The sequence below is a fragment of the Anopheles cruzii genome, chromosome 2, assembly GCF_943734635.1.
Source record: "Anopheles cruzii chromosome 2, idAnoCruzAS_RS32_06, whole genome shotgun sequence".
Taxonomy (NCBI): Eukaryota; Metazoa; Arthropoda; class Insecta; order Diptera; family Culicidae; genus Anopheles; species Anopheles cruzii.
The window spans coordinates 48,371,533-48,491,085 of NC_069144.1; the positions used below are offsets into that span (position 1 = coordinate 48,371,533).

General features: G+C 52.5%; 10 protein-coding genes across 12 annotated transcripts; 4 read left to right on the plus strand and 6 right to left on the minus strand.

Moving 5' to 3' along the window:
* Nucleotides 1–20,370: 20,370 nt before the first annotated feature.
* Nucleotides 20,371–68,465, plus strand: LOC128266866 (uncharacterized). The gene is made up of 10 exons (XM_053003656.1): nucleotides 20,371–21,491; nucleotides 45,144–45,256; nucleotides 57,158–57,309; nucleotides 58,754–58,903; nucleotides 62,743–62,913; nucleotides 62,994–63,173; nucleotides 63,239–65,308; nucleotides 65,375–65,497; nucleotides 65,585–65,720; nucleotides 65,799–68,465. Exons 1-10 carry the CDS (start codon nucleotides 20,371–20,373, stop codon nucleotides 66,791–66,793), a joined length of 5,211 nt encoding a protein of 1,736 aa, XP_052859616.1. The 3' UTR covers nucleotides 66,794–68,465.
* Nucleotides 68,466–68,550: 85 nt separating this feature from the next.
* LOC128266867 (RING finger protein narya-like) lies at nucleotides 68,551–69,712 on the minus strand. Its single transcript, XM_053003657.1, has 4 exons — nucleotides 69,592–69,712; nucleotides 69,457–69,521; nucleotides 69,260–69,382; nucleotides 68,551–69,207 (listed from the first exon to the last, which is right to left on the minus strand). The coding sequence occupies exons 1-4, from the start codon at nucleotides 69,710–69,712 to the stop codon at nucleotides 68,551–68,553; spliced, it is 966 nt and encodes a 321-aa protein (XP_052859617.1).
* A 547-nt stretch (nucleotides 69,713–70,259) lies between these two features.
* Nucleotides 70,260–71,310, plus strand: LOC128268418 (uncharacterized). The gene is made up of 2 exons (XM_053005504.1): nucleotides 70,260–70,387; nucleotides 70,461–71,310. Exons 1-2 carry the CDS (start codon nucleotides 70,379–70,381, stop codon nucleotides 71,229–71,231), a joined length of 780 nt encoding a protein of 259 aa, XP_052861464.1. The 5' UTR covers nucleotides 70,260–70,378; the 3' UTR covers nucleotides 71,232–71,310.
* Nucleotides 71,311–73,936: 2,626 nt separating this feature from the next.
* Nucleotides 73,937–83,045, plus strand: LOC128268028 (nuclear factor NF-kappa-B p110 subunit). The gene is made up of 9 exons (XM_053005024.1): nucleotides 73,937–74,054; nucleotides 78,045–78,542; nucleotides 78,618–79,226; nucleotides 79,298–79,402; nucleotides 79,480–80,154; nucleotides 80,236–80,515; nucleotides 81,377–81,863; nucleotides 81,927–82,544; nucleotides 82,609–83,045. Exons 1-9 carry the CDS (start codon nucleotides 74,009–74,011, stop codon nucleotides 82,711–82,713), a joined length of 3,423 nt encoding a protein of 1,140 aa, XP_052860984.1. The 5' UTR covers nucleotides 73,937–74,008; the 3' UTR covers nucleotides 82,714–83,045.
* A 194-nt stretch (nucleotides 83,046–83,239) lies between these two features.
* On the minus strand, nucleotides 83,240–96,643 carry LOC128267558 (myosin light chain kinase 2, skeletal/cardiac muscle-like). Its single transcript, XM_053004424.1, has 5 exons — nucleotides 96,294–96,643; nucleotides 86,551–86,845; nucleotides 86,332–86,473; nucleotides 86,060–86,259; nucleotides 83,240–83,946 (listed from the first exon to the last, which is right to left on the minus strand). The coding sequence occupies exons 1-5, from the start codon at nucleotides 96,325–96,327 to the stop codon at nucleotides 83,601–83,603; spliced, it is 1,017 nt and encodes a 338-aa protein (XP_052860384.1). The 5' UTR covers nucleotides 96,328–96,643; the 3' UTR covers nucleotides 83,240–83,600.
* Nucleotides 96,644–97,327: 684 nt separating this feature from the next.
* LOC128278321 (ninjurin-A-like) lies at nucleotides 97,328–99,978 on the minus strand. Of its 2 annotated transcripts, none has more exons than XM_053017027.1 (3): nucleotides 99,473–99,978; nucleotides 97,847–98,203; nucleotides 97,328–97,784 (listed from the first exon to the last, which is right to left on the minus strand). In XM_053017027.1, exons 1-3 carry the CDS (start codon nucleotides 99,665–99,667, stop codon nucleotides 97,410–97,412), a joined length of 927 nt encoding a protein of 308 aa, XP_052872987.1. In that variant the 5' UTR covers nucleotides 99,668–99,978; the 3' UTR covers nucleotides 97,328–97,409. The 2 variants fall into 2 exon arrangements, with proteins under 2 accessions (XP_052872987.1, XP_052872988.1); XM_053017028.1 differs by lacking the exon at nucleotides 99,473–99,978 and adding an exon at nucleotides 98,725–98,778.
* Nucleotides 99,979–100,964: 986 nt separating this feature from the next.
* LOC128268063 (ninjurin-A) lies at nucleotides 100,965–101,558 on the minus strand. Of its 2 annotated transcripts, XM_053005071.1 has the most exons (3): nucleotides 101,433–101,558; nucleotides 101,228–101,343; nucleotides 100,965–101,161 (listed from the first exon to the last, which is right to left on the minus strand). In XM_053005071.1, the coding sequence occupies exons 1-3, from the start codon at nucleotides 101,475–101,477 to the stop codon at nucleotides 100,981–100,983; spliced, it is 342 nt and encodes a 113-aa protein (XP_052861031.1). In that variant the 5' UTR covers nucleotides 101,478–101,558; the 3' UTR covers nucleotides 100,965–100,980. The 2 variants fall into 2 exon arrangements, with proteins under 2 accessions (XP_052861031.1, XP_052861030.1); XM_053005070.1 differs by having other exon boundaries at nucleotides 100,965–101,343.
* Nucleotides 101,559–102,565: 1,007 nt separating this feature from the next.
* Nucleotides 102,566–104,188, plus strand: LOC128278025 (nicotinamide riboside kinase 2). Its single transcript, XM_053016658.1, has 2 exons — nucleotides 102,566–102,708; nucleotides 103,098–104,188. The coding sequence occupies exon 2, from the start codon at nucleotides 103,126–103,128 to the stop codon at nucleotides 103,942–103,944; it is 819 nt and encodes a 272-aa protein (XP_052872618.1). The 5' UTR covers nucleotides 102,566–102,708; nucleotides 103,098–103,125; the 3' UTR covers nucleotides 103,945–104,188.
* Nucleotides 104,189–111,062: 6,874 nt separating this feature from the next.
* Nucleotides 111,063–113,096, minus strand: LOC128266868 (20-hydroxyecdysone protein-like). The gene has a single exon (XM_053003658.1). It carries the CDS (start codon nucleotides 113,094–113,096, stop codon nucleotides 111,063–111,065), a length of 2,034 nt encoding a protein of 677 aa, XP_052859618.1.
* A 3,013-nt stretch (nucleotides 113,097–116,109) lies between these two features.
* On the minus strand, nucleotides 116,110–118,233 carry LOC128266869 (calphotin-like). The gene has a single exon (XM_053003659.1). It carries the CDS (start codon nucleotides 118,231–118,233, stop codon nucleotides 116,110–116,112), a length of 2,124 nt encoding a protein of 707 aa, XP_052859619.1.
* Nucleotides 118,234–119,553: the final 1,320 nt, after the last annotated feature.

The following is a 119,553-nucleotide window of genomic DNA, read 5'->3' on the forward strand; positions in this document are numbered from 1 at the left end:
TCTCTATTGTGGAACACAATCATTCCGTCCGTTTGTCCCGTTTGTATGATGAACACATTTCTGTACAATTCCACCCGATTCAACCCAGAAACCTTAACCATCGAAGTCGAAGTGACGAGTCGACGAGTTCGGGCTCCGAGCGTCTCTCGGACGTCGTTGCGAATTTCGAAATTATTATGTTCGCTTTCTCTTGGTTCGCCGTTTCGGCTTCGGTTTGTTTACCGACTGACGCCGCCGTTTATTGTGGTGTTCCTTGCGCGCATCGAATATTACTCTTTCGCCACCACCGCACCGCACAAAAAGTGCACCAAGCCCCCAACCCAGAGCAACAAGATGACCGATGCGATGCACCGCGCGCCCCGACTGTCGATGGCGCACGATTTGCATTTTTTCGGAACGATAAAAGTCCCACCAAAAATTGTCTGTGTGTGTCCGTGGAGCGATCCAATCTTTTTGGGTGCCCGGATTTTTGGTTCGCGGCCCGGCCTGTGTCCGCCCCCCTCGGCGCTCCAGGGCGGCCAGTGATCTTCATCTTTTGGCCGAGCCGACAAGTCTTCCTGGAATAAGGGCAAGGCGTGTGCGAGCGCGCGCGCGAAACGCGATCTGTAAGGTGATTCCACTTGCTCTGACTCTCTGCTCTGCTCGGGGGCCGCACAAGAATGCAGCCGTCTGCAGGCGCTCTGGCCGCCGCCGCCGCCGCAGACACGGTCCGGACGCGGCCCGAAAACACTGTGCACATTCCTGTCCGTCTGGGTTTTTGTTGCTCGCGCGGGTTCGGGTCTTCGGTCGTCGATTCTTTAAATCGCTCCGCGTTGAGATGGGTCCATTTCGTCGGGGGATTCGTGATCCGATTTTTCGCGATTTTTATGCGACAAATTGCGCCACGAAATCATTTAAACGCGCACGAAATCGCGCGAGGACATCTTCGTTATGCGTTGCTCTAGCGCCTCCACTTTCACCGTTAAATCCGCCACTGCGGATTGCGGTCATTCGCCGACCGCCGACAGATTTTTGTGGTTCAAACCCAAAACTCCCGACAGACGCTCTCTCGCAAAGTCCAATTCCGGGAATCTCTGCTGCTGCACCACCCTTCACATCTTCATCGCCTGCACTTTGTTGCCGGCAAATGCAACACTCTCCGGAGAAGGAGACACCACAGCAGAAGAAACCCGTAAAGGCACAACTCGCACACACGTACGGGCGCCCGGACGGACACAAAAAATCATTAGTTATGTTGCAGTTTTGCCGTTTGCTGCGCTGCGGAACCCGATTCTTTCGAATTCTCCCTTTCTGGCTGGCCGGCGTTCGGGTGCTGCTACCGCCGTTTGATTCTCCCATGTCCTGGCCTGCCTGCGAGTCCAGTTCCAGAGCCCCCGCGGGATGCCCCGTCACTAACCTTTTCAGTTCGGTCGGTCGGTCGGTCGGATTGATCAACTTTTATTTATTTTCTCCGTACCAGAGGCCAACGGCGCGCAGTGCTGCAACCTGCAATCTTTTCCTGCTCGATCTCGCTCTATCTCTCTCTCTCTTTCTCTCTCTCTGTCTCTCTCTCTGTCTGTCTGACTGACTGACGGGCTCCGGTGCATTCCATTCGCACATCCCCATTCAGAGTGGCCGCCGGCAGCGAGGCATTCCAACATTTTATGGTTCTGGCTCGTTATGATTTAGCCAGACAGAGGCTCTGCCGAGCTCCAGAAGCGGATCGTTAGCAAATTCGGGACGAGAATTCGATTCCTCAAAAAGCCGCGTCCATCCTGGCGCGCGCGGAATCAGAGTCGGATCGATGCTGCTGTCGCTTGTTGGTGGAAAATGAATCCTCCCCAAGGGGGCCCCAATTAAGGCGGGTGGCGGGAGAACAAAAATGAGGCCACCGTTAGTTTCGTTGGTTACACACAGCACCTATTTGGCCAACCAGCCATTCGGGCATCAATCAAAGTGGGAAAATTGATGAAAATTCCACGCGAAGGAGGGGAGAGCGCGCGAATTCATGAAGACAAATGTGGCCACATTTGCGCTTATCCTCCGCCAGCCCTTCCGCGTTTGCATATAAACGGGCCCGGAACTTGACGAGAAACGCTTCCAACTTCTTCCAACGATCTGCAAGGGTGGCGCTAGAATTTTCCTTTGGCTCTCTTGATGAATATTTATGGTGTTCTGGCATCTCACATCTCGTGGTGCGAAATGCGCTAGGCAGCAAGTTTTTCGCAGCCTTTTAAGGCGCGCATAAAACGAGAGGACCCTCTTTAGTAGCTGGTGTGGTGTGCTGAGCTGGCGCCAAAAATTTCCATTTATTCCACTTGCTCAATATTCAACCCAGCCCCGGCCAGCCGGCCGGGTGTCGTCACCCCATTTGGCTTGACTGTGACACGTTATGTGTTGTGTGTCCCCGTGGCTTCCTAGTCGAACGAGTCCTCTCGGCACCGTGTACAAACCGGAAAGTTTCACTCGCTGCTGGTGGTTTTTTTTTCAAATAAAATTAAAAATCGATCGAAAAAGATTGTGTTTTTGAAAGTAATTTCAAGTTGTCGCGGGGGGCGCCCATCAAACTGAAACTATAGTTCCATTAGGTGGCCCCTCAAAGTGTCAGCTCGAGGAAGAAACAGGAACACAATTTTTTCGGCTTGATACGTTCTGAATTTTCCTCTAAGAAATCCGATTTTACGATGCAATCCGTTGATGTCTATAATCCTGGCAGTTCATGTCTCTCTAAGATTCGTGACAGTGGTCCCCATTTCATCCCCAGATTCCGGTTGTCCTGCTGTATTGTGGTGGCCCCGTGCGGTGTTTAGTTGAACACTGGACAGCGGTGCATCGATCTTACGTCGTGACATTTCGCAGGAATGTGACAAGAAAGGACGAACGACGGCAGTGTGATAGGGTTAAATCGGCCACCACACAATGGATAATGTTCCGGCCGGGGGGCATCGTTGATGAATTTCCGAATCGCGATGCCTGCCTCCGTTCTCTTCCGGAATGTCCTGAATTTTGGGCCCGGTCGATTGGGTTGGCCACGTGCTCTCTGCGCACCTCTCTCTCTCACTTTAGACATTACATTCCAGTTCGTGTTCAAGTCCTTTGCACCGAGTGTTTTTCTCGCGACCCTCGATGGGACGGAAAGCAATGCCCCCAACGCCACGCAATTGTTGCCCGCTGCTGCATTTCTGCTTAATTTCTTCATATCTTCGCCATTGGTGAGGAATGTTGTCCCCCTGGAATGCTCCTCTCTTCGGTTGCGCCTGAAAAGTGGAAGTGAGTCATAGAAATTGGTCGCCATCAGCGAGAGTGGCTCATGGTGTTTTCCGACAAAAATCCGCGTCTTCGATAATCTTTCGTTTCCGTGTAAAATTCGCACACACGATTCTGAGTCACCCTGTGCCGGGGCGGTGGGTCGTTCATCGCAATTCGCTTACTCACTGACTCACCGCAGGGTTCATTACCAAACCACAAATCTGCTACCGATGGCCAACAATTGGATTTTCCTGGAAATTTCAATCGATAAACCGAGTATCGTCGCGGCCATCCGGCGGCTGCTCCGATGTGTGGTTGGTGCTCAGTTCCGCGTGTATTGCTGTGGCCTTCCTGTGAGTCATTTGTCAACAGCGGCGGCCCATGTTTTCAAGATCAAGTTCATCCGTCCCCTTGATAGTCGCACACACTCGCGCCGACAGCGTCGCGCGTCCTGCCGCGGATTATGACGACTGGACGCGGCGACCATTGTGTGACAACGCGGTATGTTTACTTTCGATGCTGGCGGTGGTCAACACATGGACAAATCTCAGGCCCACCCACTCTCCGATTGATTGGCTGTCCTTGGGTGCAGCGAACCCTGCAGGCCTGCATCGGGGAGGAATCCTCATTCTCCACGAGTGAAAGTGAAATTTTCTCCCCCCCGCCGGCCTAAAAGCTTGCCGTGGGCTTTCCCAATCTCTCTCGCTCTCTCTCACTCTCACTTTCTCGCTCTTGCTGCGAACCCAAAACATCGGGTCCTCGGATCGAAGTCAAAGCTCCCGGATGCCGCCGGGAGAGAGCCGCTGACCGGCGGATCAACATGGCGGTCACGCACTCAACGACGACGGCACTGCGTACGTGAACCCGTCCCCCGAGTGCGTGTTCCCCCCCCCCCCCCCCCCCTGGCGTGTTTCCCCACAGGACTTTCGACGTGGAGAGAGTCTCCCGTCGAAGAGTCTCGTCCGAATCGAGGACGAATTCGAGAGGCGCCTTTTTCTCGGGCGGTTCCCGGGAAAGGAGGGCTGCTGCTGATGAGTGGGGCGCATGCGCCAAGGTGGTGTCCAGTAGTCAGACCCCGGAATGGCCGGTCGGTCGGTGAAACGGAAGTGGACTCACTTTCGATTTCATTTCGACCATATTTCCAGGCGCCTATTTTGCGATGGTGCCTGGAAGAAGGTCTGGGTCTGGGTTGATGTGTGTTGTTGACGCGATGGTTCTTGTCACACACGCAATATACACCCCACACACACACACGATCGGAATCGGAGCACGCCGAAGATGACACCGACGCCACATATTATGGAGCAAGCTGCGCTGCAAGGTCACAACCCCCAGCAGCATGGGGTGGGTGTTGTGGGGGGTTGTTGTTGTGGTGTCCGCCTCGGCTGCCCCACATTTGCCACCCCGAAATGTGTGTGTGTGGTGAAGGGAGGGAAAAGGCCCTCGGGGCCGGAAAATTAGAAGCGCTGCGTAGTAAACGGTAACCTTGTATCAACTCATTTAACTCTCGCCGCCGCCGCCGTGTTTTGGACTATTTTCTTCGTACCTGATTGTGTGATTGTGTGTCCGATTGGCTGTGCGGCGTGGTGTGTGGCCGCACCATCGATCACTCACGACCACACGCACGAGACGTGCGCACTCACCACCACCGTGTACCTCTTATTTGCACGGCGATTTTGGGCAGAAGTGCGAATTGCGATCCAGTTCCAATTCTTGCGATGGCTTCTCCTGTAAGCCCCACACTCGTTGTTGCGTAATCCCCACAATGTGGGGCGGATGCCACGCGAGGTTCATCATCACTTTCATCCATTGGTTCCGCTGCAAAATGGAGGGAGTCCACGAGAACCGCCGCACGTAGGTAAATGAACCCTTCCATCTTGGGCATGTAAAAGACGCATCCCCCCCCACACACACAGATTGTCCCACGAGCCGGATCGCGGTTGTGTGTGTGTGGGCCGGCGAACTAAATTGGCGCACAGAAATGGCGCTTCATTTTCGGGAGTCCGCGGCACTCAGCAGCAGCAACCAGGCTCTTATCGCGTGAGAAACAACCTCACGCCAAGCGCCAAGCGGGAGAGAAAGAGAGATCCTCGTTCGTCGGCACTCGCGTTCGCGCATTTTTTCGCAAACCACCCCCCACCACCCTCTTATCACGCCCGCCCGCCCGCGGCGCATGTGTTTGTGTGGCGCGACGCGATGTGACGTGACGCGACGCAAGGCTTTCGATCGCTCGCGTTACATCGCGGCCACGCGCAAAACTAAATGCGCAATTTACTTTTTCGGCGGCATCATCACGCGGCCGCCGTCCGTCGGGCCATCGTCCGCGCCCCGCGATCGCGACCACCCGCCCGCCGAAGCCGCGTGGTCCAAGGTTGATCTTGAATTAAATTGAATTCGGCCATCTTGTCGGTGGTGCTCTGCTGCTGCACGACGACGACGACGGCGTCGAAGACGGGCGACGAATTTGATTTGCTTTTCTGGCCTCCTTTTTTTTCTTCTCTATTTTGCGCGGATCTACAACACGCGGATCGTGTGGTGTGTGTGGTTGTGTGAAATTAAATGGCCTCGGCCACATACTGCTACTGCTGCTGCGGGAGGAATTCAAATATCTCGAGAGACGGTGGGTTTGAGTTTCTAGTGGTGGTCTCCGGCTTGGGGGATTATTAGAAAAATTGATTGTTTACTCATTGAATGTTGAAATGCTTTTGGAACCAAACGAAGCCTTCGACACGCATTCAGGCTCACAAAATATGTCCCATTTCACAATTCCGATCCGGAAATGGATTTGGCTTTGAAGCTACGAAACCATTAGTTGCCATTTCAACTTACGTTATGACAATCGAAAAGGAGTCTATTATTTTTGATACATTTTGGAGGCTTTCTCTAGCACTTAGTTCCTCACTTTGTTTAGTTCAAATGAGCACCACTTTATGCGTGGTCTAGTCAGTGTCACAATCGGTGCTAATAGAAACCCGAAACACAGAGACAAACATTTTTCTTTAGCCTCTTTTGAGGCCAAAAGCAGGAGGTTAACAGTTTATAGCGTATCCATCACACCTACTGAGACTGTGGTTCAATTATTGGCCGCGAAGATTCTAATCAAGGCTTCGGCCATGTGAAAACAGCTCATAGCAGATGATTCCATGCAAGTCCACATCAAATGCTTAGCAATATCGCACTAAGCGTTAATTCTAGATTCGATCGGGCCAGTCACGGCCATTATTGCTTGATCTTGTTGTTAGCTATTTTGGTATGAATCCTTAGCTGCCTATTTTGATATTAATTCTTATCCAAAGTGGTTCCCAAAGCAGTTTATGTTAAATGGGTAGCTATGTCAATGATTTGTATCGTTTCATCAATTTTTATTTCTCGATGTTAGTATCTCTAACAGTCGTGGCACTTTAATAAAATTACCAAACCCAAATCGATTGGACAAACCAATGGAATACTTTCAAGTCGGCCTAATATTCAATGGCCCAGCGGAAGCTTTAGGCGCCGATCATCGCACGCTAGTGTGTGTCTTGCTGCGCTTCCCGCTACGCGCAGCAGCGGTACGTGATAATAGATTACTGTTCGAAGTGTCCCCGTGGCGCGCTCCGAAGTCCGATTTCGGGTACTCTCGGTCCGGGGCGTAGAAAACATGTTAAATAAAACGTTACAGCTGCAGCTGTCTCCGTGCCGCATTTAAACGGCGCAACGCTAGCGTAGCAGCCTCCTCCCCCGCCCTATCGGAGGAGGACCTATTTTGAGACCGTTTAGAAAAATGTGTAACCACGCGCCCTCCGATGACAATGTTCCGCTCCGTGCGTCATTGTTTGCTGGAGGGAACAACCAGGAACACATTCCGAGACAGTGGCACGGCGCAGGAAAAGTGTTTTCCGGTTCAGTTTCACTTTCTGTGCCCCACCCATCGCATTGGGCCAGCATTTTCCGCGGGGTTGCCGATCGCGATCTGAAGATCACAGACACCACAAAAGGGACTTGGTCTCTCTCCCCCTTGTTGCCATTTGTCGGCAGGGTCCGGGAGTCTTCAACTCGTCATCAGACTTGAGACGTCGGCGGTCGCCTGGAGAGATCATCATCCAGCGTTTGCCGCCAGCGTTTCTTCCGCCATCCGAGATCCGTCACTTCCGACGCCCAGAAAGTAGACCTGCTGGATGGATGAGGCAGAGATCGAAAGACGAGGGACCCTTCCGAGACACACAGCTCAACCGACTTCCACACCATAACGCACATTCCGATGCACTTCTTAGGCGTTCGTGAGCGGAACCGAAAAACGGAAGGGCACGTCTCAGAAGTCTTAAAGAAGACGGACGAAAACAAACCGTCCCAAAGAAGAGGGAAGCTAGAAGACGCTAAATGCATGTGGTTCCGTTTCGTCGAGGGGGACTCGGATTTGGTTGGAATTTTCAGCATCACCAGCAGCAGCAGTCACCCAAGGGGGTTGGTAAAAATAGATCCCCGATCTGTGGCGACACCTAACGCGGAGAACGGAACCAGGATCCCCCTCGAATTTTGTGGGTTCTCGTCTCGGCGGGCCGACGTCCTTCGTTTGCCGTTTTTCTTTCGCCCCCAGCCAACATTGCCGCCTTTCCGACCCCGACTGGACCGAACAATTTCCGAATATTTCCCTGCGGGGACTGTCCCGGATCCGGCTCGCGGCTTTTTAGGGTCATTTGCCCCTCGCGAGGTGATGCCGAGGTGTGCCCATTGGGGGGGAACTGCTGCAGGAAATGATGCCGATCGTGCCGAGATTTGTGATTTTCCCCTTTGTCCAGACGAAACGAACAGGAGGGTGATCCTCAATCTCCAGCGCACGCGCACGTGCGAGCACAGAAAGAAAAATGACACGAAATAGGAGCCAACTGTGGCGTAGAAAATTCCGCAAAGACTGCTCTCCCCCACGGCCACCGGGCGATACGGAGATTGTCACGGCGTCAGGCGGTGCTGACAGACAGTTCAAAATGGCTGTCATCAGTGGGGCGGCTTGGTCCTGAGGCCTGGTCCTCATCGCGCGAGACACATCGATCAGATCGAACGGTCGTAAATCGCGCCTGCATTTTCCGGCCACGACCGGCCGGTTCCGTGCAGCAGGGGAGACGATCACTCTGGGGTCCTCTGTAATGTTTGTGTGGAACGCGACAAGAATGATGATAATGGTGATTCCGCCCGTCAGCCAGCGTTAATCTTTCCGAAACCGTAATTAAATCGCCGTTTTGTCGTCTCCGGTGGGGTCGGAAGATCCTCGCGTGAGAAGCCGATGTTCGATTATGGGAGATTCCCCCGAAAATTTATCCCTTGCAACGGATAAGTTTCCATTTTGCTGCATGAAACGGCTTTGCAATGTTCACTTTGAATGACACAACACAAAAAACACTCCCTTTAACATTTTATGAGAGAATCGGGAAAGATTTGCATCCTTTTTTGCGATCGTGAAGCACCATTCCGTGAACTGTAATGCTTGAAACCTTACCAATACCATCGGTTTCGTTTATTGTTTTATTCTTTGAGTTTCTTTGGACATGGAAAACTCATTGGGCTCTTTTACAAAATAAAATAAAATTGTAATATTGGTAACCTCTTTCACATTTCAATTGACAGTTTTGCACTAGATTGACGTCGGTATAGTAGATTCATGAATCTCGATGTGAATCAGATATCAATATGAATATCAGAAACCAAATGCAAATCCAAGTTACAGGTTTTGTAGTAAAGCTGAAATTTAGGGCTTTAAAACGAATTATTGAAAGGTGGTTTCATTCAAAGTCGTCTTCAACCAAATCCAATTCTTATCTTGGTTCTGGTTCTTTCACGGACTGCAGCTATGCCTTGGCTATGTTTCTGTCTGTTGCTCTTAACTGATTATTCATTGCATTAAATGCTGCGTGGAAAGTACCATTCACCGTAACCGTTTGCCATTATTTGCCTAATATTCACGAAGAAGGAAAAACAATCAGTTTTGGGCACCGATTTCGTCGGTTTGTTCAAGAATCGTGAATAATCTAACTCCAAACTCGGTTGCCAGCCAAACCATTAGTTGCCATTTAAACTTACATTATAACAATTGAAAAGAAGTCTATTATTGTTGCTACACTTTGGAGGATTTCTCTGAACTTAGTTCCTCACTTTGTTTAGTTCAAATGTGCACCGCTTAATTCGTTAACTGGTTCAGTGTCACGTTTGGAGCTAAAAGAAACCCGTTCTTCCTGGTGGACAAAACACAGAGACAATCAAGTTTATTTAGCCTCTTTTGAGGCCAAAAGCAAGAGTTTAACAGTTTATAGCGTATTTATCACATCTACTAAGACTGTGATCCAACTGTTGGTCGCCTAGATCCGAATCAAGCCTTCGGCCCTGTCATGTAAGAGCAGCTCATAGCAGATGATTCCATGCCAGTCCACACCAAATGCTTAACAATATCACACTAACCGTTACTCCTAGCTTGGGCAGGGTTGGTGTTTGCTTGTTTTCTACCTTTATGTGGGGTTCGCAATTCTGTTTTATCCTTTCATCGATATTTCCGTTCAGTTCTTCAGGCTTTCGATCACTAAAGTGTGAAATCTAGGAAGAAATTGCTTTGCAATGTTTCGCGATTCGGTCCAAACAATAGTCAACAACAGACAGCACAGTTACCGTTTAGCTTCGGCAACGTTTTGTAAAGACTCCAAAGGTCCTAAAGCACATAAACAGCAGTTTGTTGCCTGATGCTGATGAGCAAATTTAACTTACTGTTTGCATTTCTTCATGTTCGTATCTAATAACGGACAGAAAACATTGTAAAGAATTTCAACAATTCGGTTTCCATTGAGATTAAACTTCAAATAATGAGTTTAAATCATAGAACTGGTACGAAAATCGATGAATTTCTTAAACATTTATGATTTTCTGTAGCTCTTTCGGGAAATCTCCCATGTATCCGCGCCATCCTTTCAATCCACACGCCTCGCCCGTCTGATGGCGGCGGTGTAACGATGGCGGCGGTGGCTTTGGGTTGATTAAAAGTTTTCCTTCTTCTCACATGTCAACCGGCAGCGATTTTTCCGCTCTCTCTTTTGCTGCTGCCACCAGCAGCAGCAGCAGCAGCAGGAAAGTGTCCCTCTGGTGAAAAGGATCTGCTTTCCGCGCTACTAGTGGACGCTCTGAACATCTCCGTCGCCCGTCGTCCCCAAGTTGACTCCTTGGAGTGCATTTGTTGTTTTCCGGTGTGCCGCCTGAAGTTGAAATTCTTTTCCGCTGAAGTTTATTGGAATTCAATCCCCCGAGACTTGTCTTGTAGTTGGGCAAGAAGCTGCTGGCACGGAGCGTTGTTGGAAGCGCTGAGGAATGAGTGTTATTGAGAAAGCTTCGTGGCTTTTTCTACGCTTTCTTCGCTGCTGACATCCCGAATGGCCATTATCGAAAATGTACGGATTTAACGTTAAACTTTAACCCAACGACACGACAGGAAAACGACGCGCACCACACGCAAAATGTGTGTTAGTTTGAAAGTTTTCCCCTATCGAGAGGGTGGCTATCTGCATTCTTCTTAACACCAAACATTTCGTTTATTCGGTGTTTATGTGTTACTGAACTTAAAGTTTGTGATTTTAAACGCTTTTGCAACCTTCAGCCTTACTGTTAAAATAAAAAAGGTGCAAAACAATGCCACTCAAAGCCTAAGAAAAGCAAAAACGGCTATCAACATGATTGCTTCGAATTGATTTGGCTAATTGTGGATTAAAGTCTCCTTTTACTATCATGGAAGTGGTTTAAAATGCATATTTCTCTCTCCTGTAGCTCCGTGGTGTGCTTTAGACAAGTCTCAACCACCGAAAACGTACCAATAGGCGGGCTCCATAAATTCTATTCCAATGACCAACTTTGACACTTTTGGCCGTCGAGTGGCCATTTCCCACCGATTCGGGCTCCTTTTTCGCGCGCTTCGAAAGTGTAAAATATAACTTCGGCCGGCGGCGTGGCAGGATATGAGCAACAGTTGCCCGTTTGCGGTCCCGGCTCCATTTTGGCGTCTCGAATATTCGCGATCGAGTCGCACGAAAGCTCCCCGGACACGCGCCTCTCTCTCTCTGACGCGCGCGCGCGCCCCCGTGGCGTCCATATTGGCAATGGCGAACGAGAGCGACTCCCATTTTGTTTCCCAGCGCAACGCGTGCGCCATTTGCCTGCTGCCCGGCGCGTTGGCGGCGACCGGCGAGTTTCTCTAACCGGGACCCACCGGAGATAGGAATTGCAAAAAACAACCCGAAGAAGAGTGCCCCATCTCGCTCGGGTGGACTCACTGCCGGCTCCCTGAGTGACAGAGAAACACAGCACCGCACACACACACACGCTTGGGCCAATCTTTCGCGCGAACACCGCCCCATTGCGGGCAAAAAACGCGCGCGTCGTGACGTCGTGGGTTCCTCTCAAAGGAGTGCTTGGACCGCGCGCGCGGAGATTATCAACCCCACCAGCACCACCCAAACGGCCCCCCCGCGTTTGAGTGACCCCCCATGGTCGGCGCGACTTCGCGGACACGCGCGTGATTCGCACGTTGGCTTTCATTTTGTTTTTGCGTAGCGGGCGCGCGCCGTTGGCACTCACCACTCGCCGGATGGCCCCCCCATATTTGGGGAACGTCGCTGGCGTCGCGTCACTGCGAGATAATCCCCCCTATTATAGAACTCGATTCGAGTCCTCGAACGTTCATTCCGTTCATTTTGAGTTCATTTTGCTATAGCTTTCTCTTTCTGCCCTCTCTCTTGCTGTATTCGGCTTTCTCTCTTGTTGTGTTCACTCGAACGGTAGAATTTCCGTTCGAGAACCATAATAGGGGGGAATGTTGCAAGACGCGGCCGCACACCCCACCGCGGTGTTAGTCCGTGGTCCGCACGCGAATTTCGGACATCACGAAGAAGCGGTACGTTGGTATGCGTAAGGGGCCGCGTCCGCGCGCGCGCGCGCGCACACCCAACACAGTCAGCCCCGAATGGAGCCGATCATCCATCATGTGATGGAATTTTTGGCCGAGCCCAAGAACCCGCGAGTCTTGGAACCGGCGGCTGCTGCTAGAAGGGTGTCTTAGGCTTTCTTGGACCCCCTTTTTTCCACGTGTGTATGGCACAGAATTGGGGGGCGACCTCACTGACAGAGTTGGTGCCATTTTGGTTGGTGAATAAATTATTTACATTTTTACCGGTGACCGGGGAATGAAACCGAAAGCGAACCGAGAGACGAAGACGATTTTGGGGCATCCGAAAAAATCCGACGACGACGGCAGCAGAGAGTGGCGCTCTTATCGCGGGTCCTTGTATGGGTGGCCGTTACTACTACTACTACTAACGGTGTGGCCATCGCCGCTCTATACTACCGATATCGATCTATTTTAGCCAAAAGACGGCGCTCTCTTCTGCTGCTGTATTAGTGTCGCGTAGTGCGTGGCGTAGTAGCCCCCCTCCAAACCCCCCCGGGAGGGTTGGGAGCTCACGCGCCGCGTGTAACAGTGACATTGATAAAAATTGTACGCCGCGATTGCCAAAAATTGAGCCAAGAGAGAGAAAGAGCGCGTCTTGTCGGAGTGTGAGTGAAAAAGGTTTGTCTCTCTTGGCCGCGCGCACACACACACACACGGAAACGGACGGACACATTCCACCATCCCGCGTGTGTATCGCCGCTTCGCGCTCGCGGACCACGATGTCTTCGCGCTGTAATCTTGCGACCGACGACTGAGAGGAGCGAAGCTTTCTTCGCTCTAACGACGCCATTTCGTGTGTCGGGTGGCGCGGCGCTATAAAGTGGACACACTTTTCATCGCCTCCTAAATGGTCCAATAATCTTGCCACAGACTCCGACTGCTCAGGCAGTTCTCAAGGGTTGCCGGAGATGCTTTCGGTTTTTGCAAATGGCCACCACCATCAGAAGCGATCTGCTTCTCGGGCGACCAGGTAGGCCGCCAGGCGACAATCCGTCATTCCGCGCATGTCCCGGGCCCCGTCCGGCGAAAGGAATGAGGGTCCTTTTCGGGACCGCGTTGCGGGCATCTTCCCAGAAGGATCCCAGAAGTGGCACCCTTCTCTCGGGAAGGTGTGGTGAGTCGGGTTTAAGATGTTTCACATCCAGGAATGCCGCTACGTCAATTCTTCACCTCCGGATCCGGACTTTTCACAACTGAACACCCTCTCCCGTTTGGCAACTGTGTCGTCGGATTAACACTTTTCAGCGAGACATCCACCAGCAGCAGTAAAGAGGGCGCTAAGGTTGCCCAACGGGGAAGCCTCGACGTCACCAGGCCAAACTTCGTCAACTTTTGCGGAATTTCTCTCAAACACACACACCAACCCAAAGAGGGCGGAAACGACCTTTTGGGCCACCGTTTCTATACACACTCACTGTTGCTGCACTTTTTGGCTGTCACTACTGACTGACTGCGGTGCCAAATCCTGTCGGCGTTCGGAAGCAGCAAGTTGCCTTATTTGGCCTCTGACTGGCCCTTCTCTAAGTCAGCTCCCTGGAACCAGCGCACGCCCGACTGTCCGCTCGCCGTTGCCTGACTGGCATCGAAAAGCCGCCTTTCCATTTCCGAACCACGGCCACCAGCACCGAATCAGCCGTCTCTGTGCGTGGTTGATTCTCCAAATTCCTTCGTTCTTAGATAAACATTCAGAAGAGTGAAAGAAAAGGGGAAGCCCAACGGCCCAACACCTTTCGGGCCCGGTGCATTTTCGTGTGGCCCTTTTTTATTTCTTCTTTCCATTCGCGCCGCCTCCGCCACGGCTTGGAAAAGTTGGAGGAGTTGTGGTCGCCGGGGCCAGGAACTACAAATCATCCGTCCCGGACTACAAGGCACCTACTTTTCCTTTGCCTTTCGCCGACCACCGCACTCGCACTCGCTCGGTCGGGCTCTTGTGGATGTGTTCTAGTTCTGGCTTTTTATGACTCCAGCGCACACACCTTACACACCTTGTGCCGGGCGGCCCACGATAAGGCGAACGTGAAGGTGGTCTGCTCCTAGACGAAGCACACACAGTTCAGAGGGCTCTCTCCAGTAGTCCAGGAGGGTACTGCAGAGACCTTCTTGTCTAGGGAGGCGCAAGAATGCAGCCACGGGTAAGAGTGGTGTGCAACGAGCGAGAAGAGCAAAAATGCAGCATCAGCAGAGCCGTCGGGTGAAAGAGTGGCCAAAGGAAACCGACGACGACGACGACGACGCCCGGTCGTCGGCAATCCGGTCCACGCTCCGCCACCACACACTGTGGCCGCCGGGGCACTGTGGAATGCGCTGCTCCCGGGAATGGAATTTCTGGAGAAAACAAGAAATATAAATAAAAGAATGTTTTCAGGTTTGTGTGCGGCCGCGGTCGGGCCCGGATCTCTCTCTCCGCGGGCACCGACACCCGCCCGCGGGGGGGTCGCCTCCGTTTCCGCGATGTTTAGAAAGCAAAAGGAGGTCACAATGGATGGGTGAACGAGAAACAGTACGGGCGCTAAAGGGAAAGGGGCAGAGAAAGGTGTTAGAATGCAACAACGTGCAGTACGGAAAGGCAGAAAGAGAGAGAGAGAGAGAACCACTTGGATGCCTCAGAGTTACATGTCTGGCTGTGCCCCCCCCCCCCGTGCCCATAACTCAGCACTTTCTGGTACAGCCCAACGAAAATGGGCTTCAAGTAGCTGGCCGCAATTTGTTGCTTGTTAAGCTGTGATCTGCTGGAATTGATTGATTAATTTTAACTCTCTTTCCCATCTTTGCAGGTATGTTGTAATCGGAAACAGACATCCAACAGGCAAGCTAACAAGCACCATTTTTTTTTAAATAATAGTGTTCTTTATTGAAGAACTAGGTGTGTCCAGTCCCCCGATACACGTTCCTTTTCAGGCAACCCAGGAGGCCTGGACCCTTACGCAAATTCTAAAATTCTAAATACTAAAACAGATACTTATTGCTATGGACATTTAAATTAAAGTTACTGAGCTGCGTTCTGTGCCAGGCGCCGCGCCTCCGTCGCTTCTGCTCTTCGCGCTGCTTCAACAGCAGCTCGTCGCCGTCGCTCCTGCTCCTGGTAGACGTTCCACTCGCGCTGTAGCCTTTGGGTGATGCCGCGCAGAGCCAGCCTTACTTCATTCCAGCGCTCCACGCTCTCCATCATCTGGGGCACCATGTCCTTGGGTGTGCAGCCCCTCAGATGATGGTGTCGCTCGCTCGTGAAGCGGGGGCACTCGAATACGACATGTTCAGCGGTCTCCGGCACACCTGGGCAGGCGCTGCAGTCAGGCGAGTCTATCCGCTGCACCCTGTGCAGGTAGGAGCGGAAGAAACCGTGCCCAGTCAGGACCTGCGTCAGGTGGCTAACAAGCACCATTCGAAGGTACCATTATGGTGTAACGAGCATTGTAGCAATCAGAGATCGAAGATCGTTTGTCGTCTAAGTTCCCACTCTGGAGGCTTGTTGGGAACACCGCGCAAAGGTTTGATAAAAATGGATTGAAGTTGGCTAATTAGTTAAATAGTTAAATGTTGCCGCTCAAATTGAGCTAATGAACGAAAGAACATAAATTTGGAAACGATCAACCGAATAATTAACACTTACTACACTACACATACATTTCAACATTAATCCCATCCCTCAGATGAGACCAATTCCAAGCGAATATTGCGCCGTACCTTGTTAAAGGCAACATTTCCCAACCATATGTACCATACGTATGTTCGAATTTTGATTTTTTTTTCCATTTGTAGCTACTCATGTCACTAACTTATGGGGACAAGTTCGGCCATTTTGAGCAATCAGTCAATGTTTGCGCCCATGTCCTGCAGTTTTGCTTGGATGTATTTTGGCTCATCGTCGATGCCATCTTTAACTCCTAAATTGTAGCGTAGCGTTGTCCTTTCATGGGTATTCCGGAACAAGGAAAAGTCGCAGGGTCCCAGATCTGGGAAATACGGTGGCTTTGGCATCACTAGAGTGTTGGTTTGGCCAAAAAATCCCCCAGAAACAACAATGTGTGGCATAAAAGCCAAATTTGGTTTTCCCACAAATCCGGGCGTTTGTGGCGGATTGCTTCGCACAAAATGCGCATAACTTGCAGGTAATATTCCTTGTTGACTGTTCTACGCTTTTGCAACAACTCATGATGCACCACGCCTCTGCAATCGAAGAAAACTGTAAGCAAAACTGTTCACATTCGACCGAACTTGGCTCTTCGTCTTTCACATCTTCTCGGCCCTCTGAGAGCATTTTGAATCACCGATAAGCGCTGCTTTGGGTCATAATAGCCTCACCGTAAACCACAGTCAACATTTCGAATGCGGCCGCGCTTTTAATTTCATTTCTCACACAAAATTTGGTAAAGAATCTTCGCCATCCATATTTTAGAGCAGAGAAAAATCGATGTTACGATAAATGTTACGAAAATGTTTGACCGTACCCGATGCGCATAATTCTTCCGATGGCTTAGTCGATTCGATCGATCGGCAGCAGCAGGCCGGAGATCTCGTTGCTGCGAAACGTTGCTCTAATTAGGGTCTTCTTATGTGTTGCTAAATGTAAGCATTCAAGTCTCCGACCGACCGACACGGAAAGCTACGATTGCATTGCCATCTGGGAACACACCGGTCGGAAAATCGGTTTCCCGGAGCATTGGATCACCATTACAAACATTACTCACAGCACGAGAACCCTAAATGCATTGTTTTGAACCATTTTTTTTGCACCTGTCGTTGGTCGCTCGGTCGGTGGTTGAGCTGAAGAAAATCCCATGATTCGGCTCTCGACGCGGTGGTGTGTCCTGTTCCTGTGCCGCGTTTGGATTCTCAGTCCCCAACTGTTACTCTCTCTCATGAGAGAAACCCCACCGAGAGCGGGCTCTCGCGCTGCAAAAAAGGACACCCTCCGGTTTCGAGGTGCGAGAGCCGGGAAAACCGATTCCAAAACGGGAGCCACTTTCCCCATTTCGTCGGGAAGGATTGCTGCTACTGCTGCTGCAACCGGCATCGGCCTCCCATACAAAGCCGGCAAGGCACAACCATTGGGCGGTGGTGCACACACAGCAACACGAACGCCGAGGACACGCCGCGCTGCCGTGGCCGAAAAGCTGTGTGTCGTCACTGTGTTTTTCCGGCTCTTCCCGGTCGGGCGCGCGCGCCCGTGTCCAGCTTTTCGCGGCGAAAAAAGGGCGTTTGTTGTGATCTTCAGTATAGGGTCTACTTTCGGAGTTTGTTTAAGAAAAATTACCAACAGAGAGAGAGGGCTCTGTTAAGTGAGAGAAAACTCGCGTGACTCTCGGTGGCTCTCCTTGCTGTAGGGACCTTCTAAATCATTTTTGGCGAGAGCGCACAGAGCGCACTGTTGTGTGTTATCCTCGCACGCGGCACGCGAAAAATGGCTTTTCTCGCCAGCAACCAACCAACAGCAATCCTTCCGGCGGTGGTGGTGGTGGTGGTGGCAACCGTGTGGAGTTATGTTCGGCAGTGAAAATGCACTTCTTTCCACTTGCAATTGCATCGGGCAGTGCGCGTCACGGCGAACCGCGACCGCCGGGTTTTTGGGTGTTACTTCAGCACTTTCCACAGTGTGTTTGTGTGTGTGTGTGTGTGTGTGTGTGTGTGTGTGTGTGTGTGTGTGGCGATGATGGCGATGCGGTAACATCCTGTGCACTGTTCACAACACGCCCAAGCTGAACCCGAGCCACCGGCGAGGAATCTGTCTATCTTCATGTCCTGGCGGTTCCCTGGACGTTCCTTCTCGGTGCGTGCGTGTCTTTCGTTTGCCGGTTCTTCCTTCCTTGCTGTGTACTAAAATGTGTACTAAAGCTGTGAAAATGTTGCAGTGCGTGTGTGTGAAGCAGCTAGGTTCCGTAGTGGCGTGAAGTTCTATCAATCCCCAGCGTCCCACGCGAAACAATCCAGGAATCCGGCAACAATCGGTGCCAATAATGCAATTCGATGGTTTGTTTTCCTTTCTTTCTTTCTTTCATTCTTTCTGTCTTTAGTTAAGTTACTCTTAGTTGTATTATTATTAGTTACTTATTCGCTGAACTTTGCTTTCGGTTTTCACCAAGAACTCCGTTCACTCAACGCCGCCACCCAATGTCGCGGTCGATGATAAGATTTACGGCTTTTTTCTGTTTTTCCCACTCTCATTCTCCCGCAGCCTTCCGCTCTCTCTCTCTTTTTACACTTTTCCTCGTGCTCCTCCAAAGAACAGAGCACACTCGAAGGAAAAAACCCCGAAGAGAGAAATGTCCTCCGCGGTCGGTGAGCGAGAGCGTGAGCGGGAGTCGGTTGGGAAAAATGGGAAAAAGTGGAAATGAGGGCTGCCTTGGTTCTCGCGGGGCAGGGAGTGGGACGGCCGGAGAACGTCGCAATCGATAATTTTCCGTTTATTCACCCCAAACCCGGTTGGGCGGACGGGCGGCCGGTCGACCTACCACCCCTCGAACCGCAAAACCCGAACCCCGCCTCGGAATCGATCCGAGGATCGGGAAAAGCGTGAAAGGGTAGCCCCCGGGGGCGCTCCCGGGGCAGGAAATGGTTTGTTGTTTTTGACGGCTTCTCTCTCTCTCTCGTGGCTTGGTGGAGTCACCGAAAAGAAACGAAGCCTCGCGGCTCTTCCAAGTCACCCCCCGGGGGAGGGTGGGAGATCCTGTTCGCTCGTTTGACGCACTTCTGGCCGTGTGCCTAGGTGCCTGTGTGTGTCGAGCATCGCAAGGAGTGGCCCGCGTGGGCCGCTCGATTCCGGGGCTTCCTGATATCCTGTTTCACTTGAAGGCACTTTTAGGCGTGGGGCGGGAGGCCGCAATGGCCACAACAACACAAGCCCGCTCTCTCTCTCTCTCTCTGGCGCGCTTGACTCCTTGTGTGGAGGAACGTGCCATTGAGCGGCATCATTGAGTGTGAGAGAAAGCTAAAGAGCGACTTTTGGTCGGAAAAGCCTATGAAAGCGATGCACGTAGGAAGTCTCCGGGCCTATGTGTGAGTTTGCCTTCTGGTGGGTGTCATAGAGTGTGTGTGTCCACATAAATTACACATTTCGTGTAATGTGGATTGTGGAATTACACGCGAAGGAGTCACCGAGTCCTCCCTCCGCGCGGTCGGCCTGAAAGCGAATCGTGTAAATTTATTCATCTTTTTCGCTCGCGCCCTTGATCCTTGCTCGCGTCCGTTTCGTTGACGCCTGCTACCTGTGTGTGTGTGTGTGTATTCTAGAGTACGCAGCATGGTGTGTGTTCCATTATAAGGTACAACCAACAGAAGAAGGACCAACGTGTGTGGGGTGTGTGTTATTTTGAGTCTTCCGTTTTCCGCCCGAGAATCATCCCGGTTCGCCATCCTGTCCTTTTCCAATCTCTCTGGCTCTCTCGCTCTCTCGCTCTCTCGTTCGATGTCCTCGATTTTGGGGTATTTTTGTCAGGTGTGTGTTTTTGGCTTAGGCAAGCACGACGATTAAGGAGAGCGAACAACCCAGGATACGTCGCCCTTTGGCCTTGGCTCTGCATTTCCTCCCGGCTTGGTGGCGGCACCCCCTTGGAGTACCTTTTCGTCGCTGGGTTCCGGATACTACCCGCTGGAAGGTGGTTCCAAAAGGAGGAGTTCCATTCTAAAATTAGATCTGGGTGTATAAATAGGACTTTGGGTCTATTTATTTCAATTGACAATCATTGTTTAATTTTCAACGGAAATGGAGTTCTTCATCAGCGTCATCGCCCGCCACAGGGTGGTCCTTGGTTCTCCCTGGACGGACGATGATCCTCCGTGTCAAGTGTTTCTTTTATTGTTGTTTTAGCTTATTTTGCTTTGGTTGTTATCATTTCGTTACGTTGACCTTTGCTTTCGAGTTTAACCACATCTCTTTTGGTTCTGATCAACCCGACGATGTCTAATTCCCGCAGTAAGACCCGATAGCAACTTAATTGACACCATGCCTGACACCAACCTGGGTACTGACTGACTGATTACCCTATCCGCAATAATGTTCAATCCGCACTCTCCGCGAATCTGGCCTTAAGTTCGCCCTCCCGAAACCGACCAAAGAAGTGAAGTCAAGTGCACCAAAGAACACCAACGCGTGCCAAAGCAATAAACCCCTCCGTGTAAGCAATAACAGCGTGTGTGCAGAATCAAAGTGCCAGCCTAGTCTTAAGGAGCTTCGTATCGTAGTGTGTAAGAGAATGAATTTCGCTTCCGCCAAGCGCCGGACGGCGAACCGTTTCGCCGCCGAAGATCACACGGTGAACGAGGACGATGAACGTCAACAGGCGGAAGAGGCGCTAGCCGCCGGTGGCGCCCGAAGTGAACAGGACGACACGTACGCGGAAATCATGTCCGCCATCCTGGCCACGGCTCGGCGGGCCGAAATAGAGCGCCACAACGAGCGCAACAGTGCCAACAACCATCATCACCACCACCTGCTGGTGGATCCTAGTCCTGGTCCCCACCCGGACGTGGACGTGGAGGATCGTTCGCCTCCTCCGGAGGCGGCCCCCACCAACCGGACGCTAGTGGACGCCAAGTTCAACCGCCTGCTGACGGAGGTGACCGAAATACGGGACCAGATCGGGGGCCGCCTCGAGACCATCAACCGCCGGCTGACGCAAACGAGCCAGCTGTTCCTGGCCCACCAGGACTACGGGCAGCGGTCGACGAAGGCGGGTGACCTGCTGCTGGTGGGCGTCCCGTACCGCTCCGGCGAGGACCTGCGCGAGTGCTTCGTGCGCCTCGCCCGCCGACTCGGGTTCGCCGAGAGCGAGATTCCGATGGTTCACCTCAAACGTCTCGCCGGGCCCGCTCCTCTGTCGGGCGGAACCGGTACTGGGCCGTCGTCGTCGTCCGCCAAGCGCACGATGGGACACCACCCGACCAACCGACCCCAGCCGACCCAGTACAGTCCCGCGGTGCTCGATAACCTGCCCCAGCGAATGGCCGCGGCGGTGATGCCGACGCCTTCTCCTCCGACGACGGCCTCCGGTCCCGTCCACGTCCAGTTCGTGTTCCGCAACGCCCGGAACGAGTTCTACCGGCGCTACCTGGACGGGGGCGCATCGAAGACACTGTGCCTGCGGGACATCGGCTACGAGGGTGCGGGCCGGCTGTTCGTTAACGAGGACCTGACACGCTGCAACGTCAGCCTGAAGGCGGAAGCGATGCGGCTGAAGCGCGACGGCAAGATCAAGAGCGTGTTCACCGTGAACGGGCAGATCTACGTGAAGCGCACCGTCGACCATCGGCCGGAGCTGGTCACCAGCAGCGTCGATCTGCTGCTGCTCGACGACACCAAGATGAAAGCAAACAAGTAAGCGGACGAACGAGAGCGGGAGGAACCTGCGGGGCAAGCTCTTTTTAATCTCGTGACAATCTGTGAACCCTTCGGAACGGCCTTTGTGACAAATTGTTCCAGAAAAAAGGTGGTGCTTTGGAATGCCTTGGAACTCTGCGAGTCTCGGCTCGACCTGACAGAGACTCCACAGACTCTGTGGACTTGGTGGAGTTAAACAACCACCGAGGTGGAAATGAGCCTCTCAAATTTCGTAACGTTTGAGTTGAAGACTCATGACTTTGGAAATAAGTTTTAAGTTTTTCTCAATTTCCTGCAAGCGTATAGTGTACTATTTCGTAAATGTCATAGTTTTTAGTAAATGTTTACTATTTCCATAATGAAGTTTGAGGTTGTAAAAGTCTAGTAATCGGTAGTTCCAAAATCCAGCCTCTTGATGGACTACCCTTGACCCGTCACCCTCGGACGTTTGGGAGACAGTTTTCCCGCCAGGTTTGTTGACCGCAGCTCAACTCTCAGGACGGGAAGAATTCAACCTTCAGCTCGCTGTTGACCCTTAGCCACTGATCTGGCAGTTCGTCTGAACCTGAGACCATTGTTGGACCGGTTTCCCTGTTTATCACTCACTCTCTCTTTCTCTATCCATCCGACGGTGGGGTTTTCCAATTTTCGAGTCACAAGTCGCTCCTTTCGACGCAAATATCGGGCATTCTACTTCCCCATGACCTGGCCATCGCTGACGATGGGCGCAGGTGATGCTCTCGGACCGGAATCGGACTTTGTTCTGTTCGGCTCGGAGTTTCCCAGGGCATGACTCTCACCGCAACTCGATCGACCGATCCGTCGCACAATGTGCCCGCAGAAAATATCGATTATGTTGATTATCCAATAGGCGGCGAGAAGGCCAAGTGATCGCCACCGTCAGTGGACCACGCCGTTTGCCCTTTTCTCACGGATATAGGATTGATAATGTGTGCGTTTGCCTCCGATTGCGTGCCCACTGCAAACCGCAGCCAGGCGGAGCAGGGCGTCGTCGTCGTCCTCGTCGTCGTCGTCAACACCGGGAGCCCCGAGAAGCCGCGCGAACCTTTTGGTGCGGTTTCTCGCTTGATTGGCCGGAGCAAAACAAATCACCTCTCCGATCTGCTCTGCTGATTAATCGAATCTGCACTGCATGGATGTCGTGGGAATCTTCCAAGGATGGGGACCAGAACACGGGACTCGGTTTGAGAACTCGAGACGACCGGCTGCCGCTAACGCTCATCATGCGTGGCGCTTCTCGGTCCAGTGTTTCGGCCACTTCCGCTTTCTTGGACCTTCAGGAGCCAGCTTATCACGTTACTTCTTCTCACGCCAACGTGATTCCTTCGTGGCTTGTGCTGACGGATAAGCCCCTGACTGGTGACTGGAGCGGACTAGGCCCAGATCTTCCGCAATCTATTGTGGAAATTGTTTTTGTCACAACGGCGGAGAAAGAAGGGTCAAAATGAAGGTTTCCCGCAAACCACGTTCCAAACTGACAGCTGTCAAGAGGGGGCCAACAGAGATTGGCCTCCGGGGCCCTTCCTAGGCAGAGTTCGCTGTGGAGTGTTCCGTTGTCCATTTTTTAAACAGTTTTCCTCCCCTGTCCTCTGTCCTTCCAATCTTTCTCCGCCGTTCGTCCTGACGGTCCTTTTTGTTTTTCAGTTATACTCCCTGTCAAATCACGAAGAGTTGGTTCGAACATCTTGTGTGGCAGTCGTGGTCTTGGGTCGGTCGGCTCGGCTAATTGCGCAGACGGCATAGGGGTACACCTGTGCATCACCGACTCCCCCGCCATACATCACCTTCACCTGGCCACGCGTCACCTCGCGTGTGTCATCAGGGCATCGTGTTATCGGACGCGGGCGGCGATGGGCGTGGCAAAAATCACGACGACGACAGCCAAGGCGAAAACTCTGTGACCAGGAGTGCCGCGAGGATGTGGGCTCCCAGCTTGTGCCTGGGTGGGTTGTGGGTGGCACCCCCTTCCGCAGAGGATGTCTCGGTCCAAGATATTTTTTGAAAGATGGCCGATCTTGAACCAACAAGCCGAGCGGAGTGGAGATCCTCACTCTGGTACGACTCCCAAGATTTCATCATCATTTAATGATGAACCGGGTTTTCAAGCTCGAGGTACACCTATTACGGGTCTGGATGGCTGGCGTGTTGTGGGTTGTAAACTGGACCGCAAAACAACATCAAAAACACAGAGAGCCCACCACACAACGACACGCGGTGGCACGGATTTTAGTGTCCACGCCACCGGCGGTTAGTGGTATCCACACCGCGCCGGAACACTGGGGGGTTTTTTGGGGCTCTCAGTTCTCGGAGGCCTCCCCCCCCCCAAAAAACAACCCCATCGCAGGGTAACTCACGCGCTCACGCAAGCTTAAAAAAACCCCACCGCCGCCGACGGTGGAGCTCTCGCTTGTCGTCGTCGGTGTGTGGACGTTTATTTAGTTTTTTGTTTTGTTTCATTTTTCGCCCATTTTTCTTCGGGGCCGCCGCATCGCTCCACGGCCACGCCACGCCGCGCTTCTTGCTTGTGCTGCTTGATACGCAGCAGCAGCGGTGAGCGCGCGCGCTGCGACGTGAGATGACCTTGTGGCGGCTCTAGCAGTTCGTTGAACTTTTCGCCGGCCGCGCGCGCAAAAACCGCGCCGTGCCGACCAACCGACCAACCGACCGACCGCCCGAAATCAAATTGAGAATCTGTCGCGCTCGGTCCGCGCCCCACCGGTCGGTCACCACCATACCACGCGCCATACGCACGACCACAAAACAGCCCCTTGCGGTGTGCGTGTGTGTGTGTGTGTTGGGGAGAGGGTGGTTGGCAGCTGCTACTTTGCGGTGCTGATGCGCGCACGACACCCGTTTGGATTACGATTGGATTGATAAGTGCGCAGGAGGACCCTCGGCGCGGGGCCACGGTGTCCTGTGGGCTCTCGAAAAGGAGATCCTTTCTCGATCATATTCGCGTTAGCCGGATCTCCATCGGTCTCCGGTTGTCCTCAACGGTTGCCGAACCTGCGGAAGCGCCGTGAACCTCCTGAACGGTCTTGGTCTGCACCCGAGAGACAATGTTTATCTCTGTTGATTTCTGTGACAGTGCCAAATACATTTGATTATTTATTTGGGCTTTCCTGAACAACAATACACTTGTTCCAAGGAGACTCCAATTTATAAACTCCATCCCTGAAGTGAGAAACTGGAAGGGCTTCAAAATACGCTTCCACAACTGTTATGACGTCATCATTTGATGAAAAACACTTCCCACGCATACATTTTTTTGGGTCTGGAAACAGATGGAAGTCGCTAGAGGCCAAATCTGGTGAATAAGGTGGATTACTCCAACAATTCGAACTTTAATTCGTGGATTTTTATCATTTTCAAATTGCCCTCGTGACACGGTGCATTAGCCTGATGAAAGAGGATGTTTTTCTTCTGTAAACCGGGTCTTTTTTCACCAATTTTTTCTTTCAGTTGATCTAAAAGGTTACAACAATAAACGAAATTTATTGTTTTACCAGTTTGCAAGCAATCTACTAACAAAATCCATTTGGCATCTTAAGAAACTAATGTTAAGCAAGAAAGTCTTGCCGTTTTTTGGACACAAACTCGTTTCGGAGCTGAAGAATCGGGTTCACACACTTCTTGCGCCTCTTGTTTTGATTCAGGATCATAGTGATAGACCCAAGTCTCATCCACAGTGATGATTCAATGCACAAAATTCACTTTATTCTGTCGAAAACCCTCCAAATTTTGCCGAAAACTTGCATTCGAATGTATTGGACACAGCGTTCTGAAACCCAATACTTCAGTGAAAATATTAGTTATACTGCTCAATGAGATGGCTAGACCATATACTAAATCTCTTTCAGTGATTCGACGATTTTCCAAAACGATATCCTGTATTTTTTCTACGATTTCAGGTGTTGTGTCTGTTTTTGGACGTTTTTGACGTGGATCGTTTTGAAGGCTTGTACGACCACGTTTAAACTAAGAAACGCCCCTTTTAATGTACTAATTGAAGGCGACGAGTCCTTATACACTTTCAACATTTAAACAACATTTTAATTTCAACAACAAATAAAAAGTTAAAAAGTACTGTGACACGTCGATACTAAATGGCTTGTAAAAAAAGAATAAAGTGACAGATCAAAAAAAACTTCACACACTTTCATATGAAGAGTGTACCAATATAACAAAAAGGCTCGCAGCAGCTCGTAGCAGCGCCCTCTGTTATCGAGGCTACGAACTCATTGAACAGCTTAGCGCAACAATTAATAACCAACAATAACGTTCGGAATCCTTCTTCTTCTCGCACTCTTGTACACCCCGCAAACTTCACAATCCGTGCGTATGCAGATGGTGCCGGTCGTAAGGGCGAGGAGGGCCATCGGGATCGGTAGTGGCGCCGCCGTAACAAACAGTACGTGACACGAGATGACAAACACACACACACACGCTCTCACGAGGCTGCCCGCACACAACCGCGCACGATCCTCCGATTAGGAGGTGACCTCCGCGCGCGTCGTTGTGTGTGCATTGGTATTTGCGGGAGAGGCCACACACTTTTCGGCCTCGGCCCTCGGGTTCGACCCTCTCTTTCGCTCTCTCTCGCTCGGCCGCGTGCGCTAGTGTTCCATTGGTTACAACGAGCATTTAGAAGTTGTTGATTTTTGGACCCAACAAACACACTTGGCAGCGGCAACCGCAGCCGTCCATCCGTCCCCACGCACGCGTCTGTGTGCGTGCGAGTTCGTGGGGCTATAGTTTGCTTGAGAAAAATTAGAATTTTTATTGACTCTCCGTGTGCGGCGGCGGCATCGCGGCCATATCGCGGGAAGCGAAGCCGAAGGGCCCCCGCGCGGGAGGCGGGGATAAAGTTATGACAAAGAATTGGAATAACCATATTTTTAATCGATCCGCGCGACGAGCGTCTTATGTGTGCCTCTTGTTGTGGGCCTCCCCATTGGGGCGCCTAGCGTTCTTTGGTACGAAACCGTGCCGCCATTGCGGTCGAACTCTGATCAGTGCGCGAAAACATCCGAATGATTTCGGGAAGGTTCTGCTGTCCCATCGGCAAACACACACCATGGAGACGCTTGGTAGTTTTCGCCGGTATCTCTCTGAGTGAGGCACCGGAAAGGCCGTTCCTTGGTCCGTTGGTCAATATCATCTAACTCACGACGCCTGCATACCGTTCCGGTGAATCCTGGGTCTCTGGGGACGTTCGCAACTTCGCCAGGAGGCATCTCCTAATTCCGATCGAATCAGAAGCGTATCCTGTCGCACAATCTTTAAGATCGAGACATGGACCTCCTGCCCAAAACTCACGAAGCTCCTGCTTCACCGTGCGTTCGAGTGGAAGGGCTCAGAAGAGGATTTATCGGGGTATCGCCAGGCTCCGGTGGGCTGGTCATGTCATGAACATCGAGCGGACGGCGAACCGCCTTCGAAGTGTGCTTGATGCCAGTGCCAGAATGAGCCCGGTTGAGATCTGCTTCCAAGAATCCGTTATCCTGTTCGCTAACATTGTTTAGCTTTTAGCGACATCTTCCAGAGAGCCTCGGGAGCGGGTTTGCAACTCGTTTTTGAATCCGGAGAAATCGGCGGAGAGAGCACATGCCACTGTTTCTTGTCGTTCGTAGCTTGGGAATGTCTATTTGATTCGAAGCAGACAGTTGCCTCGCCATCTTTAAAGATGAACGGGCCCGAGAATGGTGGATCCTGAGCCAAAACCCTTGAAACGATCGATATTGCTGGTGAGCAAAGGTGCAAAAACGGTGCCGATTGGTGGCCAATGGCCAAAGTTTGTCCTGATTATGAGAAAGTAACATCCAAACTGTAGAGCGCCATTTGCAAACTACAAGATTCCGATCGTCCCTTTTCTATCGACGGAATAGCGCCCAGTTTACCCAGTTCGCTCCATTTTCGTTGCTTCGATGACGTTCAGCTCTCGCGCCCGTGTGGCCAAATCCTGTTCCAAAACAGCCGCGCAGCGCAAGGATGCATGGCTTTTGAACGCCACGATGGAGGATCGATGGTGTCTCCGGTCGCCGAAAAGAGTAATATCCTTTCCCGCCGTCACTCTCCCCGCTCGGGAATGTAATTATCCGTCCGCATTTTTCATCAATCCCGCCCAATCCCGCGGCAACCGGGGGGACGCCGTGAAAACACCGACATGGCAGCAGCGCCACCGGATGCAATCATAGGCACCGAAAATGAGTATTTAATAGAAAACAACGCCCCCAGGGGCCAATTGCAGTCTGTGGTCCTTCCAGCCAGCATCGTCCCGGGCCCGGGGCTGGCGATGCTCGTACCTCGACTTGCACTGTGCTTCGGTCAATATCCTTTTCCTACTAGAGATTGCGAACCTTGCGTCTCCATTTTTTGGCGCGCCCAAAAAGTCCACTGCGTTGCCAGAGTTACATGACGAGCTAGTCAATTTGTCGCTTTTCCAAACGCATTTACTTTACATTTACTGTAACTAATTATTTTCTACTTTTATTCTTCTTTCTTTTGCAGGTAAGTGGTCGATGGCGCACACGATGTACAGAACCACTCTGGAGGTGTTTGGTGAGATTCAGTTTGATTACACGAAACGCGTTCGTCTTTTACACATGACTAAATTCCCGAAATCTTGGCGGTCCTCACATTAAGTTGTGCTTCGAGGAGTATGTTGTGACCCGAGAATCGCCTCGCCAGCAGCTCAAATTGTTTGGCAAGAGGATCAAGGAATGGATTTTATTGACCAGAAATCGGACTCCAAACTTTGGGTGTTTCATTCGTACATTTCAGCCCAAAAATTCCAAACAACCATCAAAGATTTGATTTGTTTTGCATTAAACCGTCTCACAGAGACTCACAGAATCGGTGTTCACCGAATTCCTACACAAAAGGCATCCACATTCCGTAGACAGGCTCTGACCGTCGATCGTCTTCTGGTTCCGACAAAAACGGGGTCCTCCGGACTCGATCGCTGCCACAAGGTACAGTTCTGCGCGCCAGGACTCGCTCTGCGGACGCATCTTGTGCTCAAGGCTCAAGGCTCTTCGGGGGCCATCGTTTTATGGCCTCACCCACACCAGCGGCCTATCGTTGCGTTGTGTTTACGCCAGTTTCCGCTTTTGTGCGACGTGCCGTGTTTTTTCGATGTTGAACCATTTTTTGGCCACGAAGAAGGGCGACAGCAAGAGAGAGACCCGAAAGCAGAGCGACGCTTTCGTCCCCTGGAGCAGGTAATTTTCGACCCCGGCGATGGCGATGCTGCCTGATGATCCTTCCCGGAATTTCGGTCCATAGACGCGCGCGCAGCATAAATAATGTGGCCGGCCGGCCGGCGGACCCAGAGACAGAGATAGGTCCATTGAGATTGTTCGGGGTCGGGGACGCGATGCAGCGCGCACTGGGCTCCTTGTGTGAGTGTGTTGTTGTTGGCCTCGTGTGTTGGTGCTTGGTTCCTCCCGGATGCATCCTCTCTCAGCCACGGATTTTGAATTCAAACCAGAGTTTTCTTTTCGTTTGTGTTGGACTCTTTTCGGAACAGAGCGTTCCCGTTATTTACGTCGTCGCCACCACCAAAACCTCTGCAATCTGGGTGGCTGCCGGGCTTTTCGTGTGTGTTTGTTGGCTTGAAATGCAAACACAGCCCGTTGAGGGAAAGCCACCTAAGCGGGCGGCTCATCGTCCTAAACCGGAATCTTCGGTTGTTCGGTGGATGCGCTGCGCAAGTTGCGCGCGCACCTTCGATGGGTGTCCTTGTTGTCTGTTGCGGTGGCAATTGTCAAGGACCGTGGGGATCCGGAAATTGGGTGGCTCGCATGAAATGATACCTAGTCCCAAAGGGTTCTCTTCGCGTGTGTGCTTTATGGATCGGTCGGTCCCCAATTCGCGTTGCCTCAGGGTTTTTGGCGAGATGGTTCCCTTTGGGTGGAATGAACTTTGTGGATTCATCGCGTCCGGCTCTCGGGCGCTAACTGCTGCTAATTGGAGAGACAGAGAATGTAACTTGGGCGCAAAGCTCTGAAGTGCGTGTTGTTGATGCAAATCTTCTTACCCATCTTGGCCACCTCACGCTCTCTGAGACCATTGATGCGGGATCTGTCATTGGTGACCACCTCCGAACCGCGAGAACTGAAGCCATTTTGTTCATTCAAAGAACGACGACGACGAAGACGACGCCACCGACACGGCCGACAGGAGTTTTATGGCCCAGCAGAGTTCTTCGTCTTCTCCACCGCCGGACCCCGGGGCGTAGTGTAGTAGGTGGTAATGGGCGCGCGCCCGTCCGCGATACATTTGTAATTCGAATTAAACTTCTGTTCTGTCGGCCGGCCGGCCGGCTCCTCGGGAGGAAGAAGAAGGTATAGTCTCAACGACGAGTCAACGGCACGTGACTAAGATGGTTATGACATTAGTGTTGGGTCTGTGCCCTGACCTGACCACACCACCACCTGATGAACGGCCGCCGCGGGAAGGCGTTCCGGTTGAACTCTCAGATTTATGTGGGGCTCGCTTTCGGCCACCGCACTCTGGGATCTGAAATCAATTAGCGCCGTGCGGAATATTTAACGCGCCGGGTTTCATTAAGTTTGAGGGGGAAGAGTGCCGGAAGCCCCGCTTAATCCATGTCCTGGAGCGGGCGCAACCGAAAGAGAGGATCACGGGGCGATGCATGGAAAAATGGCCCCAACGGGTGTCTCGGGTCGGGTAATTTAATCCTTCCTTCGGCTTTGGTGGTCTGTTTGGACAATAAAACCAACGGATATGCGAGAATGGGCGTTCGCGCAATCCGAAGACGGTGCTAAAGGTGCTGGCGCATGGTTCCTACCGGGAGATTCCATGAATGAAATCAAACCGAGAATAGGTAGACCCCAGTAAACCCCCCCGGGTGCACGCGGGTCCACACTGATTAGAGTGCCCCTCCTAATCCATCGATCCCGTTCGCGATGGCCCCGGAGCCACACACGCGGGGAGTGGAGCTGTGCTAGGTAGAAAAAGTTCCTAATTCCCTCACGACACACGAGATGTGGAGTCCAAAAAGGAAGGCAAAATCTAAACGTTGCTAATTTCTGCAGCAGCTCCCCATTCAAGAGATGCTGTGGCCAGCCTTTGCGCCTTCCAAAGAACGGTGGTTATCGGTTGGTTTTAACATCTTAACCCGCTTCACGATTCACTCATTAGCAGAGAGCGGCCGGCCGGGATCAAAGGGGCCCTTCCGTGTGCCCCGTGTTCGGAAGCGGCCCAGACCAATTGGTGCCACTTCAGCTAACCTCTCGCTAAACCCGCGCCGCCTGCTGACTCTCTCTCTCGGGGGTCGGGAAATGAATTATTTATTTTAGCACGTTTCTCCCGGTGGTGGTGGTGGTGGCCCCGTTGACACCCGCGACAGGGAAAGGTTCGTTCACTCCACGCGATCACCCGCTCGCCGGGGACATTTTTCCGGGGAAATTAACCAGCCAGCCGCGCAACTGCCATGTAACAGGTTCAGGATGGCTTGGCACACGGCGGAAGTTGGCTCCAGGGATGAACGGCCGCCTCCAGCCCGGGTGTTACATTTTTCTTATTAATTATTTTAATGGCGTCACACCACAGATTATCAGCAACTACTTGTTGACATTGCACAGAACACGCCGCTGATCGCGCGGTGGCAGACGGCTTGACGGCCCCGATGCCGACTTTTCCGGTCGTTGTTGTTGTTGTTAGTTGGCTCTCTCTCTCTCTCTCTGTCGCTCCCATTGTTTATTGGCTTTGGCGTTTCTGGGATCTGCCGGACAGAGTTACGTCACTAAAATGGCCTCTATTGCTGTGATTGTCAAATCGAATTTCGAATTATTTGACACATCCAATCGCCGGCTTGCCCCATTATGGGGTCCTCTCTCAGCCATCTTTATTGTTTTATGGGGCGCATCATATTTCACACCTGAACCCCCCCCTCGCCCTGTGGTTGTCCCGCGAAAATTTTGCCAATTTTTGCGCTCAATCCCATCGCCATCGTCGTCGTCGCGTCGTCATCAGTGTGACGCGCCGCGTGCTGCGCTACATGTTGCACTGGTATTGAGCGAAGCCGCAAGCTACGCTGCGTGTGTGTTGGTTGCTGTCAGAGCAGCGCGTGTTTTCGGGCCGCGTTCTTCGGCTCACGCACACACGCGCCAGTGTGTGTGCGTGTGTGTGAAAAAGCGCGCGTTCCACCACTCGCACCGCACCGAAGCCACCGCGCGATGGTCGCTTCCGCAGCTTCGCGCCGCCACCGTTGTCTTCTTCTTTCCCACGCTCTCGACCGAAACCCGAAGCAGGACGGCGGCGCTCACTGCTTCGGGCGCGATACTCACGAGCGGCCGACGAAGGCGCGCGCGCGCGGCTTTTGCGGTTTGGCGTGCGTCTGTAGGGGTCTTGCACAGACACAAAGTTAGTCCGGATCAGTCGTCGCGCGGAGTTTTCACAGTTCACAGTTTTCGGGAAGTCCGCCGGCCGTTTTCGAGTTTGGCGTTTGTTGCGGTAGCCCCCGCCTCTCGCGGCGCCCATAGTTTCTCTCGCCCGCTCACCGTTTCGTGTTCGGGATTGACTCGGTTATCTTCGGGTTTTTCGTAACTTGTGTTCGGGTGTCAGGTTCGAACACTCAAAGTCTGGTTCGAAGTTTCAAAGGTTAGGTTCATCCATCGCTTGGGAATCAACCAGAAAAAAAATTCAAACCTAAATTAACAATAGTTAAGAAAGAATATACTGTTATTAGAGATAAATAATAGTATATAAAAAAGACGAATGTTTCTATAATACAAAAGAAAAAAAAATTACTCTGGGCGCGTTTCCGTTTTTCCGCCTTTTTTGACCGACCGCCGTTTATTGTTGTGCAGAATTTTCACTGTTTTTCCGCCTAGTGGTGTGTGGTAGCGTCGTCGTGCGTTGTGTTGTGTAGTCCCCCGGCCGCAGCACTTCCGGTGGTTAAGGCGCCCGTGAAAAGCGGCGTTGGATTTCCCGGAGACCGGAATTGATACACTCTGAAAACGCGCGCGCAACGGGCGGCTGAATTTTGGGAATTTGTTTTTATCCTCGACGCGCGTGCGTGCGCCCTTGTGTGCGTGTGTGTGTGTGTGTGTGTGTGGTTGGGTATTACGGTGTACGTGTGCAACCGCGCACGCCGAGGTGGTGAAAGTGAATTCCGCGTGAAAGTCGTTCGAGAGGAGCAAAAAAATCAAAAGGAAAAACAAAACGCGGGCTTCCGGAAGAGTTCCCTTCCGTTGTTCCGTGTCGTGCCGTGTGTGTGCCGCTCCGAAGAATTGTCCACCCCGACACACACGTTGGTGTGTGAAAAGAAAATGGTGGCCGCTATGGCATCGTCGGTGCCGCCGGAGAAGCAATATTTTCGGGTTCAGCTTCGTCGCAGCTTCTTCGCCGGCGGCGGCGGCGGCGAAGTGCTAATGAATTGTCATCATCACCAGCACCATCGTACCCCGGATTAATATTACATGACGCATAAAGAAGAGGTACTGCCAGCAAGCCAGCAACAACCACGACGACGACGACGAATGCAAATAGCGACGGCGGCAATGGTGTATTTGGCCGCCATTGTGCCGCGCGCTCTGCGGCGCAGAAAAAAGAAAGTCGGCGCCGCCGCCGGCTGGATCCGGCCCGGGATATCAGAGGTGGACTATCGGAACCTCCCGTGTCCCGTGTTACTTCCGGTATTCCCGGCGGCCCTCTCATCAACCTCCTTGTGCGTGTGTGTGTGCCGTTTAATTGCGCCGTGCGCTTGAGTTTTTCCAATTCCTCGAGACACACCGAAACCGAACCCGAAACTTCAAGCAATAAAACTCGTGCGTGAGCACGGGGGGAGGCAGGCGACGGGCCGGACCGGGCCAAAAGAAAAGCGCATCCGTCGGTGGCGACGACGACGACGACGAAGAGTCGAAGGCCGATAAGAAAAAGAGGTGCGTACGACGTCGCGGGGCCATGCGTGCGGCGCAGCGCAGGAGAGAGCGAGAGACACCGCGCGTCGTCGTGTGCGTGCGTGCGCGTGTGTGTGCTTCTTGTGGACACAGACAGTGGTTGCGGCGCTTGGATAATACCCGAAAAAAATTCTGTGTCTTCGCGAGAGAAGTCGCCTCAAATCGCTCTCTTTTTCTCACTCACTCTCGGTCTATGTCGCGTGTAAAGGAGGTGAGTTTTCCTAGTTCCCGGTGAGGGGTGTTGGGGGTTTTATCACACATTTTATTACATACTCTCCACGGCGCGCCCGTTGCGCTTATCGCGCGCAAGAAGATGAGATGTCGAAAGAGATTTTTTAACCGGCGACGGCGTACCTATTTTGTTCTTTTTGCTCCATTTGTAACCCGTGAGTGAGCGAGTGAGAAAGAGTGTCAAATAGTCTTGTCTCGAGAGCGAGTGAGAAAGAGTGTCAAATAGTCTCGTCTCGAGAGTGAGTGAGAGTGAGTGCAATCGACGACGGCGAGAGCGAGCGATGTTTACGAATCGGACCGCATTGCTTACTTTCATCTCGCATTACTTACTTTCATAGTAAAAATAGCTCTCCCATTGCTTACCTTTCCTTACTTTCATACGAAATATGGCTCCGGAAACTTACCGGTTGACATCCATCCGGCGAAAGAGAGCACACACTCTATCTCTCTCTCGCTCTCGCTGATAATGAGCCTTTTTCGGCTCACCATTGGGTGTGTTGGTAAAAGAAGTAGAAAACACCGCAAGGCGACCAAGCATCCGCGAAAGAATGTTATTTTTCGGACCTCTCTCTCTTGCGCTCCCTCTCACCATATGTGTGCGTGAGATGAGTGTCGTCGCTGCTGCTGCGCAGTCGCACGCGCGAGAGAGAGAGTTCCATGCTTTTTCACTCCGCCGCGAAGGAAGATTAAATTACGTTTCGCTTCGAGCGCTCGCACACACACACACACACGCAGCGGACTCTCGATGGCCGTGTGTCGCAGCACAGCGTTGTGTGGACTTCGAGCTCCTCGTGCGCGCCAACCGGAGGAAGAAGAGCAGCAAAAGCGAGACGAGACGGAGTAAAAAGAAGTTCTACGACGGGGCGATCTACTACGCCAACCGAAGCGTGTGTGTGGCCGGCCACTGGAGGAGAGACGAGGAAGGATGGAATCTTGGGCTCTTCACCCGTTCTGTCTCTCTCACTCACTCTTTCTCTGCTAGTTCTCCCGTTGCGCTTCTTCCCACAAAAGTGCCTTTCCTTGGCTCGCACGCGGTGGTCGGTACATCCGGCGGAGTGGTGCGTGTGGCCCTTCTCACCGCGCGCCCCTCGTCCCTTCGTTTTGTGCGTGTCTCTCTCTCTCTCGTACCTGGCAGCGAAGGAAGCCACCGGTTCGTTGGAAAGGAAGACGACGTGAAGAAGTTGGCGCGGCGCGGTGGCAATCCAACGGAAGAAGCGGCGTGCTGAACCATGGGGAGAGAATGAAAGTTGTGGCCCCGCGCAACCGCCCCCCGGGAAAAGACGACGACGACGACGGTTCTGGAAGTCTCTCGCTCGCTCGCTCTACGGCGCGCGGAGTTCTACGAGACGCGCATCATATTAGAACACACGAAAATGGTTCGCTTGTCGTCGCCGTCTAGTTAGGGGATCCTCCGAAGGCCCCGGACTCTGCGCTTTTAAAGTTCACAAATTCCGTTTCCTTGAGAGGGTTAATTTGTGAGGTTCTTCAGAAGAAGTTCCTGTTTTGCTTGTTAAATGAGAGAATTGCTTTTGAACAATTTTGAAACTAAGGCGAAAAGGGTTCCAGAATTGAAAATATGGCCCCGAACACAAGGCTCCAGCCTTCCACGAAAGTAATTTATTTTTCACCGGAAAATAATACCGGAAGCGACCGGAAGCCCCATCACGACGACGACGGTGATGACGGATTTTTTTTGGTCATCATCCCCTCGTTGGAATTTTGTTTCTTCCTGGCTGATGGCTTCCTTCCTGGTTGCGTCGTGTCCTTGCTTCTCTTGTGGTGATCCAGGCAGGCCTTTTTTTCGTTTGTGTTTCTCTTTCTTGGAAGGCGACGACGCAAGAAAAATGCTCATTCCCTAACGCGTCCGCTTCTTTCCTGTGTGTGTGTTGCGGTGTGTGTGTCGAGTTTATTCCAAGAATGCTTCGCGGTCCGTCCCGCCGCCGTCACTAGTGCTTCTTCTTCTAACGGCAACTTCGTGTGCGCACACACACACGCACGCAACGACGCGTCGCGCACTGTGGAAGAGAGAATGGTTGGAAGTGTGTTGGTCCACTCGGCAGCCATTTTGTGTTATCTTCTTCGGCTCCGTCGCGGATGCGTGAGTTGCGGTGCGAGAGCGAGAGAGACAAAGCGGCGCGACGCGTCGCGGCTCTCAGCCCGAGCGAAAGGGGAAACGTCACTCGAGAGAGCCCGTGGGCACTCGCGGCTTTTTTCGGTCGCGCTCTCTCTCGCTCACTCGTTCGTAACGGTTCTCCCCCCGTTTTTTTTTGCTTCTTGTCGATTAAAAAGCGCGTTGAGGAGCCCCCCCGGGAAAGGATATCGAAAGGAGCGTTTATTTGGCGATAGTTTTCGATTTGAAAAAATGAAGAACCCAAATGCGCTCAGAGCGAACACTTAAATCGTTAATTTTTTAATCTGTTTTCGAGCTTAAAGAGCAATCGGCGGCAAGCATCCTGTGAAAGGATATCTGGCTATCAACACACACTCACACACGAAAGAGAGAGAGAGAAAGAGAGTAAAAAAGGATACGCGCGTTCCGCTGGACTCTTCGAACGGACATGTTAAATTAAATTTAGTGCAGCACACCGATAAGTTTGATAACTTTCAAGGAACTAACATAAAAATTTGTCTCTGAAACCTCTTCATCGTAAGGATCATCCTTTTGTGCGCTTCGCAGGACCGGACCACCCCATTACAAAATGCACACAACAATTCGATCGAGCCTTTTCGTTTCTTTCGCGCTCTCTCTCACTCGCGGCCTCGGACGGCCACCGATGTGCCGACGGAGAAAGTAGCGTGGGAAAGAAACGCCCCAGTCTAAGGTATTTTCCTTCCCACCGCCGTGCGCACTTTCTTCCAGCGTCTCTTCTTGATCGCTCTGTTGCCCTGTCTTTCGTTGCGTCCCCTGTGTTGTCTGCTCCCTCTTTCTTTCTCTCGGGTGTTGATTCTCGTTGGGAATGTTCGATCTGCTTTGGTGCTTTGGATCAACACGTTTTTGAGATCACATTTTTTGAAAAATGTCCACAAATTCTCTAATACGCCGTTCACGATTGTTGCATTTCCTCTTTGACGCGATAACGCGATCGGTGGTTGTCCAACATTGTTTTTACCATTTTCGTGACGTTTGGTGAATATTCGAGAAACTGTTGCGCCTCCCCGGACGACAATAAACTACGGACGTCCATTAATGTAAATGGCGCTCTGTCCCGCGGTTGTGTGGTGCTCCTCAAAAATCGGACAACAAGATCGCTTGTTGTTGATCGCTCACACACACACCCGAGTCAGACGAAACAAATTATCTCTTACGTCGGGACGTTCCGTCCCGAGGCGGCGATATGTCAAACACATATGGATGGCGTCATTTCCGTGGTTCGCGCGCCTGTGTGTTTGTGTTCCCATCATCACACACTACTAACAAAGAATCAGCTTCTATTTGTCTCCCATCGTTCGAAGAAGGAGAAGATGAAAAAAAGGCGCACTCCCCAGACTTGAAAATGAATGAAACAACGCGTCTGGCGCGCGGGGTTCGGTCGGGGAGGTCAAAGGAATCTAACGGAGCATCAACCCACCCCAAGAACGAAAAAAAGCAACCGTCGACTGCTTGCGATAGAGGGCCCACAAAGGATGGCGGCTCGCCATTCATGATGCTGTGAGGCCGTAAAAAATGACCACCAAATTCCGCATCATCCACACATCCCGCGACCGACCACCCATTGATGATCGCGCGCGCAACACACACTCTCTGCGTTCCCTATCGCTGCGCCGCGAAAGAGCTATCAGCCGGGTTTTTTGGTCAAGCAGTGGCCTGAAGCCGTCGCCGTCTCGCGCCCGGTCACTGCTTTATCCCCCCTTGGCCTGTCTGAGGCCACAGGAACAATATTTTGTCGTCGGTCGCATGCGATACTCTGCCCTCGACCCTTGGACCGCCCTCTTGGGTGTGTGTGTGTGGCCCAGTTTCCCGCTCTCTAGTAATCATCGGTCGTCCCTGCGTTTGTGATCATCATCCCCATCCGGTGTGTGGCCGTGGTGTGTGTCACACTTGTGTGCCCACTAAACGATCCTCTTCAGCGCGCGCGTTTCTTTTGGCAGCATTTTATTCTAAACGGTGTTTTTGTTTCTTATCAATGTTCACCGAGGGACACACGCCGCATTTGTTGCTTTCCTTGCGTGTCGTGGCCGTGAGCTTATCGTTTCGAGCACTCGCCGTGGGTCATGATGTTTTTTATGGTGCGCGTCGAGCAGGATTTTTTCCCCATTTTTTTGTTTTATTTAGCGACCCCATTTTGAGGTCCTTTGTGTTATCGTCGTGCAAATGTTGTCGGTGGTCTATGTTGTGAGAATACAACATCCCAATTTTTATCTAATCAAAACATAAATTCATTCAAACGGTCGACCACCCCCGAGAGGAGGAAGAGGCGGATCCAGGGAAAACCTTCGAAAATGGCACGCAAAACATGATGTGATGTGAAAAACATAAACACGCCGCACAGGCGACCGCGCAGAATAGAAAAGAGAAGGACCTCTGGCAGAAAAAAGGAGAACCTAATGATGATGATGACGATGATGAGGGGTGTCCACGCTAAGATCTGTTTGGGGATCAAGCTAATGATTAGAGAAACCTAATACTCTGCTGCGTGTGAGAACCGCGAACAAATCGCGAATCCTGCGCCGCCACGCTTGCGCCTTGGAAGGAGCTCCTTAATGGCGCAAGGAATCAGGGCAGATATTGGAACAGATTTGTGTTTTATGGTGTATGTTGCTCTCTTTCACCGATCTGTGGCACACAAAGTTTGCACCAAACGGAGTGCAGTTTCGAATGAGGATCGATGAAGATCGCGAAGCACCAATGTGCCGATCACACTGGGGGATGTGAAATGATGGTCAAAATCAAAAACAACTTCATGATCACCCAACGGGCCGGCCCTTTTGATGAGTGGAGGCCGAGAGATCGCCAAGAACTAGTCGCAAAGAATGTAGAAACACCGACACACGCATACGTGGGACCCACGAAAGATCCCGGCCACAACATCATGATTCGAAAGCGCGCGACGAGCGAACGAAGAACGCGGAACGCCGCCGCGGCAAAGAAATTAAAAGGCGTCAAGTTGTGGCCATTTTCGAACGATATGCTGCTCGGTCGGTCGTTGGGGCCCCCAGCATACCAGCGGGGGGGCCACGGAGAGCGAAAGAGATCGCGAGAGGCACACGAGAGAGAGAGAGACCGAGAGCTGGAGCTCTGGGCGTCATCGTCGTCGGTTCGCCGCCGCTTTTTTTTATCAATGGATTTAAAGTTTCATTCATTAACGATTCCACGCTGCGATCACGACTCTCCGAATGTTGTTATTCGTTGCCTTTTCTTGTTCCTTTTTTTTTTTTTTTTGGGGATCGGTTTATTGTTGCTCTTTTCTCGTGTTTCGCTCCTCTTTTTTTTGTTGCTGGTCGCTTTCGGTGCTCAATTCTCTGCCGCGCGCGCCAGCCATCCTTTCTTTTTTTATGTGGCCGCACCGACGACCCCCTGTCTCTCTATCCTTTTATTATGTTCTGTTGTTCTGTTTTATATTGCAGTTTGTTGTTCGTTTCTGTGTTCGGCTTTTCGAACCTCTTTTTATCAGCCGCGTGTCGCCGCGTTGTAGTAATTATTTTCTGTTTCTCGTTTCCTTTCCAGGTATGCGTCGTTCGTGTCCATTGTCCGAAACACATTTATGTTTGGCCGTAAGTTTTTGGCGCAGGGATGTGATGATGATGGGTGGCGCCTTTTGGGGGTGTCCTTCTGCCCCATTGGGTTCATAGGAAAGGGGAGGATAGTTCACGAGCGTTTCCGTGCTGTGTGATGTGCATCATCATCATCACCGCCGCTCATCGTCAGCGCACTTCTCGACGTGTCATGATTATCCATGGCGTGGCCGTGCCCGTGTGTGTGTGGTGCTAAAAGAGGTCAAACGAATTCCAGCGGGCGCCCTCTCGCGCTCACTCGCACATCACACGCTCTCTCTCGCTCGCTCTCTTCCGCGTGGCTCGGCTGGCGTCCAGGTATATCCGTGGGAAAAGTCAACAAAATCACATTAAAAACGTGGATGAGACGAACGGGGAAAAAATGTGCCCCTCGTCTCGCCGTCACCGCCGCCACCCAGCGGTTGCCGCCCAGCCACGGCCACGGCCGACAGTGGGCTCGTCTCGATACAGTTTCATGTTGGATGGAATGCTGCTATGCTTTTTTACCTTTTGGGACCCTGAAAACCTCCAAAAAAAAAAACTCATCGTAACCTGTTTCGATCCCGCGGGGGAAGAAGGACAATCAACAAGTGGCCGCCACGCCACCCCATTTTATTCAAAACTTCCGATCGATAACAGACACAACATCGCGAGATAAAGTATGTTGTAAAAAATCAAACTGGAGTTACGGAATATATGGCCCGAGCCCGATCGAGAGGTGGTGGATTCGATAGAACCTAGACCGTCTCTCTCTCTCTCACCAGCAACCCACCACCACCCAGGGGGCCGCGCGTACGTGCTTTCCGCCGGCTTCCAGAGGGCATCGTACCCGAAAACCCAAACTCCATTCCTCGCGCTCGGCGGGCTGGCTTCGCAGTCAGCCAGCCAGCCACTAACCATTGGTGGTGGTGTGTGTCTGTGTGTGTGTGTGGTGTGTAATGTGAGTAAACTGTGTGGTGTGTGCATTTGCTCCACTCCATGCTCTGTGTGCAGCAGCATATATGAGAGGGGAGAGAGGTGCTGGTAGGACAGACAGAAAGACAGACAGACGGACACAAAAAGGGTGGCGTACGAAACAGGCAGAGAGGGAGAGAGGTGGTGGGCACGGAGAGGGGACGCGTCCCCATAAACGCGCCAGCCGCCAGCCAAACGGGGTCCTCCGTCGTCCATCGTTGTGGAATGTGTTGGCTCCCAAAAGGGCCCCCAGAATATCAGGTATCAGGCCGCACGAAAGAGTGCGAGAAAGAGAGAGCGAGAGAGAGCGAGCTGTTGGTGGTGCGTTTTTTATGTTTTGTTGCTCTCTTTCCTGTGCCGCATAACCAATCATCAACTTCCCGCGTTCCCGCGGCGACGAGTGCAACAACACGGCCGGCGCATCATCGTTCTTTTTAATACGCGTTCGGTTGCCCCGCCAGAGAGAGAGAGAGAGCACGAAACAGAACGAGTGAAATGGAACTATTTAAATTGGAAACCAGAAAATGACGATTAATGAATTGATCCACAGAGCAGCCCACCAACCGTCTTGTGAGCTGCTGTTCTCACCACACGTGACAAGCAATCTCACCACTACCGCCGTGTGGTGAGTAAAGTAGCTCACTGTTTGTGTGGTGAGTGCGCCGCGCGATGCTTTTATCAGTGATCGGGAGCGATCTCCCCGGTGGGGGTCTGTTGCCGGAAAACCGTATGCCGATGGGTCGGAGGGCTGGGGGCGGCCCCAAACAACATTCCAAGATGGTGGAATCCCGATAAGCCTCGGTCAAGCATAATCCCGTCGAGTGAGCGAGAAATGTCGCTCCATTGCGCCGCGCGCGCGCCAAATTAATGCTGCTAAAAGCATAATATATAAAGGCTCCTTTTCTTCGCCACGCGGCCGGGGGCCCCCCCCCCCCGATCTTCCCGATAGATCCCGGGGTGTGGTGGCCGCGAATTCCTTCGGGAGCCGCGCGCGATCAATCGCGCGCCCTCTCGAGAGAGTTGTGGAATGCCACCGCGACGCCGCGATGTCAATGACCGCCACCGACAACCCCCCATGACGTAGTAGAGGGGGAGCACTGGCTGGCCCCCGTGCCGCCTTGTTATGGGCAGCGGTGGAGCCTTCGATCGAGAGCCTCCTCCGCGCGCGCGCTCTCGAGGCTGTGTGGTGGAGTCTCCCCAGCAGGAGAGAAAGGACGTTTGCGCGCTGAGAGTGGTGAAGAAAGAATGTCCCAAATTCCTTTCCCACACACACACACACACACCGACCGACCGATTCCTCGATCCACGCTGATCAAAGAAATGAGATAGTGAGTGGCGGCGGCGTCGTTTTGGTGGTTCTTAGTTTTGCTCGCTCTGTTTCGACGGCGGCGCTTTCCACGGTCGTCGTGGCGGCAAACAACAACAACAAACCAAACCAGTTCTCAGGATGGTGGACGCCGAGGAGGAGCAAAAGAGGAGAGCCTGATAATCGGCCGGGAATGGAATATGGTGGAGAACACCAGAAGAGAGAACCCAGAAAAGACGCGATCGCGCGCGTGATCAGAAGAAAAAGGATCTGAGCGTCGGTGGCGGCGGCCAAAGGACCATGATGAAGGAGGCAAATAAATAAAACATACGAAAGTATGGCCGGGCGGGGAGAGACCGAGAGGGACGAGAAAATGGGCGAAAGACGCAACGACGAACCAAAAAACGGGGTGAAGAGAAGAAAAAACTCGTTACACCGCGTTCCATTCTGTCTGTCAATTTTTCTTCGCGCGCACGATCGCGATCACGAGACGGGTGGGGTGAGGGGGGAGGGAGAATGAAAGGAGAACGCGGGGCAGTAGTCTCTATGTTGTTCAGTGCCGTTTGATTTTCCTTCGCACGCGCGGTCCTGCGGGGAGAGACTTCCTTAACTCACCCGACCCCTCCACAGACACACACACAGAGCCACGCAGCCATTGGAACCCATTCACCCTTCATCGCCGTCGCCGACTGGCCGCCCACCATAGCCCACCTCACTTCGGAATGTCGCTGCGCTGCGGTGCGCGTCTTAAAAGGTCTCTCTCTTGAATGGCCCTTGTTTTGTGGCCGCTTCTTCGGAAGCTTTTCTCGCGAGTGCGAGAGGGAGACAGACAGAGCGAGACACACACACACGCTTGTTTGTGATGTGGCCCTCTTGGGCGGTTCGTGGTCCTTCTTTTGGACGCCACCACCGGCGAGCAATGAGCTGCGGTTGTGAAGCGCCATCTAACGGTCGGTGGAAGCAACTATTCTTCGGCTGTTTATACGCTTAGATGCAGCGCTTGGGAAGCGCCTCGCGCCGCGCCGCGGGATGACACAAACGATGCTGATCATACCTATCAAATAATTAAAGGACAAAAAAAGGACGATTTTTTTGGGTTTCAAATAAGGCTCCAAATTCAAGCTCGCTGCGGCCAATGACGAGGCATCCGATCGAGAGACTTTCAAATACATTTCCAGTTTTCGCGCGTCCGGATGGATGGTATTTGTGCCACCTAACGGCGGCCTCTGGAATGCCAACACGCCGCCCCTGGCCCCCTGGTCTTCTGGTGTTCTGACCTCCTCTTGGTGGCTACCGGGAATCGAAAAAGAGTGCCCCACACCAACGAAGAGCGAGAGAAAGCAAAACAACATTTCTTGTGAAAGCAGAGTGCAGCGAAATGAAGCCAAAAGGAGAAAGAGTGAGAGAGAGAACTAAGAAAATGGAAGAGAAGCGAATACCAAACCTGACCGCGCCGGTTGATGATGACTTGACCGGTGGCCGCCGCCGCCGCCGCCGCGTCCGTGGCGACGACGACGGAGACGACAGCCGCCGCTTCCAGGGATCGCGGCCGAGGTGTTGGGTGGCTGACGGTGGTGGTGGTATGCCAATAAAACACTTGCCACATTCCACAGGGGGCGTGAGTGCGCGCGGCGAGCGAGCGAGTTTTTACAGTTAGCTTTTTATGCATATTTAACAACAATATTGAGCCTCTCCAGTTCCCTCCCAGGATGGGGTGGGTTTGGGAGTGCGGGCGCGCGCGCCCTGGTCCTTGCCAGCGCCGCTCTCCGCTCCAGTCGAAAGAGAGAAGATCCATTGGTCAGATGAATTTATTTCCCCCGGTGGTCCATTTCGAGTTTTCGAACAGCAGAGCGGAGTGTGTGAGGCCACGAGGGCCGCGAGGGCCGTCCACCGCCACCGCCAGCCAGCCAGACTCGCTCGGAACGCCGCCGCCGCCGTCGTCGTCGGTGGCTCGGTTGTTGGTTTGCGCGAGCGCGCACCAGTGTCTCCTTAATGTTTATGTTTCTTTTCGGTTCTTTTGCTGTCCAGCGCCGCCGCGACTCTGGCTAGCTGGCTGGCGGGCTGATGTTTGTTTTCATGGGCTCAGGCTGAACCCGGCAAGCCTTTTGGGCCCCCGGGGCCGGAGGTGAGAGTAGCGCGCGCGCGCATTGTTGATGAAAGTTTCGCAAATTTCTTCCGCATTTTATTGCTCGATTTTGCTCGCTTTTTCGCATCAACAACAACAATGTTGCTGCTACAGAGTCATGAGCCCGCGGAGCAAGATTGTGTAGCGTGTGGCCTGGTGGTGAGGGGTCTTAAGGGGGGCAGCCCAGAGGGCGCGCACTGCACGATAAATGATTACTTTCATTGGCCCCGCTACTATATTAATTGCTCAATTTTTGGACGCGCCGCGCCCCACAATGTTGCCGCCCGAGAGTCAAATTCTAATTACCGAACGCAACTGGGGAGGGTTTCTTCGTATAGTGCCAGTAAAATGTTGACGTGAACCGAACCGTAAAACTTGGAATATTAGGAATCCTTGACTTAACTGATCATGGTTGACTTCTTTGGGTGATCGATCGATCGATCGATCAGATCTGTGGCATCGAAATTGTCAGAAGCTATTTGAAAAATATAAAAAGAGGCATTTTACCAATTTTATTGTGTACTCTATTTATTCCCCATATTCATAACCCGGAATCATCTCACCATTCTCAACAAAACGCGCGCTGATTTGATCGATAACTAGATGGTTAGTAAGCGGCGTATTATTGTTGGCAAAACCTATATTATTTTATTCTTGTATTCCTCTGGTCTGATATACCTCAGGTTTCCTCAGGGTTTTGACCAATTGTTATTATTTTTCCTACTGATATCAGTACATCCCTGCGTTCTGACTGTCGTCGACTGTATGCTGATGTCTGAAGCCTGACCTGAAGCTATTTTTACCAATTGATAACTCTTCTGACTGTATTAGGAACATTTCTTTTCAGGAACATTTACGATCCTTTTCGATTCGCGAAATTCTTTTCGTTTAAAAACTGTCCAACGCTTTCCTTTTCGATTGAGGCTATTCAGAGTCACCTTGAGACGGCCAGCTCGGTTGACTGGTGGGATCCAGCCTAACACCTTGCCATGTCCGTTATCTGTTACTTAATGGGCCTTTTTCTAACTGCTCTTATTGAGACTTCTTGTTCTAACCTACGTTATCTTGCCCGCACCTGAGCTGGTTATAAGAAGGCGTCCCCTAGTATTGGTCCACTACAAAACATTGCCAGCGCATGCAGAAGCGTCTCTTTTATATCAATCTTTAACATGCCCATCCAGAGAACGCTACCCATTACTTCACTATCTGAGTTTCGTATCTAGCTTTAAACTTTTCTTTTGTGCAACTATTGTCAGCTAGGCCGCTTGACGCCGTTTACTGGATCAAAAAACTTTTTTACTGTACTGCAGAATGTCCACAACCCCACAGGAGCTCCTTCTAACAATCGCGTATTATTTTCCATTTTACAGAGATTGCTACCCGCGGGTTCTGGAGCACATCATCAGCACACAGTCGCCGCAGGTGCTGTGCCGGGACTACAAGGAGATCCTCGGCACCCTCGACGTCTTCTCCACCGATCCAGGTAAGGCACACTGCTTTCTTCGCATCCTTCGCTGCCTGCCGCTCGGAAGAGCATCTTTCTCTATCTCTCGAGAAACGTATTGTAATTGTGGCCAGTGGCCGGGATGATCGCCTTTTTTCGGCTGCTTTCATCACGACGATGGCGGCGGCGGCGGCGGATGTTGTTGTTTTGCTGCTGCTGTTGCTGTTACTGGTGGCCACACACTCACACATACCCCGGGGTAGTTCACTGACCCCTTTACACAGTCACCAGTGCCGCGCCCGTGTGTGTGTGTGGAACACACTCCGAATGCAACGTGTTCCGTGCCGTCGGCCAGCCAAGTCAGTGTGTGGTTGGGTTTTTTGCGTCAGTTTGCGCATTTTTTCGCATTCTTTCGATGCAATTCTTCGTTCGCTCTCTCTCTCTCTCTCTCTCCCTCTTTCCCTCTCTTTCGCGTTGTGTTTTCCTCATTTTGTTTTGATGCCGTTTGCGCGTTTCCTTCAAGAAACAGAGGGGAGCTTGATTGTAAAATTGTTTTTCTCCTCTTTTTTGTTTCTTGAAGCATAATTCTGCCTCACGGAGTGACCAAAGAGGGACAGAGCGAGAGAAAGAAAGAGAGCAGTGTTGGGTTGGGAGTGTGCTCGTAATAAGAAAAAAGCGAAACAAAAAATGTTGTCCACAAATTACACGTGCAAACCGCGAAAGGGGAGAGCAGCCGCCCGCCAAAACGAAGCATAAACAACAAACGGGGACGACCCGCATCGCGGCGCCCCCCTTTGTCCTGGTCCTGGTTGTTACTGCGTGTTGTTATTGTGGCGCGCTATGTTTTGTTATGGCCCTTTTTTGTTTCTTGTGGAGCCCGCTCCAAAATTGCCAATTCCGCGCCCTTTCGACGCGGCGAGTTCTTCGCCGCCGCCGCAAATAAGTGTCTTCTGTCTTCTCTGATAATGTTGTGGTGGCCACCGCGGCCGCCGTTCCGGCGGTTTATTTATTCCTTTTCCAGTTCAGCGAGAGCCCCATTATCAGGCCCCCGGTGGTCCGGGCTGGGGTCCGCACCGTAGTGGTGGAGTAGAGCGCAACGAAAACCGCGCAAAATGCGTCGTAAACAAGTACAAAACTCCACACTCTTGCGGAACACTCTTGCGTGGCAGGAACGAAGAAGGAACGAAGAGCAATCTTTTGGCCACGGTCACGGTGTGTGTGTGGTTATGCTTTTTGCGTTTCAATGTTTATGTTTTTTTCCATCTCTCCAGAGCCAGAGAGCGAACGAACGAACGGTGATCTTGTACGCGGTGATCGTTGGCGTTGGGGATCTTTCTTGGTTTTCGGGTGTTTGGTGGCGCTTTTCTGCTACTTTCTTCCCACCGTTGTTTTGGGTCAATGACTGCGTCGCACCGCGATCCGGGGGAAGATGTGGTCTCCCTCTCGAATGGCGCACCAAAATGGCTGTGGCGCCCTACGCGAGAGGAGATCATGCACTCCGAGGTCGAGGTTCTTTCTCACAAGTCTACCATACAGACGATCGCGATTTTGCATCGAGGACGGAGTAGATCGCATTAAAAGTAATGAAAAAAAGGCGACTACTCCGTCTTTTTATGTGTCCCTTTCGTGGTCGCCCCTCATGTGTTGGCTGACTTTCTTTTTTTCTTTCTGGTTGTGGCGTCCTCTCGCCGAATCTCGACTTTAATTTTCTCCGAACCCCAAAATAGATCCCTCCTCTCGAGAGAGCGAGGGAGAGCGGGATGGTGGAAAACCATTCTCCACGCGGGACGATATGGCATCGGGCGGAAGTCGATCCAATCAGGCGCGCGCGCGCGTGCCTCTCAGGTCGGGTCGGATGCATCTGCGTCCCGACCCGACCCGACCGTCTCGTCTTCTTCTCGTGTCTGATCCTCGATCGGGAGCGGGAAAAAAGACAAACAAACCCGGCCAGTCTGGCTGGCTGGCGGCCTTCGTTTGCTGCCGAAAGAGAAGAGACCCCCAGCGAGCATCATCTCGTCGTCGTAATAGCCCCCCCGGGCCCAAGGAGTCGGCACGCACCACCCCAGCACAAGACACCGGAATGAGTTTTCCGAAGATAGAGAAAGAGAGAGATGGAGTGGAGTGCATTGCGTCTCCCTAGCCCTTCGGCGCGCGCAGGGCACCACCACCGTTTGTGAGGTTCTATTTTGGGAAAAGTCGGGAAAGCAGAAAAGGGAACTGCTTGGCGCGCGCTGCGCGCCCCGCTGCGCTTTTCCGGATGCGCCGCACGCTTCGGAAAAGTCGGCGCGCGCGGCCTGATCTTGACTGATCACAGCGCGCCGTGCGATCCGCAGTTGGCGGTCCGGCGGCGTCGTTCCTCAGACAGAAAACGGGAGATTCTAGGGGAGGCTACTCCCCGACCCCGCCACCAACCATCGGCGGCGGCCAACTTCCTGTGACTGATCACCGCGTGACGTCGCCGCACGCTGCTGCTGCCGACTCCGACATCCGGTCCAGCCGAGCCGAGGCGGTGGGGTGCTCTAAAGATAGCCTTCCTCCGGAGGCCATACTTTTTCGATAGGTTGTGCGTGCGTGTCTCTTCACACCACCACGTCCACAGGAGGCGCGCACACCCCACTGGGACTGTTTGGAATGCGGCTTCAAAAAGAAACCGACGGCGGCAGCAGAGCCGAGTCTGGGCTGAGGAACATCTTTAAATATCTGATTTCGGTGTAATGGCCAATCCCCGGCGCGTGCGGTCCGGTCTCTCTGATAATTGATAAAGGACATCCCGGTCCCAACGCTCTTCCCGTCGTTATCGGATTCGATTCCGGCGTGTGGTGTCCGTCGAAGAAGTACTAATCCGTCGAGTGAAGCTGACAGACTGCAGCAGAAGCGCAAGCCGGATGTGCTGCGTTGGGCACGAGGAAGGACCCATCGTGTCGATTGTCTGTGTGTGTGTGTGGGTCCTAAAAATAGACCGGCCCTTCTACCGGCGGGGGCCCCTGAACGCGGAAACGGCGCGGTAATCGCGGTACGGTACGCGGGGTGGTGGTCCCCTTAACTGAATTACGGGCCAACGAACGGACGGACGTGTACCATAAATATAAGTGGCCATCAGCACACAAAACAGCACACAGGATGCACAAGCGGTGGAGGGGAACGGTTTGGGGAACGACGAGAAGTGTTCGAAGTTGTCAAGAGATCGGGGTTTGTAAACGGATCGCTCTAAACTGGCTCGCGGTTTGTTATCAACTCAGGAACCACCGGTCCGTCAATCGGATTGGCAGAGGATTTGTTTGGAGCTCCGGAAAAAGAAGCGACCGAGTTCCGGTTGCCCCTCCCCGCCGGATGATGACGCAAAACTATGCTGTTCCTCCTACTCGCTTCCGTTCTCAGAGCGTAACTCGAGTGGACTACCCGCGTTTGTCGCACATTCTGCCCTCTCTCTCTCTCCCTGCCTGTTTCGCACTTCCTTCCGGTCTCTGTAAAATACACATACACCGTCAAGCCGCTTTGTGCCATTTGGTCTGGTCCGGCGCGCACGATGATAACTAAATTGAAACTTCCTTTCGGGTGGCCGCAACCGCCGCTGACGCACCAGACTGGCCACCAGGAGGCATTGGCGGGCGGTGGTGATGGAGTGTAAATCAGCTACTGCACCACCTAACATATGGACTGAAAAGTCCAGGGTTTATGAAAATATACGCGTGTTTTTTCGTTTGTTCAAAATTAGCTTTATTCGTCGACGTAATCTCCATAAACGGCGAAGAGCCTCACAATCATTTCAGAACTTTTGTAGAACGATTTATGCTTTTGCCTCAATACCTAAATTTTTCAGCGATAACCTCTTCATTCGGACAAAATTTCTTACCGGTGAGCCGTTTTTCTGAGCTCTGCGAACTGCCAGAGTAGTCGCTGGGAGTCGCAAATCTGACGAATACCGCGGTCGGTCTGTTCTCTTTGCGATTTCGGCCTAAAAACGCTCTAATTTGACGCTACATAATATTCACTTTGGATGTTATTTGCCTTCTCAAGATATTCGATGAATATTGTGCACTACGCACATCCCAAAATGCCAAGGACCTAACCTTTCCAACCGATTGTTTCGGGCTTTCGGGCGCTTTGGACGAGGATCATCAGTTGCTCTCCACTCAGATATGGTGATCGTTTTGATTCCGGAGTGTAGTAATGGATCCATATCACATATCGACGCAAAAAGTTCCCGGTTTATTACGTTTAAAAATCACCAAACCTGCTCAGAATCATCAACAGGTTCTTGTTTTTGGTCAACAATTACAGCAAACGAGGCACCGGCACTTTGAACAGAGCTTTCTCAGAGAGTCATAGAGTCTTATGCAATATAAAACCAATATATTCTTTTGATATCTTTAGAATGTCAGCTAACTCATCCATTTTCTTTTTTCGATTTCATGGAATTTTTTAAATGTTTTCTGGTGTTATTGACTCATTTGGTCAGCAAACCAAGGTTTTAATGTTGTTTCTGATGGAGCGGAGTCCGTACACCGTCCGTAGCCATTGCTTCACTAAATTGTGTTTGATTTTGAAAATAACAAAAGTAGTGTCAAAAAATAAATAACTAGCAAATAACTCACAAACTTTATTGAATAGTGATTAAATTTTAATAGCTTTCTTTCGAAGGTTAATACCAACTGAAAAAGCGATAAATGCAATAAGACTGGCCAACACCATTCATGTGTTAGGCCCCGGGACTTTTCAGCCCTTGTGTTATCACCCCTTGGCCGCCGCTGACGTGTGACGTCAGGCCCATATAGGCGCGTCCGCGTGGTTTCTGAGAGACTCGATTTGACTTTACATATTGGGCGGGCGAGACACACACATTAAAGAAAGGTGGTGACCCCTCGAGAATTTCACTCCAAGGCGCAGTTCTTGGGCGGAAGAGTTCGAATCCGAGTCCGATCATACTTAAGGCAGATGATCTGTGACCCTCCAGATGCGCTCCAGATGGCAAAAAAATATGACATAAATGTTCCCCTACGCTTCGTTAGTTTTGTGCAGATTCGATTCTTTAGCTCGCTAATGTGAGATTTCTATTCTCCGAATCGTTGCAGGTTAGTCACACAAGGAGAATGCAGATGCCCTCCGCAAAAGACTCCAGGGGTGGTAACGTACGCAAAAAGAGAATTGCAGATCGCGGGGACCTTCTTAATTCCCGAACGCGCAAACGACAAGAAGACAAGGGTCGCTCTCTCTCTAAGCAAAACCATATGGCACGGCGAAGCAAGGGCGAAGCTAAAAACGAAACTCGCGGCGAAGAGAGTGTCAATCTCGCCACTTCCGGCCAGCAGAGAGAGACGACCGCGCTGCGTTTTTAATGTTCGAATGTTCCCGGCCGGCGGCCGTCAGATGATTAGTTTATGTTGCCGCCGCCGCCGCCGCCGTCGCACGGACGGACGGACACATTGTGCAAATGTGGCTTCGATCGTGAGTCTTCTCTCTCTCTCGCACGCGCGGACCGGATGTTCCATGTCCGGTCGTGAATCTGTTGCCTCTGCCGCCGTCGCCACCCCGGCGGCTGGCAACTACTCCTTTTTGGGCCCCGAAAGTTCGCTGACTCTTTCGTGCGCCACACGAGAAGCGGATTCACTCTTCTTCTCTCTTTCTTTTAGGGCTATTAGGTGGATGTGGCGTGGCGGTGGCCAGCCGCGGAGATTAGAGAGTTAGACACACACTTCTCCGGCTCGGCTGTACTTCCGACGACAGCGCGCAATAGATAACGCGAGGCGAAAGGTCGCCGAACGGCCGCCTCGCGCTGCGGCACTTCCGGTGTGTTGTCTGTCCGCGGCTTTCGCAAATGGAGACTTCTAAAACGGGAGACGGGTCTCATGCAAATTGATTGTGTCACACCTCTCGGCACGCGATTTTCGGTTTTCGGCCTGTGGTCCGTCCGCTTCGCTTCCAGCGAGCAGCGATACGAATCACTTTTGCGGTGTCCTCTTCCGCCCGCGGTGGGGAAGAAACTAAAAAGAAGTAAGAGACCCCGACGGAAATAGTGCAGACACTGCAGCCAGAGATATCGTGGTGCGGTGGAGAGAACCCTTCACGTCGTCGTCGTTGTCACGTCTTGACTAGGCTAGGAACCATGCCACATGAATGGCGACAACGACGACGACGACGACGACGACCGGCTATCCTCCCGGAATCCATGGTGTGCTGGTGCCTGGGGCACTGCTTGCATGGTGGTCCCTATTGGGTCGGACAGAAATTGATCATTAGCCGACGGACGGACGGGAAGGACGACACCACCCGCGAGAGGAGGCGACCGAGAGCGCGGTCGCCGTCGGATCCGTCGTCCGGAAATGGAAAGGGATTCCGGGGCCACCGCGTGCAGCAACTACGTGTCCGGGTTTCGGATGTGCTCGCGCGGTTCCACCGTACCGTACGTACGGTGTAGTACGTTATAATCAATTTAAAATTAATCATGCTCCGTTTCGGAGTGTGTTTGGTTGGGGGGCGACTCCGTTCGGTCGATCGATCCGTTGCGCTGTGCAGTGCACCGTGTGTGGCAGGGATCTCCTGAGCAGTTTTCGGGGATATGCTTGAACCGAGTATTACTTCGGAAATATAGCAAAATTTTGTGCAATTCTTCAGATACCTATTGTAACTACAGAGTGGCCCATTAATTTTGGTTGCAGAAAATTATGGTAATATGAAAAACTTATTTCCTCTTCGGTGGTTACGTTAATCAGAAGCAGAATTGTCGTTTCTGGTGTTCGGAAAACCCATACGTCGTGCAAGAGAAGCCAATGCACCCAAAACGAGTGATTGTTAATTAAGTTGTTTTTTCATAACCAAATGAAAAAAAGAATCCTTAATAGGCCACCCATGTAGTTAAGAATTTAAAATGGCTACTGTTTGAGGTCTCGAAAAGGACACGATCTTTATTAGCTTCATTCTGTCTCTCTCTATTTTAATGTGCCTGTGTCTCTTTAAACCCTAAAAATACACCACACCGAATGATGTAACGCATGAACCCAAACAAGTCCGGCCCCGCAAATCGTGGCCACTGGGGATGGCGCAAAAGATGGAGCTTTCATAATGTGACTACACTTTTCACTTGTCATCCTTAATTCGCCTGGAATGCTGGCCGTGTGCGCCCAGTTGCGCTCAATTACACACACGGTCAACACGGTTTGCTGTGTTGGTGGTCCACTCAACCTTCGGTTAAATCGGGCGCGCAAATTGTTTGGAAACAGCCGGAAAGCGCGCAACAGAGTGACTAGGGCGCGTCTACAGAACGTGGAACGTGGCCTCCCGGAACACAGTGTTTCCACAGCTGTCACCGTCGTCGTTCTCGTTGTTTGATTGCTGCTGCCACACGGATACTGTCAGCGAAGGATAACGGCATTTGTTCCGAGTGAGTTCCGGCGGTCCCTCACTTTCGGTCGTCGGTCCTCCGGTAGAATCACAACTCGTCACGGATCGTTACTGACGGACGACGACGACGGCGCGGACGAGTTTCCGATTTTTAAAGCCCACGGATGGAGGCGCCTGGTCGCGGTGTGCATAATATGTATTACGGCACGGTTACGCGGCGGAGAGCAGCAGCGAAAAGCGGAGTGGATGCTTCGGCTCACCCCACGGAGTTCTGCAAGAGCTTTAGGAATTACTGGGACTTTCAACGCCCGAAGCTGCCGCTTCCGCAAGAGAGCAACATATTTTAGAGGCTCACAGTTAGTGAGAGAGAGTCAAGGAGCACAAGCAGCTCGCAGCGTGCTGTAATTTTGCTGACCCTGGGTGGACCCACGGAAGCAGACGCGCCCTTTTCCGGGAAGATCACCAGCAGTGCGCGCGGGTGGAGTCCGCGAGTTCCAAAAGCGAGATCCATCTTCTCCCAAAGGAAGTCATACAACCATCCATCATGTAGTCAATTGTCGGGAGTCGAAGTCCTTTGATATGTTCAATAATTAAATCATAACTCTCAAAAGGGGCGGCCACCTATTTCGGGCTGCTGCTGCCGGTGGTGATAGTTTTTTCCCTGCAATCGGCGGGGCCCCATTACGTAATAATCTATCAATTTTCGCTCGGAAGATGCGCCGCTGGGCACGGTTGAGTGCACTACTAACGGACCGCAGCGGGCGCGTATCCATCCTGCCGCCCGCCCAAGAGTGCTCACAGACGCCCTGGCGTCCTCTTGGTCCTTGGTTCGGTCTTAGTCCCACCGCTTACGCACACACACACAGGGCCAGCTCGCGAAAGTACGAGTTTCCCGTTAATTTATAGAGATTTTCTCGCCATTTGTTCGTGTGTTCGTGTGGTCCGGTGTGAGAGAAAACGCGTCTTAGGAGGCGTCGGAAGCTGAGAGCGCAAGACGCCAGCCCCCCGTTTTAAGGGAGACACACCGTAACACTCCTAGTATCCTTCGCTTTCTCTCGGAGCTGGTCGCGTCGCCATGGTGAATCAATGGGTGAAGAGTTCCTTCCAACTACTGGCCCGCTGGCTGTGTGTGTGTTTCTCTTGCCTCGGAGCAAACAAAAACAGAGAGACACTTTGAGGCGTGCTGCGAACAACGAACTTGTGGTCCTTGAGTAAGCGCATATCCGGTTACGCAAAAAACGCTTTTTAGAAAAATCGCCACAAAAACCCACGAGTGATTCGAGAAGAAATTGAATTTTTGCATCTTGGCCAAGAGTTTGGCATCTTCTCTAAAAGTGAAAGGTTTGGGAACCGATTTTTGCAAAAATGCTTTAAAAACCACGAACGGTTGCGGTTAGGCAACTCGCGCGAGATGGTAGTGGTGCTGGACCGACGAGTCCTGACCCTTATCTCTTATCAGCGAGACATACTAGCAAGAGAGAGAGAGAGAGAGATGAGAGAATCTAATGTGATTGAAACAAACGACCAATTTTCTGCAATTATAGCATCTTGGCAAATTAGTTTGACAAGCATCTCCTAATAAGATATTAATAGGATTCGTGTTCCAATGAATGAAACATCATTACGAAAAGAATTAGAGCAGTTGGTGGCTCTGGCGAAAGGATGCTGCTACTCGCCACGAAAAGAGAGCGAAACACAGCCTTCTCTCGTCCCGGCGAAGGAATGTTTTGCGCGCGGCGTTTGTAGCCCCCCCCAGCTGTGTGTGTGTGTGTAGCAACCGTTGCTAGTATCGCATGCTACTAGGACGATACTCGCTCCACTAACACTCACGCAGCTTTCCACCTGGTGTGTGATATCGACCACCACCACCACCATCACCAAGTTAGGATCAGCTTGCTGTGCGCTGTGATGGAATGTAGCTGTTGCTGTAAGAAGAAGCACAGCGAGAGAGCGAGAGGAAGAAAGAGAGAAACCCTTGCGATATACGCGGTCGGGGTGTGTTGGAATGACAGATCGAACGGCAGCATCGTCGCAGCAGGCCGAGCGCATATCCTCGCCCAGTGTCGTCCGACGCCAGTGTGTATTTGCCCAGTTTTGGCAATCGGTTTGCGTTTGAACGCTTTTTGAACAAGAAAAGTCCAATAAATTGTGTGTGTCGGGCGCGCAGATTGAAAGAACCTTGGTTCTGTTTGGGAGGACTCCACCCGGTACGAGTCACAGACTGTGTTACAGAGTTACTCCACAGTTCAGGACCGAGAAAAGGGCGTGTGAGTAGCCTGCAGAGCACGCTCCGTTGAGGAATTGCGGCCCCGCCACACCGTGAAACGATCGGATCGGCGTTCCTCTCGGTTTCAGTTTTCGGAAAATTGTGAAAATTGTTAGCGATACTTTAAATTCTTCCTAGAAGCCACCGCGGCCTCAAAAAATGCTGGAAGAAGTGTAACAAGTGTGTGTGTATGCGAGAAGCGAAGCGTTAGAAGGTAATTTCTCTGCCTCTCACCACCCGACCGACCACATGTCAGAGGCATTATCCAGCATCCTCCGCGGCTGGTTGTGACCGATATGAATGGTGATTTAACGACGCCTTTCGCCCAGCGTGTAGTAGGCCTCCTCCCAATTGGGGCTCTTTTCTCGCCTTGCGTCTGTTGTGACAGAACAGGCTTCCCTGCTGTCAAACGACATGACATAACGTTGCTCTTTAGGGGTGTAGTGTCCTTAGCCTGCTGTGCTTCGTCTCTGTCTCTTTCTCTTTCTATTTCTCTTTCTTTCTCGCTCATTTTTTCTCCCGATCGGGAAAAGTTCACACTTGACCGGAGAAGATAATGCGCAACAACAAACCGTTTCCTGCGTGTGGGAGAGGGAGAGCCGCGTAGGACCTTATTCTCTGGCTTCCTCTGAACGTCTCTATCATTTTCTCTTCCCCTCTCGCTCTCTCTCTAGCTCCCTTAGCTTAAGTTTATCGTTTAGATTCCTGTTTTGTGATTTATAGTAAAAGGATACGGCTCGCTATCGAATACAACCGTGTTCCGTCGTGGCCCGTCCCGGGGAAATGGATATTTTTAGGCAAGAGTTCCAAAATAACCACACTCACCTGAGGCTTTTCGGAGAATGGCCCATCGATTGATAATTTGTGTCATGTCTTTATTTTTTTTCGCGATCACCACTCAATCATTACAACGAAGACTGTCATTTAGTATTTTAGATAAATAGTAGTGCTTATAATGATGTGATGGCTGTCATTATCGTTACTAATAGTTTGAGCGCATCCGGCTGTGACAAATTGCAGAGTCAATGCCTCGATGTTAATTAAACAAAAACATTACCATGCAGAGCGGCGGTGGCGCCATCGGAAGGCTTTTCCCGAAAATCGCCCCACTTTTCGGACGCGCGGTGGCTTTTCCTGATATTTGGGTGCGCCCACCACCACACCCACCATCCGCGCGGGATGGATGCCTTTTTTGGGATGGCGGCAGTGGCAATGGATGGCTCTTGCCCCCGAGTCAACATTAACCTATTTGATGTGGGAGAGAAGATTGCGCTGTGGGTTTTTTGGTGAAACCCCGGACAACCCCGCCCGTCGTCCCCGGGCCCCGAAAGGTCGTCATGCAGCGCGCGGCGGCGGCGGGGACGGCCGCAGGATAATGTTGGCCGGGAGTTCGAGCGAAACTTTGTTATGTTGTTTCAACCTTCGCCGAGCCCGGGTTGTGTGTGCCTGGCTTCGGAATTTTGTGGGTTTGCTAACCCGTTCCTGCCCTTCCCCCTTCGTCAGCCCCCTTTGTATGTTCCATTGCATCTCCCAATGCTGGCTCGCAGAATAGTAGACTGGCTCGCGTTCGTACATTCACTGCCGCTTGACATTTTGTGCGAAAGTTAGCGAAGCACTACGATAATATTATCGCCATATGGGCCACCCCGCCGAAGCGTAATATTTTCCGAACGCGCCCAGCTTCCATCTCTCGGTTGATTCACTGGCTTGAACAATTCACTGGCGCGCGCATCTCGTTTCGATTTCACTTCATTCACTAGACTCGGACTCCAGACTGTCCTCGGTGTGTGTGTCCACAGTGTGACAAATTCAAATAGTATCTTTGGGGCACGGGCACACCGAAAAGAAGAGTAAACATATTTAAAACTTTGTGTACCTTCATTAAATGACCCCAAATTTCGGTTGGGAAAAAGTTCAAAGGGGGGCGCTGGGCGTTGTTGAAGGGCCCCATCGAAGCGCGAAGCCAGCCAATGTCCATCCGCCCACTTCTGGGGTTCGGCAGGTTCGCCTCCCGAAGGCAAAGGACTCGTCGCTGTCTCTCTCTCTCTCCCGTCGGAGTCGAATTGTGTGGTTAATTTCGGTGGCTTTGTTGTTGTGTTGCGGTGGAGGTACTTTTTCCTAGGTTTTCCCAGGTCCGAGGTCGGGCACACCATCATCTTCGTCATCGGCCGTGATCTATTTTGTTGATGCAAAGGTTAATTACACCGGTGCGCGGGAATCATCGTGACCTTTTCGCTTCGTGTGTGCTCGTGGAACATTTAATCTCCTATGCGCGCTTTATTTTTTTTGGAAACCTTTAATCTGAGTGCATCCTTTCGTCCTTGTCTGCTTTCCAGATGAATCCGTACGGCTGTACCTGGCCTGCTGGCTGCACAAGTACTGCGCCAGCTGGTTCGACCGCGACCAGGACCAGCAGAGCATATTCAGCAAAGCGTTCCCGGAGAAGATCCTGCAGATCATCGTCCGTTACCTAACAGACGAACCGAACGTAAGTAGTGAATATAATAATAATCCCATCGCTTCTCGATTCATTCCCACCACCCGCGAACGAACGCGAACCTCTTGTGGCAAATGTGGCATTTATTGGACGTGCTATGATTGAATTTGAACGCCCAAGGACTCCATTATGGTGTGTTGTGGACGCGCCCGGTTTTATCATCGCCCGGCGCCCTCCACCCACCCAACGGACGCCACGGACGGAGTGGTCGGAATCGGAAAACTAGAGACATAAAGGCACACAGAGAGTAATCAACGCTCATTTTCACGCCTCATAAAAATGGTTAGCATCCTTCGAGCTCTTCGGTGGAAAGTTTTGCTGTGCTTCTGACGACGCCGATGATGGTGGTCTCTCTCTCGAACGAGGTGCCGCTGCCGCCGGTCGCTCGGAGCAGACAGGCTGGCTTGTTGTTGAAGGAGATGAAGAGCCTTGCTAACGGATGCTTGTTGTGTTTGGTTGGCGTTGGTGCTGTCGGTGCTTACGAAAAATCATCACGTTTCGACCACGGGCGGCGAGCGGCGTGTAGGATGTTAGTTTTCCGACGGGCGGGCGGACAGAGCTTTTGGCCCCGAAAAGCTCCACTCCTTGGGTTGGGCGCTGCAGTGAGGACAGCGGCAGAAGAGAGAAGAGAGCATATGCGCGCACTCTCGCCACCGCCTTCGTCGGAGCGCGCAGAGTACCTCCTCGGCCAAAAGCGGGTTATTTATGGGCTTCCTCTTCTCGGAGAGGCCACCACCCAGCCGCCCAGATTGTGTTACAGCTTTTCTTGGGCGTCATCGCGCCCGCCCTCCCACAGAGAGTGTGCTGGGCGTGCTTGGGTTACATAATATGAGCGCGCGGGTCCTTCTTCCGTCCCGGACCGGCCTGCCGGGCGGGGGGGATAATAAATGGGAACCCAACCCGAAACCCGGTGGGCAGCAGCAGCAGCCCACACTTGCTCTGCGCTACTTGTTGCGTTTTTTGACGGGGCACCCTCCCATCGAGAAGGCGTCGTTCTAGTCACATCCACCCGAAGGAGGACACCGTCGTGACATGTCACGAGGACGACACAAGTTGTGTTCTGTTTTACACAATTACACCCGCTGAGTTTAGAGCCGGAAAGTACTTGTCCTTAGGTACATTGAAGCAATCTTCGCGTTGCTCCTTTTTGGGCTTGGGCGACGACGACGACAATGTTGTTGGGTCGTCCTTTTCTGAGAAACATATTCTCGAAAGTGGTGACCCACTTGGGAACGTCGCTGAGGAGGGTCCTCGACACACCACTCTCGTCTCCCAGCTCGCGAATTATTCGCGTCTTTAGTTGTTTGGTAATTTTTAATGACACTCCCCAGATAAAGACCTATTTATTTCCGTTGTCCCTCAATTCTCGAGCCCCTTGATTACATCCTTAGCGCGGAGCTTTAGTATAGAGAAGGTTCCATTTTTTCTCCTTCAGGTCCGGGCGGCCACGTTCGAGTCGCTGACGTTTCTGATCGAGAAGGGCTACCTGGACCGGGCCACGACCATCAAGCTCAACATCGTCGAGGAGCTGGTCAGCAAACCGATCAATGAATCGTTCATGGACATGTGCACCAACTACATCCATGTAAGTATCACGGGCGTATGCCACCCCATTTAGAGTTTAGGCACTTTCCAGCAGCTTCCGCGCGCTTTGTGTGGACTTCCAGGGGTCCCCCGTTTTATAGAAGGTGGTTTTGTTTAAGGAGGTGTGTGGTGTGTGATTCGTGTGTGATGGAGATCGAATTCAAGTGCAGTTTGTGGCCCCGCAAGTGAAGTTTCTTTCCGTTTAGGTAAAATCACAGAGGCACACACGTTGTGTAGGTCGGACGTAAGTAGACGGTGTGGAACAATATTATTGGTTTTTAAAGTTAGGGAGCTTAATCATTAAAGTCCATGGCACACACCACTCGCTGAAGTATTTTATTTTAGTATCCACTCGGCACTCCGCGGACTCCGCAGAGAGAGAGAGTGTGGCACGTCGTCAAGCGGCCATTACTTTGCACGACGTTCAGGGCGATAATGTTATCATGTTACACACAAGTGCAACTGCCTCGGCGCTCTCCTTGAAGGACCCCTCCCTGTTGGCGGTCGGTCGTCAGGACTTTCTTGAACCAACCATCATGCCAACGAGTGAGGGTTGGATTTTACAAAATCATTAGCATCTCGAGCATCCATACTGGCATTCGGTCTGCAACCGGGAGCGTCATCTGTCGCCTCGTTCCGATGAGAATGTTAGTGACAAGTTCTAGCTAAACCTCCGTTTACACGGCCGAGTGCACCGTCGTCGTCGTCGTCGAGTTCTAATGATGCTAATAAAAATATATCGATTCTCTTCGTTTATGTCTCGTCGCCGACAACATTTGCTACGCCGAGTGCGCTCTGCTATAAAGACCTGTGGGTGTTTACAAAGGCGAACCTTTGCCCCAATCGTAAAGAAAAATGGGAAGAAATTCATTTTAATCTTTGGCCAATGGTGTGTGCCTGGTGCTGGCCGGCTGGCTCCCCGTCGAGTGGTGCATTAGTAGTTGATAGAAAGTGATTAAACCTTCCTGAACATCATTACTCTATTGGTAGCTCAAACTCTTCTTATCTTAACTCTCTCTCTGGGTGCGCTGTGTGGGTGGAAAACTGGTGACGGTGTATGTGTGTGTGTGTGTGTAGTGTGTGTCCTGCTCCTGGTCTAACATTTCGCTCTCCCCTAGCACCACATAACAACAACATCAACGATCGTCGTTGGCCGGCGTCGGCCAAACACTCAACAGCGATCACAGGAGCAGCAGCAGCAAGAGTTCAATGTATTTCGTCTGCAAGAAAGACATGGGTAGTGAGATAGTAGGGGCCACATACCACCCTGACAACCCGCCCGCGGGGTCGGTGGTGGCGCACTGGTTTAGAACTGTTAGATCTCACTACCTTGTCTTTCATGTTGATAAGTACACAATAGTTGGTTTTATCTTTGAGAGTGTAAAACACCATTTCTTCGCTTCACGGGTTTTGCTCTCTTGTGTGGTGTTTGGTGGTGGTGGTGTTTGTGAAAAGTAGATTTTGGTAAATAGAACAGTAATTTTCGCCGGTTCGGTTTGGAGCGCGCCCCAATGGTGTGGAGTGTGTGTGTGTGTGGTTTATTAGAGGCGTTAGCTTTTTTGGCTTGGTGTGTTTTGGTGGGGTGCGTGAAAGTAAACGAAATTTTAAACCCCACCATTCGTAGGGTTTTTATTAGTGTTTTTCCATCGCTTTTGTTTTTAGTTTCTTTTATGCTATTTTATTATATGTTTTCGGCGCTTTATTTATGATTTTTAATGTGTATTTGCTTTGGTTCAAATATTTGTTTCTTCAGTTTGAAACGCTTTCTTTCAATATTACTTTTTTAGCCTTCCTTTACTAGTTCCGTTTTTAACGCAGTGCAACACACGTTGGTGGTGTGAATTCGGTCGATCGTGAAATATTGGAAATTTGTGCGTTCTAAAGAAACACGAGAGAGAGGATCACCTTTCGCGAAGATCGGTTGTTGCGTTCGCATCAAACCTGGTTGTCATAGTTGCTTTCTAAACACTATCACAGCCAGCTTTGATGAGCAACGCGGCAACCACACTGACTTTCGTCCTTCGTCCGTCGCCAACACAGCGCGCAACTGCAACTGTGATGATCTCGAGCCTCAAAAGTGTGTTTGTGTACCTGTCCGCCGCCTGTTGGTCCATTTCATTTTCTACTCTAATATATTCCCGCCGCGTACATACTTCCGCCATAAGAATTCCCTGTCGCCAGAGTTGCCCTCCATTTGTTACGGCCCAGTAGAGACTAATCATTTAATCGCTTTCGAGAGAAGAGAGACAGAGGGACTCTCTCTATCAGTCGCGTTTTTATTGTCGAGACTCTCACGGATTCGGTCGGCTCCCACGGTCGTCTCGGTTGTTATCACATCCCACTTCGAAAAAAAAGGACCAAAAACATAACCAAAACCCAAAAAACGAACTCTATCGCGAGGCAGAGCGAGAAATGAATGGGGAGTCAATGAACGAAAAATCAATGAAAACCAACACACAACGGACTGGGCTCATCAATTGGTTGTGGCTATGTGTTTATCACCAAGTAAACCGGACCCGTTTTCCGCAATTCACTATCATATCACAGCCATTTTGATGAGCTCGGTCGGGTGATGAAACACATCTGGTCCCATCTTCTCCTCTTCCTTCCAAAACAGGCCAAAAATGCAACAAAAACAAAAAACCGAACCACAACCGCTACAAAAACTGTTTGTTTTCGTCTACTTCGTCTGCTTCTTCCTTTTGCTCCTCGTGCTCTGCGTGGCGCATTCTTTCGGTTCGCGGAACGCGTTATAAATCGTCATCGTCAAAGAAACGAGAGGAGGCCGGGGGGCACCAAAAGATGCGTAGTAAGATCTGTTCGTCGTCAAACTCTTGCTACTTATTAGCACCCAACAACCAAATCGTGTTCAAAATTATTTGTGGATAAGCCCTCGGCAGCGGGAAGGCAGTGAAAATGTATACGAAAGTTGCACGGGGACAACAGTTCCCGAACAGAAAATGTGTCCCCCGAAAAGGGTGAAGTGTGAAGAGTGCTTGTGAAGGGCCCGTCAGCAAGTCTTATTGCCTGGCGTATTCAACAAAAAAAAACCGGAAAAAGGTTCGTGGTCGGGTCGTAAAAATGGTTGTGCTGTGTCGATGCTACGAAAGTTCATATCACAGCCATTTTGACGAGTTCGACTGCTCTTGAGCCATGCCGCCGCCAGTCGCGTCGCGTGAACACACCACAATATCCGGCTCGGCACCGGAAGTCACGCCGTGCGCGCGAAACCGCGAAAATATTCGAAAGCTCATCGTCGCCGTCGCCTACTGGCTTACTGTGCCACTCTCAAAGTGGCTGTGAAATGCTGTTCACTCATACGCGCGCATATCACAGCCAGCTTTGAAGAGCGGCACGGTGTGGCGCTGCTGCCCCCTAACAACATCGTTAATCCATTGCCCGGCGGATTTTTCGCTGCAAAAACCGCTCAAGTGAACCAACCACACACCGCACAGAAAGTGAAATATGGCAGCGCTCTGAGTAAACAGGAGTGAACGGCGCTGTAGATCATGGTCCAACTCACAAAGTGGCTGTGAAATGGTGTTACTCACGTTTCCATATCACAGCCAGCTTTGATGAGCTGGACTGTGCTCTCTCGGATCTGTCGTGTTCTGTACAGTGAGAAGAATAATGGCCAACACCACCCTCTAGCTTATAACAATATTTCAATACGCTACAGTTTTCCTTACCGATGCTCGTTTTAGTGACTAATAAAACCACTAATAAATGTCTTCCGCTTCTTCTCTTTCTCGACGAATCGCTTTTGGAATTCACCGAAATTTGCCACATTGCCCAATCGCTCGCGTCGTGTCCGTGGGTTTCCGTGCTCTGCTCCTGCAGCTGATGGTCAAGATTGCGCCGCTCGTGGGTAGCGCCAAGACGCAGGAGCTCCTGTACAGCCGCTTCGTGAAGATGTGTACCTGCAAGATCAACTTCGTCCGCAAGGAGTGCGCCACCGCGTTCCCGGTGATGTGCGAGGTGCTGGGGAACGAAGTGTTCGAGAAAAATCTGGTAAGTAGCCGTGCCTGGCTTCGCTTCTTCGGACCGCCGCCATTAATGTGGTTTCGTTTCCCTCCCGGCGGGTGGTTTAGCTGCACATTTTCATGAAACTGTGCGAAGACGAAATCTGGACCGTCCGCAAGGCGTGCGCCGAGGTGATGCCGTTCATTGCGCTGCTCTGCACGCTGGAAAAACGCCGCAAGGTGCTGGTGCCGGCGTACAAGAAGTTTATGTTCGATTCTAGTCAGTGGGTGATCAAGGCGGCACTAAAGGTACGTGTGTGTGGATACGCGTCACAGAATTCGATTCGATTACATCGTCGTTCTCCTTCACGCAGAATTTGGGCCGATTTTTGGCGACCTTCGCTCAGCTGCAGATCCTGGGGCTGGCGTACAACAACAGCCTGGAGCTGTCGATCACCAACGCGGCGGACGAAGCGTTCCAGGAGCTGATGGCTAACAGCCGGCAGCTCACGTACGGTAGCAGCCAGCCCGCGCCCAGCGTTCTGCTGAAGAACTTCGAGTGCTACGAGAAGCGCTTCAAGGAGTCGATCCAGCGGCACGCGCTACTGTCGCTGGTCAAATCGGACGACGAACCGTGGAAGTCGCCACGCACCGAGGATCGCATCAACATCGAGGCGTACCTGTCGTCGGTCGTGTTCGTCGAGCAGCATCCGTCCCAGCGGCAGTCGACCGGCTCGACGTCGGACGACGGCGGGGGCATTTCGAAGCTGGCCGATTTCTACTACGTCCGCCACAAGTCGCTCTCGTCGAGCTCCTCGATCGCGTCCACCTCGCCGACGCCGTCGCCCCTGTTCCGCGCCAATCAAACGTACGACGAGAAGAACCCTCTGAATCGCTTCCTGCGCTACTGCTCGCCGCTGAAGAACAACTTCGAGAATGCGTTCTCCAATCCGTCCGGTGGCGACGGTGGCGAACAGGGCGGTGGCAGCGATGCGTTCGATAACCACGGCCACTGGGACTCGGAGGATGATAATTTTGGCACCAAACTGCCCGATCTTAGTCTCGGAGACGGTGGTGGTGGCGGAAGCGGCGCCGATGGCTATGGTGGTGGCCTGCTGGGGGATGGGGCCGCCGGTACGAGCGGGGTCATATTTGACGGTGATAATCCGAAGCACGTGGCCGAAGCGGCGGCGGCCGGTAGCGGTGGTCTAGATTTTATCATGGAATCGAGCGAGGAGGACGAAAACACCATCGACGAGTACTTTAATTCGCACCAATTCTGGTACATCAGTCCCGGGCTGGCCCTCGATCTGGAGTTTATCGACTCCGACGGGGGCGACGGCAACGGAGGCAAGGATGCAAGCAATAACAACCAACCTGCCGGTGGAGGTGACCAAGCTGATGATGGTGACGATAAGAAAACGACGGAAGCGGTCACTGTGTTGGAGGATGATAGCCGCAATAACAATCTGCTCCTCCAAGGATCGTCGGTGCCCGCCACAGCGTCAAGCAGTCACTCCGCGGGAACTCCGGTGCCAAGTGGCAACGAGAGTAGCGCATCATCCGCGATGGCCGTAGAGGACAGCGAGAACCAGAACGATAGCGATTCCAGCTACGGCAGCATCAACAACAACGAATCGGACAACAAGCTGATCTACATGTATGAAGATTTGTTACCCCCGTCGCAAGCAGCGTCCGGAGCGTCCGCCGTGGCCGCCGGCACCACCGGCGGTTCGAGTGGCGGAGCGGTGATCACGGCGACAAGTGCTAGTGCCAGCAGCACGAGCACCACTGGCGGCGGTGCTGCGGCTGCCGCTACGACGACGGTGGAACGCATCCGGGCGGCCGAACAGCTGCGGACACAGATTCGCTGGGAGAACGAAGAGGTCGAGTGGAACCTGCTGGAGGACTTCCTGCACATGAAGAACGTCAACAAGGAGCTGTGCCTGGACTGTGCGTACAACTTCCCGGCCGTGGTGCTGACGTTCGGCGAAAAGTTTTGGCCCATCCTTAGCCGCTACTTCTTCGATCTGTGCGCCGACGTGCAGCAGCCAGTGCGGCGCACGATGGCCGCCTCGATCAGCAAGGTGGCGCTCATCATTGGCCGCGAGCAGGCAACGCGCGATCTCGTCTCGTTGTACACGGAGTTTCTGCTCGACTCGGACGACATCAAGTTTGAGGTGGTGCGCACGTTGGCCGAGTTCCTGAAGGTCATCGATAGCTGCGAGCACGAGACGCTGATGAATCACCTCGGGATGTGCCTGCAGCCGCCGCTGCAGATGATGAACTGGCGCTTCCGGGAGCTGGCCGGCCAGCAGATCGCCGAGCTGGCCCGGATGCACACCAAGATTCGCAAGGAAAACTGTCTCCTCTTTCTGACCGGCCTCTCGTTGCGCCTGATGCTCGACAAGTACGACAGTGTTCGCAAGGCGGGCATTGATGCGGTAGGTTTTGCTGTTTGCTGACTGTGCGCGGCGCTCATCATTAACGATTGTCTCTTTTCCCGCCAGTTTGTCGAATGCAGCCACGAGTTCCAGCAAAACGATAAGGTGTTTGAGTTCTTCAACAAACACTTTGCCTTCTACAACGAGTGGCGTCGCCGGCAGACGTATGTGATAGCGGCTGGAAAAATGGTAAGTGGCCCCGTCGTCGGCGGTGGTGCTGGTGTCTGTTTGGTGGCTAATGTCAATCGCGGTGTTCTCTTCCCTTCTCGCGCGCAGCTCGAGACTGATGGTGTCGAAGTGAAACTCTTCCGCAAACATGTGTTCAACAACGTACTCAAACTGGCCAGCGATGTGGTGCCGAACGTTAGAATACAAGTCGCCAAGTGCCTCAAGGAAATCATTGTCCCGCACGGTGAGTTTTCTCGGTTGTGCCCCCTCCGTGCGTCTTACATTTTTGGTAATCCCGATCGTTTACCGGACCGTTTTACAGCCAACTTCGCCGACGATCCGCTGGTGGAGTCGGCCATGGAGAAGCTGCGGCACGACGTAGACTGTGACGTGCGGGGCCACATCGATGGGTACCAGAGCATGGAGGAGGAGATGGCGGCGGCCGCGGCCGCTACGGATGACGGCGGCGGTGGTTCGTCGTCGTCCCGCGCCAGTGCAACGTCTTCAGCAGGCACCGCAGAAGCGGGCGGTGGCATCATATCGTCCGCCGGTGGCGAAACGGAACACACTTCTCCATCGTCGTCGTGCTTCTCGATGCCGGTTTCGTCGCCGCTTTCGTACGCCGAAGTAACCAGCGGGTACCTGGGGTCACCCATTTCCTCACTGCTGCTGGACGATGGATTGGGTAGTTTGCTCACAAAACTGAAGCACGACAAGGGGTCCGAAAGTGAACAGCAGCAGCACCATGACGAGCGAAGGATGGGCGGAGGAGATCCGGAGGAGGTGGAACTCACGTCGTCGGGGCACCATCACCACTATCATCACCTACACCACCGCCAGCAGCAGCAGCAGCAAGCGGATGAGGAAGATGAATGTGGCGAGGAAGCGATAGAACAGCCCACTTCCTCGATGTCGACCGACGACGATGCGGCTTACTGTTCCGAGATGGAATCGTCCACGGCTGCATCGACCCCCTCGGCAACGCTTCCTACGCGCGCTACCACCACCACCAGCATTCCATTGGAGCAGCAGCAGGGCCACGGAGACACAACGACTGATGACACGGAAACGCCGGTCCACGAAACGGAACAAAACCGAAGCAACAACAACCAAGTGGGACCAGCCACCGGAGGCAACGCCCTTGAGGCAACGCCGCCCATGCTTGTCAACGGGGAAAATACGGTCGCCCCAAGTACCGACTCCACGGACCGGCAAGTAACGGCAAGCACGGTTCCCTCGTCGATCCCGACCAGCACCACCACGACGGTACCTCGCGTGAGGGACTACTTCCGAAGGCGCTCCAAAGGCAAAAAATGAGGTGGCGGTTCCTAAGCTTCAAGCGGCGGGGGTCGGTCAGCCTAAGAGGGTGGTTACCTTGTGGCCAACCACCTTCATGCGACCGCCTTTGCAGAAGTAGTAGTGTTGTGTAGCCACCAGCGGCGCGCACTCCCTTATAAGTAGCAAAACCGTGAACTCCCCGTGTAGAGCGCAAAGCGGGGGGACCGTTAAGAACTCGGAAACACAATCATAATTGATTTACTTAGTTTTATTCAGTCGCGCAAAACTGGGTTTGGAGGGACGGCGGACACTACACAAGAAGGCCGTGTTGTTAGCGCAAGAAGGAGCAGTTAGTGGGACAGCCAGTGGTTGTAGTGTGTTGGAGAGAGTGTTCGTTGTGAGTTTAGTTTACATTTTACAAGATTGATATCGTGCGCACGCGCGCGCAAGTAACCAAGGAGAGGGATCGAATATTGCGGCGGCCTTCGTGGATGGTTCGAATCTGGGCTTTGGTTTCTTTTTAAGGACCAAACAACTTGTGTTGAAACATCATCATCCTACAGTAAGTGCGAGGAAATTCGAGCGAACCCAGTAGGCCGTGCCTGCCAACCACCACCACATTACAATGAAAGAAGACTTACTTTGGCAATGTGTTCGATTCGTAACATCATCTAGCAACCTTGCGGATGTTTATGTACAGGAAAATGGGAATGTTGTCAACTGCCAGCAGCGCACTATTATTGCCACTTAGTTGTATATTTGCACGATGTTCTTCATTTCGATGTTCGTTTTTGCGCCAGATTGTTTGCCGCCCGTTTTTCTTTTGTGACCGTCACTGTTCCGTATCGTATTTTTGTTGTTGGGCGCGAGTTTGGCTTTTTAAAAGAGAGACACACTGATCCCCGTTGTGTTCGTCGTTCTCTGGTTCGTTTCAACACTTGGCGTGGCGTACTGCGCGCCCTCGTAGCACACAGCGGGGTACTAGTAACTGAATTATTAAACTCTCCGTCGCAACAAAGGCACAACGTGCGGCGCGCATATCACCGACACTTTCTCCTCGTTATCTGTGAGTTTTCTGGTTTGGTAGTGCGTTTTGTGCTGCGTGTCTGCGGACGTTGAGTGCGTTTGAGTTTCTAGCACCAGACTTTGGATGGTGGGTCGTGTTACGGATGCACATATTCTAGTAGAAGATTAATGCAAAAAGAAAACAAAAACACGCAAACCATAACACAACACAGCTAGTAAAACTAAATAAAACGTAAAACCTGGGGCGGATCGAAGAGAGAGTAAAATAGCAATAGCGAAAGGAGGGTAAACGAATAAAACCGGGACTGAACTTTGGGAGCCATTGATTATCAGCAGCACACGTGGGAATGGCAAGCGGAGCGTGCGATAGTGAGAGAGAGAGGACTGAACGATTATTCGGTGTGATAGTGGGGCGAGAGTTACGTTGTGTTCCGCGTTGTGTCCGCCCCCCAAGGGTCTTGTTCGGACGGAGAATAAACGAATGACGGAGTGTGGTGGTGCTTGTCAACTGAAGGGAGAACAAAAAAGATGTATATTTTACACCGGCGCTGGCGCGCGCATGGCGGCGGCGGTCCGTGCCCTGCCAATCTTGCGACAAAAAACGAAGACAAACAAGAAGGCAAGATGTTGCGCGTTGCGGAAGAAAGATATATTGCCCTAAGTAATAAGACTAGCGAGATAATAAAGTGAGAAAGAACTTTCTTCTATGGTTATGTACATTCGAGGACTGACTGTATTACAATGGGCGGCCGATTCTGTGAACTTTGGGTCTACGGTTTGCGGCGCTGGTAGTTCTGCGACGACGGCGACGGGTCACGGGTGATGGTCGATGGCGCCGGACTACCGTACGGCATCGGCCGCTGCCGGACGGTGGGTGTTTTAAAGTATGATTTGCCACCGTAGACTACAGGGTCAGTAGTGCGCTGAGCTAACTCACTAGACCCGGCACTGCCTCTGCTGTTGAAGGATGTACTTCCCGTAGGTGTTCGTGAGCCAATACCCGAATCGTCTGCGGAATCGATCAACGAAAAGCCTCCCACCGACGGTGGCTTTTGGGCCCGTAGTTGTGGCTGTGCAATGGTGTACGGATTGTAACATCCTCCAGGAACTGATGGAGCCACAGTTCTCGAGGTACTTGCAGCTGCTGGAGTTAGTCTTCCCGGATCAACCCGTGGCGTACTGGTGGCCCGGTTCGAAAGAGCCATCGGTGATGAGGATGCTGCTGATGGTGACAGGAAATATGGTGGTACCCGGTACCGGTCACCGGCTCCGTGGCCCTCGCTGCTGCTTTGCCTCGGCGACATGCTTCGTAGGCGCTCCTGCAGATTGCGACGATAGGTGCGCAGCTTTTCGTAGCGCCGCTGTGTTTCCACTATCCGCTGGCGCAACTGATTCTCCATTTCGCGCAGCTTCGGAAGTCCTTCGCGCTGCAAGCAGAAAACGTTATTTACTCGACACACGAAAAAGGGTGGTACCTACACGGTGGATGATTTGTTGGACAAGATGATCCCGCTGTCGGTGCTGAAATAGTACATTCTGGCTGACCACTTGTAGGGCTCTGATCGCACCCGGATCGAAGAACATTTTGTCCGCGCGATCCATCTGCAACGAAACGGCGGTACGGGGCTCTATTCTTGGGCGAGGCTTTAGCGTCTAATGTTTTGAAAGAAACGAACCTGATTTGTCAGCTCGGTAAAGCGATCCAGCGGTTTCTGACAAACGGGACACACCGTTCCTCGATCTGCGAAAGAGAAGCGAAACAAAAGTAACAATCAGCTTTTTGGTTCCACGTACCCGTCCCGCTCACTTACTCGTTCTGCCCATGCATTGTTTGCAGAGGACGTGCCGGCAGGACAATTGATAAAACTTGCGATCCTTTTTATCCAGCAAATGGAAGCAAATGTTACAATGAATCCACCGGCATCTGGACATTGTGCTGACAAGAAAATATTATCACCTCCGATATTTGAACCCAGCACGGCACAGCATTTGCAAGTTACTAACCGCCGTAGCCTGCTGCTTGTTTGCTGTTGCCCGTTGGAGCGAACTTCTTGTACAGTGCTTCTCAGAAAACACTGGCAGAGTATATCGAAAGCCGTTGCAATTATAACGATTTTTTTAAACGACCGTTTACAAAACGCTTCAAATCGGGCTTCAAAGAGCCATCGATTGAACGGTATGCTGGAGTAAGTAGGCAAATAAAAATGCACATATGATGAGTCTTGTATTTAGTATTAATTATTGTACTAAATTTTGCAGTGTGCTTAAGTAAATAAACCGATCAATTATCCCGACGAACGAACGTAACGCTGCAGCGTTACGGATAACGCTTCAACGGACGATAACGCTTCAACGCGCAACGCTTAAACTGACGTTAGAATATCAGCTGGCGGCAAACAAACAAAAGCAAAAAACAAACGACGACAACAGAATTGGTAAATCTAAAAACAGCGTTTTAAAATGGATGGATTATCTCCTCTTTGCCGCATCTGCTTTGCGGAAGGAGGCCGAAACATTTTTCGCAATGGGCCGCCCAAAGACGACGCGTTCACTCAGGCGTCGGTCAGTGATTTGGCACTCAAGCTTCGGTTTGTTACGATGCTGGAGGTAGGCTGCTGCTTTTGGTGGTATCAAGTGTCCCACACAATCGATTAAAATGCGACCCCTTTTTCACCGGTAGATTGAAGAAAACAATGGATTGTCCCCGTGGCTCTGCGAATCGTGTATCGTTCAACTAAATGTGGCGTACTCCTTCAAACAGCGTGCTTGGGAAGCTGACCTTAAGCTACGCGAGCTGCGGTCCCACGAAAAGGACTCCACACGCAGCATCGATCAATCCTCCGAAGAAACCTCCGTGTTCGAGAACGTGTGGGTGAAGGAAGAGGCAGTGATTATCGATGAAATAGCCACCATGTGTTCGGGTGAGTTGTCAACCAAAGAACCTGCTGGAAACCACCGTTGCCACGACCAACAGGATCGCACGCCCAGGACTCCGTCACCAATTCCGACGGCGAACTCGAGCAAAGTGCCCATGGTGATCGTGAACTGCGTGTCCCTTGCGCCGTCCCAGGACGAGCAGTTTATGAATACGATACTTTCCAGCACGGAGACTTCCCCACTAGCCACTAGCCCACAATCAACGAAGAAATCCGATCAAGTGGCGGACAATAACGAATCAAAGGTGAAATTCGACCTGTCGACACCAAATAAACACATTGCGCCCGGGTGTTCGGCATCCGTGTCATGTGATAATGAAAAACACGAACGCAACATCCCGTATTCGAAACTATCATTGCGCGCCAAACAGGCAGACCGGCTGAAGAAAATGCTGCACATCGATTTGAATCTGGAAAAGACGCATCCGTCGTTCTCTTCGACGCGACGGGGAATCAGGAAGATCAAACACCGGCGCTATTCCGTCTGTGCCGTCGTGCACGGAAAACTGACATAAATTTGTAGTATTTTTATTATTGCATTAGCTTTTATTTTAGTCCTGACTGGCCTTAAGACTATTTATGCATTCGTTTCCGCGTTACGAAGTATGGATTATCCTCTCTATGTAATAAAAATTTGGGGCCAAATTTGTTGGTAACGGCCTAACCAACGGAAAGACTGATATTAGGCCATTTTCGTTTAACGGATAGCTTTGGGAGTGTTGAAAACTGTGTGATGTGTTTGTGAATCGATACCAGGAATTCCGATGATGCCGTTCGATTTCGAGTTCCAGTGCTAAGTAGCTTTCGCACGCCTTTGAGTGTTTGCTGTTATTAATCTTGAAAATCTCTAGTTCTCACGTGCTCAATCTTATGTCCTCTGTAAAAACCATCATCGCAAACTTTCATGCACCAAACGGTCAAACGAGAAACATTGCATTCCAAATAAAACATACATTTACCCAACCTTTATACCTTTCGGTGCTCTACTCTATAAATCTACAAAGAACAGAATCCCAATCATTATCCAATGCTCCATTCAATTGTGTGCCCGCCAACAGACAACACACGATGGTGTTGGTACAATGAAGCGACACAAACCGAAGCTCCGGTTTCCTTTTATCCTAGAAAGCGGGTTGTTTGCTCGGAACACGAATTACAACGCTCACCGCTTGTCGCCGACAGTTCGAATGATAATATCACCCACTCGACTTTTACCGGCCGCGGGAGACAGTTAATGATTGCGCCCGGATATGGCAGGTTGTTGAAATCGTGGTTATCAACGTTTTCACCTCACGGGCTGGACTTTGCCTTCTTCCCGGTTCTCTTCCGATACTCCCGCGATAAGAGTGGCGAACTTTGGCGAAATTACGCACCGATGTGGGGATGTGGGATGTGTTTTATTGGCCCTCACACGTTTAGGTTGCGGACCAGTTGGTGCGCGAAAGAATTGATTTTTTTTATTCCGCTCTGGCCACCGGAAGCGGTCGGTTTTGATTTGTCCGCTTTTGACGCGCGTGACAATTATCTACACCATCCGATGAACGGGGCAATTATCGAGGGTGATACTGAGATATGACAACAATCGTTTAGTTTTTCGAACCTTCGTGAACCAACGACGCGTAGCACATCGATACGTTGTCGGTTCCATTCGGGGAGCAAGCAAGCGGGCATAACTAAATTTAAAATTTTCCACTAAAAGCAACGTCATTCCAATTACTTGCATTACTCACACCCATGCAAAGGATGGTGATTCCCCGGAGTAGCCTAAAATAAAAACGTGCGGAACAATCGGTCTTAGTCTCTGTCGCCTATCTATCTCGACACGTGCTTCGTGTTCCCACTGTGCAGACCCTCTCTCAGTCGTTCGAAAGTGCATTCTTTGGCCGCCCAAAGGGTGGCGAAAGGGGTGGGTTGTTGTTTGGAGTTGAGTTCCTCGCTGCCCAGCATCGGGGGGTCGGCTGTTGAGTTCTGCTCGCGCGCACACACATTTCGATCGCAATGCAATGAACCTCAATCGAAAAGTCAATCTTCCAGTGTGTGGCGGGGGGTGTAAGCGTGTGACACTTTCGTAGAAACGGTTCTTAAAAGGCACAATTACGTCATGCAACCCTTGGCCACTTTCCGAAGCAATGTGGCGAATTCGCGGTTTCACGCGAGTTCACCGGCCACTCGCACGCACACACGCTCACACGGATCGCGGGTGGGCTCCACGGAAACAAAAACAACTTGTTGCTGCGGCGTCGTCGCTCGCGACTCGCGGGGAATCACAGAACCCTTTACCGACCGACCGACCATATGAGTTCCGCGGACGTGCTGTCGATTTTCGTTCGATTTGCGCCGCGCAGTCGGATCGATCCTGCGGCACGGTCGGTGTTCAAACGTTTCTTCGCTCCTACGGTGCTTCAAGGCCCAAGCTAAACATAGGTTCCAGTGCGCACGGGACGTGATTGTTATCATTTGTTGCTTTTGCCGTCAGCGTGAAAACGGACACGAACACCAGCATCTCAGTCAGCCACTCAGTGCATCGTCGTCGCGGAACACAACCCGCGCGCTCAGTGAATTAATGTGTGTCTCGCGGAACAGTCATACCCCGTTCCGTCGTACCGAATTCGTCTGTTGATCCGTCCGTATTTTGTTGTTTAGAATCGATTCGAACAAACGGCAAAAGAGAGTGTCGAAGTGTCGAAAACCCCTTCGAAGTGTGTGCGGACTTTTGTGTTCCAAACGCGCAATTGACCCCGCGGTCCATGTTCCATGTGGTAGTGTGGTGCGTTGTCACAGCTGGTTCCGCAGTTGTAGCTGTGTTGTGACGGGTGGCCGCCGAGAGAGGGCCGAACGTTTCCAGTGAGCGTGATAAGCGAATTCGACGGCCGTAGTTGAAACAAACCTCCGCAGGCGAAGATTATCGGCATCGATAAAACGGACTCGGTGATAAAAGGCGTGCCCTGCTCGGGGTTCGACACAGGACCACAGGATTTATTGTTTGTTTGCGGAAGTGACTGTGATTTTGCTGCGCCGTGTGACGTGCCAGTCGCTCGGCGTTGGAATTTTATCTACTTTTGTGGGCGATCTTTGTTGTGTCCGTCCGTGTGTGTGAGTGCGTTGAAGATTCTCGGAAGTCGATCGCAACCCCCGGCGTGTGAATTGTTCCAGGAAAACCGATATCGGACGACGAACGGAGGAAGGTGTTGAAGGCCTTCAAACACACCATCTGTGATACATCCGGTTTCGGTGCCACGGCGGAAGAGGATCGAAACATTGCACCCTGGGTTCTAAATAGAAGCCCGCCAACATGTCGACACTGCTGAACCTGGACAGCTACCGTCATGAGCTGTACGGTAAGTAACGTTCTAGAACCTTGGAAGCAGTCTGGAAAATCCCGCTCCGGGATGTAGAACCCCCTTCGGAAGGTGCTCCCTGGTACGGGCAGAATAGAGGACGGAATTAGATTGCGAGAGCCGCGCCGATCGTGCGAATCGATGAATCACGTCCACCTCTCCGGATTGGTCGCGGATCACCGATCGCAGATTTTTTGTAGCCCCCGTCCCGTTCACTTAGAATGCGAAACGGCCCCACAACGGCTCGGTGCGTGTGTGTGTGTGCGGGGGCAATTATGTATGCAGAGCGGCGGCAACCCGGCCGGAGCGCGATGCTCGCGAGGGCAAAAGTACGCAGAACAAATAAAAACCACGGAAGAGCAGTAAACCGGTACATGACCGGGCACTGGGAAAGCCCAGCGATTATTAGCTTCCCCCCACCACCCCATTCTCTCTGTGACGATCTCGCGCTCGGGAGGGGTCGGCACCGATCGTAGGCACGATCATCGGCAGCCTCTGTTCACGCGGTCGTAAAACGTTCGATTCGCGTGCACGACTCGCCACAGCCCCGAGACGCTCGCTAGAAGGGATCGTGTTTTGTTTGGGGAATTCCCCAACTCTTGGACCGGCTCTCGACCGCAGCTTATCATCTTCATGGCGCGCCCGCGCGCGTCACCGCCGCTAGAGGCTCGCTGCGGGGCTCGCTGCGCCGACCGACCCGACCGAGATTTGGTCGCAAATTAATGCCGGGCCAAGTGGGGCCAAACAAGAGGCCCCTCTCGGTCTTCTTCTTGCCACCTTTCGCGTATGTCGTCATCGTTGTTAGCGGCTCGGTCTATGACGTCTTTCCGATCGCTGTTCCGGACGCCTCTATGCGATGATGGTTTGGAAAGACGCTCGGTTTGTGGGTTGACTTGTGGGTTGACCCATCCAAAAACTGGCTCCAAATGTGTGTGGACCATCGCCGGGTCCGGTTTTGTATTGTGGTAACCATCGTTCGGTGTGGTGGTCGATCTATAGAGGCGACCTTTCTAGGCCTGGGGTGCCGATCGGTCAATCATAGCAAGCATGTAAGTAACACTAGTGGCGCTCGAACGCAGTTGCAGGAATATTTCCCCGTTTCGTAATAATCCGTTTCGGTGCCAGTCTCGCGCTTTAATTTATCCAATTAATTCCGATATCTTCCGATCGATAAGACACACACGGAATACCTCCAATGCGCCGTCGTTCTGGCACGTGTTTTATTGCCGGCTTGCGGCGGGCGGGAAAAACGTGTTACGTGCTGGGCCAACCAGCCCGGTGCCCGGTGCCCGGGCCAGGTCGTGTTGAGTCAATGATCGAGTGCCGCCAACGATCGGCCTCCTGTTGGGTCGAATTGCATTATCGTGCCGCCGCCGTGGCATACCTGCGATCGCGTTATTGGGAATGCATCTTCCCGGGATGTTAATATCGCTACAATTTTGCGCGCACTATCATTCGCCCACTTGTGAGCGCATTAATTGATAAGAGGCGGGACGGCGACCTTTCCTCCGACCGATACGCCGTGTGTTACGGGGGAGGGGCCCACCGGGTGGTTTCGGCGATACCGATGGCCATTAAAGTGTTTCTTTATCTTGCTTTCTCGTGACTCTCGCCGGGCAATGGGTTCCCCTATTTGGGGTGTAAGATATCGACACTAGTTCTAGGTTTTGCATACCGACGAAAGGTGGCTACAGAATCTTGTGGTCGGCGACGGCCTCCTGGCGCGCGGGAGCTGGCACAAGGTTGCTGGAGGTTGTTTTAAATTTTCGTAAAGTTTCGATCGGCTGATGGCGACGCGGAGATCATTTTGCGTCATTTGCGGAGTCCGTTGTAGGACTAGTTTTCTGGTTTCACCAGTGGATGTTCCAGTGGTCGGAACATAAATTAATCGCAAAAAGTGCGTCATTCTGTGTCCGATTCCCTGCAGATTCTAAATACTAGTGCCCAAAAGGACGCGAGGCTGAGTTGAGCCGCAGACGAAATTCGGGTAGGATACGTTGTTTATCGTAAAATTGAATATTAAAAAAGTTAACAAAAACAACTAATCAACGGCACGAAGGAGAAGCGAAAAGCCGCCAAATACACGTGCTTGCTTCTGGAAGCCGGTTGTGTTGAATTAAAAGCCCTCTGCTCCGTCGGTTCGGTCTCGTGTCACGGTTGTCATGGCGCCCTGTCGGTGTTTACTGGATTGTTTCAACTTTCTACGATTCACCGGCGGGCGGCGGTGACTGTTTCCGAAAAAAAGAAACCGGTTGCCGCTCCGTTCCGGGCCGAGCTGTCCGACCGTTCCGCAAATGTCATACTTTATTGACAGGGAGGCGGTTTCCCACCACCCCCTTGGTACAAATTTTGTCCCGTCGTTTGGGGAAGTAATTAACAGATTCAACACCAAACCGCGAACCGCAATCGACGGGCCGAAGGTAGATCAAAATAACCTTATCAGCACGGCACGGCGCGGCGTCCGGTGTTCTCCGAAGTTGTTCTCCAGTCACTATTGGTCCTCCGCTATTTTTAGCGCACCGATCACGCGTGACCCAGAAATGGGCAGGAACCGAACACGGCGGCCACCGAATGACGGATGTGAGTCACCGCGGGCGAGTAGAAATAGAACGTCTTAAACGTCGGCACCCAAATCTTTCATCGACAAGCTGTCTACACGAAGGTCCGGAACCCGATTCTAATCGGGCGCGTGAGTAAACCAATAAACGTAACGATAACGGCCGGCCGATAACTATGACGCGCGTATACACACCTGTTTGGGGCGCAAAAATGACGTAAAACGCGTCACGCGTCGCCCATGCTGCCGGGCACGTCACGCTTATGCGAAGCGCGGGCTCGCCTATGCTGCTGCTGGCTCTTATCACCGGATCCCGATCTGCCACAACACGGCATGGCGCGCCGGCTTATGCGCTGGAAGAAGCCCCCCACCTCCCGGCTTGGCTTATCAGTTTCCCCTTTTTTGGCCAGTCGCGGGATCGCAGCATGAGCACATGTTTTCGGTCTAACGCTCGCTCGCTCGCTCACCGGAAGCGGCGCGAGTGTTGGGGCGAGATGCGAAGGTGCCTCTGCCGCCTCTGCCGTCTCAGCCGCGCGAGCGATCACGATTGGTTCGCGCGCGCGTGCTGCCGCGAGCCTCCGATACCGGTCGGGTCGGCGCAAACTGGACAGTAGTTTGCGAGCAACGATCCGGTTCGGATGCACCACCGGCTTGACTCTCGACCGACCGACCGACGGACTCGGAGAAACGATGCTAGCGGCGGACTGTGCCGACGAACTGTTACTGTTTCTGCAGCAATACGCACCGGAGTTTTGCGCGCCAACAACAACCGCCGCCGCTGAAGGTACGGACTGCAAGTAATGCGCAAGTGTGCCAAAAGTAATGCCGGTAATCTGTAGAGCCGGTACCGGTTGTGGTGCAAACGGAAGAACGTGTTGTCGATTTAATCCAAGTGATCCAAGCCTTGCTGTGGTCTCCGTCTCACTCCACTCCTGCTGAAGCGCAAAAAGTGTGTGGGAAGGCTATCGTAGTAACCGGTGACTGAGTGCCCGTTCTCGTGGAAGTGCCCGCTCGTAATTAGGCTCCGCGCGGTAAATGTCTTCCCTGCCAAAAAACCGGGTCATAAAACGGTAGCGCACCGGCGGCGGAGTGTTGTTGCCGGTGGACGGCACGTGATGGGTTTATTTATTTGAGCCATGGTCTCGCTTGAAACACCCGACCGACGCGCGATGAGTGGGACATCACGAGCCGGGGCCGGTCGTGTGTCCTACCTGTTGTATGGGAAATGTTTCGCATAAATTGTGGTGGGGATAATGGCCATAGGTGGTGGTGCCGGCCGGCCGTGTGGGTATTTTGTGGGTTTTCCATTCGCAAACCCGCCCCTCACCGGGTTTGTGGGTGCATGTGGTAGTAGTGGGGTTGGTCAGGAGCGTCCTAAAGCCGGATTGTGACTCACCGTTTCCGGCGGAATTGTTTCCAATTTTCCATTCCAGAGCAACAGCAGCAGCAGCAGCAGCAGCTGTTCGCGGCGAACCCACGGTACACCATTCTGTCGATGGACACACCACCAACGGCAGCGGTCAGCGTCAGTGGTGATCAGTTTTCGCTCAGTCCCAGCCGCTCCTACGGCACCCTCGGGCCGCACTCGCCATCGTCTTCATCGGCATCGCCTTCGTCGCCCTCGGTGGCCGCCAGTTCTCCGCAGTCGCACGCCAGCAACATGTCGCCACAGTCCAACACTAGCGATGCCAGCGCTTCGTATACGCTCCAAAATCTGAACCTCTCCACGACGACGACGATGTACTCCGCCGGCGGCGGCTTCCAGCAGCAGCAACAGCAGCATCAGCAGCAGCAACCACAACATCACCAACCACATCCCCAGCAGCCTCAGCAACCGCAGCACCAGCAGCAGCAGCAACATTACTACGCACCGCAGCTTCTGTGTCTTGATCAAGAGTCCTTCGGCTACCAGTCACAGTCCAGCGATGGTGGTAAGTTCTCTGGCTGTAAGGTTGACCACGGATCGAACATCTCGCTAATGTCCTTCCCCGTTTTTTCACCGACAGCTTACAGTATGCAGGTGCCCAAGGACGAACGGACCGATCCGCATCTGGTGATCCTCGAGCAGCCGGTTGACAAGTTTCGGTTCCGGTACCAGTCCGAAATGCACGGTACGCACGGGTCGCTGATGGGCAACCGGACGGAGAAATCGAAGAAAACGTTCCCGACCGTCGAGCTGCGCGGATACGCCGGCGAGGCGAAGGTCCGCTGCTCCCTGTACCAGGTCGATCCGGCACGACGGGCGCCCCACTCGCACCATCTGGTGATCAAGTCCGGCGATATCGATCTGATAGATCCGCACGATCTGGACGTGGGCCCGTCGGAGGCCGGAAACTACGTGGCCACGTTCCAGGGGATGGGCATCATCCACACGGCCAAGAAGTTCATTGCGGAGGAGCTGTTCAAGAAGTTGCGCAAACACCGGTCGACGGAGCTAAACCGGGAGCCGACCGAGCGCGAGGAGCAGCAGATGCTGAAGGAAGCGACCGCGATGGCGCGCACGATGAACCTGAACCAGGTGTGCCTGTGCTTCCAGGCGTACCACATCGAGCCGGCCACCGGCCAGTGGGTGCCCCTGTGCGATCCGGTCTACACGAACGCGATCAACAATATGAGTAAGTGAGATGGGCGCACTTTCGCACGCTGCGACACGTTCCCTGCATCCTGCAATCCTGCTTCCTTTCAGAGAGTGCCCTTACGGGTGAGCTGAAGATTTGCCGGCTCAGCAGCACGGTCGGCAGTGTGGAGGGTGGCGAAGAGGTGTTTATGTTTGTGGAGAAGGTGTGCAAAAGTAAGTTCTCATCAGTCGGTCGGTCGTTTGTTGAATGGTTTTTGATTTAATTTATTTCTTCGACGGTGTTAACATAGATAATATAAAGATACGGTTCTACGAGCTGGACGAGTACGATCGTGAGGTTTGGGCGGACAATGCGGTCTTCTCCGAGGCGGACGTGCACCACCAGTATGCGATCGCGTTCAAGACGCCACCGTACCGCACGCGAGACATCGACGGGCCGGTTGACGTGTACATGCAGCTGTACCGACCCCGGGACGGTTGCCAGAGTGAACCGATCCAGTTTCGCTACAAGCCACGCGTGGCAGGTGGTGCCGGTGGAGGTGTGATGATCGGAATGGGTGCCGGTGCCACCAGCAGCTCGCGGAAACGGCTGCGCATCAGTTCCGGTAACGTTTCGTCCGAAATACCGACCGTCATTCCGAACGATCCGAACGGGCCGGGCAGTGCCGGTGGAGGAGGTGGCGGCGTTGGCGGTGTGGCGGCAGGTATGTCGTCCGCCAGACTTCCACCGTTGCACCAACCGTTTCCGATGCTGGCGAATCATCCCGGCGTAGGTGGTACGATCCCCGAGGGACAGGAAGTGTCGGCAACGGACATTCTGGGAGCCGTAACTGGGCCCCCGGGTGCGACAACCGTTAGCAAGGAGCTTAGCAAAGCGAGCATCATTCAGGAGATCCTTAACATTCCGACGACGATCGCCGCCGACGTGGCGTTCGATTCGAGCGATTTCCCCTGCAATTCAGAAGGTATTGTTAAAGCCGTTGGCCACTCAAATCGGTCCCATCGTATTCGTACTAACCCGGTCCGCCCTTCCGGTGTGCTTCCAGAGTTCAACAAACTTATCCAGGAGATCGGTAACCAGCAGGACTTGATGAAGCTGGAACGGGATGCAGAGGACGTCACCAACGAGGAAGCGGACAGTGCGTTGGCGAAGGCCATCGGTGACTATCTGGCGGCCAGTGGAAGCGGTAACACCGAGGGAGGCAAACGCGATGCCGTAGCGCTCCGGAAGCTTTTGGCGCTGATAAAACTGTTTGCCGGGAACTTTGCTCGCTCCCGGCAGCTGCTTTCGTCCCATTGGATGGCCGCGAACCAGCAGCAAGTCAAGTAAGTGGAAGCACCGCTTCTCGTTCTCCTCGTCGGCTTTTTTCTGTGCTCTTTGGGGGTTCGGTGACTTTCTTTCCTTCACTCTGTTCGGTCGTGTACCGTTGTTGGCCGATACTGTCGATGCCACTTTGCCCTAACGCTGATCGTTGCACGTTGATCCCCTAGATTTGAGCCTGAGCAACCATGGAGTAGCCATCACGCGGAGCACGGTTGGTGAGACGGAGCAGCCGCTTGGTCCGCCGGCTGCCATTTTGTGCCATTGCTTCTCACCGCGTTACTCATCAAATCATTTTTCGCTTTCTATGTGTTTTGGATGTAAATAAATTATTTTTGTTGCTTGCCAATGTTTGTGTGTCTGTGTATACCAATATTCTGGTCCTTAGGATCGCGCTGCGGAGAGGTTCCCAGATGAGAACGGCACTAGATGTGTACAATACCGTCCGACGGCACAGCAGCATGCCAGTAGCATAAGAATCGGTCGTACGATCGCTGGCCACAGGATCGTTGGTGATCGTAAACCGATCACCTCTTCGGGATTTTCCAACTCAGATCCAATCCTGATCGTGTCATCGTAGGATTTCCCAAAACCTGTTTCTCACTTCCTCCCGATCGCATGACGGATTTTTTACGGGCCATGACATGACTTACCAGCGCCACTTATGGATATGAATTCCTTTTTTAATTACCCTAACGGTCGCGGGTATTTCAGAGTATTTCCTTTTTTGCGGCCCCTTGGCTCATTCCATCTTCTCCGGGCGGGGCGGGATGATTAGGGTTTTTCGCCAATCTCATTTACAAATTCGCGATCTAGCACGACCGAGCTAACGGACGATGTGTTCTCTGTTCTCTTCCTGCACATAGCTGTCTGCATGCGGCCATTCAGCGGAACGACACCACGATCGCTTGCAAATTGATCGAGCTGCTCGAGGAGTACGAACTGTGCGACGATCTGCTCGATCTGCCGAACGGGCGCAACGAAACGGCGCTCCACCTGGCCGTGACGGCCAACAGTGGGCGGCTGGTGGAAGCGTTGCTGCGTGCCGGTGCCCAGCCCAACTACTGTGACTACCGTGGAAATACCGCGCTCCACCGGGCGGTCGTCGAGAACGCACCGGACATGGTGACGCTGTTGCTGGACCACATGATGAAGGGTCGTGGCCGGAAAGTGGGCGGTGGCAAGCAAGCGCACCGTATCGATTGTAGCAACGACGATGGTTTAACACCGCTGCAGGCCGCCGTTTATGCGCGGAACCTGAAGGTAACGCGCCTACTGCTGGACGCCGGTGCCTCGATCCAGGAGACGGACCTCAAGCACGGCAACAACATTCTGCACATTGCCGTGGACAATGTAAGGACCGCTTTCTCGCGACCTCGCGGCTCGTGTACTAAATTTTGCTTCTTTCTCTTGAAGGATTCGCTGGACATCGTCCACTATTTGCTCGAAACGGTGGGCCACGGGCTGAGTGGTGAAAAGAACAACGCCGGCTACACACCGCTCCAGTTGGCCCAGGCGAGGGCCAACGGTGGAGCAAACAACAAACTGATCGTCCGCGAACTTCTCCACCACGCCGATCGGGAGGATCAAGAAGAAGATCGGGAAGATAAGGAAGCAGAAGACGAGGATGAGGACGAGGACGAGGACGAGGACGAGGACGAGGATGATGAGGAGGGCAACGAGGAACGGGTCGCCGGTGGTGGCGTGAACGTGCTCGACTCGATCGATCTCAAGGGTGATCGTGCGGACATTGCGCGGTTACTGGAAGAGTACAAACCGGAGAGTACCCGAGTAAACCGGGAATCATTGACCAAACAGCAGCACCGGGATGAAACGGATACAAAATCGACGCCCGCTACGGCGGTGAAAGCCGAAAGTGAGCTTTTCGATGAACAGTGCCTTACGGAGGTGTGCCAGCTGCTGGACCGGCAGAGCGCCTGGAGGGACCTTGGGTCGCTGCTCGATTTCGACGCTTTCTTCAGCGTCTGGGAGCAGTCGGCCAGCCCGGCCCGGATGTTACTCGACTATTTTGAGGTAACGATGCGCGCACCGTGCGCCGTTGGCTGCAAACATTACCTTTTCCCTCACTTCCGCACAGATGCAAGCTTACCAAGTGGATCGCCTGATCGAGATGCTGCGGGTGCTGGAGCTCCACGAACCGATACGGTGCATCGATGAGATGATTTGCCGACGGATTAAGTGAGACGGCGGCGCACACAACACAGCTTTAACCGGAGACGGAGACGGAGCAGAGTGATTTCTAGCGACCTTAAGCCATATACAGCACAAACCGGAAGGAAGGAAGACACTACCAAGTCCCGTCCCGTTCCTGTTCCCGTTCTTTTTTATGCTACGTTTACTTTTAGTGGAAACGGAACGCGGGTTGGCCGGTTTCCCGTTCCGCTGGGTGCACCTTTACCGTGTAAGGATTCGATACTTTAGACCGAAAATGTTTTACAAACCCCTGCTGCTGCTGCTGCGTATCTTGTACAAATGGCGCTGTTGTGCGCTTGAAATTAAAACTGTATTACGATTTATGCTACCAAAACCTCAGAGCCTTTGTTTTGGGCGGGTTAATTGATAGTATCACAGTAATGTATGGGACAAGTTCCAGTCAGCGCGCTCGCGCAGCTCGCTAAAACGTGACACCGTCGCTCATCTGCCTCGGGCATACCGTGAAGCAGTGGGCCATTCTGTCCGGGTAATATTCTTAATTTTATTGCTAGTGTATAACAAATAATTACAACCTTACAACCTGATGCCCGTGAACGCTGGATCGCCACGTAATCGCCAACGGTGGAAGGAAAGAACTCGCGCGGCACACGAGAGATCGGGCCGGAAGCACGCCGGACACACCGGTGCACGGGTCGGGTGGAACGGCTGGCGCGCGGTCGAATGAATTATGCAACGGGAAACCGCACAAACCGGCAAACTGGTTCGCGCGCGCAAACTTGTTCCACGGCCGGGTGTTGCGCTGGACAGGGTTTTTGCGCCGTTCGCAATGTGTGCGTGTGTGTTGGCTTCGATGTGTTCGAACGAGCGCGGTTATTATCGCGGGGCGGCGGCAACGTGCATCGCACGTGTCGACCGTCACACGAGATCGTAGTCGATCCGGGCCCCCATCCGCCGCAGTGCGATGATCGTGTTAACCGCCTTGATCCAGCGTTTCTTGATAACATAGCGTTTCAATTTCGTTTTTGTTACCGACAGCTCGGTGGTGCTCTGAGCCATCGTCTCCGCCAGCCACCGGTGGGCGAGCGCCTTCTTGGCCGTGAGCCGCCGCTTGCCGTCCTTCACCAGCAGCCGGGCCACGAAGTCTTTGGCGTTCTCCGAGACCGCCTCGAACGAACTGTACGTGAAGCTGTACTTCCCCTGCAGGACATTGTTCATCGTGGCCATATCGTCGCCCCCCACGAACGGTGACAATCCGGACAGGCTGCTTGTGTATGTGTGTGTGTATGTGTGTGGCGACGGACAACCGCGATGGGGATGGCGGGCGCGCGCAGCAGGATGAGAGGCGATGGTGGCACATGAAAGTCGCGCAGACGGCACATGAAACGCAACGGAAGTGGAAGGATAACCGAAAAACAGAAAGAAAGAGAGAAAGAAAGAGAGAGAGAGAGAAAAACATAAAGAGAAAGCCAAATCGAACCAAGCGCACCCGGACCACGTGGCGGTCCGAAAGGCCGGCCTATCAGTTAGAAAAGCGGATGCAGTGCAAGGATGGGTTGCTTTTTCGTGTTCATCTCCTCACCATTCGTGGGATTCACCTTGACCGGCTTCAGGCCGGATGCCGGATCGGGTTTGTGGGGAGGTTGTGGTTGCGGTTAGAGAAAGCACACGAAAATCCGGGGGACTTTTGCTGCCGGGAATCACGGTCACGTTTTCGGAGACCAGTTCCGAGGAGGTCAACTGGCTCTCCCGGGATCGCGGGTCATTATGCGGGTTTGGCGGGAAAATTTTGCAGCAGCGTGGAAATGTGGGGAAGTTTCATTTCAATGCAAATCTCGCACCCGACCCGCGCATTGCGTCATTGCCGCGGGGCATCGAACGGGAGTTATATATCTGCGTGCTGTGCGGGGTAATAAATTTGCCCGCCAATGGGCCCGGGGCCAACGAATGGGACGAGCCGATGTGCGGGAGAACGATATTGAAATGTGGCACTGGACCGGGACCGGGAAGTACCGGCCCGGGGCGGAGACTGATTATAAGGCGTGTAAGGCAACCCTACTGTTTATCTATCAATAATAAAAGGCACACCCGCAAGGCGCAAGGAATGTACCGCTTGATTGTGGTTTATCATCGTCTTGTCAACGTGCGATGTTATTTATATGCTACCGAATGGGACGCTGAATGCACGGCGGTGAAGCACGGTGATGCTGACTAACTGTGGGTCGTGCACGGAAGCAACACGCATGAGATGAATGAGATGGTGGAGCATAGAGTTGACCATGAACGAACGATCTCGAACGAGCGATTGTGCTAGTCGGAAAGCGATCGTGTGATACTAATCCCGCTTTCTTCGCTTTCCTTCTAGCACCGGTCCGTCGGCGCTTCTCCACCGATCGAGTACCACCGGTAATAAAAACCAAATCAAAACGGAATGTTACCAAGAACCGTCCACCCGCCAACTCTGGTGGTCAATTCGTATAGGCAAAAACAGGTACGTAGCAATTGTAGCCCCCCTTTTTAGATGAACCCACCTAAAGGATCTAAGAAACGATATCAACCATATTATGCGAGTAGATTCATTTACGCCAAAAAACAAATCAAGTAAAATAGTATTTAAGGCAAACAACAAACAAAAGGAAACCACCGAAAAGAGTTGTTTTAACCAAAAAACGGTGAACGAAGCGACACATAGAATCGACAAAAGTAAATGTGTCGCGCGTTCCAGAAGAAACCGGAAGGCGGCATAAGAACGGTTAGAAAGCCTTTGGCCCCGAAGTGTCGAGTGAATCGAGTTGAGCTTCGTGCGCAAATCCTTCGTCCCATTGCGCGTCCCCCACGGGCCCTGTTCCGTCGGGTGTGGGAGCGCTAACCCAGCCAGCACAGAGAGAGAGAGAGAGAGAGAGAGAGAGATAGAGATAGGGAAAACCAAGAAAAGAAAAAAAAAGTATCTACGATCAACAGCGACGACCAACGCGCGCGCGGAGCGTTAGTCAGTCAGTCAGTCAGTTTATGAATGAAATGGAAGCGCACGGAGCACACCTGGAGATGAGTCTATTTCCGGATGAGATGAGAGTGCACCCGCGTACTACCCACCCACAAGGGGGGCCCGCCCGTCAATGGAAAGAAAGTAAATGACCCATAACCGGCCTAAATGAAGCCGGGCACGCGAAGGTGAATTGCGCCCTCGCGCTGGTGCTAATTAGCGGAGCATTAAGGCACGTTAAAGCTGACACACCGGCGACCGGCGGCGGCTGCGTGTTAATGATTTGCGTAAAACCGCACCGTTAATCGGCGGGGTTAATTTTAGCGGGGTACGCGCGGAAAATAATTAAAGGCAGCAGCGGCGGCGGCGAATCCAAAGAAAACCCGAAACTCACAGCACGTAGCAGATCACGCCCAGGCTCCACATGTCGGTGTAGAAGTAGATCTCGTCAAAGTTCAGCACTTCCGGGGCGGCGAACTCGGCCGTGCCGAACATTACCTGTAGCTTCTTGTCCGGGTCGTACCGCCGGGCGAACCCGAAGTCGATGATCTTGATCCGGTTGCCCGTCTTCGTGAGGCACAGGATGTTCTCCGGCTGGAATCGTGCGGGATTGGGAGAAGATCATAGAGAGAGTGTCGCGACATCCGGGGGGCCACCGCCGCTTACCTTCATGTCGAGGTGAATGATGTTTCGACTGTGAATGTACTCCATGCCCTCGCAGATCTGTCGCATAAAGACGGCGCACGCCTTCTCCGTCAGCACGAAGTCATCGTCAATGACGCGCTCGAACAGCTCGCCTCCTTGGATGCTGCGAAGAAAGACAGAGAGCAACGGTCGAAGGTCATGCGCATCGCACCGCCTGCCGCACCGCGGCACGCTACTCACAGCTCGAGGATCACGTAGAACTTGTTCTCGTAGTCGAACGCGTCGTACAGCTGGATGAGCCGCGGGTGGTGCAGGCAGCTCATGATGTCGATCTCGCGCACCATGTCGGCCCGGTCTTTCTTCTTCTTGTACGGCACAATCTTGGCGGCCAGCTCGAGCCCGGAGTGCTTCTCGCGGCACAGGAACACCGTTCCGAATGTGCCGCGGCCCAGCTCGGGCAGTATGTCGAACTTTTGCTTCGGGTCAGCATCCAGCCGCAGTTGCACCTCGCGGAACGGGAACGACGGGTCCAGGTCTGGAAGAGAGGGGACGGGATGGACGCAGTGAGTCATCGAAATGCGCTGACGGAATGTTACTGTGGCGTCGCGTCCTTGGACGGCCTGGACGGTCGGTCGGAATGGTGTGCAGCGCGTCAACACGCGGCATCTAGAGAAGCTTGTTTATCTGCGTATTTACACTTTTCCTTCGGTTTCCAGTTCCGCGTTTTACGAGGATCGGTCCCGTACTCAATTCATGTTCGTGATCAACAATGAACGCTTTCCACACTCACAAACACGTCTTGAAACGGATCGTGACGGCGATGATCACGGAAAAATCTTTTTGCGTCGTCTTATAAATGATCATCCTTAACGCAAATCCTGCCTAGATACGTAATTTTAAACACACCGTTTCTGCTGTTGGTTCACTTAGCTCGAAGTTTGGGAAAACAGCTTTGAATTTAACAACTTCTCGTGCTTCTTTAAAAAAATGTATACGGCTCTGTGCCCGTTCTATTAATAATAAATAAATGAACTTCTCGTGGGCCCATATGCTGGTGTTTCAATATTTAAACGTAATTCTAGTTAAAGATCAACGAAATGATGGGTTCTCGATCCTCAGAACTTATTTGTAGCGCTAGCGTGGAGAGAAAATCGTTCCTTTTATGAGAATTCGATTCACGATTCACTGAGATTCCACAATTCTATGCTCACTATACGGTCCATCGTGTCTCAGGTTTTCACTGTTTATTCACCACCAACCCAATTGGCCAAATCCCAAACAGGACTCACTCGACCGATTGCTGAATACTATCTCTTCGAAATCCATCCTCGTTCGGTTCAAACACTCTCCATCCGACGGCTTTCAACGGTAAACTGAATCGAAACTGGTCGGTCCAGTTGGTCGGAAGGTGGTCTCGGACGTCTTTCGAAAACCGTCCGTTGGTTGGTGTGTTTGTTGGTTGGCAAGACGGAGAATCGCGATTGAATCATTCCAACCCGCCCGCGTTCGGTTCCACCACGGTCAATCCGTGTCCAATCTCCGTGTGTTGGATGAAACTGATGCGTCGTGACACTCCTCCTAACCGACTTCCCCAATTAAATCGAGTCCGGCAAGAGAGAGAGAGAGAGAGAGTCAGAGCGGGACAGAGGAGGTCGAGATGTCACCTGACGCCTTGGTCAAGTGCAAGATCCCTCCCTCCCGCCCCGGCGCTCGACTCAGGACTGGGTGGAAAAACCTTCGGAAAACCGGGTCGAATCTATGTCGTTTTCCCACCACCCCCGGCGGGCGGGGTGACCTTGACGGGCGGGACCATTTTTTCGTGTGCCACGCATAAAAATGCTGTCGACGGCGCGAACCGACGGTAAAACATAAAGGGTGCCGTCTCCCGAGCGCGGTTCGTCTGGACCCGGTTCAGAGCCGCCACTAGCTTTGTGTGTTGGCTGCGGTCCACCACCAAGACACTGGCGTGTCCGCCTTCGCGCACAGTCTAATAAATCAAATCAATTAGGAAATTAAATGCGACGCGAGCTGGCGTTCGTACGTGTGCGTGTGTGTGTGTCGCACCGCCCGCCAGGGACAACAGAAAGGTGCACGATCGGGCTCGAGGATCCGCTTGGGGCCGCGCGTCCTTAAACGATTAAATGTTTCCACTAAGGACGCTCCGGCGTGATGGGCCATTGCGCGCGCAATTAAGCCTAATTGAGGGTTCATAAATATTAAACCGAATTATTTTTACTATTCTGTAACGTTGGAGTAGGAAGTAAGTTTCACTAGTCTGTGTCTAATTCTTCTAAACCGATTCTGCTCCCGAAGTGTTAAACCGAGGGCTGGTTGCCTTGCCCTTAGAGGACGCCAGTACACAACCGCCGGCCGGTGTTGTCCTTGTTGTCGATCGAGGCGACCCAGCTGTTTTAACAACCGTCGGCGGCGCCACAATGTTGTGCGCCAATCTGACTCTCGATCTCTCTCTCTGTTGTTGTGTCACGGTGTACACGGAACGGAACCGTCTGCGTGTGCGCCCGCGCCCACCGTACACGACATCCGTAACAACGCCACGGGAAGATGTAAATAAACGTTAAATTATTGTTTTTTTAGTATCCATATCCAACGCGAAAGAGGATGGCGGTGGCCACTGTCTGCGGTGAGACATTTGTGACGGGGACTCGCACTTTCTCGCTCACTCCTTCCCGCAAACCCCGGGGGCCAACAGGGCTGGTGGCGCATTGGTTTGCGCTCAAAAATAGACGCGGTTGTTGTGTGCTGCCACTCGTCGTCGTCATCTTTTTGTTTTTGTTTTTATTTCGATCGTATCTCGGTTGACTGCTGCACGCAACATGGAAAGTGATGGCGGAAACACTGGTCTCTTCTTATTCTGTTGCTGCTGCAGTGCTGTTGTTGTTCAGTGGAGGTATACCACAACCAACACACCAGAATCAGTGTCTTGTAATGATCGTGTTCGCCTTCGGATGCTCATCCTCCGTTCGGAGAGTTCAAGAGCAACATTAAAAGCCGAGACAGAGAGAGAGAGAGAGAGCACCAGGGCAAGCGCGATGAATGAAAAGTACAAACAAACGAACGACGAACGTGCGAAAACTTGCCAAACATTCCGACAATTTCACCCGGCAGCGTGCCTATTGTGATCCATTAGGTCGCGGGCCATTTGCCAGGGCAGCTATGCGCAGGACGGGAATGTTTAACTCGATCGTCTCGAACCACATGCGGCCGGTCGAGAACGTAAAAGAATTAGAAGCACACGTGTCGGTACCTAAACGATGCCAAATGTGAGTGCGCCTTGTGTTACGCATACGCAACGTTGTGGCTAGATTTCTTCCTCAGATTTTTTCGGTTTCACCCTTTTTTTATTCAGATCTTTGCTCTCCAGATTAGTTCAAATTTATATCGGTGTGGGAACTGATTCATGAAAAAACAATTACCATGAATGACCAATTCTGTGTTCCAGGTCAGATTTGTCGTCTCGCGCAGTGAAAAAATTAGGTCGAGCAACGAGTGTCGGAGAGTCAATACGGGAAGTCAAGAGCTCACACGTAATGCGAAAAAAGCTTGAGCCGACCGTCCACATGGCTCAAGTGCGGCAATCCGTAGAAGTAAAAGATCCGTAGAAGTAGAAGGCATCATGTTTTATAGTGAGGTAACAAGCATACTCAAGGATCGGATGGCCAAGATCGGATGGTACATAGGAATAACAGAAGAGCCAATACAGTATGAGAACAGGACCGCGTCCTTCCTTTTTGAAAATGATATGATATGGCTCTTACCGACATTGAGGTACATTTTATTACAGGCACACCACCTCAACTAAGCGATCAAGAAATGCTTTCAGATTAAGGCAATCAGCATAAAGTAAAAGATACTCAGAAGGAAGCTGAAGAGTCAGATCGTTGATCGTTTAGGAGCTGCAAAAACAAAAGCAAAACCATGTTGCTTCCTTGCGGAACGTCGGAATTTAGCGGAAGAAGTGGCCTACAATGGAGTCGGAATGTCCAAATTATTCATTAAATGTTGCCTTTCCTCCTAATACATCTCCGTGATTTCGTGATGAATATTAACTCTTCTATGGTTGCGGCTCCATTTTGAACTCGGTAACAATTAACCGTATCTGACATATCTCATAAAGGATCGTGAAGGTAACATCAACAGATTTTTTAAGACTCTTGGGGCCATGTTCACAAGCTCGCAAGCTCCGAAAATTCATATACCATTTCGATATTAATCCATTCCTAACTGAGCTGTAACCGTCATTCATTACAGAGAGTCGAACATCAACTCGTCATTTGCATGTGGCCAACATTGAACGACGCCTGCTTGAGGCGGAGTCATATGATTTACGACGATACTTTTAGTGCACCCTGATAATGTGTAATGTGACCGATTCTTCATATTCACCGCGCTCGTGTGGCCCAATTTTTTTTTTGAATATGCTCTCGCGCGTGAAATTTATATTGCCGCCTGCCTCGGCGGTCGATGTTTGCAATTTATATTTTGCTTTCGACCACCACTATCGCCACCGAGCACTGGTTAACAAATTCAAAACTCGTCGTCGAACCACCGGACAGCGGTTCGCTCGTTCTACGTTCTATTTCTGGCACCAAGACCCGCGCCGCGCGCGCAATTGTCTCGCCGAAGCACGTTTTGGGCCGGCCGGGATAGGCAGGCGTACGTGTTGGAGTGGTCTTGCCTGTGATTTCCGCCACGGGCGAGCGAGCGTCGCCGGCAACAGCTGTTCTTATCGGCCGTCGAAAGGATTGACCGTCGGCGCCGATGGATGTCGCATAAAGTTTAATGGCTGTGCGTTTTCCGGGGACTTCTCCGGCTCCGGTGATTCACTGTGACCATCTGGAGCATAATGATCAACCGGTGCTGCTGCTGCGGCTTCGAGTCCAAACAGGAAATGTTCTTGTCAATCGGCGGATTGCCGAGTTTTCCTGTTGTCGAACCACGCTCCACTCGGCGGACCAATTTGGCCACCTGAGTTTTGGCGATGTCTCTCTGGGTAGGCTCTAATTTGGCACCAATCCATGGCACCGGGGGACTGCACCAGAGGTGAAGGAAATGTTCAAAAATATCGCCCCCCAAAAACACACTCACTCAGGGCACGGCCCCCAGACCCCAGCGAAGTGGCGGAACATAATAAATACTGCTGCTGCTGCTGGCGTGTGTTATGTTTTCAATTTTTCAACCCACTCGTGTGTTTGGTTCCCCGAAATCTGGCCCGAAATTTAGCCGAGGGAGAGAGAGAGACATAGACACCGGGAAGTGGATCCGTAAAGATCAAGTGCAAGGCAGGGCGTTGCCGCCGGTCGTCGTCATCAGCTGATGGTGGCGTGCCTCAGGAATCGGGGCCTCTTTGTGCCGGGTAATTAGTCGCAAAATCGCTTTCGCATCTGCATTCGGAGTACGGCGGTGGTGCTGGTGGTGGTGCGTCGTCATAAATCTGGCCACCAACCGGGCGATGGTTTTCGTGGTGCCAAGTTTAAGATCACATCCTGTCAGCTGGGCACAGCGGATATATTGGGAACGTACTTTGAACGTTGCTGACTAACACTCTAAGACTGACTGAGTGTGACTCTAAACGCATCGTAAAGTGACTGATCGGTGTATGCGGAACGTAAATCTCGCACCGCAGTGGTTCCACTAAAGAGCGACGCACGAGGCGAGGCTATGATTTATGCTGCGGCAGTCTTCATAATTTATCAACCTGTTGCCCTCTAAGGGGCAGGCCACAGCCCACCCTTCAGCAAGGTCAGCAAGGCACCAAGACTAATGGCTCGAAATACCTCTGCGAGGTTAAAGGATGCCTGGTGGCGGAAGGTCGAGTTTAGTACACGAATAGTTCCTCAGGCTTATCTCTATTGTAAACGAATGAAATGGCAGGGTAAAGGTCTAATTCGGTCTCAGAACACCAGGCGTCTCCATTCGTCGTCATGAACCAGGCGTCTCCATCGCGTCCGTAATTCGCACGTTAGCACATCCTGATGAACCACCTTGACTCCGAGATTGATCGCGCTGGTGACTGGTATGCGACCTTCACACTGTTTTGCCGCCACCGAGACTTGGTGGGTCTCTCGCTCGCTTTCGTCTGCCAAATGCCGGCTGCCACCTGGCTGCTGGCGTGGCTGCTTTGCGGCGCGTTCACCGACAGTTCGCACGCAGTTGATGTCTGATGTTTATGTTGGATTGGCGCCATTTGCACGGACGACGCTTGGGCCCCGTGCACAGCTTTCCGGCGCGACTCGCGTCTAATACACAGCAAACCTGGCGACCACAAATCAGCGACTTCTTATTTACGACAAACTCCACTCTCTCTCTCTCTCTCGGTCTCTGTTAGGGTCGTGACTTTCATCTCCCGAGCGGTTGTTATGCAATCGCACACAGTTTGGTGTACGGTTAGCGAATTCACGGCCACTCGGACACCTCGGTTTCATTCACACCTTTCGCCCGGGGAGTCGTCGTCCCGGGGAGCATTTGATTTTTGAAATTTGACCGTAGGCTGGTACGTTGAACCTACGTTGCCATAGTCTTTGTCATTGACGATCCGCGTGCGTTGTTTTATTTCGCACGCGAAGGCTACGCCACGAAATTGACAAATTTTACCATCTTCACAGTTTACGGCGGGATACGCTTGGTTGCGATACGCTCTTTGGCCACTTGTTGATTAACAAGTCGTCGACAATGTTGCGAATGCCGTGCTGTAGAAGAGTACCGACCAAAAACCTCTTCTGTGCGGGGCATAAAATAAATGCTGATGTTCGCACGTTCGGGCGGAGTACGCCGGTTACCCTGTAAAATAATTCCGAGCGATCCGTGAAAAAGGATCTTCCGTCACGCGATTGACGCGATTGTCGGAACCGTACCGAACCAGACGGTTGCCAGAGAGAGCGTCATTAGCGTCGTGAGAATGTTGATCTGTCGAGCAGCAGGGGAAAGATTTGACAGGAGACAGATCGGAATCGAATCCGGCCCGCGTCATGCACCATGAAATGCTGCGTATGCCGGATTATTTGGTGCGTATCGAAAGATGGTCATCTTCAGTAATGTTTGCACGCGTGGCCGGTTGGGCTAACGAGCGTTGGTTTCATTTTGCGCGGTTTTCGGCGATCAAGATCCGTTACCCGGTTAACTTCATCCGGGCTGGTTTTACGCGCTAATAAAAAAGTAGTTACTTGAGGTGGACTGGAATGTACGTCTCTTTTTCTGAGCCGTGGGCGCTGACGTTGTTTTCGGGGTGTACATAAAACACGTCTCAGGCAACTCTGTCGGGTACGCCGTAATTTGCCTCAATAAAAAGGTTATAAACTGTTGGTATGGAGCTAATGCGCTTCGTAAGTGTAGGGACGAAAAGCAAATAATTTGAGATTCCCGCGGTCCCGTGGTTAAGAGCCGTTGGTGAATTATTTTTAGGAAAATATGTTTTTAATACCAAGCATTACTAAATATAGGACGACTCGTGACGACAAAGATCGTGTGAGGCGTGTTACAAAGTGTTATACAATATAGAAAAATCTCCCTGCCTCCAACGGCGGCACGTGTGTTTACCGAGGAAACGAAATGTTTGGTTTGCAGTTCGGTCGACGTTGTCACGTACGTGATTTGGCACGTCGCTGGCCTGCGCTGGCCGCTGCATCGCCAGTTCAACCGCTGGGAATGGGGATGTTTAACAAATCCCACCTCTAATCCCGACGGAATCAATTATCTCGTCAAACACGTCGTCGTCTTCCGCATGATGATGGGGGCACCTTCAGCCGAAACCTTAGCTAGAGACCGTACTCCTGAGCTCGTATGTCCCTGGGACGCGAGACAAGATAGTTTTCACTTTCAAACACAGACACACGGCGGTTAACGGTTATCGTTTCTGCGTAGCTCGACTGTTCCGAGGGGCGCTCTGTGTCACCGATTTGTCGGCTTCCGTCTTGGGTTACACAACGAGCGAATGGCGTCGATCTACCGATGCACACACCGATGTGTTCATGGGCAGGAAAAGGCGAAATAAAGGTGAAGGCAAAGGAGAAAAAGCGGACCAATAGTATAGAAATGGGAAACATTTCAATTCTAATTTTAGTTGACACTCCCCGGGGGGCCCAAGATGTGCGCCCATTTTTTTTCCTTATGCCCTACCCCGAAGGAAGACCGAACCGCTTCTTGCCTGCGAATGCCTGCGGAGCGACCGTAGATCATCGATCTGTCCGGTTGGACCGAATCGGTTGAGTGATTTCTCGATCTCTTTCCCTCCGGAGATCATAATCATGATCCAACCGTCTCCGCTGGGCGAACTTCCTCGCTCGCTAGAGTGCGGACGAGAAAGATTTATGGTTCGCAAATATTTCCATTGACAAATAGGCCACATTATGGTCGGATCGGGGTTTTAGATTACGATCGGGGTGCGGGTTTGCTTTTCGCGCGGGGAGGGAATTATTTTTACTAGCCCTGACAGGTTTGCGTTACAGATGGGCGGAAATAGTTGTTTGCGCCTGTGTGGTTGTTGAGTGCCCCGGGAAGGCACCGGGAATTTTATTACCCCGATTGGAACGTAAATCATCGTTGCGACCACGTTAATGGTTGGCTTGAAATTGGACTCTGAATCGGTTCATTCATTCGCGCTTCATTTGCTTCGAGACACGGTAGAAAATCAGTGTTTATTTCAAATATTTTAAAAACATACTTTTAAGAAAGCAAAACGATCGATCAATGGCTATCGAAGGTCGCAGCGAAGGTGTGGCCGTCTTCCTTGTGCAGTGAAAGTGCATCGCACACCATTGTTCGACCTCCAGTCTGGCCAGACTCAGTCCATAACTCAGCCCACATTATTACCACCATAAGCCGCCGCGTTCGCTCAGATACGTTGCTCCCCTTTGGCTAGCTAGCTTCCGGCTGCGGAGGCAGCCGTCAGAAGAGAAGAAAGAACGACGCACGTCAATCATGGCCGCCGACCGTTTATGAATGAAATTCACTTTCACCCGACAGGTTTTGTGGTATTGGTGGCCCTACGGCCGATTGTTTTGTGTATCCCGGGTCAGGACGATATCGTGTTTTGTAATAACGATTAATCAACGTGTGAATTAACCTACCGACCCGGGGTCAATTTATCAAACCAAGGAGCACGGATCACGCAGAGTACTGCGGCCCATCGAGAGGCCCTCGGAGTGATGTATCACACCATCTGGTCGTTACGTCGGGCGGTTACCATGGGGATCGACATTCTTTTGGCCGAATGGAGGCGCATGGTGTTTGCTATGCGAATCGGCCGACGGATCGCGATATTTCTTTCAAACAGTGTCCGCGATGGTGAAAACTGTAAACAACCGTCACCGTTACAACCGTGGCCGTGCTGGCTGGATCGGGTGCACGGTCCATTGTCAAACACACGCTCGACCGCAAACTGTCACGCACGCGGCTGACGGCTGACGTCAAAGCACCGGAGCGCAATCCGCCCGACGGTCCACTAATTGCTATCGGCCATTTGTACGGCGGCATGTTGCCCCGTTTTGCACCGTCACGGGCAAACCGAAAAATAGAAGAAAATGGCGAAGGGGAAAAATCACCGCCGGCAGTATATTTGAAACGCCTTTCGGGTGGCAGGAAAATAAACGAGCTACATTGTTTACCAATTGAGTTTGCGGTAACGGCGTCGTAAAGTAGACCCGGGGGCGCTTGAAGGCGCGCGCGCGCACGCACCCTGGAACGGCCACTTATTGGCGATCGGAAGGAAGTCATACCCCCGCGACGGGGGGCCATGGGTGAAGAAACGAGACGGAAAAAGGATCGATCGAGACCGCGCGGAACCGTGCGGAAGGAAACGAGTCTGTGTCTTAATCAGTGCCCCACGGAAATGCCCCATTTGCGAATGGTGTAAATCGGTGTGAAAATGCCGGCCATTATCGTTTTCGCACCATTTCAACTGTTCGCGCCCGGTCCAACTTTCAACCGGTTTGGGTTTCGTAAGTTCGCAACAAAAAAAAAATTATTACCTTTCGATGGATAGTGTTCGTCTACTTTATACATAGTGGTAGGGTAGATGTAGGATTAGAATTTTTCACTTAACAAACGTTGTCAACAGCGGATGTCTTTTTCTGGTACTACATTCTATCACTTTGCGCTGGCAGAGGATGACTTTTTTTACTATTCACTGTTAACTGATATCTTTGTAATGCTTTTTCTATACAACACTTAGGCCACACACACACGCACACACACTGGTATACATCTAACAATCACAGCTTCGAATTTGCTTCCATGCGCGAATCTTCTGATGCGCGATTCTTATCTCACTTCACTTCCGATTAGCCAACAGCACACTCAACGGGGATTCTCTTCCGATTTGTTGGTTCATTTTTGTGGTTCACCGTTCACCGAGCCACGTGTCCAGGATGAACGTCCACAACCGGCCAGATCCAACTCACGGCCAACACTGAGCCGTGATCTGGTGGCGATCTGCACGGCAAGATCGATGGCAACCGGGATGGCCTCGTCTGTTGCTCTCTCTCGCTTCCATTTTTCACATTTTTGGCAAATTTCTCACGCGTCTTCGGTAAATTCACTACGTGTGATAATAACACTGAGAGAGCACATGTTCTCTCGCGGTCACGTTCTCTTTTATCTCTTCATTTTCCGGTCCGGTGGTTTGGAAGACAGCTGTGCCGTAGGTACAAGAGACATTCTTGCACAAACGTTTTATTAGCATAATTAACAGTTTGCGTTGCAGTGATTGAAAAACACAATTTGGCTGAAAACCACAAAAAGTTAGTCAAACGTCCCGAACCCCTGTTTAGTACACGCGTTTAGTACAATTCGGTGTGTGAAATATGTCACAGCATTTGAAACTTTAATGTGCGTGAAATATTTCAAATGACCGTTGGGTAGAAAAGAACGCGGATTCTTTTTCGTCTTTTCGATAATGCTGGCGGAAAAATAGAACAAAAACACGTTTCCGTAAGTGAAAAGAAATACTTTTATTTCATTTTTTTTCGGATACCCTTGAGAGATTGCTGAAACGTGTGCTGTGCTAAATGCTACCTGTCTAGACCGTGGGGTGGTAAAAGGGAACAGAGATTCACCATAAGGAACGGAAAACGGACCCATTCGGGTCACACCCGGGACGTCTGTGGTTCGGCGACACCGAAAGCCGATATCAGCACGTTCACGATCGTGATGATAAAGATGCCGATCGTGATGAGATTGTTGAGGCGATCGGCTTTGCAGAAGTCATTCTGGTTCCAGATGTTATACCGACTCTTCCAGATCAGCCCGATACCGACGGCCACCTGCGCGATGATGCTGGTCGAGATGAAGATCAGGTTGACGTAGAAGTACGGGTGCCGTGTGTACGTTTCCAGCACGTACCGCAGCTGGTTGGCGTTGGCGGACAGCAGGGCCAGATCCATCATGCCCTGGGCCAGATTTTTCTTCTGCTGGTACACGTTCACATCCGGGATGACCTGACCCCGTTCGGTGGTTAGTACCTGCGAAAAGTCAATTCCATTAGCACGATCCTTTCTGGGGCGATCGCTGAACCGCAGCTTACAGTTCCTGCAACACCCGGAGCGAATCCCGCTGGGTCCGGAAAGGCCCTCGGCTGGGGGACGCGGCGCCCACCATCGGCACGGCCACGTCCTCCTCCCCCTTCTCGTTCCGTTCCACCACCACCACTGACCCGATCGTCGCTCGGATCCAGAAACCCATTATCGATGCCCCGATCGCGCTCCTTTGGATCGAAATCGGCTGCATTGTCCACCGAGTCGCCTTCCTCATCGTCGAGTTCCGGTCCAGCCATCGGTGGCTGCTGGCGCGGCAGATTGGCCTCGTTCGGTATCGGCAGCAGCGGGATAGCATCGGTCCGAGACATCTCCGTGTCTCGCTTCGTCCGCCGACCCGGAGATCGCTGCAATCAGAAACGCGAAGAAATTAATTTCTGCACACTTATATTGCACACTCACTCGCTGAGTACGGTCCGTAGAAAGTCATTTAGGCCAACTCAGTGAGTTCAGTGACCGGAGATCGCGCGAAATGTTGCTCTGCCGAAATCTTGCCGAGTCTGTGGTGCGATGCAATTTTGGTGAAAGTTGCTTTTTAATAACGGAAAACGTGGGCCGTGACTACAGAGCGCGCTGGGTGTGATGCAGAGGGCATCAATCAAGCCATGGCCAAGGCGCAACGATGGCGGAAGGTCACAGGCACATTATGTCACGTACAGCAGCAGCCTCTTTGTTGTGCTGAGTCGTGGTCTTCAACGACGAGTTTCTACTCGACTCGTTCGGTGCGCATTGCGAAACGATGAATCAAATAATTTTAATGAAACTATGTTTTTTTGCATTAAAAAAATGTGAAAATGGCGCCCCAAATGGGGAGCACATTTTCGATTGCAAACCACAAACAGATTAAACTCCACACTACCACACTTACGCTTTCGCGCGGGCTTATCTAAATTTGCACACTTCGTTTCTGCTCAAATAACAATGCTTATCAGGTTTCTGGCGATCAAATTATGCGCTTTCCGTGTTGTTTGCCGTTCCAACCAGCACATTGGGACGTTTGTTTTAACCTGTACAAAATATTCGTCAATGTGATGCTGCAAAGGTCACAACCCAACAGAAACACTGCCCGTCGAGCAACTAATGGCGTTGTTTACCGCGGCCGCGAAGCTTGACCTTCATTTGGGAGTTATGTTGTGATTGAAGCCGAATCACAATGCGATATGCTACCGCACCAACGTCCGCGTTACGTCACGCCGTTTTCGAACGAAATGTGCCGATGGACGGCGATTATAGATTCCACAGTTCCATCAGGTCGCGAAACCGGTTGCGCGCCGCCGCACTACGATCGGGTTTTTCTTCGTCAAATATCGCGCGCCAATGATACGATGCCCGGTCGAACGGAGCGATCGAATTGCGATGCTCAAACCTTCACCACTTGAGAATGTTGCTTTGACTCAAGAGACCGGGTCCTGGCGCACGAGAAATGGAGGTTGCTAATTCGCCCCCTAGAGCCTTAAATGGCGGGCCGGAATTTCCTTCGTCTGGGGCGGCAAAACCGGCCTCTGACTCACGTGTGTCACACAGTTGTCGATCGTGATCGTCTCCGCCGGAAGCGTCGTGCCATTGACCGTGATTTGTGTTGCGTTACGTGTGTACGATTGTTTGAAAATACTCACACTATTGGACCGACTGCGACGCCCTGTGTTGTTGGTATTATTGGTGGCCCCATTTGCTGGCGGGTTTAGACGGCGACCACGGCCACTATCCTGAGCAGTGGTCCGGCTAGCATCCGGAACCTCAGCGCCGATAGTTTCAATGTTGATTTCAACCGCGCTCGGATCCTTATCACCAACAGCTCCAGACGATGCCATTTTGATACACTACGGAAGCCGATTAGCCCAAAAACCAGTTCCTCTTCGTCGAACGATTACGAAGCGAATTTGTTTGTTAATTCGGATTCACTTCCCCCGAGGGCAAACGCCAGGCCACTTTGGGGGTCGCACTGTGCGCGACAATGATTGCAACAATTAACGACCGCGTTTCATTCACTTAATTCGATTCAATGCACCGCGGCGAATGACGCCACCGAACGTCACAAGAATCGCGATCGATCACGATAGCAAAAGTCATAAAAAAAGTAACGGTAAAATCGAGAGGAATTTCGCTACTAACTCAACACTACCGCGCACGATCGCGACACGCAACACACTGAGCGTTGTGGAGCCCGCGATTGGCGGCGTTTGTTGTGAGTTTTAATTCCGAACCCAACGACGGGTCCGCCAAATCGGCGGGTGTGTGCGAAAGTTCGTTGCCAATGTGTCCGTGTGGCCAAGTAGAGAATCCGTACGAACGCGCACCATGTGCGTGCCGCGCGTTCTGGAACTGGCTGTTACGTTTGCGGTGCGGTGTTGCGGTTTTATTGTTTTATTCCCTTTTCCCCCTTTTTCACGGCTGGGACCGGGCGGAACCGTTTTGGGACCCTTTTTCGGACCGTTTCATTAGCATGTCCATGTGACCGAACACGGGCGGAACACGGATACGGATGGCCGAATCCTTTGCGTGCGTAGCGTCCGTAAATTTACAACACACTCATTTGGAAGAGGTTTTAGTGTGTGTCTGCGATTCTGGGGATGGAATTGGTCAGACGGACTATCTGCACGTTTTTGGGCAAACATCCTTAAGGCAGACAAACAGGCCTCTGTTTTTTGCCAGGGTGGGTCTATCTCTGTTGGTCGGATATATGATCTGGCTTGCCGTAGACCAATTAACAGCTTAAAATTTCGCAATTCTTATCTTTGCAGCACTGCTGCAGACGGGAGCCAATTTAAGGCAAAAATTTACATAATGTCGTAATGGCGCTTATGCTATGGCGAGGGTTCTTTCGAACTGAAACGGTTTTTGTGGTGACGGAACAAGTACAGCAAAATCGTTGGCAATTAACACCAATAAATTGGTGTGTTCCGTAGAAGGGGGGGCTCTAAAGCGTGCTCCAAACGGACAGGCATCAGTAAAAGGGGGATAACCTGGGTTTGTCCCACCACGACGCTGTTGTCGTGGTATCGGTTCTCCGTTTTCTACGAAACGAAACATAAAACGAGCATTAAACACTGAGATTGCTTTCGGACAGAGAGGATGCAATTTTGTGGCTCGATTCGCGTTGAAGGAGAGTACTTTGCGTATTTTATTATGCTGGCTTCGGTGCAACGCCGAACGCCGAGATCATCACGTTGACGAGCGTGATCACGAAGATACCGATCGTAATGTAGTCGTTAATCTTGTTAGCCTTACAGATCTCTTTCTTATCAGTCACATCGTATCGGCTGTTCATGATGAGACCGATGCCGACGCCAACTTGCACCAGCAAACTGATGGAGATGAAAGCTATGCTGAAAATGTAATACGGATGACGTTCGTAGGTCTCCAGCACGTACCGCAGCTGGTTGGCGTTGGCGGAGAGCAGGGCCAGATCCATCATTCCCTGCGCCAGCGTTTTCTTCTGCTGGTACACGTTCACATTCGGAATCACCTCCGGGGCAGGCTGCGTGGTCTATATTTACGGAACAAAGTACGCAATGACTAACAGTTTCGGTGCGATGATTTCACGATCGTTTTGGGACGTTTTCAATATTCACTCACTGTCACACGGAGCCCTCCATCTTCGACGTTCTGATTGAGTGCCATTGCAATGCTTTTTGGTTACAATTTTCGGCCGTCCACTGCACGGCAAATGCACAGGCGCGTCCTTACAGAGGCATTTTGCTTCGACAACTAAAATGTGGGTCGGTGCCTGACGGATCGTCACGAACGCCGAGCAGAAAACAAAAATAAACCCACGATCACGAAATCGGTGCGCAGCCACGGCGCGATCGGATTGAAGGATGTGCGGTTTGCATAACCGACAGGCGGATGAGTTTTGAACGCACTCCGGACCGTTAATTTTAAAATTTAAAATCCTAAAAATTGCCCAAATTGTTGTCGACAAACGTTTTGTGTATGTCGACTGCCATCTGGTGCGTCGATTTTTCACTGGGGCGCGCTCCGGTGACAGCTAGCTGTTTTTGTTTACATCTGGTTTGCGGATTCGCGGATGTGGTGTGTGTGTGTGCGGGCGACTGTTTGTTTTCCTCTTCTTCCCATTGACCCTGAGGACCGCGCATCGTGGTTCTGCCTATTACGCGAGTTTCATTGCGAACGAGATAAGATCACGTATGTTTCGTGGTTTCCGATTTAGAAACTGCAGTTCGGGTGTGCCACTGACTATTTCTGTACTCTCTTTCCAGTGGATGGCCTCAAATGCGGTGCTCGGGAAGCTGATTTTGGCGGCAACGTTCGGCTTGTTTCTCTACTACGTCTTCTGGGTTGCGGTGCTGCCGTTCGTGGTGATTGACTCTAGCGAAGGTACGGACCCGGCCCACAGATTGTGCGCCGGAATGCGAACTCAATCGAAATACAATAGAACACCCTGAGTTGGACCCGCTCGGCCGGGCGGCCAGAATGGCGATAGAGTGCAAGCGGAACCGAAATGTGAAGGAAACGAATCGCGCCGGCTGACCTTGAAGGTTCACGCTGCTCATCACTCGAAAACCGCAGCCACAGTTCGCTTGAGATTGCAAATTGACGACGACGCTCGTCATCCTAATTGGTTTCATTGGACCTAACGAGATACCGCGCGCGCGAGCGCCCTTAATTGTCGACCGTGTTCTAACCGTTCTTGATCGTTCAATTGGCATTTCAGAAAACTGGATCTACTCCCTGTTTCCTCCGATGCAATTTGCTTTCCTCGTTCCGGCGACATTCGGTGTGGCACTGATCGGCGGGCTGTCACTGTTCTCGGTCTACCACTTGCGTGAGCATCTGCATCTGCTGGGCGCTCGGTTTCGTGGCAACGGTCGGACGTCGTAGATTGATCGAGGTAAGCTAAGTTCGCGTTAGAAAATCTGTATCTTTTCCCTCATTGGCCTAGCAATGATAAGAAGATTAGCACTAGTGACCGTGAGCATCCCGCATAAAGACAGACGGTAAGCCACAGGGTTTTGGGACACACAACAACCAATCACCGTAATCAGCAACCGCTGTCTGTCAAAGCGATAAGGAACTCGCTCGGTGATACGTTGGTGGCCTTAGCGATGGGTGCGTCATTCTTTTACGTGTTGCATTTTATGAGAATATGATAGGGAAATGCAAACACGGCTCGGCGGCTTCTTTTGCCGCACGATGGATCGCCGCCTATCAAGCCGGCGGCCCAATAGTGTATGCAGGGAAACGTAAACGGAACGCTCGATTAATCTTCTCGTGGCGTAGCTTTCATTTACAGTCATCCACCGGCAGCATGGAAACGTGGCTCGTGATCGGCATTTCGGGCGTTACGAATGGAGGCAAGACGACGCTCGCCAAAACGCTAGAAGCGTACTTTACCGCCCAGCAGGGCAAGGTGTTCTTCAAGGAAAATCTCACCCTCAACCGGGTGGTTTCGCTCTGTCAGGATGATTACTTTCTGCCGGTCGACAGCCCGAAGCACACGCTGATCGAGAAGCTGAACCACATGAACTGGGAAGTTATGTCTTCGCTCGACATGGAGCGGATGTGCTTCGACATAATGAAAGTGTTGGGCCACAAGTTCATCCTGTACAACTGTGGGCAGCACCGGCCGGCGACGGCGGTGGCGGGAACGGTGGTCGATCGGCACCGTATCGAGCAGGTCGAACCGATGGTTCAGGACGAGGAGGACAACATTTTTGCCGATCACATGCTGAGCAACTTTCTGTGCAAGTACGACGAAAACGGGACCGGCGGGCGGACGACGAACTTGATCAAGAAATCCAAGAACGATTCATACCAAACCATGAACCTCAAGCTGAACGTGTTGCTGCTGGAGGGCTTTCTCATCTTCAACCACCCGATCACGCTCGATCTGTGCAGCGTCAAGTTCCACATCCATCTGCCGTACGAAAAGTGTTACGCGCGCCGATCGCAGCGCGTTTACGATCCGCCCGACGTGGTCGGGTACTTCGAGATGTTTGTGTGGCCGATGTACGAGAAGCATTACAAGGAGTTTAGGGACCGGAAGGACGTCTACGTGCTGAACGGGGAGATTCCGCAGGAGAACCTCTTTAACTACGTACTGAATTGCGTCAAAGATTTATTGTAAGGCGCAGCGATAAGGTTAGGATTAAACAGAGCGACCAGTACAAGCGCGATCGCCACCGCGATCGCGATGTATCACGATTCCAGTAACGGGTTAATGAGTTCCTTAAGCATAAGACACATACACACAGACACACACTGTAGGCCGTCGGGTGGCCGAACTGGAGCCGAGTTTTGGGCCAAGCTATTGTAGAGAAACGCTCTTATGATTAGATGACGATGCTACGCCACCCGTGGTCGGGCGCGTATCCGAGAACGGTGGACGGTGTGTCGTGTGTTTGTTCCTCACCATCCAACATCCGAATCAACGATCGTCCACGTTGATCTGCTAATTTCACTTTCCGATTTGAGGTGATCCATCAATCAGCCGTCGCAAATTGGCGCCGGGAGTCGTATCTCCCGTGCCCGGTTCGAAATCTGATATGTAAATAACTTTCTCGTTCGTTCACCAACAGGCAACGGCTGGCAGTGTGTCGAAAGGAAAGAAACCACCGTGAACCCGTATGGCCGGGTGGGCGCATCAGCTTTCGGGGATTTTGTTGATTTCTCTCGCCCTGTGCGTTCGCCAAAAACCGTTTTCTCAAATCCGCAGCCGTGCACGCGTATTAGCGCGTATGTGACGATCGCACAAAGCGGATGACCAGGGTCGCCAGCGGAACCGGTTTATTTTTTCGGTGAGCGGTAATGAGGCTCCTGCGGTGACGGAAGGTGAGCAGCGAGGTGATAAGTACGGCACAAGCGGACATCGGGCCGATTCATTCATGTGGTACAAAGTGTGCACAAAGCTGGTTGATCCGAGTTTACCGATTTATTCGCGTACTTTACGCAATTGCCCCGGGATGCCGATGAAAGGTTAAGGAAAGTATTGTCGGATTGGATAAGGATGGTTGATTTTATGCCAGTGTTTATTGTGAAAACCGAATCGACTGAGTTAACTTTTCTCTAGAATCCGCTTCTGTGTGCCGCCGCAGTATGAACTTCTCCACTTTTAGCATTTTGCCGGTTTTCTAAATGCCTAATTTGACTCAATGCTTGAACCAGAGAAAAAAACTTAAATAACCGGAATTATTTGGCACCAGCCTGTAAGTCGTCGATGAAAGTCGAAATGAAATCGAAAGTTGGTGCGATTCGCCGAAGCAGATTTCTTCCCGGGGCACCCACGGGTGCTCCACGAAATGTTTAATTCATTGCGCTTGAGTAGTTAGAGGACCCCTTGAGGAAAAGGCACCAAATTTATAAGATTGAAGCATTAAGAAAACAAAACTTGACTACAAATGGCGATTGACGGGTCGAACCGTTCGTAAATGCGGTTGGCCATTGGATTTTGGCTAATATTGATACCTTGCGTAAAACGGAAGTGAACTTTCGTAGGGCATTCACCTCGCCCGGTCAACTTTCGTGTACCCGTGGTGAAATAGCAGCCCTCACCAGGAGTGATAATAGGCCTGATTATCATTCTCTAATTGACTACTCAAGCGGTCATCTGAGTTCACTTTGGTATTAGCGCACCGTTTGAGTTCCCAGTGAACAATTTTGAGTGCCCGAGGTACCCCTCCGCCTGAGGAAGGGATGAGGAAGGCTGAAACCGAACCCCCGCTGCCTGCGACGAGGCCGAGAAGGGGCAAGGGGGCCGGTTCATGAGGGTCCGCTCGTAGGCAGCGGCGGAAAAGAGCGGAAGAAACCACGAGAGGAGGGAGTTTCATGCGCGAGCTTGTGGGTTTGAATTACTTGGAGATGGAAGGGCAGAAGAGCCGAGACGGGCCGAACGCGAGCTTGTGGGTTTCATTTACCCGGAGAGGGAAGGGCGGAAAGGCGAAGCGAACGCGAGCATGTGGAAGACGAACGAATGCGGGAAAGGAAAAGGAATAGAAAAAAAGAGACAGCGAGGTCGAGAAAAAATTCTAAGTCCGAGATGAATTTTCCAGTCAATTTTGTGTCCCGTGTGAAGTGGAAGTGCGTGCTTTTCGTTCCATCATGTATGATGCTGATAGAAATAATAAAGGTAAGTTTATTGGACAGTGTTCAGTAATGTTCAAATAATGTTCAAAAGTTTTCACTTTGCTCGTTTCAGATGTCCAACTAAACTATGGATGGGATTCCAACACAAAACATGCAACAACAAGTGTCTGCGTCGTCATCAAGCATCATCCGCACCGCATCATACCGATAGTGAAAAGTGAGAGTGAGAGTGATCCAAAGAAAAGAGATAGAAAATATACCGATTCGGAACCGACCAAATACACGAACTATTTTATTTGGGGTCAGGAAAGAAGAGAAAGAAAATGGGAGAATACGAAGAAAGAGAGGGGACACATAGAAAAGAGGGAGGAGACAAGGGGCACGCTCGAGAGTTCATTTTTCGCGTTCCTTCAGTTGGGCCCTTTCGCGAACCATTGGCGAACCACAGCAAGCGACCCATAAAGAAATCGTATAGGATCGTGAACGAACCGTCAGATGGAACGTGAAATTTCGGGCTCGGGCACTCAAAATTGTTCACTGGGTTCTCAAACGCTCAAACGCAAACTGGATGAACGCTCTCTCTGGAAAGCTTTCGGCTGGATGAACTTGTTCACTCGATCAATCGAGTTGTCACGGCATTATGGTTTTCAAACGGAGACTCGAATTTGACAATCGAGTTTCCGTCAACTTTTCGTAACGGAAAGTGCCGTTCTGTTAGGATGTCTTTGATTTTATCAATTATTTTGTATTGTTTATGCTGCGCCGTGCAAAGATAGTGATACTTTCAAAGATAGTTTGTATTTTGGTGATGAAAAGTTCAATTTGTCAAATTTACATCGCAAAATTTTGCGATGAATTTTCAGTTCCTTTACTGCCAGTGTCGCTAGTCCAAAGTAGGTCTGCCTAACTAAGAGCCTGCTTTACAGCAAATAGGATAGGGAACTCAGGGTCCTAACCCAGTCCCAAGAAAACAAAATTAATGCCTTTGAGAGAAAGATCCTCAGAAGGATACTAGGCCCAGTGAAGGATGGAGAGCACTGGAGGATCAGGCATAATAGTGAAATCTATGCAGTGTTCGATGACCCAGAGGTCTCCACCATGATAAAGAAACAAAAATTGCAATGGGCGGGCCACATTATACGGATGAACGAAACAAGGCTACCAAAGAAAACGTTATTGGGAACGGTACACGGCAGGAGACCAGTCGGTAGGCCAAGAGCCCGATGGGAGGACAGCGTCCGTAAGGCCAGCGAGGACCTGCTCGGTGTAGCAGACTGGAGAGGCAGGGCAGTAGGCCGAGACAGCTGGAGGGTCTCGATACAAGCGGCCATAGCCCGAATCGGGCGTTCGCGCCACCAATAGATAGATAGATAGATAGATAGGGAACTCAGTAGCTCACACATTGGTGTACAACAAGAACAAATAGTCATGTACACCGAGAACGCGTAATTGTAAACGCGTAAACGTTGAACCAACAACTGTCTCGTTATTATGGCCGGCGACAGAGCCGCACCGAATCCGAACGTTGCTTGCCGATCACCGATCACTTTCATCGCGTTGGAGAACGGGACCAGCTAGCAGCCGAACTCGCTGTGTGACCCGGAACTAACCACACAGGCCGTCGCGCATTTCGTTCGCTATTTCGTGGGCAAACTTGTACTCGTGATCTCGGTGATCCGCCAGCTTACAATATTTCGAGTTACAACCTTTTACACATCTAAAAATTTCAGAAATGTAATAGCAAAAATTGCATGCACAGCTGAACTGCTACCTGTGTATGTGTATCTGTGTGTGCAATGTTTACAAAAATGCACCAGAAATGACAGTTCGTACTCAAAGAGCTTGACAAGCTTTCACATTTAAGCTTTTTAGCACATTTTAGCACATTTAGCACTCGGAGCTTCTCTAATTGAAAACCGTAATGCCGACACACGAGATTGCCATTTGAGATTGACAACTCAAGTACTTGAAAACCGTAATCGGGGGGAATATCATATTACTTCGACGAACGACCAACGGGATCCCGATGAGTGGGGTCATTAAATTGATCGAAACATTGTGGGCCTGTCTTCAGGCCTGACGCATCCCGCACTGTACGTACGTACTTTGCAGCACGCCGAGCGGGATGCCGAGAGCTGCAGCCCTCATTAAAGTTTGACTTCTGTCGACTGGCCAGCGCAATTAAAAACCCGGCCCGGTCCGACGAACCGGGGGGCTCGCTCCTAATCGTTAGGCATTTTATTCTGCCGGTCCCGACTTCGGCCTAGAATGGTGTGTCCTGGGGGTGGTGGCGAACCTGGCAGCCCGGGACAGCCGTTGATTGACAAGCGTAATAAAATTCTGCTTTATCGTCCATCGTAACGCGCGAGCGCTCGATGGTGGTGCTCCGGGACGTGCAGAGCAATGCACCGGGCAACGAGGTTCGTATCGGGCCATGTATTTGCCCACATAAATCTCCATCTCATCAGCAAGGAACCACCCCACGGCGGTGTTCTTCCTTCCCACCATGTAAGCCGTGCCGTGTGCGTATGACACGTGTCGGGTAACACCTTCCACCCGCGGGCCGCGTCGTGGCAGGTTTTTAATCAACTAGCAAATAGCCTGACACCGAACAAACCGATGTCTTCGCGGGGTGCTTGCAGTTGCCACCAGCCAGCCACCTCTTCTCTGGGGCCTATGGAGGTTAAGAATCGTGCCGTGCAGAATCGTCTGCGCTCGCGGCGTGCGAAAAAGTGACCGCGCGAAGAAGAACGAGCCCACAACGCCAGCCACAGGTTCATTAACTTACTCCTATAAATCTCCGGCTGCGAAATCCTCTTGCCGAGCCCCTGCCCCGGCCCGTCCGGCTCGTTTCCGCTCCGTTCTCCGTTCGGCCAATTATATTATTATGTGATCGCGCGAGCAATGGCCCAGCGGGACAGTCTGGGTCCTGGTCCTGGCTGGTAGCGGTGGCGGGCGTGCTGGGGGCAGGAACAAACAGCGCACAATCAACCGCACCTTTTCCGATCGGTTCGGTCGATCGTCCACCGAGATTGTGCCCATCGGGCGATGCTTCCCGATGCCGATGCTCCCGGGATCCGGGGCCGGGCCCGGGAGTGTAAGGTCGGGCGCCGTCTTGAGGTGTTATGTGTGTGCAAGGTAGGGTCGAAGGCAGCGAAGATATAATTTACTAGCCGGACCAGGGGGCAAAGGGCCGACGCGATGTGCTACAGTTGGGTCTCCGCTGCTTTCGCCACGTATTCGTTCGGCTTTCGGAAACTATTGCAATCTGGAGAACAAGAGCAACAGCAAAGTAAATATTTGAACTAAAAGTTTTGCACATAATTTAACACATGACTAGCACAAAAAGTACAAAAGCGGAGGATTCCAAACAATGAGGCAATACCACTTTGTGGATAAAATGAACATAGGAAAATTCTTGAGTTTATAGTTAAAGAGGTCCAAATCACAAGTTAAAAGTCAACTACTAATGAAATGAGATCCAAAAACATAAATATTAAGATAAGAATTAGTATGAAAAGGTTATAATCTTGATTAAAACGAATGTAAACAAGAAAACCTGGTAAAATATTCGGAAATATTCCGTAACAAGCTTTGGGAAGTCTGTCTTTTGAGGGACGTCACCGCAAAGCTTACATGAGATCATGTTATAGATTTGATACAATCCTTTAGCGCATAACATTTACAATAATCGTTTAGTTTCGCCTCGTCTTCCTTTAAATTTGACTGATCTTACTTTTTGACTCAACCCTTTTACGTGCTCATGGTAGTTTAGAAAACTTGTTTTAAATTGTTTCCAAAGCTTAGATGCCATCAAAAAGGGTTGTGCCTGAAGGCTTGGAAGACAATTGGTTGGCCGCCGAATGACACCTTCTGCGATCACTTTAGAACGATGGTTGGTTGGTTGGCTTGGGTTGCCATGCTACCTTTGATTGAACTCTCCAGCCCAGCGGCAAGCGAGCGCAAAGAAACCCAGCATACCCTTTCGTTTGAGGGTTGCACTTTCGTTGCACTTGAACTTGACCTTGACCGGAGGCGATCGCCAATCGCGCTCGGCGATCGGCTACCTTAACCGGGCACCAACGCCCAAACATGGCCCGTTGGTCGGGCCAACTGCCTGGCAGAAGCAGAAGACCGACCCGACCCACCAGCGTCCGGGCGTGTGCGTCAATGTGCAATGTCCAGGTCCGAGCGGCCAAGCATCATTCCGGAGGCAACGACGGACGGATAGGGGGGGAATCAATTTATTGTGGCCGCAGTCGGCGAACCGGCCCCTAATGGCCGCCAGTTATGTGGCCGTAGAAGGAAGGAAAGCTGCGAAAATGGACACGGTCGGGTCGAGAAAATGATCGTGTCGGAGTTGGCGCACCGCGCACCGAAGGTGGACACCAACCCCGGGGCCCCGGACGGATGACACGTTCGCGCAATTATCCGTGTGTTCTGTTTCGCGCTGTCGCTATAATTTCTAAGATCGTGCAGACGATAAATTAGCGGTGACCGCGTCCTGCGGGCCCCACCCTGCGGGCCAGCCACGATCCCCGATCGAAACACATAATTTAAGAATTTTTCAAACATTTTATTATTTTTTTTTCCCATTTCTTTTTCTTTCTACTTCGTTTCCCTTGCTCTCGCTTGCTCTGACGGCGCTCGCTCTCTCTCTCTCTCTCTCTCTCATTCTGTGTCCGCACTGCGCTGACACTCGCTCGCTCTGCGTTATGCAATGCGATCTTCAACTGCGCCCTGAAAATGTGTGTTTTGTCTTCGCCTCGTGTTTCTGCTGCTGCTGCTTCCCTTCTCTTTTTCTTCTCATTTCGCGATCTTCCGATCCTCGGATCCTCGCTCGCGGTGAGAATCACAATGCAATAAATTAAAAAAAAGAAAGAAGTATGTTATATGCGTATTCCTCCGAGACTCCTCCGGTGCCCAGCTCCAGCTTGTTGTTGCGATGTGTTTCAATAAATAAGTTGGGAAAACCGAAAACGCCGGCGACCCGGCCGCGGCCTCCTCCCGGAAATTCGAATTTTAAAATTTATAAAAGATGTTTCCTTTGCAAAATTAAAGGGACATTCCTCGAATATGGCCTCATCCGGTACGGTGTCTGAGTGTTGTGTGTGCGGGGGGGTGGGTCTGTGTGTTGGGATCTTAAAAGCTATCGGCTACGGATTAGGCGGACTCGGCTTCCTGCTGGACGCCGGTGTCGCTGGCGGGCGCGGCGGTGGCACCCTCCGACTGGGTGGCCGGGCTGGCCGTGCTTGGCCGGAAGAGGTTCTGGACGCCCTGGACGATGTTCTGGATCGGATTGAGCGGCTGCGGCTGCTGCTGCTCGGAGTTGGTGGCCGGCCGGTTGAAGACCGACCCGACCGCGTTCTGGACCTGCTGGATGATGTTGGGCCGGGTGGTCGACTCGGCCTCGGCGGCGGCGGCGTTGGCGCTGGCGGCGTTCGGGTTGAAAAAGTTCTGCACGTTCTGGGCGAGCTGCTGGACAAGATTGGGGGCGGCGGTGGTGGCGGCGGCCGGTTCGTCCTGGGCGGGTTCGGCTCCGGCTTCAGCGGCCGGAGCGGCCGCGGCGGCGGCGGCTGGGGCGCTCGACGGACGATTCAGGACCTGGCCGAGGGGTGTACCTTGGATGAAGTTGTTGACGGGTTGAATGATCTGCTGGAGAAGATTGGGACGGGTGGTGGTCGAGGAGCTGGCCGGCTCCTGGCGTACCTCGTTTCCGCGCAGCGCCTGGTGTGGCTCGGCCTCCACCTCCTTGACGGGCGCCAGGTCCTCGGCGATTGGCACCACCGACTTCAGCGCTGGTCCGGCCACCGCGGCCACTTCCTCGGCAGCCACCTTCTCCGGCGCTTCCAGCTTCTCGACGGTCTCGGCCACCGGTTCCGGAACGGCCGGGACACTCTTGACGACGGGCACCACCACGTCCTCAGTCTTCTTCTCTTCCTTCTCCTCGGTTGCGACGGCAGCGACGACGACGGCCGGCTCGTTGACGGCTTCGACGGGTGCGGCCTGACGGAGCGATTCCACCGCCGGCACGACCTTCTCGACCTCGGCTACCGCCGGGGCCTCCGCTACCTTCTCGGCCACCGCCAGCGCGACCGGCTCCTCAACCGGAACCACCGGAGCAACGGATCGGAACGATTCGACAGCCGGCACCACTTTCTCCTCGGCCACGGCGGGCTTCGTGACCTCGGCGAGCACCTTCTCTTCGACCTTCTCGGCGGCAACGACGGCGGGTTCGGACTTGACGGCCGGGACTGGCTCGGGAAGGGCGGACCGGAGCGACTCAACCGGAGCGACCTGCTCCGGCTCGGTGGGCAAAACAGCGGCGGCGGCGGCGGCTAGGGGTTCCTGAGCGAGCGCTACGGGTTCCTTCTCCTCGACCGGAAGCACGGACTTTACCTGGGCCAGGGTTACCTCTTTTTTCGGTTCCTCCTCCTCCTTCGTCGCCAGCGACTCGACCACGACGGCGACGGGCTCGGCCACTTCGACGACCGGTTCGACCGACTTCAGCGACTCGACGGGCGCCACCTCAACGTCCTTCACGGCGGGCACATCCGCTGGGGCAGCACTCTCTTCGGTCGCCTTCACTTCCAGCAGCACCTCTGGGACGGTCTTAACGGCGGGCACGGCAACGACGGCGGCGGCGGCCACGGGTTGGGCTTCCTCGACTGGCGTGGCTGCGACCGGCAACTCGACGCTACGCAGTGCTTCAACCGGCTCTACCTCGCTCACGGCCACGGCCGCTTCCTGGGCTTCCTGTGGGACGACGGCGACGACGGCCACGGGTTCGGCCACCTCCTGCGCCGGCTCCACGCTGCGCAGCGACTCGACGGCGGCGGGCAAACTCTCGGCAACGGCAACCACTGCGACGGCGGGTTCGGCTGGCTTCTGTTCGCTCTCCAATAGGACGGCCACGGGCTCCTCGGCCACGGCGACGGCCTTCAGCTGGGCGGCGGGCTGTTCGGCGGCCACCACCGCCTGCTCGACGGCGCGCACCACCTCGCTCTCGGGGACGGCCGGATCGGCCAGAGCTTCGACGGCCAAGACAGTGGCAACGGGTTCGGCCGCCTGCACCGGCTCCGCCAGGACGGCTTGCGCCGGCTCCACCGCGAGCACCTTCTCCTCCTGACGCATCCCGCACTGTACGTACGTACTTTGCAGCACGCCGAGCGGGATGCCGAGAGCTGCAGCCCTCATTAAAGTTTGACTTCTGTCGACTGGCCAGCGCAATTAAAAACCCGGCCCGGTCCGACGAACCGGGGGCTCGCTCCTAATCGTTAGGCATTTTATTCTGCCGGTCCCGACTTCGGCCTAGAATGGTGTGTCCTGGGGGTGGTGGCGAACTGGCAGCCCGGGACAGCCGTTGATTGACAAGCGTAATAAAATTCTGCTTTATCGTCCATCGTAACGCGCGAGCGCTCGATGGTGGTGCTCCGGGACGTGCAGAGCAATGCACCGGGCAACGAGGTTCGTATCGGGCCATGTATTTGCCCACATAAATCTCCATCTCATCAGCAAGGAACCACCCCACGGCGGTGTTCTTCCTTCCCACCATGTAAGCCGTGCCGTGTGCGTATGACACGTGTCGGGTAACACCTTCCACCCGCGGGCCGCGTCGTGGCAGGTTTTTAATCAACTAGCAAATAGCCTGACACCGAACAAACCGATGTCTTCGCGGGGTGCTTGCAGTTGCCACCAGCCAGCCACCTCTTCTCTGGGGCCTATGGAGGTTAAGAATCGTGCCGTGCAGAATCGTCTGCGCTCGCGGCGTGCGAAAAAGTGACCGCGCGAAGAAGAACGAGCCCACAACGCCAGCCACAGGTTCATTAACTTACTCCTATAAATCTCCGGCTGCGAAATCCTCTTGCCGAGCCCCTGCCCCGGCCCGTCCGGCTCGTTTCCGCTCCGTTCTCCGTTCGGCCAATTATATTATTATGTGATCGCGCGAGCAATGGCCCAGCGGGACAGTCTGGGTCCTGGTCCTGGCTGGTAGCGGTGGCGGGCGTGCTGGGGGCAGGAACAAACAGCGCACAATCAACCGCACCTTTTCCGATCGGTTCGGTCGATCGTCCACCGAGATTGTGCCCATCGGGCGATGCTTCCCGATGCCGATGCTCCCGGGATCCGGGGCCGGGCCCGGGAGTGTAAGGTCGGGCGCCGTCTTGAGGTGTTATGTGTGTGCAAGGTAGGGTCGAAGGCAGCGAAGATATAATTTACTAGCCGGACCAGGGGGCAAAGGGCCGACGCGATGTGCTACAGTTGGGTCTCCGCTGCTTTCGCCACGTATTCGTTCGGCTTTCGGAAACTATTGCAATCTGGAGAACAAGAGCAACAGCAAAGTAAATATTTGAACTAAAAGTTTTGCACATAATTTAACACATGACTAGCACAAAAAGTACAAAAGCGGAGGATTCCAAACAATGAGGCAATACCACTTTGTGGATAAAATGAACATAGGAAAATTCTTGAGTTTATAGTTAAAGAGGTCCAAATCACAAGTTAAAAGTCAACTACTAATGAAATGAGATCCAAAAACATAAATATTAAGATAAGAATTAGTATGAAAAGGTTATAATCTTGATTAAAACGAATGTAAACAAGAAAACCTGGTAAAATATTCGGAAATATTCCGTAACAAGCTTTGGGAAGTCTGTCTTTTGAGGGACGTCACCGCAAAGCTTACATGAGATCATGTTATAGATTTGATACAATCCTTTAGCGCATAACATTTACAATAATCGTTTAGTTTCGCCTCGTCTTCCTTTAAATTTGACTGATCTTACTTTTTGACTCAACCCTTTTACGTGCTCATGGTAGTTTAGAAAACTTGTTTTAAATTGTTTCCAAAGCTTAGATGCCATCAAAAAGGGTTGTGCCTGAAGGCTTGGAAGACAATTGGTTGGCCGCCGAATGACACCTTCTGCGATCACTTTAGAACGATGGTTGGTTGGTTGGCTTGGGTTGCCATGCTACCTTTGATTGAACTCTCCAGCCCAGCGGCAAGCGAGCGCAAAGAAACCCAGCATACCCTTTCGTTTGAGGGTTGCACTTTCGTTGCACTTGAACTTGACCTTGACCGGAGGCGATCGCCAATCGCGCTCGGCGATCGGCTACCTTAACCGGGCACCAACGCCCAAACATGGCCCGTTGGTCGGGCCAACTGCCTGGCAGAAGCAGAAGACCGACCCGACCCACCAGCGTCCGGGCGTGTGCGTCAATGTGCAATGTCCAGGTCCGAGCGGCCAAGCATCATTCCGGAGGCAACGACGGACGGATAGGGGGGGAATCAATTTATTGTGGCCGCAGTCGGCGAACCGGCCCCTAATGGCCGCCAGTTATGTGGCCGTAGAAGGAAGGAAAGCTGCGAAAATGGACACGGTCGGGTCGAGAAAATGATCGTGTCGGAGTTGGCGCACCGCGCACCGAAGGTGGACACCAACCCCGGGGCCCCGGACGGATGACACGTTCGCGCAATTATCCGTGTGTTCTGTTTCGCGCTGTCGCTATAATTTCTAAGATCGTGCAGACGATAAATTAGCGGTGACCGCGTCCTGCGGGCCCCACCCTGCGGGCCAGCCACGATCCCCGATCGAAACACATAATTTAAGAATTTTTCAAACATTTTATTATTTTTTTTTCCCATTTCTTTTTCTTTCTACTTCGTTTCCCTTGCTCTCGCTTGCTCTGACGGCGCTCGCTCTCTCTCTCTCTCTCTCTCTCATTCTGTGTCCGCACTGCGCTGACACTCGCTCGCTCTGCGTTATGCAATGCGATCTTCAACTGCGCCCTGAAAATGTGTGTTTTGTCTTCGCCTCGTGTTTCTGCTGCTGCTGCTTCCCTTCTCTTTTTCTTCTCATTTCGCGATCTTCCGATCCTCGGATCCTCGCTCGCGGTGAGAATCACAATGCAATAAATTAAAAAAAAGAAAGAAGTATGTTATATGCGTATTCCTCCGAGACTCCTCCGGTGCCCAGCTCCAGCTTGTTGTTGCGATGTGTTTCAATAAATAAGTTGGGAAAACCGAAAACGCCGGCGACCCGGCCGCGGCCTCCTCCCGGAAATTCGAATTTTAAAATTTATAAAAGATGTTTCCTTTGCAAAATTAAAGGGACATTCCTCGAATATGGCCTCATCCGGTACGGTGTCTGAGTGTTGTGTGTGCGGGGGGGTGGGTCTGTGTGTTGGGATCTTAAAAGCTATCGGCTACGGATTAGGCGGACTCGGCTTCCTGCTGGACGCCGGTGTCGCTGGCGGGCGCGGCGGTGGCACCCTCCGACTGGGTGGCCGGGCTGGCCGTGCTTGGCCGGAAGAGGTTCTGGACGCCCTGGACGATGTTCTGGATCGGATTGAGCGGCTGCGGCTGCTGCTGCTCGGAGTTGGTGGCCGGCCGGTTGAAGACCGACCCGACCGCGTTCTGGACCTGCTGGATGATGTTGGGCCGGGTGGTCGACTCGGCCTCGGCGGCGGCGGCGTTGGCGCTGGCGGCGTTCGGGTTGAAAAAGTTCTGCACGTTCTGGGCGAGCTGCTGGACAAGATTGGGGGCGGCGGTGGTGGCGGCGGCCGGTTCGTCCTGGGCGGGTTCGGCTCCGGCTTCAGCGGCCGGAGCGGCCGCGGCGGCGGCGGCTGGGGCGCTCGACGGACGATTCAGGACCTGGCCGAGGGGTGTACCTTGGATGAAGTTGTTGACGGGTTGAATGATCTGCTGGAGAAGATTGGGACGGGTGGTGGTCGAGGAGCTGGCCGGCTCCTGGCGTACCTCGTTTCCGCGCAGCGCCTGGTGTGGCTCGGCCTCCACCTCCTTGACGGGCGCCAGGTCCTCGGCGATTGGCACCACCGACTTCAGCGCTGGTCCGGCCACCGCGGCCACTTCCTCGGCAGCCACCTTCTCCGGCGCTTCCAGCTTCTCGACGGTCTCGGCCACCGGTTCCGGAACGGCCGGGACACTCTTGACGACGGGCACCACCACGTCCTCAGTCTTCTTCTCTTCCTTCTCCTCGGTTGCGACGGCAGCGACGACGACGGCCGGCTCGTTGACGGCTTCGACGGGTGCGGCCTGACGGAGCGATTCCACCGCCGGCACGACCTTCTCGACCTCGGCTACCGCCGGGGCCTCCGCTACCTTCTCGGCCACCGCCAGCGCGACCGGCTCCTCAACCGGAACCACCGGAGCAACGGATCGGAACGATTCGACAGCCGGCACCACTTTCTCCTCGGCCACGGCGGGCTTCGTGACCTCGGCGAGCACCTTCTCTTCGACCTTCTCGGCGGCAACGACGGCGGGTTCGGACTTGACGGCCGGGACTGGCTCGGGAAGGGCGGACCGGAGCGACTCAACCGGAGCGACCTGCTCCGGCTCGGTGGGCAAAACAGCGGCGGCGGCGGCGGCTAGGGGTTCCTGAGCGAGCGCTACGGGTTCCTTCTCCTCGACCGGAAGCACGGACTTTACCTGGGCCAGGGTTACCTCTTTTTTCGGTTCCTCCTCCTCCTTCGTCGCCAGCGACTCGACCACGACGGCGACGGGCTCGGCCACTTCGACGACCGGTTCGACCGACTTCAGCGACTCGACGGGCGCCACCTCAACGTCCTTCACGGCGGGCACATCCGCTGGGGCAGCACTCTCTTCGGTCGCCTTCACTTCCAGCAGCACCTCTGGGACGGTCTTAACGGCGGGCACGGCAACGACGGCGGCGGCGGCCACGGGTTGGGCTTCCTCGACTGGCGTGGCTGCGACCGGCAACTCGACGCTACGCAGTGCTTCAACCGGCTCTACCTCGCTCACGGCCACGGCCGCTTCCTGGGCTTCCTGTGGGACGACGGCGACGACGGCCACGGGTTCGGCCACCTCCTGCGCCGGCTCCACGCTGCGCAGCGACTCGACGGCGGCGGGCAAACTCTCGGCAACGGCAACCACTGCGACGGCGGGTTCGGCTGGCTTCTGTTCGCTCTCCAATAGGACGGCCACGGGCTCCTCGGCCACGGCGACGGCCTTCAGCTGGGCGGCGGGCTGTTCGGCGGCCACCACCGCCTGCTCGACGGCGCGCACCACCTCGCTCTCGGGGACGGCCGGATCGGCCAGAGCTTCGACGGCCAAGACAGTGGCAACGGGTTCGGCCGCCTGCACCGGCTCCGCCAGGACGGCTTGCGCCGGCTCCACCGCGAGCACCTTCTCCTCGGCGACGGCCACCGGAATCTCGGCGTCGGCCTTCAGCTGCGTGTCGGCGGGCGCGGCCACCAGCGGGACCGTCTCCTCACGGCCGGTCCGCGTTAACGACGCACCGAACACACCGCCGGCCGCCGCACAGGCCAGCGCACAGATCAGCAACAGTTGCCGCATCGTTCTTCGGTCACCGGGCACACTTTCACACACGCACTCCGTTCACACACGCGCAACAAACAGCAACAAAAACTGCGCCACAAACAACGGGCAAGGCGACTTTCACGGGGCTCGTCCGCGGGTTCGTCGCTTGAAGTCTTTCGTTTCGCAGCGCTTTCGCCAAATCAACACAAATCTGGGCTCTGTGGGCGAGGAATCTGGCGGCAACCTAGTGCGCACCGGGCCAATTAGTGTCTCCGACTGAATGTGAAATGAGAGGGAAGCTCGGTTTTATATCGCTCGGTCCGGCCCGACCCGCCCCGGCCACCCATCAGCCGATGACCCGTTATGCGCTTTTTTTTCTCTCTCTGTCGTTTCGTTTCTTTCTTCGCCCCGTGTCGGTCGGCCGGTCGGGAACCGGACGCTCCCGCCCCGCTCGGTCGTTATCGCGTTCCCGAACCGCGCCTCACCCCGGCTTCCCACCGACCGAACGGACGCTTATGCTGCGCGCGCGGGGCCGAGTGACTGAAACGGAAGTGTGTCCCGCCGGGAGTGCGTCGGGAACGAAAAAGAAACCGGCCACGGTGTGCGCGTGTGTGTGCGCAGATTGGACCATAAGAAAGAGAGTTCTTTGTGTGTGCGACCGACAGAGAGAGAGAGAGAGAGAGAGCGAGAGAGGGCAGGGCGCGCAGAGCGGTGAAAAGAAGAACTTTTGCAAGCGAGCGCAAAACGCACGGCGGACGGTTGGCGCCGTGATCGGGTGTGCCCCCGTTGTCCGGGGAGCAATCATAAATTAGTGATTGGAAATGTGCGGGGCCGAGAGGGTCGCGGGAGCCGCCAGGAGATGTAGTATTTTTACATGCCCACCGAGTGACAAAACCGAGCAAACAAGCGGACCAGCGGATGGCTGCCGCTGATGATGATGATAATGCGCCGATGCACCGTGGCCGATGCTGAATCATTAAATTACATTCTATCGCTCGGCTCGGGCCCGGTCGGGCGGTCGGGGCGGTCGGGCTTCGGTCGGTGCCGTCTTCGCCGTTCCTGGCACTCTCCAGGCACTGTATGATTGATTATTTGTCGAGATAAAGACGGCTGCGGGACCAGTGGCCGAGCCGTGGTGAACTCTCTGTCGCCTCGGTGATGGAGCTTCCCGCCCCATCCGGGAGCAGCAGCGTTTCCCGGGCGCATTGAACCGGCGGCACAAGAATTCCGAGGATCTAATAGACGGGTCCGGCTGCACAAAGGGCCCCATAGGCTATTTTTAGTGCCTGGAGTGGCTGCAAGCCCTGATTCTAAAGGGTCCAAGGTCAATCAGTTCACCGAGGCGGCATCAAAATG

Coding starts and splice junctions, on each gene's coding strand:
- LOC128266866 (XM_053003656.1), top strand. CDS start 20,371: ATGAATTTCGCTTCCGCCAAGCGCCGGACGGCGAACCGTTTCGCCGCC. Junction 62,914..62,993: donor AAGTGTTCGAGAAAAATCTG/GTAAGTAGCCGT, acceptor CGGGTGGTTTAG/CTGCACATTTTCATGAAACT. Junction 65,721..65,798: donor GGAAATCATTGTCCCGCACG/GTGAGTTTTCTC, acceptor ACCGTTTTACAG/CCAACTTCGCCGACGATCCG.
- LOC128266867 (XM_053003657.1), bottom strand. CDS start 69,712: ATGTCCAGATGCCGGTGGATTCATTGTAACATTTGCTTCCATTTGCTG. Junction 69,383..69,456: donor TTACCGAGCTGACAAATCAG/GTTCGTTTCTTT, acceptor GTTTCGTTGCAG/ATGGATCGCGCGGACAAAAT. Junction 69,208..69,259: donor TCCAACAAATCATCCACCGT/GTAGGTACCACC, acceptor TTCTGCTTGCAG/CGCGAAGGACTTCCGAAGCT.
- LOC128268028 (XM_053005024.1), top strand. CDS start 74,009: ATGTCGACACTGCTGAACCTGGACAGCTACCGTCATGAGCTGTACG. Junction 74,055..78,044: donor CTACCGTCATGAGCTGTACG/GTAAGTAACGTT, acceptor TTTCCATTCCAG/AGCAACAGCAGCAGCAGCAG. Junction 79,227..79,297: donor GAACGCGATCAACAATATGA/GTAAGTGAGATG, acceptor GCTTCCTTTCAG/AGAGTGCCCTTACGGGTGAG.
- LOC128267558 (XM_053004424.1), bottom strand. CDS start 96,327: ATGTATAAAGTAGACGAACACTATCCATCGAAAG. Junction 86,260..86,331: donor TCATTCACCTCGACATGAAG/GTAAGCGGCGGT, acceptor GCACGATTCCAG/CCGGAGAACATCCTGTGCCT. Junction 83,947..86,059: donor GGCGTGATCTGCTACGTGCT/GTGAGTTTCGGG, acceptor ATACACAAGCAG/CCTGTCCGGATTGTCACCGT.
- LOC128278321 (XM_053017027.1), bottom strand. CDS start 99,667: ATGGCATCGTCTGGAGCTGTTGGTGATAAGGATCCGAGCGCGGTTGAA. Junction 98,204..99,472: donor GTCGCAGTCGGTCCAATAGT/GTGAGTATTTTC, acceptor TTCTGATTGCAG/CGATCTCCGGGTCGGCGGAC. Junction 97,785..97,846: donor CTCCGGGTGTTGCAGGAACT/GTAAGCTGCGGT, acceptor GACTTTTCGCAG/GTACTAACCACCGAACGGGG.
- LOC128268063 (XM_053005070.1), bottom strand. CDS start 101,477: ATGGCACTCAATCAGAACGTCGAAGATGGAGGGCTCCGTGTGACA. Junction 101,344..101,432: donor ATGGAGGGCTCCGTGTGACA/GTGAGTGAATAT, acceptor CCGTAAATATAG/ACCACGCAGCCTGCCCCGGA.
- LOC128278025 (XM_053016658.1), top strand. CDS start 103,126: ATGGAAACGTGGCTCGTGATCGGCATTTCGGGCGTTACGAATGGAGGC.
- LOC128266868 (XM_053003658.1), bottom strand. CDS start 113,096: ATGAGGGCTGCAGCTCTCGGCATCCCGCTCGGCGTGCTGCAAAGTACG.
- LOC128266869 (XM_053003659.1), bottom strand. CDS start 118,233: ATGCGGCAACTGTTGCTGATCTGTGCGCTGGCCTGTGCGGCGGCCGGC.